The 117135-nt window shown below is 42.3% G+C and overlaps 5 protein-coding genes across 6 annotated transcripts; 3 read left to right on the top strand and 2 right to left on the bottom strand.

The window, feature by feature from the left end:
• Positions 1–11517: 11517 nt before the first annotated feature.
• Positions 11518–40863, top strand: notch1a (notch receptor 1a). Its single transcript, XM_042508753.1, has 34 exons — positions 11518–11758; positions 12864–12945; positions 23454–23716; positions 23802–24140; positions 25079–25201; positions 26290–26523; positions 26629–26784; positions 26889–27074; positions 27206–27319; positions 28593–28706; positions 28814–29047; positions 29139–29249; positions 30435–30627; positions 31433–31578; positions 31691–31804; positions 32363–32482; positions 32664–32816; positions 32911–33139; positions 33248–33449; positions 33550–33703; positions 33818–34002; positions 34122–34254; positions 34400–34657; positions 34761–34873; positions 34967–35538; positions 35642–36082; positions 36187–36332; positions 36433–36646; positions 37318–37402; positions 37500–37662; positions 37765–38063; positions 38167–38314; positions 38418–38515; positions 39211–40863. The coding sequence occupies exons 1-34, from the start codon at positions 11701–11703 to the stop codon at positions 40462–40464; spliced, it is 7434 nt and encodes a 2477-aa protein (XP_042364687.1). The 5' UTR covers positions 11518–11700; the 3' UTR covers positions 40465–40863.
• Positions 40864–44025: 3162 nt separating this feature from the next.
• On the top strand, positions 44026–71521 carry camsap1a (calmodulin regulated spectrin-associated protein 1a). 2 transcript variants are annotated; one of them, XM_042509641.1, is made up of 20 exons: positions 44026–44354; positions 44858–45030; positions 53947–54209; positions 56420–56581; positions 56656–56736; positions 59541–59573; positions 60460–60601; positions 62646–62785; positions 62879–62975; positions 63096–63222; positions 63348–63433; positions 63843–63924; positions 65232–67632; positions 68072–68208; positions 68303–68511; positions 68676–68738; positions 68990–69077; positions 69163–69284; positions 69818–69936; positions 70066–71521. In XM_042509641.1, exons 2-20 carry the CDS (start codon positions 44859–44861, stop codon positions 70354–70356), a joined length of 4815 nt encoding a protein of 1604 aa, XP_042365575.1. In that variant the 5' UTR covers positions 44026–44354; position 44858; the 3' UTR covers positions 70357–71521. The 2 variants fall into 2 exon arrangements, with proteins under 2 accessions (XP_042365575.1, XP_042365576.1); XM_042509642.1 differs by lacking the exon at positions 68676–68738.
• A 3123-nt stretch (positions 71522–74644) lies between these two features.
• Positions 74645–105650, bottom strand: kcnt1a (potassium sodium-activated channel subfamily T member 1a). Its single transcript, XM_042509187.1, has 31 exons — positions 105212–105650; positions 102190–102357; positions 94994–95073; positions 94567–94714; positions 94185–94232; positions 93535–93583; positions 93243–93302; positions 92839–92913; positions 92078–92161; positions 91568–91662; positions 90954–91134; positions 90710–90874; positions 90399–90535; positions 89007–89070; positions 88742–88850; positions 87098–87206; positions 85909–86058; positions 84429–84658; positions 84094–84310; positions 82458–82563; positions 82143–82315; positions 80115–80186; positions 79801–79935; positions 79524–79635; positions 79204–79305; positions 78885–78968; positions 78648–78776; positions 77286–77580; positions 77119–77181; positions 76933–77017; positions 74645–75127 (listed from the first exon to the last, which is right to left on the bottom strand). The coding sequence occupies exons 1-31, from the start codon at positions 105364–105366 to the stop codon at positions 75010–75012; spliced, it is 3798 nt and encodes a 1265-aa protein (XP_042365121.1). The 5' UTR covers positions 105367–105650; the 3' UTR covers positions 74645–75009.
• Positions 105651–109831: 4181 nt separating this feature from the next.
• psmd5 (proteasome 26S subunit, non-ATPase 5) lies at positions 109832–114692 on the bottom strand. The gene is made up of 10 exons (XM_042509301.1): positions 114520–114692; positions 113336–113480; positions 113136–113249; positions 112926–113054; positions 112599–112708; positions 112271–112413; positions 111953–112144; positions 111720–111829; positions 111442–111582; positions 109832–111291 (listed from the first exon to the last, which is right to left on the bottom strand). Exons 1-10 carry the CDS (start codon positions 114690–114692, stop codon positions 111034–111036), a joined length of 1515 nt encoding a protein of 504 aa, XP_042365235.1. The 3' UTR covers positions 109832–111033.
• A 1034-nt stretch (positions 114693–115726) lies between these two features.
• On the top strand, positions 115727–116842 carry LOC121960072 (beta-1,3-galactosyltransferase 9). The gene has a single exon (XM_042509671.1). It carries the CDS (start codon positions 115727–115729, stop codon positions 116840–116842), a length of 1116 nt encoding a protein of 371 aa, XP_042365605.1.
• The last annotated feature ends 293 nt before the right edge of the window (positions 116843–117135 follow it).

The following is a 117135-nucleotide window of genomic DNA, read 5'->3' as shown; positions in this document are numbered from 1 at the left end:
GTTTCCCTCACTGTCTTATCCTTCGTCGGCCCCCCAGTATGGTGACCAGCACACTTTAATAAGCCATTTCACAGGGGTCAATTCTCCTTTCTCCACGGCGTCAGCTGGGTCGCCCCAGTCACCCTCTTCACCCCATCCTCACCCAGGCTCCCCCGTTGGCATGTGTTCAGCCCCGCGTTGTTTACTGGACGGCGCATTTAGAGGGGTTAGCGTTTCACCATGGCAGCTGTTGGCACCATGTGCCTCCCCCGCGGGCGGCTGGCCGACGGCATGCAGGCCACTGCTTCACACACCCTACAGCATCCCCCTGAGGACTCCCCCTCCCTCCTCTCACCCCTCACTTGGCCTTGGTTGAAACCAGTAGCCTCAATCGGATATCATATACCAGTTTAATGTGAAGACACAGTTCTGGCTTTAATTGATGGCTCCCGGATGGTGCTCGCAGGTTGCAGCTAGTGTAGCCAGAGCTTGAAGAAGAAAATTCAGTGTCAACAAGGAGCATCATCTTTCTGTATGTACAGTATACATCTGACATGTACAGACTTAATTCATTCTAGCACGACAGCTCATATCATGTCTGTCATTAGCAGGATTAAGGGTTCCTGTCACTGCATTTTCCATGTCACCTCTCCTTGATTGGCCTGACAACTGTTACGACCACCAGGGCTCATGGGAAAAAAACCCAGGTGAAGTTTCAGTTCAAGGCTGCATATAATGGCCCCTGTTTTGTCTCATGGATTTATTAAAAGAACTGAATACAGTGTCAGAGGCAGGGGCCTGTTTATCCCTATAAAAGCTACATAGTGGCACTTGAAAGCCAAAAAGTTTGGCTTCTTTGAGTAAAAGTACCCAGATCATCTGCTCTGCTTTCCCATTTTGGGCCCATAGAGCAGGCACACTCGAGACTTTGGCTAGCCAAGTGGCTAACCTCAAGTTTAACCCTCCTCTAATTTGAATGGCGATTAATTGACTTAATCATGCAGATCCTTTAGATTTTTGAAATGTTATTGGACTGAATGGATTAAATACTGATAGAGAAACAAATCATTCACAGGTGCTGTGATGCTCAAAAATATGTATCAACTGATAACTGATGTCTCTCTTACAATGCAAGTCTATGGTAAAAAGTCATTTTGGAACACATGGCATCACATGATGCACCCGTGAGTTGTAATTTCATGGTTTGGCCACTATGTCAAATAGCCTTAAAGGCCAGACACTTTTTCTGGGAGCCTGGTTTTCAGCCATGAAAGGAGCATCGCTCTTATTATGGCAATGTCGGTCTGTCAATCGAACCCTCATTTTGGTCCGGACTAAAATATCTAAACAACTACTGGACGAGTGTGACGTGTAGCCCTCCTTGTAATGTGTGCTCCGCATATAGGCTGAGACCTTTGCAGCGACCTTTTGTTGCATAAAGTGCAACTTATGAGCGGAGCAGTAGTCCCTCTAATGACTCTCGAAGCTCATTTATATTTCCTTTCCTCATGAAAATACATACATCTGTTTCAAACATTGTGAACATCACTGTTCTCATATGTCCATGCGACCCCTGGAACTCCCTCAAGGACCCTTGGATGTCCTCAGACCCATGGTTTAGAACCACTGATGTTGGTGGTCCCCTGACTTTCCCACTAGCTCCACCAGCAGAATGACATTTTGGATTTTAGTGACAAATCTCCACAACAGTTTGATACAGACACCCATAATGCCCAAACAGAGTGTCCTCATGACATTGTCGACCCCGAGACTTTTCCTATCATGCCCTGTGTGACCCAGCAAATGTTTGCATTTGAACACGCTAAACTAAGATGTGCCACCATTTAGCTCCAAACACCAAAGTGCCTAAGTAGAGCCAAACAGAGCATGGCTGTAGACTTGTTTAGGAATAAAGCAGAGAGGAGATGAGATCCAGATAACAACAGCGGAATAAAAGAGTTGTAAAAAGTTCAGTACAAAATGTGTACAGTTAAGATGGGAATGAAGGAAGATGAAAAGAGGGAGCTTTTGTAGAGACATATAGTGGAAAGAGGAAACTATGTGACTTATTTCTGTGGCATTTTGTTCTGTGAATCAGACGTGGCTCGCTAATCACCCAATAAACCAGTCAGCAATTTCTGGCCGACTAGTCGTTGCCTTCTGCTGTGATTCAAGGTGACATGCAAGAGAGGCATACACACAGTTCTTTAAATATAAACCCACTTAGAGACATACTCTGAGATCCTAACATGTTATGTCTTCATATGTTTAGAACTACCTCATCATCTCTGTGATTGGCAGATCGCTGTGTTTTTGGAGAGACAGGGGAGATTGTGAATGCTGGTAATCTCATCCCACCCCGCCCCAGAGAGCCGAGTGAGTCTTGGGAGAGTGGTGCAGAGAAGCAAGGTCAGGGTGACAGTTGTCAGACCCCCATCCATACCATTTGGATGGAAAGTGATACCACAGACAGCTGAGGCAGCTTCTGTCACTCTCAGGGTTAATTTGGAGCGTCTTAACATTCACTTTGCTCTGGACGGATTTGTAATGAACGTGGAACTGGGGGGTAAATGGAAATCTCAGCATCTGTGTCTCTTTACCTCTCCCCCCTGCTCTCCCTCACACACGCATACACCAAATTACAGTCAACATCTCGAGGCCACGGAGCAGATTCTTGAGGTTGTTTTGTAACCACAGAGTCATGCGGTGCCCATAACTCTTCCAATCACATTCACTGTGGAAAGGCTCGTCACCCTCCTGCATACATCCCGCCGCACCCATGCACCTCTAGGGGCCCCGGATCATGAGTCCCTTGGTGAATGTTTTCCTCCTTCGCCACAGTCAGGCTGCATATCAGGAGGTCCCTAAAATAAACAGCTAGGGGGAAATGGGTTGAGGCTCCCTGGACACAAGATATTCAATCTCTAAATGGGTCCCAACAAGTTCCACACACGCCCTCAGCACCAACGTGTGAATTCAAAGGGGATGGATCAGGAAAAACTACATAACATGTAGCATACAGTGCTGTGTCCCTAAAGAGGATGTTCTCTTGTAATAAACAATGTCACATGTTCTAGTTTCACTAGTTTGAAGAACTGAAAAAAAAAAAGTTTGTCTGATAGTTAACACGTGATTTTTCTTCTGGGGACACCGGGAGCTTGACCGGTTTGGTTAAAGGGGAACTCCACTGATGTTCAACATCAAAGTCTGTTTACAGGTCTTGGAGGATACTACTGCATATGTGAATCAGTTGTGTAAAGCCTTTTGTGTCTCCAGAGGGAGCTGTGCAAAATCTGCTAAATGTGCTAAAGTGATGTCACTTGACGACAGTGTCAGTTGGGGCTGAAGACCACATTCACATGGCACTGATGATCTTTGATTTGCACATGGATATGGTTTCAGAGTGATGAATGATGACAGTAAGGGAACATTTAGACAGGCGATAAAAGAGGATGTAGTCCCTATGGGGCGATTTCTTTACTTCGTAACTATCATGTTCTTCCCCAAATGATGTAGAGATTTTTTGGGCATTTCTTTGACTGAACGGCAGTTGAATTGTGTTACTAGTAATTTGAACACCAGGTTTTTCACAAGAGAAAATTATAAGAAGATGATATATGTGATTCTGCTGCACTGATTTTGATGCTTTTTCAAAAACAGTCTATTGTGAGTCTGACAGCCATATTGAGTAAAGTAAACTGCCTTGACAATAATTATACTGAATGCCATGGGATGTATATCCATGGTACCTAGAGGATGAATCGCAGGAAGTTGGGTGCAGAAAAAATAACAAAACAAAAAACAAAAAACACCAGTGTAAATGGAGTGGGTACTGGACTGAAGAAACATCTGGTAAAAGTAGAAAACAAATCTACACACCAAACAGCTCCTGTTAGAAGGATTTTAATGCTGTATTACTTTTGCTGTGATTTTAATGATGTGTAACTCATCCTCAGACTACAGCTGCTTGGCGTGCAAATCTATATGTTTTCTATTTTGCCATGAAATCAGGTACAGTAGTTGAAGTTGGGATGAAGGATTACAACTTTGGTGATCCTTAAAAGGATAATTTGCAAAATCTGCTGTTGTCTTGTTTGCAACCTGTACGGCTGTTCCTTGCCCTCAGGAACATTGCTGTTTGCTCTGTCACCGTGTTCCCAGATCTCAGCATTTACCCCAGTGAGTACAATGTTATCTTAACTGATAGAGATGATTGCCAACAACAGCAACTAAAGTTGTAATAACCCAAATTATCCTCCAGTGATGGAATTTGCTATCCACATTTGGCTGACACTGTATAAACCTTTCTTTGTACCCCCAAAACTTGGCCTGCTCTCAAAGAGAATGGGAGAGAGCACACTGGTGTCCATTAGTGTCCATTAGCTCCAACATCGGTGATGTATGCCTAAGAGGGAGATCATTATTCACTGTCATTGTTCTTGAAAGTGTCGGAAGAGCATCTATAGTTATGACAAAGAAGAACCTCTTTCAAGACTAATACACAGTCCAGCTGCTTGGTTACAAACTGCAATTACTGTGCAAAACCGTTCTAGTTGAGGCTAATGTGGAGGTTTTTTTTTAATTTCCTGTTCCCGTGTCTCACTTGTGCACATTTTTATTCATAAATTCACACTTAATGTTAAGCTACGGGTGCTAGTCCCTTTACCACAGTTGTCGTTTCAGCCAAAGAGAGAGAGGAAGAATAATGATGGTGGAGGTGGTGCGGAGGGAGGGAGGGAAGTTGAATCTAAAGTCTTTCTCTCTGCTTGCCTCTTGTTTACATTCCACCCCCCCAAAGCCCCTAACCAGAGCTCCAGCGCCTAATCTCATCAGAAAATTCCCCGGCTGAACAAATATCTCCTCTCATAGTGAATATTCTCACACGCACACACACACACACACACACACACACACTGAGAGCTCCCAGGCACACAGTTAGTTTTCCTAGCTGTGTCTTGTCTTTGATCCCTGTGCTAGATTGAGACTTTTGGTTTACCTTCTCTCTTAGCTTGCAGACAAGCGGCACGTCAGCAGGAAATGAGTGTGGAGGTCACATTCTCACCTCCTTCTCTCATTATCCCTTTTGTTTCACTCATCTGTCTCTCGCTCCTTCTTTCTCCTTATTTCTCTTAGCTGAAGGACACAAGTCAGGCCCAGTTACAGATTGGCTGCAGTAGCAGGGATCAGGGTTTTGTGCGGTGGGTTGCAGGGGCCCTGTGAGTTCAGCAGGATAACGAGTATCTTTGTTCCAGTGTTGCAGCATTTGGCTGGCAGGAGAGACACACACCGACACACTGCCCAGCGAGAGACCTTGAGGCAGGGCGTGGAGGTGGATATGAAAGGCCGGGTGGACAGACAGACAGAGATGGCTATGGGCCTCCAACTGTGCGACCCTGACCCGTTCGTGCAGCTATTACGGATCGGATCAGTGGGCCTGTAAAGGCCAACTGTGTGGCCTGCTGCACTGCTCCAGTCCTCAGCCAAAACCAGCCAGTGTTCCTGTGTAAAGGCTTTGAACGTTTGCTTAGTGGGGCAGCAAATCTAATTTATGGTCTTTTTTGGTGATTTGCTCACATAGTTCATTTCTGTATTTGGGTTGTGTGAGATGCTCAGTGGTTGGAAAGTAACTTTAATCATGCACTGTAGCTTACTTTAGTACAATTTTGAGGTACTTGTACTTTACTTGAGTATTTCCTTTATGCACTGTTATCAGGAGGCAAATATTTTACTTTTTGCTCCACTACAATTGTCCAACAGCTGTAACTGTACAGGTTACAGATATCCCCTCCCGTTCAATGAAAGCCGTGTTTCTCCAAATCTGATTATTATTATTTATTTTTTTATAAACTGAGGGATGAAGGTGTCCTTTATTGGTTGAGTTAGTTCTCTCACATATTAAAGGTCTTGTGTGTAGCATTTAGTGGCAGAAAGCAGTGAAGTTGCTAACTGCAGTCAACTGAAACTTCTCCTATGTGCCAAACATGGATGAGAACTACAATGGCTCACAAAAATATATAAAAAGGTGCAAATGGCCCTGTCTGCAGCCAGTTTTTGGTTTTCTATTCTGGGCTACTGTAGAACAACATGGCAGACTTTGTAGAAGAGGATCCGCTCCATACGTAGATACAAACAACTAAAATAAAACAGATAAAGAAAAAAACAATTCTTAATTTAGGGTGATTATATACTAATGAAAACATATTTATAAACTATGTATTCAATTGCTGCCAATATATACCCCCCTACATCCTGTGCACTGGACCTAAAGCTAAATCCACCATTTTAATATCCTCAAGAATCAGCTGGAAAATGCATCGTCACAAAGCTGAAACAGCTGTTTTTCTGAGCTCAAGAAAACTTCATTTCTCAGACAGATGTGGTTCTCACGGGACAGCAACACATGATACGTCACTGTAGATTAAGCTCCCCAACTTAACATGCAATATACATATTAATGCACCATTCATATTAATCCAACAATATCATATATAGGCCTACTAGTAAAACACTTATTGGTATGGTATTACTACTTTTACCTAAGTAAAGGACAGAGGTAGGACCTTATTGTTTTGCAAGTTAAAATTATGTCTCAAGTTTTGGCACCTGAGTCTTGAGTCAAGTTCTAAGTCAGGACTGACAAGTCTAAAGTCCTAAACTTTGTCTAGTCCCAAACAAGTCCTAATGCTATCTTTGAAAATGTAATGCCATAGTAACAACAGAATAAATCATTAATGCTTTTTTAAAAATTGTTGGAAGTTGTATTTCTGTCTGTAATTTTTTGATCCACACAATCTGCATAATGCAAATTGTTTTTTGGAGGCTCCTGTAGATTTTGTATGAGAATGAATTTATCTTTTGTATCGTTTCTTCCAACTTGATCTCAGTAACTTTAATTTATTTCCTCTCTTCTGCAGATTTATTGGCTACTGTCAACTTGGTACAAATGTAGTGGATGTGGGAAATTTAGTGTCACCTGATGGGTAATGAATAGTGTTAATGTTAGTTTAGATCAGGAAATGAAGGGAAATTAACTGATATGTAGCAAACTTTTTAAATGGCATACTTTTTCATCTTTGGGCTTTGGCAAAGGTATCAAGTATTTTTAAGTGAAAAGGCTCAAACCCAAGTGAAGTTTAAGTGGAGTTGCAGGTCTATTTTAATTTTGTAAAATTGTTTCTGAAGTCATCAAATTTGTGACTTAAATCTGACTTGACTCCAAGTCATGTGACCCGATCTACACTTCTGGTAAGGGATCTTAGTACTTCTCCCACCACTTGTGATTGTGTTTCTGCATTTGTCCCTTCTGTCATAAGGTTGTGAACGAGAGCCCATTTCCTGCTCTGTTCTCACTCTGCTCGAGGCTATATAGGTGGGGGGAGAACCCCCACCTTTGTCTTGTTTGTTTGTGTGTGTGTGTGTGTGTGTGTGTGTGTGTGTGTGTGTAGGTAGCATGCCTTGTCTAGGACAGCACGGAGCCGGCCCCTTCCTGTATTTCATTGTTCCTTCAGCAAACACAGACACATACACATTCAAGCAAGTACATGTAGCCAATATTTAAGATTATATGACAGCATACAATAGCAGAAAAAAAAACAAGCTCCCATTATTACATACCACTTTATTATTACATATGTGTTTTTATTATTACAATTGCAGTTATTAAATTCAAATTTCACCATTATTCACATTTGCAGCAACATACATCGATGATAAATGGTTCCTTCTCTCTTACCGTCACCTTGATGATCAGCTCTGTCCTCGTGTGCCGACCTGCCACCCGGGATTAGCTGTGATGCACATGTGGCAAAGTGTTCAATCTGTAATCATCTTTTCTTATTGTTATCATCGGTGTCTGGGCATGTTTGACATTAGCATGACTTACATGCATGTGTATGAGAGGCTTGTCTCAAAAACCGAATGTGACGACTGTCAAAGCAAGGTGATAATTGAGACACCTGAGGACCTCTGTCCTCTGATCCACGGCCGTTTACTCCAGAGAGAGGACAATCAGAGGCTCCTCCACCACAGGTGGGGGCTGATGTTCCTCTTGATAAAGTGATGTGCTTCTCAAATCACTTATCTTCAAATAACCAACAGAGGGGTTGTTATCCAACAAACAGCAGTCCAAGCCCTTTGGTAAATAGTGGGCCATCAGACTGGCAGAGATAAAGGTGTGAAGTAGCAGCAGATTAGGCACAAAGCCTTTCTTTTATCTTAGCATTGCTGCAGAAAAGGCATTATGTTTTGGTTGCAACAAGATCCGAGGAGGTTTTAAACTATTAATGCATTGTGTAACCTTTAATTTGGAAAATTAGTAGCTGTTAGAAAACCTACAACTTCCGTAAGCAAAGCATCATTTGAGCACTTTCATTCAAAAGAGTGATAAAGACCAGTGTTTTTCAGAAGAGTAAAGTCACATAAATTGTACTCCTGCAGGATATTTTAGCTACCAGTGCATTATGCAAGCATACTGATGACATAAATAATACTGTTCAATGACTGCCTTGTCCAGATATGCTCTCTGTGTCATAGTGCTTTTTCGAGACTTTTTTGTAACTGGTTGGGTGTGAACCAAGAACAATATCTCCAGCTCTGGTCAGACTTTGAGGTCTGATAGTAGGATGACATCATGTAGTTCTTGTCAAGGGGAGCTACATTTTATCACAACCTCTGGCCTCGCTCCATTCCTCACCCAGAGGAGGAAGGAAGGGAGCGTGAGTTAGAGGAACTGCTTGTGCTGCAGGTCTGAGCGTCCAGGGTTCAAATTGCAGAGGGCAGTCCCACTTATATTTAATCTCAAAGAAATGACTCTGTTGTCTTGCACTTTGCGTCGACCTCTCTGGGTTTTGTTTCTATATTCGGCTTTGATAGAGTTTGTTTTCCGAGCTTTGGGTCTTCCCCTCTCCAACCTTGTGAATCCATCACAGAGCATTTTCTCATGGCCTTAAACTTTCCCCCCAAAAACAAATAAGTATCTCAAGTCAGAGAGAGACTTGCAAGCAAAAACACAAGCTCTGATTTCATGACAGATAAAGACATCACGCTCTGACAGCACTTTTGGCAAATCAGCACTTTCTTATTTTAAGACCAAACCACACCTTTGTGTGCGTATTGAGGATGCAGGAGGGCATGTGGTAACAGCAGGCATGGCTGGAGCTGAGTGTGTGCCTGGAAGATTTGATGTTTCTCACGGTGGGTCAGGTGTTTCCCTCTCACCTTACAAGCCCGTACACATCTCTTTTTCATCATAAGTCCAACACTTCACATTTACTTTTCTGTCATGCCATAAATTTGTAACTGATTGCTCACACTCCCTCTCTTTTTCCCCCGTGTTTCCCACACTATATGCACCTCAAGAGACCTAGCCCCTTTTGGCGTCAGTCCATTTGGCAGTTGCACCAACAGAAGGACCAGCATGTGCGTGGGCTTCATAATAAAATAATCTTTGCCCTGGGGTGCTGAAACTCTGCAGCTACTCCCTGACAGTTTCACTTGCCCTGAGAGAGAGGAAAAAAAATCTGGCATAGACTTTTACTCCCTGTCTGTAAAATACTGTATGTCGTAACTGAAATATCAAGTAATACCATGCTAGGCTTGTTGAAAGACTTCACAGGAAAGATTACCAGTTGTTATGTGTCTTGAGGAACCTGCAGAACAATCATGCGGCAATTTATGAAGTGAGAATGAAACTCTAACAGGAACTGAAATATGTCCTTGTTTTATGAGATAAAGATTTTGTGCTTTGGAGTCCAGAATGCCCAAAGTCAAGCAGATTCACAACTGAATGGCTTCTGTACCATTATTTGATTTTACCTTGAATTTAATTTTCTGCTTTTCTGATGTCAGCGATGGAAGAACTATTCATATTTTATAAATAAAAGTAACAATACAACAATCTTAAAATACTCCAAACAAATGGGGACATGACTATATTTAAATATATATATTTATATATATCATGAGCATCCCTGAGTGACTAAATGTATGACCCTCCCTTCTCCATTAATAACCACATTTCACAGTTTGTTGTTATGATAAATGGTGTAATTTTTGAGATTTTTTTTTAACAGAAAACGTGCCTTTCATATCCCCTCGCAGGTTCTGAAATTCTGAGGATATTTAAAATAAATACAAACTACGACCATTTAAAGTTGGATTACTCTCCCCTAAGCAAAATCAAAAACATAATTGTAGTATTAATTTGTTAGTTTAATCGGGAAAAAAGGATCATGATTTATATGTTGACCATATAATTTTGATGTATCTAAGCTTTCATATCAATGTATAGTGATAAAAAGTACTCTGTAACTCTGTACTCTGAAATGTTACATAGAACTATAAAGTTGCATAAAATTGAAAGAAACATCTTAAAGTTGTGCGCGTGTCCCGAACTCCACTCAATGTACTTAATTGCTTTAAAGGAATACCTCACCCAAAAAAATACAACTTATATATCAATTATTCATGCTTTGTTAACTTGTATTTGTGGCCTGCCTGCCTCTAGTGAAAGAAGAATCCAAAAACTGTGAATACTGTGGACTAGTTGAAGTAAATGGGGGCTGCATTTAACAACAGCAAAACTGCATACAAACATCTGTTTCCAAATTTCACACAATCGGTGCAGTAAAATCCAAGTCTCCTTTATCCAGTCCCATGCTCAGTACTTCCAAAATGTATTGCCTTCACTTCAGCCCTTTCTGACTGGGACTAACAGTGAAACTTATCTATGCTTCCACTTTTAGCCCCATTTTTGGATTCTTCATTCACCAGAGGCTTCTAAGGAAAACAAGGTTTTCTTCAGGAATTCAAAGTAACAGATCATGACTAACTGTTATATTGGTGGTGATTTTGTTAGAGGGGTTTTCCTTAAGAGGCGGAAAAGTGTTCAGATCCTTGACTTAATAAGCTAGTAAAAGTAGCAACACCACAATGTTAAAAAATACTTGAAGTCCTGCATTGGCAATTGTACAGATCATTACCAAAATGGACTTAAATAAAACAGTTAAAAGTCCTCAATGCAGGAAAATGGCCTGTGGGTGTTACACTGTAATATTATTACATTATTGTCAAGTGTTTTACTGATGATGAGCTAATGTTTAATTCGCATTTTCTGTTTAATTTGGTCAAGGAGGAGCTACTATTAAGTACTAACTAAAAGGTGCTTTTTTGGTAATAAATCTAAAAGAATGCATCATATTATAGCCATTATGCCACCAAAATCTTACTTTGTAAAGTATTTGTTGCAGTTAGATGTGTTGTAGTGGATGTTCCACTGAAATATTGAAGAACTGATGTTTAAAATATGCCACAGAAAGAGAAAACTGAAAGAATATAGTTCCTCTTAAATGTATTTCTTGGTTGTTTTCCACCGCTTTAATGTTGGACAGTGAGTAGCAGTGAGTGTTTGTAGTCTCTGCATGTGAAGAGAGAGAGAGGCAGCTTTTATTTGGCCTGAGGAGGAGGAGAGGGGGGAGGAGGTGGAGGAGGAGTGGGAGGAACTTGTAGAGTTGCCTGCAGATTTCATTGAGAACTCGGAAAGCACCAGGTTAACATCTATGAACTGAGTCCTCTTGAAGACCTTTTTTCTCTCGCACTATTGGATTATTATTTTTTTTCCTACAAGGATATTTATTTCAAACCAACACCTGGAGTGTACTAAACTGCGGATCTATGCCAACCCTACGTGGGAGTCACCGACATTTGTGAAGTTGAACAGGAGGAATGTATCGTTTCTTTGTGAAACTAACATTTCTGATTCCTGCGATCGTCATCTCACAAGGTAAAAAAAAAAGAAAGATTTGTAGCAGAAAGTCACGGTTCAGGCTGCAGAGCATGACTGAGAGCCAGGAAGGAAGAAAACCTTCAAGAAATTAGACCTTGAAGAAGTTAGTGACTGGTTAATAGCTGTATTCATTTGCACGGTGGGATTTTTACTGCTTTATACGTTTGAGCTGAAGTCTGGAAACTGGTGAAAGCTAATAAATCCATTGGAAACTTTTACTGAGTAACTTTAAGAGCGTTTCTCGGTCGTGGGAATGAATTCACTACAAGTGCACGAGCCAAAAGCTGCGGTGCGCTTGGCTGCTGACCTCACCAGAGTGCGCATGTGAAAGTTGTTAACTGTTTATTTTTTCTTACTAGTGTAATCAGCACCTTAAATTTAACAACAGGTTATTAAAAAACTTACTGTTTAGACCAAAACTAATCATTTTGGGCTTTGTAAAACCATTTAACTTGATATAAATGGTTATACTAAATATTTGTATGTATGTCTGAAATTGTTCTTAGAAGCAGTTTTAAATAACACGGGAGATAATAGAAGCGGGTGCGTGTGTGATGGGGGCGCGTCGGGGGGGTGGGCGAGGGGGGGCACCCTTTGTCCTCATGTGGGGAGAGTGTGGGTGAGTGTGGGGGGGTGGAGGAGGTGCTGTTATTCCCGTCTGCCGGTAAACAATGCCCGAGGAGAGTGTTTTATGGCTCGTGCTGGACTCTGATTTCTTTTGTTCCGCACGCTGAGCCCCGCAGCTGCTGCGCTTTCCCCGCAAAAGCGTGCGCTCCCCCTCCCTCCCTCCCCTCTCCCACCCCCCAAAAGCCACGCACCACGCGCGCTGGCCTCACCGGTGTCCACAACAGGGCATCCCAAATATCCCCCATGGACAACTGTGTAACAAATCAATTCCACGATTAGGATGTGCACGCGCATGTGTACATTAAAAAAAGGATCCTGTGAATAAAGATGTATTAAAAATCTCACTGATGAATAATTTCCTATTTATAATTCAAACTGCCTAATCCCCAATAATCCCAGCAGCCAGTTTAACGGTACAGATTTCACATATGCTGCCTTCTGAGCTCATATTAATATTTTCTTATGCACTCAACAGGTCTAAAATGCACCCTGCCCACGGAATCATGCCTGAATGGAGGAAGATGTGAAGCCACCTCAAATGGAAATGGAGAATGCAAGTGAGTTACGAAAAGAAGCAGGGTGTGATGCACTGCAGACCACCGCAAAGTCTCATTTCCTGTTATCTCTTTCTGCTATGTGTGCACCCTTAGAAGTGCAGTGTGGTGTAATTTTTGCTACTTGAAAGTGCTTTTTGGTTGAAAAGCGAAGAAAGGGGCCACATATTCCCCCCTTTCATTCCAGCCTTTGAGCGGGGCCCCGCACCCAGCAACCGGAGGCCCCTTGAGTTTCTTCTGGCCTGGTGTGCTCCTGTACCGCTCCAGGAGCTGCATAGCTCTGCACACACATTCCCGAAAAAGAAAAGAGTTTTAAGAAGTAAAGGAATAGAAAAAAGAGAGTGCAGTTCCCGTGAGGTGAGAGAAGCTGGACAAAAGCCCACCCCCCACTCAATCAGTAGGCCCGTTAATGAATGCAAGACCCCTTCAGCAGCAAAGTGAGAGGACGCGTCCAGTCCTAAATCTTGTTTTTCTGCCCTTTCATGGGCGACAGCTGGGGCTCGCCCGCCGCCCGTCACCCATTGTCCTGCAGTCAGAATAATGCTGTGTGACTAATCTGAGTGGGGCTTCCCATCATGCCACAGCCACCCCAAACACCACAACACACACCAAAACCCCTGCCACCCCCACCCCTCCTCCAAAAAAGGCTTGTCTCCTGCTTTCTGAATGGGACCCCCCCCATCTCTGCCTCCCACCTTCCCAACCTTACCCGCTTGTGATCTCCATTAGAAAGCCAGATGGCTGTGAAATGTAATTGGATTTGATGTCAAGAGAGTGAGATTAATTGGAATAAAGTGCAGAAATTTGAAGGCAAACAAGTGGGAACAGACAGAGAGACAGATTGTGGGCTATTTGTTTAGGCTATGGATTGGCGTTAATAGTTTGTGGTGAGACATTTGATATGCAAACATTGCCTTTAGCTGACCTGTGTGAGCTTCCTAAATTCACCTGCTCTTTTGCAAGAAAAGAGGATCTCTGTTTTTAGGTTTAACTCCCCAGAGCCCTCTCTGGGGACCTTAAAGCTACAGAAAATGTTTTTTTTTAACTCAGAAAATTTCTTAGTGATTTCCAGTTGTCCAGTTTTCATCTGTAAAGATGCTCAGGGGTGGCCTGGTTTCCCCTCAGGGCATGTGGTTGTGGCAGGCGCATCTCTGCTCTGCAAGGACAAGGGGGAGCTATTGAAGAGCCCACGCTGTTAGCCCAGGGCCACCAATTCTCAATCTGCACACTCCACACACACACACACACACACACACACACACACACACACACACACACACACACACACGCGCACTGCCGCACGTGTGCACACAGAAACTCTCCCTCCACCCTCTTCCTCCACAAAGCTGTTATTGTGGTCTCCATCTCTACTCGGCCCAATTAAAAACAGACAGGATAAGAGCATCACTTCACCCACCCTCGCCCGCTCTTCCTCCTCGCTTTTCCTCTCATTAATCATTCATCCCTGCCAAAGCTGAGCAGCCATCAGTCACAGGGGGCACTGAGGATTCAGTCAGCGATCAGGGGTCAGAGTGTAGCGTCTATGGCGCGTTGAATTTTGTCCCACATTAACTGGCAGTCTCACAGGTGTTGTGTGGTAGCATAAGTGGAAACTCCACCTCGGGGATATTTTTCTCACTGGGTAGAAAGAAAAAGAAGCTGGTTTTGTTATGACCCAGAAAAAAATGCCGCTTTTTTTCAGCTGCTTTTTGTCATCTCTTTTTACCTTTTTACTACCTTTTCAGTGCATTGCAGTGGGCAGACAAACAAGTGTCTGTCCTTATAAGTCGTTTTATACATTGGGGTCAAGATTTTGTGCAGGTTTTTCCGGAAAGTATTGTCAATGTGGATGATGTGGAGATCAAAGTTGTTTCTCAAATATGACCAAATGGCACTTTAGGGTTAAGTTTCCAGCATGCAATGTTAAACGGAAGATCAAAATGCCTTTAAACCCACTTCTGCAGTTCATGAAGTTACCAGTGAGTCATGCTGCAAGCTGAGGTTTTCGGTGCAGCAGTGTATCGAAGCATGTGGTGACACAGATTTTACGTGTTAAGGTAGATTAAAATCCTCTTTCAGCACAGTTCCCAAGAGTGTGAGAACTGAGAGTGAAATCACATGTTGGCATAGAGAACAAGGTTAGGCTCGGTGTAAACTGTGGTAATCACATGTCTTACGGATGGTTTTAGAAGGATTACAATCGTGTCGAGACAAAATCAGTATTTCACTGCCCTGTCCTGCAGAAAGGATGTTTTCTGTCCTTCCTGATTCCAAAAAGAGTCATCCTTAATTTAAATCTTTTCTATGCAGGTCGCCCCCCCCCCCCCCCCCGCGCCACAAACACACACCAGCCTCGGCCGCTATCACACCGCTGCATATTTATCTCCTTGAGGTTGAAGGGACTTACATGTATCTGTCCCACAAAAGGCAGAGAGCAGTAAACAATAGAACATGTGGAGTTTACTAAAAAGTGAGAAACACAGAATTATGGGACTGTTCTTTATTTATGAGAGGGGAGGGGTGGTGCAAAAAGGCACATTTTTTGAAGCACTTGGGAACACTTATTTTTCATTTTGGCTTGGGGAAGGGACATAAAAGTTTAAATGGCTGTATTGTGTATTTAGCTTTGTGTCATTTTCAAGAAAAAGTGCATGTTTTCTTAAGAGATTACCAAAATTACACAGTTTCTCATAGCCAGAAACTGTGAAAACAGAAATTATAATTTGACTTTCAAATTTCTGATAACAAGTAGATTAACAGCACAGCCTGCAGCCTCTCTTTGAAAAAAATTATGTAAGATGAACACTCATGTCCAGGAAAAACAATGCTTAAAATAGTGATATTTCACCAAGATCACTGAGAAAATTTTGCCAAAAACAAACCCTTTGCACTAACTAACCAGCATGCATGGCAAGACTGAAAATCCAGTTCCCCCTTTGACCCCAATCAAAATATTTGTAGCTTTGGGGAGAGTAAAAAAAAAAAAATAATAATATATATATATATATATATTCTAGCTTTTTATCTTCTCTTTTCCCTGAAAATTAAAATGGGGAATTGAAATTTTGTTTCTTTGATGAAGACATCAACAATCATTTCATTTATTCTCACACACATGAGCAACTCTATTAGTCTTTTCACGGATCCTATGCTTCACATTTACAATCACATTAGCGCCACAGACTAATTCGTCTGGGGGGGGGGGGGGGGGGGGGGGGGGGGGGGGGGGGGGGGGGGGGGGGGGGGGGGGGGGGGGGGGGGGGGGGGGGGGGGGGGGGGGGGGGGGGGGGGGGGGGGGGGGGGGGGGGGGGGGGGGGGGGGGGGGGGGGGGGGGGGGGGGGGGGGGGGGGGGGGGGGGGGGGGGGGGGGGGGGGGGGGGGGGGGGGGGGGGGGGGGGGGGGGGGGGGGGGGGGGGGGGGGGGGGGGGGGGGGGGGGGGGGGGGGGGGGGGGGGGGGGGGGGGGGGGGGGGGGGGGGGGGGGGGGGGGGGGGGGGGGGGGGGGGGGGGGGGGGGGGGGGGGGGGGGGGGGGGGGGGGGGGGGGGGGGGGGGGGGGGGGGGGGGGGGGGGGGGGGGGGGGGGGGGGGGGGGGGGGGGGGGGGGGGGGGGGGGGGGGGGGGGGGGGGGGGGGGGGGGGGGGGGGGGGGGGGGGGGGGGGGGGGGGGGGGGGGGGGGGGGGGGGGGGGGGGGGGGGGGGGGGGGGGGGGGGGGGGGGGGGGGGGGGGGGGGGGGGGGGGGGGGGGGGGGGGGGGGGGGGGGGGGGGGGGGGGGGGGGGGGGGGGGGGGGGGGGGGGGGGGGGGGGGGGGGGGGGGGGGGGGGGGGGGGGGGGGGGGGGGGGGGGGGGGGGGGGGGGGGGGGGGGGGGGGGGGGGGGGGGGGGGGGGGGGGGGGGGGGGGGGGGGGGGGGGGGGGGGGGGGGGGGGGGGGGGGGGGGGGGGGGGGGGGGGGGGGGGGGGGGGGGGGGGGGGGGGGGGGGGGGGGGGGGGGGGGGGGGGGGGGGGGGGGGGGGGGGGGGGGGGGGGGGGGGGGGGGGGGGGGGGGGGGGGGGGGGGGGGGGGGGGGGGGGGGGGGGGGGGGGGGGGGGGGGGGGGGGGGGGGGGGGGGGGGGGGGGGGGGGGGGGGGGGGGGGGGGGGGGGGGGGGGGGGGGGGGGGGGGGGGGGGGGGGGGGGGGGGGGGGGGGGGGGGGGGGGGGGGGGGGGGGGGGGGGGGGGGGGGGGGGGGGGGGGGGGGGGGGGGGGGGGGGGGGGGGGGGGGGGGGGGGGGGGGGGGGGGGGGGGGGGGGGGGGGGGGGGGGGGGGGGGGGGGGGGGGGGGGGGGGGGGGGGGGGGGGGGGGGGGGGGGGGGGGGGGGGGGGGGGGGGGGGGGGGGGGGGGGGGGGGGGGGGGGGGGGGGGGGGGGGGGGGGGGGGGGGGGGGGGGGGGGGGGGGGGGGGGGGGGGGGGGGGGGGGGGGGGGGGGGGGGGGGGGGGGGGGGGGGGGGGGGGGGGGGGGGGGGGGGGGGTTTCCCTCTCAACACACCCCCCCCCCCCCCCCCCCCCTAAAAAAAACAGGAACTGGCTTGTGTCCTGTTTATCACACCGCTGCATATTTATCTCCTTGAGGTTGAAGGGACTTACATGTATCTGTCCCACAAAGGCAGAGAGCAGTAACAATAGAACATGTGGAGTTTACTAAAAAGTGAGAAACACAGAATTATGGGACTGTTCTTTATTTATGAGAGGGGAGGGGTGGTGCAAAAAGGCACATTTTTTGAAGCACTTGGGAAACACTTATTTTTCATTTTGGCTTGGGGAAGGGACATAAAAGTTTAAATGGCTGTATTGTGTATTTAGCTTTGTGTCATTTTCAAGAAAAAGTGCATGTTTTCTTAAGAGATTACCAAAATTACACAGTTTCTCATAGCCAGAAACTGTGAAAACAGAAATTATAATTTGACTTTCAAATTTCTGATAACAAGTAGATTAACAGCACAGCCTGCAGCCTCTCTTTGAAAAAAATTATGTAAGATGAACACTCATGTCCAGGAAAAACAATGCTTAAAATAGTGATATTTCACCAAGATCACTGAGAAAATTTTGCCAAAAACAAACCCTTTGCACTAACTAACCAGCATGCATGGCAAGACTGAAAATCCAGTTCCCCCTTTGACCCCAAGTCAAAATATTTGTAGCTTTGGGGAGAGTAAAAAAAAAAAAAAAATTATATATATAGATGTATATTCTAGCTTTTTATCTTCTCTTTTCCCTGAAAATTAAATGGGGAATTGAAATTTTGTTTCTTTGATGAAAGACATCAACAATCATTTCATTTATTCTCACATGAGCAACTCTATTAGTCTTTTCACGGATCCTATGCTTCACATTTACAATCACATTAGCGCCACAGACTAATTCGTCTCAAGAAAAAGACCTCATTTTGGGGAAAATCAGAATCAGGTCTTCAGTTTGTGGTGCCGGCACGTGGAAACAACAACGAGCTGCTGTAATGGGGAAGCACTCGGTCATGATTCTTGTGAGCCAAAAGGTTATCTGAAGGCCTGGGGCTTCCTGTTTCCCATGCAGCTGTAGTTGCAGTGTTATGCAGGCAGCTTAAAACATTTAAGGGCATAGTGTTGTGTGAGTCAAATTTAGTTTCCATTTGTGAGACAGTGACGAGGGCACGGTGAGGTCAAAAGGTTGGCGCTCCCCGGCCGGCCTTTGCATGACCATCGACGCTGCTTTGCTAAAATAGACACTGTTTTTGGTCTGAGGTGAGCGTTAATAATAAACATCTCAACTGTCTCACTGCAGGACTCAAATACTGCAAGACGTCAGACAGAAATAGAGTCAGAAAACTGAAAGTGTGCAGTGGTTGGTGCAGTAGGACCTCTGTGACCTTGCACAGAGCTGTCTGGTATTGCATATTGATGATAAAATGTCTCACCAGTAAAGACTGTCTAAAGCGAGCCCCAGCACCACTAAAAAGACGTTCCACTCTCCCTCAAGAAGGAATGTCGCTCTTCATTTGTCCTCCTATAGGATTACCGAGCAGGTCTCTGTTAAGGCTCAGCTCCATGTGAGCTTAAGCGAATCAGGTGCATGGCTGGGTCAAGTGTGCCTGTTGGTGTGGGGCTTTTATTGGGGTTTAAGCACTAAGGCTGCCACTCCCCTGGCTGGGCCCATTCCCTAGATGCCAGCCCCCCCCCAATATAGCAGGGAATGAAGTTGGTAGGACACAGTTTGGAAAATGTATTTTCCCGTTTTGACTTAAAAAACATAAGTACAACCTCTTAAAGCTACTGTGGAGAAAACTTTTGATACAAAGACAAATATCTTCCCCGCAGTAAGTGTTTGTGGGGCCTCAGAGTAGACTGGGCAGTGATGAGGATCCCATGAGTCTGGAGATCTTCAGCGCGGGGCCATCAAAGCTGCGCTGTCACAGCACTGAGATAAGAGGCTATTTGGCTCTAGTGGGTGCTGAAAGTTCACATGCACCAGCACAGGCTGTCAAATGTAGAAACACCAACTCCTCATGCGTATGTGTATGTCAGCCTGTCACGATAACACTGTAATGGACTTATTGAGGTTGGCAAAAACAATCAAGGTCCATACAGGGTACAATATTTCTCTTGTGTTTGTCTGCATTTGCTAACATGAGAACCTCACTGAGATTTTAGCCAACATCATCCCAGAATAAAAAGGAGAGTTCTCCAGACCATAAAAAGACTTTTTTAAAAGCACATGAACAGAAAAAAACTAAGATGTCTCCAATTTGTGATGTCATTAAGAAAAAGGTCTAGAGCTTCTTTATGGACAGTGATTTAAGAAAGATGTTTTGGATTACACTGAAAGCAGCCAGGGGGAAGTTCTTAGCATGTGGGAACATTTTCTGTTTCCGAACTGAGAACACGACAAAAGAATAAAGCTCATTTGGGTATTGAAAAAGAAAAAGAAAATCAGTCTCCCATTTATTGTCTATGAGGCAGTTTCAGACTTAATACCTGATGACATCACAAGTTTGAGACTTACTTCTCTGGTTTCTGACAAGAGAGAGAAGCTCATGTTCACAAAAAATCATCAAACTCTCTTTGACAATATAAGAAACATATTGGATTTCTTAATTTAGATGGTGTTCCCCTTTAATATTGTTACCTTATTACAAGTTAGGAGTGACAAAAAAGACCTGAGGCAAACTGAGGATGCTGTTGTCACATGTTATGTACCGACCTGATTGATGGTAACCTGAGTAATGGCCTCTGGAGGGGTGCTTAAACAGATATGTTGTCACTGATAACCATCAGAAGAAGTGGAGCGGCAGGCAGGTGCTTCTCCTCGTTAGACTGACTGTTAGTTGGGATGTCTCCGTGAGTCTGCCACCAGTAGGGCAAAGTCTATCGCTCACTCGCACAAACATGCTGCTGAAGTTAGGACCCCAAAGTTTGTTAGCTGGTATTTTGTGCATGAAAGTGATCTTGCAGTAATTAGTGAAGCAGGTGCTCAGTTCTTGTCACCGTGGCTGACCCTCATAAATCTTCCCACTTCACTCCGTTTAGAGAAGTAGACAGGAAATAACTTAATCAGTAGCAAAATGATTGCCTTTTTCTTTGACACTTGGCATTTTATTTTGAAATCCATAAGAAAACCTTTGAAATTAACATTTTTTTTCTTTTTTTCAACTTTACACTATTATACAAGTACAGCTTGAGAAACAGGAGCTCTTATTACGACTTTGTTCACTTGTTTGAATAATTCATGTATATACAGATATTATGCATGCTTTTATTATAGTGTTACTGCATTATCAACCCCACTGATCCCAGTAAGGTGCAGATCAGTGATTGTGGTGGGCATTCAGAGCTTTCTAGGCCCACTAAATTCTCATTTCCTCGAGCAGAGCTCCAGTGCTCTGTTCTTGGTCTTACTAACAGATGTGAACCCCGGGGGTCAGACCTTGGCAAATGATTAAATGCATCCAAGAGAACTTTAGACAAAATGAATGAGGAGGAAAGGGCAGAAACAAATTGCCAATTAAAGAGAAAAAGAAGGCAGTGAGTGTTAAAGAGGGTGAGAGGAGAGATGACGATGTTGTACTTTCATATTAAACAACATGAGAGTGTAAAACTTACTCAGACACATAATTACTGTAAGCCACCCTCGGCCATTTACATAACATTTTCCACAGCGGTGGCATTTCCAGCACACAGTGGGGCCGGTTTTGTGTCAGATGATAAAGTCACCCCCAGGGTGGCAGATGGTAGATCAGGCCCAGCAGGGATGAAGAGAGAGGGGAGAGAAGGCAAAGAGGCCGTCCCACAGACACAAAAGTGTTTGGGGTCAGAGGTCGGGGAAGCATCTGCTCCGGCCTGAGGGGACATTGCAGCGCCGGGAGAGACCTGTTGCCGTGGAGTGTGTGCTGCTTTGGCTTTTCAGCGTGTGGGTGGATCTTTATCTTGGACTGGACTGACTTTAGGACAAAGAGGATCTATTACAGTTAGTTAGCGTGGGATGACACACACGAGTGCACACACACGCACACACACACACACACAACATCAATAATAACATCTGTTTCATTATACTTCACAAAAACTGAGGATTTTATATGAAAAGAATGAATTTAGGTGATTTTTTAAGTTGAGGTGAAATGGGAAGCAGGGAAACTTCAAAGCTGCCACAAATGCTTTTACAATCTTCTGCAAATTGCGACTGTCTGGGCTCCCTGTGGGGCTCATGGCACTGTTAAAAATGTTAAAAACTCTCCTGATTGGTCTCACCTAACTAAGTCAACAAGGGAGTTTTCAACAGTCCCATGTGACATAGGGGGAATGCTGTAAAAAGCAAACTGCTGGGAGCTGTAAAAAATCCACACAGGAGAGAAACGGGAAAACAGAGCAATGAAAATGTGACTTGAAGGAGAGATTCAGTATCAGTGACGAAAAAAGGAAATCAAAAGAGGAACAGGTAAGGAAGAGAGGAATTAAGAATGAGTGGTGGTTTAGGGGGGTGAAGAGACAGAAGTTGCAACAGCTGACTTCACATGGGTTCTTTATGTCCCTGGAGAAGAGGTTGGCTTGTCAGCACCCCCCATCTGACAAGGGGACAGAGGGGAGGGAGGGAGGAGGGATAAGCAGGGGGGGAGGAGGAGTCTTGTCCAACAGCTGCCTTCATTAACATGCGCACCTGCTCCCTGTGGAGATACTTGGAGGCCAACAGATGCCCTCCCTTACACATACACATTCACACGCTCGTAAGCACAACTACACACTTCCCCCACAAGCCCCATTTCAAACATAAACACCTATTTTTTTTTGCTGACTTGAAATGCACCTGCACGTGACAGATCTTTTTGTTAGGTACATGCTATAAATGTCAGATGATGCATGAGCAGCAGGGGTGTAATTTTTGTTTTTCAAGGAAATTTCTGCACAAATTGGTGCCTTTTCTAAATCAGTGTATGTTGTGAATGTCTTCGATTCTGTGAAATAAAAGTCCTCTGCTACTTTTGTGTTTTTATTAGGGAGGACTTTTATAACATGGGTGGTTTGGGGGCCCTCAGCCAGGAAATTTTGAGTGTAAAACACTTTATTTCCTTCCTTCTGGGGATTTTTTTTGTTGCCACAATTCATGCCTTTTCTGCATCAATAATGATGAAAATGTCTTAAATGTCTTCAAAATAAAAGTCCTCCGCTGCTTTCATGTTTTTATTGGGGAACACATAAACAATGGATGGCTTGAGGGTCCTCTCCCAGGAAACATGGAATGTCAAACACTTGAGTACCTGTCTTCTGTCTATTTATCTGTACCAATTTGTGCTATTTTGGCATCAATTTATTGTGAAAATGGCTTGAATTCCATCAAAATAATGTTTATGTTTTATATGGTGGTCCAAATTTAAAATGGGTGTTTTGTTGGGCCTTCCCCTGGAGGGGGACACTCAGTTTCTGGCCTTCTGGGGATTTTTTTGTCAGCAAATTGTGCATCAATTTAAGGTGGAAATGTCTATGCATTACTGCCCAGACCCTGCCAAAAAGAGGAGCCCAGCTCTCATCTTTGTCTTTTGTCCTGAGTTCCCTACATCTTAACCTTAGCCAGTTCAAGCTATGTGACTGTCTCAGCGTCCATCCTCAGTCTGGATGGTTGGGGACAAACCCATGGGGCTTAGGGCCTGTATGCAGTACTTAAAATAGGACATCCAGAGTCGGCATTGTCCCCTTGATCTCTATAGTCATTCAGGATGAGTGTGGACAGCGTGGGGGCCAAAGGTAGATGGGAACTGGGCTGCTATGGCTAGACCATTTAGTGGTGTCTGTTGTCCCGGCAGAATGTGTTTTCAAGGTTCTGAGGGAGTCTAATCCAGAGAGACACACTATGACAACATGCTGTCCCTGTCCCCGCTGCTGTGGGACTGTCCTGGGCGGGAAAATTTTAGTCCCTCTTCACTACTCCCCCCTTTATTCTCTCTTTTGTTTCCATGAATTAACAAAAAAAGTTGTTTTCTAATCATCACCTCTTCCCCCTTCACTGTCTCCTTCCAGGTGTCCCAGTGACTACGTAGGCAACCGTTGCCAGTATCCAAGCCCCTGCAGCCCTTCGCCCTGCCGTAACGGTGGCGAGTGCCGCGCTGTTTCCCATGGCAACACGTTTGATTTCCGCTGCGTGTGCCGCCTGGGTTTCACTGACCGGTTATGCCTGACCCCCACCAACCACGCCTGCATGAGCTCTCCCTGTCGCAATGGAGGGACATGTGATCTAATCACCCTCTCTGCTTTTCGCTGCCGATGCCCACCTGGTTGGTCAGGTATGTAGATAAAATCTTAACACATACTTTTATTTTGCACTATCCTTTCACCAAAAACCATAATTATCAATGTTTTGTATTCAAGGTAAAACCTGCCAGCTCGCCAACCCATGCGCCTCCAATCCATGCGCAAACGGCGGCCAGTGCTCGGCCTTTGATTCCACCTACATCTGCACCTGCCCACCTGCCTTCTACGGTCAAACCTGCAAGCAGGACGTCAACGAGTGTGCTCAGATCCCCTCTCCCTGTCTCAATGGTGGCATTTGTGTGAACGAGGTGGGCTCATACAACTGTCGCTGCCCTCAAGAGTACACCGGCCAACACTGTGAGACCCCCTACTTGCCATGCAGCCCCTCACCCTGCCAGAATGGAGGCACCTGCGTCCAGAAAGGGGACACCACCTACGATTGTAGCTGCCTGCCAGGTAACACACAAACACATATCTGCACCAAAATGAGCAGTTTCTGTTGACATATGGAGTTTCATACAGCTAGTGCAGCAATAAAACACACACTTTAGTTTTCCTATTACATCAGTTGACCTAAAAACCAGCCTGTTGTTGTAGTAAAATCTGACTGAGTGGAATGAGTCCTCTCTGGTTCCCCTCCTCCCACATCTCTCTGCCAGCCTCCACGGGCAGGATGCAGTCACACAGACGTTTCCTTCTGATAATCACCAGCTAGAGCCCACAACAGCGACATAAACGTATAGATATACACAATCTATTCATGAGGTCACACACACACACAAAAAATCTTGTTTTTCTACTGAATACAGCCAGTCTGTTGGGCGTCTTCATTGTGTTGGCACCCAAAGCTGTTGCAGTGTTACGTAAAACTTTGTTTAATTTTGAGCAATTGTGGTTACTGTTGTTAGAGGAGGCACTGCAGCTGTGAAGTTGTTTTTTTTGTCCAAACAGGCAACTTTATTGCCTGAGTACGTGCTTATGATTAGCACGAAGCAAGCTGTTTGGATATGCAGATGAATGAGGATTATTGTGGGGTCGTGGGTTAAAGTTTAAGCCACGCTGTGTGTCTCTCGTGGGTGTCCATGCTGGAATGCAGAGAGATAGCGAAGCTGCACGGGCACCTGCAGAGCTGCGGGTTGATAGCTAATCAGACAATCGTGGCTGTAAAACACCCACTCAAGTCTTTGATGTTTGAGGAGGACACAAGTTGCTCTGTCATCTGCAGGGCGTTAAAACAATCTTCCACGGGGATATAGACAGCTTATCTGTCTCTTAAGTGCACACTGATAACAAGAGGAAGAACGAGTCATGTTATTAAATTAACACAAAATCTTTTCTATATCTTTGTAACTCCCCGCTTGTTTTTACATCCCTCTTGCTCTCTCCCTGTTTAGGATTCACAGGTCAACACTGTGAGCATAACATCGATGACTGTCCAGGCCACAGCTGCCAGAATGGTGGTGTGTGTGTGGATGGGGTGAACACCTACAATTGCCAGTGCCCACCTCATTACACAGGTGAAACTTTGCCTCTGTTTTTTTCCTAACTTAAAGAAATACATCACCCCCCCACATCATCATTTACATATCAATAACTCACCCCATATTACGTTGAAACGTTGAAGAAAATGTTTTTCTCGCATGCCTTTGGTGAATTAAGAATCCAAAACCTGACAAAATCTTGATGAATTGAAGTCATAGGGATCCATGTTTTACAACAGTAAAACCGTATCAAAATATCCTTACAACATTTCCTTACATATCCTTACAAAGTTTCACAAGTCGTGCAGTACAATGCAGGTCTGATTGATTCTTTGTATGGTCAGTAGTTCCTGAAGTGACAACCATTTCCAACAGGGCATTGAACAATAAGTGGAACTTATTCTCTTTTCAAAGCCAGACTCCGTTGACAAAAACTATAATTTTACCTCGCTGAACACTGGATGTTTTGAGGTTAAGTTCGATTTCACCAAAGTCACACAATAACACAAACATACTAAATATTTAGGCGATGGTAGACCAGCAGTTCCTGTGATCAACAAGGTAAAATTTTTGGTTGTGTCAGTTGAGTCTGGCTTTGAAACGAGCACATAGGTGAGTTTCATATTTAGTTCTTTCCCGCATTAGAAAGGGCTGCCTGTTTGGGAAGTACTGAGCTATAAGACTGGATAAATGACACTTTTATACTGCATAAGTTGTGAGAGAATTTGTTAATTGATTAATTGATATAGTTTTGCTTTTCTTAAATGTTGACTCCTATGACTCAGATTCGTCAAGAATTTTTTTTTTTGGATTCTTCACTCACTCTTGGAGTCATAAGAGAAAAACAAAGTTTTTGTTATAAATTCAAGTCAAGTCAATTTTATTTATAAAGCCCACTATCACGAATCACACTTTGCCTTAGAGGGCTTTACACAGCATACGACACCCTCTGTCCTTAGACCCTCACATCGACTAAGACTATATTCTGCATAACACAGGCTGATGCACTGATATGCAAATATTCATTTGGGGGATAAAGTATTCATTTAAATCAGAATAGTACAAAGACAACATTTATAAACACCCTCTTACACTGTCCTTTTCTCCTTTGTAAACTCTTTCAGGTCAATACTGCACTGAAAATGTGGACGAGTGTGAGTTGATGCCCAACGCATGCCAGAATGGAGGCACATGCCATGACACTCACGGCAGCTACCACTGCGTCTGCGTCAATGGGTGGACGGGCGACGACTGCAGCGAGAACATCGACGACTGTGCCAGTGCCGCCTGTTACCATGGCGCTACTTGCCACGACCGTGTGGCTTCCTTCTTCTGCGAGTGTCCTCATGGGCGCACAGGTATGACTATCAGTGGCTGTCCTAGACACACAGATTGTGATCTTGATGAAATATTGAAACATAATGATACAGTCTGATGAAAATGTGTTTGTATGGTGCTCACAGGTTTGTTGTGCCACCTCGATGACGCCTGCATCAGCAATCCATGTCAAAAGGGCTCCAACTGTGACACCAACCCGGTCAACGGCAAAGCAATCTGCACCTGTCCCCCAGGTTACACTGGGTCAGCCTGCAACCTGGACATTGATGAATGCTCCCTTGGTAAGTTATAAAGTCAGCTGTTTCTTTTCTCTGGTTTCTTTAGTTTTGATATTTCAATGCATAACTTACTACATGTATGAAAACTTGTTTCTTAAATGCTGCAGGTGCCAACCCTTGTGAACATGGCGGTCGCTGCCTAAACACCAAAGGCTCTTTCCAGTGTAAGTGTCTTCAAGGATATGAGGGACCCCGTTGCGAGATGGACGTCAATGAATGCATGTCCAATCCTTGCCATAATGATGCCACCTGCTTAGACCAGATTGGAGGGTTCCACTGCATCTGCATGCCAGGTATGAGTATTGGTTTATAAGGAGAAATAATTGAATCTTTGTCATGTTGGACCATTATTAAACTGTGGAACAAAGGGCAAGAAATAAAACATGATTTGACCATTTCTCCTCATGTGTCTGTTGGACTTCAGGATATGAGGGTGTGTTCTGCCACATCAACACTGATGAGTGTGCCAGCCAGCCTTGTCTTAACAATGGCAAGTGCGTCGACAAGATCAATTCCTTCCACTGCGAGTGCCCGAAAGGTGAGAAAAAAAATCAGGGAATGTGAGAGATGAGTTAATGGAGTAAAAGAAGCAGGTTCTTACCCTTTTTTTGGTCAGACAATGCAGCAGAGAAGAGGCAATAAAAGAGTGGATCATTAACTCAGCTATCAATGAGTATAGCACATATACGGGTCACAGATTGAATGTTAATGATTTACTTCCTCTGATGGTATCACTGAAGGGTTTTTGGGTGAACAGGGCAGAGCGGATCAGGTTGCGGGACATTAGCATATTTGGCGGGCGTGAGAGTTTGTATTAGAGCTTAGCGCCAAAGTTGGGGGAGGGCGGGATTGGTTTATGGCCGGTGAGCTGGAGGCCATTGTGTTTGAAAGAAAGATTTCACTGCACAGTAAGAGCCGAGGAGGAGGAGGAGGGGTGGAAGTGTTGTGGAATGGTTCGTTAGGACCTCCAGTGTCCTGCAGACCTACTTCAGATGCTAATGAGTTTTTCTGTTCTCCACTGTAGCGTTATGCACACTGTAGCTATGAAATACAACATAACTTTATAGTACTAATCTCAAACATTTTCGTTTAAACATATGTCCATTAAGTTGCTATCTGTCCACAAATTAGTTAAAACAAAGGTGATGAAGCCTATGGCTCACTGTTGAAAGTATTGCATTATTTTATATTTGCAGTTTTATGAGCTGGGTGTTGGCAACAATGTTTGTATTTTTTTTTAAAAAATTGCACTGAGTTACTGCTAATGCAAACCGTACATTTCCTGCTGCTGCAGCTTCACATTAAAAGCGTTTAATTGGTAAAACAAGAGTTGGCTTTTATTATGAAGTGCTCACAAGAAATGCTTTGTGCTTGTCAGTGAGATAAGTACTAGGACAATCATTTTCAACATGTTTTGACAGTGGAATAGTTTGAAATATTGCAAGGGGTAATGGAACAGTCAGCAGCAGCCACAGTGAGCTGTATGAAGAACTGCAGGTGAAGGGCTACACACCTCCAACTGTCACTGTGCCCCGCTGTCTGCAGAATCACACCGTGTGCAGTATAAAACCAGATCATGGTTGTACACAGAATGAAAAATATCCCATTTATTGCCTGACTTCCAGATTAAAACAACAGTAGGTTACTTTGCTGACCCAGAACTCTGTGACTCATAGCGTTAAACTGCATTTGCTGTTACCACTAGTAACTACAGGTGTTACCAAATTAACCAGGACCGAAATATTTAAAGATTGCCACACATAGCAATAAGCTGAAGTTTTAATTCTGCACTTTATTCAATGCATATGTAGGTTTTTCTGGGAGCCTGTGTCAGGTGGACATCGATGAGTGTGCTAGCACCCCTTGCAAGAATGGAGCCAAGTGTACTGATGGTCCCAACAAGTATACCTGCGAGTGTGCTGAAGGTAAAAGTTGTTTTTTTAGAATTCCCTTGTAAATTTCTACTTTCTACTTTCCCTCCAAAAGAACATTGCCATTATTTCATTAAAATGTACAATCTTTTCTTTTCTAGGTTACACAGGGCAGCACTGTGAGACTGACATCAACGAGTGCTATTCTGACCCCTGCCACTATGGTACCTGTAAGGATGGCCTCGCCTCCTTCACCTGCTACTGCCGCCCTGGCTACACTGGCCGCCTGTGTGAGACCAACATCAATGAGTGTCTGAGCCAGCCCTGTAAGAATGGTGGCACTTGCCAGGACAGGGAGAACACATATATCTGCGCTTGCCCCAAAGGCACTGCAGGTGAGACTTTTGACATCATCATTCAGATTGTTGCTTTTGAAATTGTACAATTTTGCTCATATCCTTTGCTTACACGCGTTCTCATCAACAGGTTTCAACTGTGAGGTGAATCTTGACGACTGCAAGAGCAAACCCTGCGACTACGGGAGGTGCATCGACAAAATCAACGGCTACGAGTGTGCATGTGAGCCCGGCTACACAGGTGAGGGCTGGGTGGAGTTTACAGGTGCAGGGGGTGTTCCCCTGAGCTTTGGGAGGGGCAGGTAGGACAGGTGGTTGGCGGGTTCACTCCTGTGGAACAATGGTGTCAGATTGCCTGTGTGGGATGTAAAGAGGGGGAGGACAGAGAAAGGAACACAGTCCCCAACCTGATACACACACAAAAGACACACAAAGCGCTAACTTTGTTTGCCATTTGAAAAGCTTGTGACGTTGAGCCTGGAAAGAGTCTGTAAGGTGATACTTTAAAAGGAAGAAGAGGCTGGACTTTAACCACATATCTGATGTGTAGCATGACAAATCCCATAAATATATCAAGTGTTTTCACCTCACTCACTGGCACATGTCCACCTGTAATGCACTGCTGAATAAAACTTCAGTGAGTCTTAATCCCAACAAGTGGACCACTCTCCGTCCCTTTCATGGCCCAGCAGAGCCGGTTCTGACTGGTAGCGGCTGCGTGATTATGCTCGAAGGCTTCTGTGCATCCCTCCTCCTCTTCCTCCCCTCCATCTTTTTGTGCTGACGGGGTGAGTGTGGAGGGCATGGCGGGACTGAGACACAGAGGGACAGAGGACTATTGTAACTGAAGATCAGGCAGTTGGGCCCCTCCCCTCCTGATTGATGAGGAGCAGAGGAGGGAGCCGAGTAGGGGATCAGAGGGGGGTTTAATTGTTACTCGGCCGTGTGTGAAATGGGTCTGGCCTTCTGTCCCTGTAAACAGCTCTGGGTGAGGTTAGTTCTCCCTGGATGGGGGGTGGTGTGTGTGTGTGAATAGAGAGAGTAGCTGCAGCCCCCCTCCTCCACCTCCTGGCAGCACCTCCCCCCTCTCAGATCCAGCTGAAACTCTCCTTCTGCCTATTCAACAGGCCAAAGCTGTAGCAGCTCCAATGTGTGCCTAGCCTGGCGGCCCCTGGAGGCCCTTTTGCCTCTCTTCCATTGATTGAATGGGGGCCCTGTTGAATGTTTAGGCAGTCTTTAGTGTTAGTTTTCACTATTGTCCTAAAACCACACAGGGCACATCAAACTAACAGCCTATATAGCATCAAAGAATACCACACCAGAGAGCAAAGTGTCCAGCTGTGGAGCATTCATAATGGCCAGCGGAGATGTTCATCAATTCACATCTTTCAAATGGATCCTAAAATCCTGCCTTATTGTCTTTCAGGATCAATGTGCAACATAAACATCGATGAGTGTGCCATCAACCCCTGTCACAACGGGGGCACGTGCGTCGATGGCATCAACAGCTTCACCTGCCTGTGCCCAGAGGGCTACAACGACGCCACCTGTTTGTCTCAGGTGGACGAGTGTGGCAGCAACCCCTGCATCCATGGCCGATGCCAGGACCTCATCAATGGGTGAGCATGAATCGAAATCTTAGATGAATGAGCTAGGGCTGAACAGTTAGTCAAAATTTTTATCAAAATCACAATATGGCCTACTGCAATTTTAAGATTTTTAAGATTCAAGTGTGAAATCTGTGTCTAAATACACTTTTAAAGGTCCATTGTGTAGAATTAACCGACATCTATTAGCAGAAATTGAATACAATATTCAAAACTATGTTTTCATTAGTTTATAATCACCTGAAAATAAGAATTATTGTGTTATCGTCATTGTAGAACGAGCTATTTATATCTTCATACGGAGCGGGTTCTCTTCCACGCAGTCCACCATGGTGTTCTTACAGTAGCGCAGAGTGATAAAATCAAACACTAACTCTAGATAGGGCATTTTCACATGTCAGTGTCAGCCAATTTAGTTCTCCTACACACCTGGCACACGGGAGAAGTGTTAGTTCTGCAACCTCGCCACTAGACGCCACTAAATCTTGCACACTGGACCTTGGAAATATTGTTGTACTGCTGAGATATCCTGGCCTTTATATCCTACAGACTTAAGAAAGAAAACATTTTTGTTTTGCACAGATCCCTACAAAAATCAATGTTTTCCAATGAAAACAAGTGTCATGTACAGTTTATTTTTTTAATATCGCTTATATCGCATATCATAACAAATTGCAATATCGGTTAACAAAATTCCAATTTGGTATTTTTTCAAAATTGTTTTAGCCCTAGGATGTAGAACAAGTGCCATGGATATAACTCATATAATAAAAGAAGAAAAGTATCACTTGACCTGACATTTTCTTTTGCATTAAAGCTACAAATGTACCTGTGACTCTGGCTGGAGCGGCCCCAACTGTGACATCAATAATAACGAGTGCGAGTCCAACCCGTGCATGAACGGGGGAACCTGCAAGGACATGACCAGCGGATACCACTGCACATGCAGAGCTGGCTTCACTGGTCAGTTATAACCCTCATGACTCCATTTCTTTATCTTTTCTCATAGAGAGTGAGTGTGTGCTCCGTCAGTCTATACCTAACCCAAGTGTGTTCTCTAATCCTGCCACTGTAGGACCTAACTGCCAAACTAACATCAACGAGTGTGCCTCCAACCCCTGCCTCAACCAGGGCACGTGCATCGATGATGTGGCAGGATACAAGTGCAACTGTTTGCTGCCCTACACTGGTACGACACGTAGCTGCTTATTTTTCACACTGTTACCTGGGTTGTTTGATTTAGTTAGCTGTTTGCACAGGTTGGAGATTGTAAAGACAATCTTCCGCTTTCCACACAGAAGGCCCTATCTTGTGTTGTTTAAGAAAACATCACCCAATGGTCACAAACAGGAATATCTGTTTTTGGCATCTCTGTGTGGAAAGATCTGCCTGTCTGCTTTTCGGGGATAACGGTATATGTGTGTGTTTTGGAATAACATGCCAAAGCGACTAATATAAGCTGGAGAGCTGGAGCCTGCTCCAAGCCCTATTCCCACTTCCGCCACGTCCTGTTTCCTGTCTGTGATCGCACAATAGCAGGAAATGGGAAGGCCCTTCCTGTTTGGCTAAGTCGTCATGGAAATGGACAAGGAAGTGGGATAGAAACTGGGAATTAGAAATTGATGTCAATCTTTAAAATGAAACTTTGTTCATAGTGTGACTTGGAATTGAATATTAAAGTTTAAGAAAGTGGCTCCATATTGCCAGAGCAATGCAAACATTGATGTTTTCTTTTCTGTGCCACCAGGTGATAACTGTGAGACCCTGCTGGCACCCTGCAGCCCACGACCCTGCAAAAACGGTGGAGTATGTAAGGAGTCCGAAGACTACCAGAGCTTCTCTTGCATCTGCCCTGAAGGATGGCAAGGTATCTACTTAATCATCCATTTCTGTTTCAGCTGTGTTTCAGCCATTAAGAACACTGTCGGGACATACTGACAGTTTCAGCAAATATGGCAAAATGTCACAGTTATCAAATGTTGCTTTAATCTATCCACCTACTGGATGATATGATTAACTTCTCTTAAACTATTTATCTTTTCCTCAAGGTCAAACTTGTGAGATCGATATCAACGAATGTGTTAAGAGCCCCTGCCGCAATGGTGCTATTTGCCATAACACTATGGGTGGCTACCAGTGCAAGTGTCAGCCAGGTTACACCGGCCTTAAGTGTGAGATCGACACTGATGACTGCAAACCAAGTAAGGAACAGATCTACACCCTTGCCAGTTCTCGTGTTGTCTGTAGTTCAAAACTCGAAAATGGTCATTTAATTTCCTCTTTCCTGCGTTTCAGATCCTTGCAGTAATGGCGGTCTGTGCCGCGATGGTGTCAACACTTTCACTTGCACCTGTCTACCCGGGTTTCGTGGTGGCCGATGTGAGCAGGACATAAATGAATGTGAGAGTAACCCCTGCAGGAATGGCGCAAACTGCACCGATTGCGTTAACAGCTACACTTGCACCTGCCCGCCTGGCTTCAGCGGCATCAACTGTGAGATCAACACCAACGATTGCACTGACAGGTAGCTCACCTTGTTGAAATGCTGTCTGTACTTATTTAACCTGCCCAAAGCAAGCCTAATAATCTCTAGTAATCTCTTATCTCTAACATTTTTACCGTGTCGCTTCAGCTCTTGCTTCAATGGCGGCACCTGTGTGGATGGAATTAATGCCTTCACCTGCCTGTGTCTACCTGGATTCACTGGGAGCTACTGCCAGTATGATATCAATGAGTGTGACTCCAAACCGTGCCTCAACGGAGGATCTTGTGTTGACAGTTATGGGACGTACAAGTGCACATGTCCTCATGGCTACACGGGAGTCAATTGTCAGGTAGGGTGAACTCTTTCAGTCAAGGCTGTTTTTGTTGGCTCATGCATTTTCTCCATTCATACAGTCTGTTAAGTATTTTCTCTCTTTGCGCCCCTCTTAGAATCTTGTGCGCTGGTGTGATTCATCCCCCTGTAAAAACGGAGGTTCTTGCTGGCAGCAGGGAGCCTCCTACACTTGCCAGTGTCAGACTGGATGGACTGGTCTCTATTGTGACATCCCCAGTGTGTCTTGTGAGGTCGCAGCCAAGCAGCAAGGTATGACAACATGCCAAAACTTATTTTCTGGCAGCTTTTTATATCAAACTTCTTGAATCTGAAAGCCCTGTCTGTGATTTGACCTTTCTGTAATTTCTTCCGCGTTGATTTTAGGGGTGGAGGTGGCTCACCTGTGCAGGAACTCAGGCCAGTGTTTGGATGCCGGGAACACTCATTACTGCCGCTGCCAGGCCGGCTACACTGGGAGCTACTGCCAGGAACAAGTGGACGAGTGCTCGCCCAATCCTTGCCAGAATGGAGCTGTCTGTACTGATTATCTGGGAGGCTACAGCTGTGAGGTAGGTTGATCGAATTGAAAATAAATTCACAACAGTTGTCAGTTATCATTCAAAACGTCATCATAAAAAAGTAATAAATTACATGTAACTCCTCTAATGATTTTCTTTCTCTCTCTTAGTGTGTCCCGGGCTACCACGGTGTAAACTGCTCCAAAGAGATCAATGAATGCCAGTCACAGCCCTGTCAGAATGGAGGCACGTGCATCGACCTCATCAATACATACAAGTGCTCCTGTCCAAGAGGGACTCAAGGTATATACCCCCATGCAACATAAACACACACACACACACACACACACACACACACACACACACACACAATTTCATGAGCAAATATATTCACAAAAATATATTTGGATTTGGATATATTGTAACTCAACGTTTCTGTTTCCCATAGGTGTCCACTGTGAGATTAATTTGGATGACTGCACCCCCTCCAGCGACCCACTGACCAATGAGCCCAAGTGCTTCAACAACGGCAAGTGTGTGGATCGCATTGGAGGTTACCAGTGTATGTGCCCGCCAGGCTATGTAGGCGAGCGCTGCGAAGGTGACGTCAACGAGTGTTTGTCAGACCCCTGTGACCCCAGAGGGTCCTACAACTGCATTCAGCTCACCAACAGCTACCGCTGCGAGTGCCGCACTGGATATACAGGTACTTATGTGCATCCAGCTGCATGTACAAACTGCAGTAAACCTTTGTTCTGTGTCTGGGTGATGTACAAAGGGTAATAAGTCAATTTGCTTCTGTCCTGTAGGTCAGCGTTGTGACAAAGTGTTTGATGGCTGCAAAGGAAGACCCTGCAAAAATGGAGGATCATGCGCTGTTGCCAGTAACACACCTCATGGTTTCATCTGCAAATGTCCACCTGTGAGTACAGCCATGAGATCCACTTTGCTTTTTAACATGCACTACCCCTTTCTCTCAAGTACAGTACAATAATCATAACTTCTGTCCCTTCAGGGCTTCACCGGCTCTTCTTGCGAGTATGATTCTCGCTCCTGTGGGAGTTTGAATTGCAGAAATGGAGGAACGTGCGTATCAGGCCACCTTGGCCCACGCTGCCTGTGTCCACCAACCTTCACCGGGCCTGAGTGCCAGACCCCCACCGACAGCCTCTGCATCTCCAACCCCTGCTACAACGGCGGCACGTGCCAGATCACACCGGACTCGCCTTTCTTCCAGTGCAGCTGCCCCAGCAACTTCAACGGCCTGCTGTGCCACATCCTGGACTACTCCTTTGTGGGAGGTTTTGGCAGGGACATCACCCCGCCTCCAGAAGTGGAGGTGAGCTGCGAGATTCCTCAGTGTGACGAGTGGGCCGGGAACCATATCTGTGACTCACTCTGCAACAACCACGCCTGCGGCTGGGATGGAGGGGACTGCTCGCTGAATTTTGATGACCCTTGGCAGAACTGCTCCGCGGCCTTGCAGTGCTGGCGCTACTTTAACGATGGGAAGTGTGACGGACAGTGCAACAGCCCTGGGTGTCTCTATGATGGCTTTGATTGTCAGGGACAGGAAGGACAATGCAAGTAAGTCTAGAAAACACAGAAAATGCTTATCATGGACATATTTTGGGATTTGTTATATGTTTGTATATCAAAATGCTAACCTAATCTCATCCTTTTCCCCCAGCCCGCTCTATGACCAGTACTGTAAAGACCATTATGCTGACGGTCACTGTGACCAGGGTTGCAACAATGCCGAATGTGAATGGGACGGCCTGGACTGCGCCAACAACATGCCAGAGAAGCTGGCAGACGGGCACTTAGTCCTGGTGGTCCATATTCCCCCAGAACAGCTTAAGAATCGGTCCTCAGCTTTCCTCCGAGAGCTCAGCAGCGTTCTCCACACCAACGTGGTGTTCCGCCGTGACGCCAAAGGAGAACCAATGATCTTCCCTTACTATGGCAACGAGCAAGACCTCGTCAAACATAATGTGCTGAAGCGCTCTGCAGACGGCTGGCCTGAGTGGGCTTCCATGCCGGCCAACGTTTTGGGTCAAGTGAAGGAAAGTGTGTCTGCCATGGTCAGCCCAAGGAAACGCAGAGAGCTGGATCCTGTGCAAGTTAAAGGGTACGCACCACAAGCAATATTCCATGTAAATTATAGCATAACATATTTATTTGTATTTGGATTACGGAAAAATGTTAAATGTGTCTATCCATATCTGCCTATAGGTCTGTGGTGTACCTGGAGATTGACAACCGTCAGTGTTACCAGCAGTCTAGTGAATGCTTCCAGAGCGCCACAGATGTAGCTGCGTTCCTTGGAGCACTGGCCACCAGCGGGAACCTCAATGTTCCCTATATTGAAGCTGTCACCAGTAAGCAACTCATCTCCAGCCCTTTCGTAAAAATAAATAAATAAAGATGGTCACCAAGTTGAAATCCTAAGAAACACACTAACTTTGACTCTTTTTTCAGGTGTGAGACCTACTCCCTCCACTTCAGAGCTCTACCCCATGTACGTGGTCTTCCTGGGCTTGGCTGCTTTGGGTTTCATCTGTCTTGGAGTTCTGGTGTCCCGTAAGAGGCGGCGAGAGCACGGCCAGCTTTGGTTCCCTGAAGGATTTAAAACATCTGAGCCGAGCAAAAAGAAGCGCAGAGAGCCACTGGGAGAGGATTCTGTTGGATTAAGGTAAGGAGACTTAAAAAGTAGAATATAAAGACAGCTGTACTTAAAAGGCAGTACACAGATGAAAAAATTGTTTTTTATGTCAAGGTTATTTTTAAGATTTTGGGCTATTTGCTTGCATAATATGTCTTCCTTCAGATTAGAAAGAAGACACATTTAGGTGTAAATTTTTGTTCAGCTTTTTTTTCTGAAATTGTATGTGAAAAGCATATAATTTTTTTTATAGAAAATGCATCATTCGCATATTTGAACATAAAATTTCAGAAAACATTTAACAAAAAAATAGCTGTCTTCATTTATCAACTGGGGATGTTTCCTGGTGATATCTATTATTTAAATTTCTTCACCCTATTCCCTTGTAGCATCTTATGTTTTGTCTAAAAATGATTTGAATTTTATAATACACATCTTTAAAGGGCAATTTTCTCATACTCTGAGCCAGAAATCTTAATTTATTCGCATACACCAGTTTTTCCAGTTTCATTCTTACCTATATTCTCAAAGTTTTCCCACAGGGGTTTGTTGATTTATCATTCATTTATATACCAGTTTATTCCAAAAAACGTGGGAAAATTTTTTTTTTTTTTTCTCATTGCAATTGACAGTATTCTATCATTTGTGGAGTTCTTTTGTATTTGATGTCATGTAACCAACGTACCTCCTCTTCTCAACAGGCCGATGAAAAACTCTGACATTAATCTTATGGATGACAATCAAAATGAATGGGATGATGAGGATCCAGACTGCAGGCGCTTCAGGGTAAGAAAAACACAATATGAGTCTCGACATGTCTGAAACTTTGAATTATTCAAACATTTTAATGTGTGATCCTGACGTTGTGATGATTGTCTTTCAGTTTGAGGAGCAGGCCATGTTGGATTTAAGTGACCATACTGACCACAGGAAATGGACACAGCAGCACCTTGATGCAGCTGACCTACGAATTGCGTCCATTGCTCCAACCCCTCCTCAGGGAGAGGCAGAGAACGACTGCATGGATGTGAATGTCAGAGGACCAGGTGAGTACTTTGGTTATCATACGGTGATCGTAATATTCTGTAAACAGACACATGACCGGGAACTCATTATAACTCATTACATCCTCTCCTTTCCATTTTCAGATGGTTTCACTCCCCTGATGATCGCCTCCTGCAGCGGAGGAGGACTGGAGACAGGTAACAGTGAAGAAGAAGAAGATCCCTCGGCAGAAATCATCTCCGACTTTATTTACCAGGGCGCCAACCTCCACAACCAGACGGACCGCACTGGAGAGACAGCTCTCCACCTGGCCGCCCGCTATGCTCGCTCCGATGCTGCCAAACGCCTCCTGGAGTCCAGCGCTGACGCCAACGTTCAGGACAACATGGGCCGCACTCCGCTTCACGCTGCTGTGGCTGCAGACGCACAGGGAGTGTTTCAGGTAACCTCTTCTTCCACAGGGATCCTATATTTCTCCTGGCTTTGATTTCTGATAAATCCAGCACATTAGAAGGACTTCACTAAACACGTCTGTGTCCTTGCAGATTTTAATCCGAAATCGTGCCACTGATCTTGACGCCCGCATGCACGATGGAACAACGCCACTGATTCTGGCAGCCCGACTTGCGGTTGAGGGTATGGTGGAGGAGCTTATCAACTGCCACGCTGATGCTAATGCCACCGATGATTCTGGTAGCTAACATTTTATCAACCCCCCATCTTCACAGTCCATGAATACCCCTCCCAGTGTGCTGTTATGATAATCAACCCTCACATTTATTTACTCTCTCTGCAGGTAAATCTGCTCTTCACTGGGCTGCGGCTGTAAACAATGTGGAGGCGGCTTTAGTGCTGTTGAAAAATGGAGCCAACAAAGACATGCAAGACAACAAGGTGTGTGAAATGATGTGTAATGACAATATAGTAATCACAGTATTTTACTTTGTGAATTGATTTTTATGCCTCTATGCTGGCAATAGCCATGGGCAGAGGCATTATTTTTAGGGCTATCAGTCCTTCCCATAGCTCCAGAATGGCTAAAAAGAATTTGTTTAAAATTTGGCTCAAACGTCCATGGACTTAACAATGAATGATTAGATTTTGGTGGTCAAAGGTAAATGTGACTTTCTTGAACCTGACATTCTCGTGAACACAATATTTCAAGAACACCCTGAAAGAATTCCTTTAAATTTGGCACGAACATCCACTCAGACTCAGCGATGAACATATTAGATTTATGTGGTCAAAGGTCAAGTTCAAGGTGACCCTGCATCAGTCCTGTTCTCGTGTACACAATGTCTCATGTGCACCTCGAGAGAATTTAGAAAAAAAGCTCCACTTGGACTCAAGAATGAATTGATTAGAATTTGGTGGTCGAAGTTCAAAGGTCATTGTGACCTTGTATAACATGTTTTTGGCTATAACTCAAGAACTCATACGGTAATTATGATAAGATTTTCACTAATGTCTAATGAGATCTAATTATGGAGCAATGACTTTTTTATCCAAAAGGTCAACATAGCTGTGACATCAAATTTTAAACTGTAAGTGCAACGTTTTTGAAATTCTATTTTCTTGTTTGCTTTCAGGAAGAGACGCCGCTCTTCCTTGCAGCCCGTGAAGGCAGCTTTGAGACTGCCAAGGTTCTCCTGGAGCACTTTGCCAATCGTGAGATCACTGACCATCTCGACCAACTACCCAGAGATATCGCCCAGGAGCGCATGCACCATGACATCGTCCGCCTTCTGGATGAGTACAATGTGGTTCGAAGTCCCGGGCTCCACAGCGCCCCCCTAAGCACCTCCAGCCTCTCGCCACCTCTCTGCTCTCCAAATGACTATCTTAGCAACCTCAAGCCCACTCTGTCCGTCAAGAAGGTTCGAAAACTTAGCGCTGGTGGTAAAGGAGGGAAGGATGGAGGCAAGGATAATAGAGTAAAGAAGAAAAAGTCACTAGATGGAAAGGGGAACTTGCTAGACACATCAGCTGTCCTCTCTCCAGTTGACTCCCTCGAGTCGCCGCATGGCTACTTGTCTGATGTGGCATCTCCTCCCATGACGTCACCCTTCCAGCAGTCCCCGCCTATGTCTCTAAATCACCTACAAGGCAATGGGGACCATATGGGCCAGATGAACATGGGTAAAGACATGGGCTGTATGTCTTTTGACCCAAACCCGCCTCGTCTCACCCACATGCCCGTGTCCAGCCCCAGCAGTCAGGGCTCGACATCTATAGGTGGCAGCAGAGGAGGTCAGTGCGACTGGATGTCCAGGATGCACCCAGGTGTCGGCCAGCAAGGAGGCTTCACCCAGGCGCCACCCATATCCCACAACATGATGGGGACCCTGCATGGCGTCAGCACTGCCACTCTGTCTCAGATCATGGGCTACCAGAATCTGCAGAACACCCACTTGGGCTCGTCCGCACACATGATGCAGCAGGCTCACACGCGGCAGCTCCAGCACCAGAACTCCAACTCTGCCACAGCCGGCCAGCCTCTCAACCAGAGCTTCCCGAATGTAGAGCTGAACGGCTCTGACATGCCGCAAAATAATACTCGCTCCATGCCCATCCACACCGTGATGCCCCAGGAGACGCAGATCCTCGGCACACAATTTCTCACCCCTCCCTCACAGCACAGCTACTCTGGCCCCATGGACAACACACCTAACCACCAGCTACAGGTGCCCGACCACCCGTTTCTAACTCCCTCCCCCGGCTCCCCTGACCAATGGTCCAGCTCGTCCCCACATTCCAACATGTCCGATTGGTCAGAAGGCATCTCCAGCCCGCCCACAAGTATCCATTCTCAAATGAATCTGATCCCAGACCAGTTTAAGTAGAGACTTGTAAAATGGAACTCTTTTAGCAGAAAAAATATATATGAAAAATTCATACTGGAAGAGAGTAACGAACCTGTCTCAAGACTGAAGATGCTCCTTTTTTATTATCAGTTTTTATACTAACGATAAGAACAGTTTTAGTAATTTTGTATTTATTTATGTCCTTTTTTTGAAATATAAAGAAGATGCTTTTATATTTATGCTTTTGTATTTTTTTTTTTGTTCTGTTATGTATTGGAAGATTAGAAAGGAGGAGTGTATATCAGAAAAAAAGACTCCTAGATGTGTACACTGGCTATTTATTTGTGTCTTGTGTTGCTATATTCACTGGATTTTATTTTAATCTTTCAGTCTTCAAAAATTTTTATTTTTGGGATTTACATTGCTTTATGTTTGTACAGATTTTTTTTAGATTATTTTAAATTTTTCAGTATTAATTAATTATATTTTAACCTCCTTTGTCTTTAAAAATGACATAGGTTTTGTTACTGAACTACATTTCACTAAGTCTTATCACTGAGTCTGTGTTAGATGATGATCAAATCTATGTATAAAGTGTCACCTTTCATGATGTTGCTTTGCTATACTGTCCATTTGTGGCACATTGATAAAGAGAGTAACTGAGCGAAGGTAACGGAGACCTTAAAGCACAGAATAAATATCCCTTATCAGTTGAGAGGTGCTTTTCAAAAGGAGTCAAAAAAGCATCTAAATCAACCTGAGCCTATTTTGTATTGAATGATGGTCTTGGCTGGTGCTGAGTAATTGATTTGTGATAGATTATGATGCAAGGGTTGCTTCTTTATCTCATACTGTATCTCAAATCAGTGATTATGGTTACCATGTTTAACCTGCTAAGTGTTCAATTGCAGACCTGTTGTAGAAAATGTTACATTTGCCACAGTTTAAAAAATAGTGCCAGTGTGATTTTTGTTTTTCCTAAGAAAAGCAATGTATTTGTGAGATTTCTTGTTTAAAATGAAAATGTCTTCGAGGTGGAGGCATTGTTTGTGACAGAAATGGGGACCTTTGTTTGTGTGTTTCACGACATCACCTGCACTTTGTAAGGGAGTGTGGTTTAAGGTGTCTAAATGTCATGTTTTATAAACTAATTCAGAGATAAGAGATGTTTTTAAGAAAAGATGTAATTCAAAATCAATGTTCATGCAAAGTTGTAGTTTGCAAAGAAGTATTTCCTGATTCAAAATTGTTTTGTAAAAATTGTCCTGATTCAATAAAAAAGCTGTGGTTAAGCTTTAAAGATATGACTTGCTTTCTTGTTTTAATTCTTTTCTGGAACAATATGTGGCTGACCGTGCAGCCTTCCCATCTGTTCCTCAGACTGAATAAGACATCTATTGCATTAACATGAAAAGAGACGGCTCTGTTAAGACAGCTGCTGGTGTCTGATGCCCTCTGGTGGTGACATTGCTATTATTGCTGAAATCATTCCAGTTTATTTCCGCTGAGATTTTAGACTTGAATAAATGTGTGGATGCCACCATTAACATGTTACGCTTTAATCATATGATCTACCTGATATAGTAGATACTGAGTAGATATAAAGATGTGTGCTGGATTCAGGTGTTTTATCATTGGTGAAAAATGGAACTGATTATCCAGGGCCCCAAACGGCAGATGGCCCCCAAAAAGCCTGGAATGATGTTTGGTTTTGTTTGCATTTTTTATTTCTAAGTAATAAGTTCCAAAACTAAATTAAAACTGCCTGAATAAATTGGTCGAAAGACCAAATTTTGCATTTTAAAAAATAGTGGCGGCTCTCTAAGTTGAGTCCACCCCTGCACTAGAATTCATGCACACAGTTACTGTAGAGTCAAGTGAGTATACCAGCAGGGAAAACAGCATATGTTTTTCTCCAAAATGGCATTAAGGATTCCAAAAATGAAAATACAGAAATAAAGTAAAGGGACAGAAAGTAGACTGCAAAAAAAAGAAGAAGAAAGAAAGAAAAATAATTTTTTCTTTTTCTTTTTTTGCATAACAGAGACATGGATCAGGAGAGGAGGGGCATGGGGCCCACAGAAAGTGCCTATGCATAGGGCCCAGAATTTAACAAGTTCTGTCTGGATCCTTGTAAGAAGACAGAAATAGCTCACTCAGACTGATCTGGAAAAGAGAGAGACATACTTCATACAGATGCATGCCTTTCTCTCCACACTGAATGGCATAGTTAGGTTAGGTTACCTGGAATAGCTGCATTCTCATTGTAGATGCATTTCATATCCGGTTGGTGCTGTATTGTTATCTGTGGATAAGGCTACAGACTTTCTGTAATCTTGAATATAAAAAAATATATTTGTGCACAGGTGATGTTGAATGTGTCCGATCTTCAGTCTATTTAGAGCAACTCTCTCGTCACAGTGAGAAAACCAGGGTTAGTGAGTTGCCTGTTCTGACTAATGACATTTGAGCCACCAGACCTCTCTCTGTACAAACCTCTTGCTGTGAGCACATCACAAGAATCTTTGCTATGTGTGATGTTCATCTGGAAGAAAAAACAATAGTTCCAGCGATCAGTGACATCTCATTCAGTACTTAACACCACATGGATTAAAGCTTTTAACAGTGTTTTCAGTTAAAAGGTGGCATATAAAATATCCCATCAACCTTCAGGGATTTTCCAGAGGAATTTCATGTTATTTTAACATGAATAACATAGGTTAAATTAGTTAGTATTCTATAACACTCATCATTTGTAATACCTGGATTAGTTACTGATATGTCAGCAATAAAGCTGCAGGCTGTGCATCAGTGGACCACTATCAGTGGTGCTGACCAGAGGACTCTTTGAGGACATTTTATATCAAGTGTCCTATTTTGTGGTAGGTATTGTACATTTGAGGGTGCATGTGAATTGTTAAAGGGGAACTCCATATGAAATGGTTAATTTACCAGTCACCAGGTGTACTACTCAGCATTTGAAAACAATTTAAAACCCGGATGACATCAGCTTTCATGTGCTGCATTCAGACACCTTTTACTACTTGAATCTTTGAAATACAAGCAACTTGGTTTTGAAAACATGGAGGAAAATAGCAATGAAAATCTTGGCAAGAAATGCCCCGACAAATTGTAAGAAATTAATAAAAAAGTGATGACAAAATCACCTAAAAATTAGCTTTAAAAAAAAAAAGGTTGGCCAACTGGGAAAATATTTTTTTAAAAACTGAGAAAATAATGTGCAGAAAAGTCAGAGGAAAAAAAATGTTTTCATTTTTTTTAGGTCATTTTCTTGTTTGTTTTAGGCTTCCTTTTTACCCTCGCTTATTTCGGTTTAAATATATATATGTATATATATATAACTATTTTTTTGCTAATTTTTTGCTGTGTCTTATTACATTGCACAATATAATACTCTGGAGTACTCCTCATAGGCAGTATTGCAGTTTTTATATACAACCTCTGACATCAACACCTGACCAGTGCTCTGTCTGTCTGCTGTGCGGACCTACAGCGCCCTCAGCAGGTGAGCAGGTGCGCTGCAGCCGAGCTGACAGCAGAGAGCAGTCGTCCCCATAGAGACAGGCTCCTACAACAGGGCTGCCCGGACACCGTTACACCCGTTACACCAGCTCGTCCTCCCTCAGAAGCAATGACAGCCTCAATATGAAACAACCGGCTTTCGGACATTAATAATTTCCTCGAAAACAGACTTCCGGATGGTTGCCAATCAGATTTTTTATTATTGGATTAACGAGCATCAGCGGCCAGCCGCAGCTTTATCCTGAGAGGCCGGAGATTTGTGTCTGAGGGCAGGGAGGAGTCCTCCTTGTTATTTCACCGCTAGCTGAAGCCAGGCCAGCATGTCGGCGTTTTAACAACATATCTCAAACATAAAGCTGTGGAGAGGAACCAATGCACTCTTAGAGGTGAGTCTTTGTCAGCTTAAATGTTGTGTGCGTCCGCGCAGTTTAGTTAGCTAACCTAGCTAACGTTAATAGTGTGAACTCTCTCGTGCTAGGTTGGTGTCGGGTCATTTATTTGTCACCTTTGTCCAGCCTGAAGCTAGCTTCAAAATGACTGACAGCAGCCGTCAAATATGTTAAAATATGTGTTTCATTTGTGGTTGCTAATAAATACAGCAGCTGTTATTTATGTCAAAAGGTGCTGCTTTTCTTTGACTAACACACCCTCAGCTGAAACAATTTGTAAATAAACGGTGTTAAATATGTATGGTCATGGCGTACAATTCATACTGACATACTGACATTAGTGACACGTTGATTACCAGCAGGTGTGTAGTAGCATCATCATCATCATCATGAGAGCAGGTGCTGTCAGTGAGTCCAGGCCCTGCTTGTTGTTCCTCATATCGATGATGTAATGCAATAAGCTGCACTGGAAATCATGTTTGTGCTTCTTCTCCGAGCAGGATGGATGTGGAGGTGAGTGCTGGCAGGGACAGCACCTGGAGGAGAGCGGCAGCAGATGATGCAGGTGGAGGGGGCATGGAGGCGCAGGTCGTACCGCTGGAGCTCTACGATTCTGCAAGAGCCAAAATAGACGCAAATCTCCGCTGGTTGTTTGCCAAAGCTTATGGTATAGGTAAGATCTCTCTTATCTTAAATCTCTTACTTTTGAGAGTTTGAATCATTTTAGTAATTATGCTGTGGATTTATTTATTTATTGGAGCAAAAATCTTTTGTTTGTTTTTCTTTTGACCTTTGTTTAGCCCCAAGAGTGGTTCATTTGCTGTATGTATATCTCCATAAAGATATCAGCAGCTGCACATGCTATAGCCTGTATGATAATTATGTAATATAGACCACATGCTGTAGTTGTATGAACAGTTTGCTGGATGCAAATCCTGTTAAGTGAGCCTGAACAATTACAACAGCTCCTTCTCTGGCATGCTGTCTTTACACACCTTTATAAGCCAAGGACAACATTACAACAGCATTTTCAACAGCATATATTTATACATATGTGTATATCTTTGACAAAGAGCCTGGCTGTTATATTGCAGTATTTGTGGTATTAGCTGCTATACTGAAAGTCAATAAAAAAAATACAGCACATAATTCAGTCATGCACTGACAACAATGGTGCAAAAGAAGATTTAAAAAATTGTCAATCATATGTATAGCATTTTGCTGTTAGTAAAAATTTTACAGTTGACATGCAAACTGTTAACATGGAGAGAGGATGGGTGTTGTGACACGCAACAAAAGTCCCTGGCTGGAATCAGACAAGGTTGTTGCGGTTATACGATCTCCTGAGCTAAAATATTTTGTCATTTAATGATTAGGCAATTGACAGAAAACTGATCAACAACTATTTTGTTAAACAATTTCTCCTTTTGAGTCACTTCTCAACTATGGCAGACATTACCCTGAATAAGTTTGTCAAATGTGAGGATTTTCTGCTTTACGATGTCTTATGTGATAGAACACTGAATGCATTTGGGTTTTGGACTGTTTGTTGGACAAAGCAAGACATTTGCTGAGGTCATATTGGGTTTTAGGAAATTGTGATTGGATTTTTTTCATTTTATAGACCAAAATCATATCAATCAATAGAGAAATTAATAAGCAGATTAAGTGATGTGGAAAATAATCATAATAGCAATGTTAAAGCAGAGCACTAAATAGCTAATATACTAACAGCCTATCCTGAGTTTACCTCAGGAAATTGCTCAGCTGAGGCAGTAAGCTACCATAACTTTACACATCTCATGTAGAGATTAATTTAGTAAGATGACTTCTCTCACAATATTTGCACTCATTAAAATTATGCCATTTGCTGTGTGAAATTGTGCATCTGCTACTCTTTCATAAAAATGTGTCTATTTTCCAAAAATGTATGAAGTGCTCATTGTTTTATGGCCCACCTCCATACTAAAACTCTACAGTAATCTATTAAATAAATTGCCATAGATAATGCAGTCACATGCATTAACTGCAACTGTGCATAAAGGGATTCAGAAATACTTTATTATATGGTTTATGTCAGTATTTGGTCCAAAAAATATGAATACATTTATCTACATCTCCAACTCCCACTTAGTAAATCTTGTTTCAATTGTGTTGGCAATGTTCCCATTTACAGTGATAGATTTATAAGTTGTCACAAAGTTATTGAGTGTCATTCAGATTGTCATTGTTTTGTTGGTTCTTTCACCATCAAAAATGTAAACAGAAGTCCTGAGAAAGAAACAGCGGCATAGAAACAGTCCAGACCATAGTGATGGAAGACTAAAGCCGACATCTCACGATCAGCCAAAGTCTTTTATACACGGGTCAGTGGCCTTGCCAGCTCTGACGAGGTGTACTAAAACATTAAAAATGATTGCTCTACATGGCCGGGCTGTAAGTAAAGGTCTAGAAATTACTCGTTGAATGTGGGTTTTTGTGTCGCTCACCGATTGCTCTCCAGGGAGAGTGAGATAGAGGTCAGTTGTGCTGTTCCTGCAAGCTCAGTAGTCTCTGTGATTTTGTTATCGGTATGACAATAAGGCATTTGGAAGGAGACACAGAGACAGTCATTGAGTAAAGGAAAACTCACCGTCATCATATGCCTTTCATAAGCCAGACATACAGTAGTTTAAGTGTTTCCTGCCTGGCAGTGCTGTCTCCTGTTCTGCGGAAGATGACTCAGTAAATCGACTCTGAGTGGGGAACAAATCCCCAAAATGTAAAGCTTGTAATGTGTGGTGATGTGAATAGTTTATCGGGGAGGATGACATCAAAGGAACACTTTACTCCCCCCCAGATGACCTTTTGAACTTTTGAAGAAAACTTTCTGAAATGAAAATTCTTGGTAAACTGAAGTCATAGGTATTGCGTTTAACAACAGCTTAACTACACAGATCAACCACAAAGTTAGAACCACGGGTGAGTGAAGTGAATGACATTAATCATCTTGCTACAATGCAATGTTCTGCTGGGAAACCTTGGGATATAGGCTGATGCCACTTGACTCACTCCACCCACTCAAACACAGTTGCAGGCCAAGTATCCCCCCTCATGGCTATGACACTTCTTAGCCACGTTTACACAGAGATCGCGCTATAGAGCAGCATTGAAGTCCCTTCTCTATATCGCCCTTGCATTTTTACACAGAACCAAACACCGACAGCATCATTCCACTCCAGTGTGTGATTATACACCGCATTGCAGCATCCCGCAATCAAAACAGGTTTGACACGTAACGCAGCCGCATCTGCCTTTACTGTGACATATAATATGCACATCTTCAGTACTTAACACTAACAAAGGCATAACATGTCAGTCACAACTATTTACTGTCTTTGTTTTATGGCAGCTGATCTCATCCTCTGCTCGTTATGTGTAAGGAGCTCCCGAATGTCATTTTTTTCCCATTTTGCAGACATTTACGACTGCTGTTCTTTTTTGAATTAGATGCTAGTTGCTAAAAGCTGCTTTTTAAATCTCCTGCGGTGTAGGTACCTACATAATATGTAATCAAAACATCACTCCACCCCACCCATGGTCACGTCTTTTCAGTTTTACATTTTATACACTGTTACTTTGTTTGTTGCCGGCTCAGAGGTGAGACCACTCCATCCCCCCTTTCTGCATTTGGACGTTATATACAGAACAGCAAGGCGGCATAACAGTGTGATATTCCCGGATTGAACAGGCAGTGTAAATGAGGCTCTTGATGGCAGTGGCTCCCCACAGCAGGACAATTCACCATGCTACACCACAAAACTGCTCAGCAATGACCCAACAAATCTGACAAACAATTCAAGGTGTCAACTTAGCCTTAGATTGGGATCTAGTCCCTAGATCCCAATCTGATCAAGCGTTTGTGGGACGTACCGATACCTCAGAGGTACCCTGAGCCCACGGTGGGGCCTCTTTAAATTAGGCTGTCAAGGCATGGGCACAGGACCTCTGGGAGCGCTCTGTAGTGTCTGGCACGGGTTTTGTCAGCTGATCATTTGAGTCCTGTGGGTTGTGAGATGGGGTACCAGTATGTCCCAAGAATGCTCATTTACATTGGAATCTGGTAAATTAGGAGGCCTTCTCAACCCCTGGAGCTCTTTATCACCTTCCTTGGGCCATTCCTGAGCAATTTGTACAGTGCGGCATGGTGCGTTGTCCTGTTGGGAGGGCCACTGCCGTCACAGAGTGCCATGAGGGGGGTGTCTAGGTCTGCAACAGTGTTTGGGTGGTTGGTGATGTCAAGTGGTATTTTTATGCTTGTTGGCAGCAGTGTTGGAAAGCTCTGTCTTACTGGTTAAAGCTTTACCTCTCTGTTACCCAACTGGGCAGAGATCAGATGCCCATAATAAACACCAAACCATTACCATCCACCCCGTAAAGCTTCCTACTTCCCTTAATCTGATTGGCTGTTCCTTACGTCACAGTGTACCATGGACACTTAAAAGCCCTTTTCAGCAAGAGACTGGTTTCTTGCACTATCTACACTATCTTAACTGTCTTCCACACAGAATGGACAGTACTAACATTATTATGGTTTGACAGTCGTCTTAAGTTTTACAGTCTTATTAAAGAGAGGTGGTACTGTACATGTAGTTTTGCACACTGATGACTGAATGGATGTAACCGATTGAAAAAACACTGGATTTGTAATATAAATAACAAAGAAGCTGCATTTTTTGATACCTGATACTGATCATCTGCAGCAGACTGGTGCATCCTGGCACCTCTGAGATGCCCCTCAACTTTCTGTTTCGATTTTGCTGTCTCATGTCATACTGACTAATCATGCATTCAGTGTTACCATTCATCACTATGATGCCATGCCAAAGCTGATATGTGATTTAGGCTTAAGTGAGATTTGTTTTGATTTACAGGCTATGATGCTCCAAGACAGCAAACTTAATAAAGCTCATGAATATATTATACATCATCTGTTGTTGGCAACATATTGTACTAGTGATTATGGTAGCATTTAGGCAAAAGCCCACTGACACCTCACCTCCACAACTGCATGTTATAATTACTTAAAAAGCTTTAGAATGCATTACTCCTATAATTTTAAAATGATCTACAATAAGCAGCCCAAAACCAGTTGTATGTAGTCACTACATATTAGTAGTGTGCTCCTATTCTGAAACACTGTATCCTATTGATGCACAGTGTTGTTGATCTGTGTTTGTTTTCTGTGATACATTCCCAGCTCATTGATAGTCACTGTGGAGGTCAGAGGAGCCAAAGCACTGTTATTAGATTAGAGTGCAAACCAACCAACACAGCAGTGCTGGGAGCAGTGTGTTGGTGTGCTGTGTTGTGTGTGCTCGTGTGAAAGTCAGCACAGCTAGTCACAGTCACATGTTTAAGTGTTTAATGGGATTGGACCTGAAGGCTTGTGTCTTTGTCCAACACAGCCTGTTTGTTTAGACTCGCAACAGTTTTATTAATGGCCTTTGGAGAAACTGAAATCTTTCTAAATGTTATAACCAGAAAACAAGGAAATTTATTTTATTGAAAAACACAAAACACTGATAATTTGTGTGTAAAGTTTAGATGAAATCTGACATATTTTCTTAAATATTTCTGTTTGCAAACACAACTTTTTATATAATCACATCTACGATGACTAGTTCAATATTTATCTTTATTTATTTCTTATATTTATCAGACTGTGATTAGCCAGTTCTTCAGAAAGCTGCAGCACACTCCAAAATAAATGCAATATTTATTTGTTTTTTTACTGCATATTGATAGCCAACACTTAAATATTTGAGAGTATTAAAAATATCAGAGAATTTCATACAGTAATGGCCTGCATCAGTGTAATTAAATCCCAGCCATTGGTTTGTGGGGCCCATGAGGGTAGTAGATGGGCTGAAAATGGGCCCTATATGGGATTGTCCACAGGTTTTATAATTGGCCAGTGGCAGTTGCCCACATGGGTGGTTTAACCCAAGTGGGCCCCATATAAGATGACACATGGGTTATGCTAGGGTTACCTGGGTACAAAGTGGGTATGGACCCAAAATGGGCATGTTATCTGGGGTCCACTTGTGTAAACCATAAATATAGGGCCCATTATTCAGCCACTTACTACCTACATGGGCCCCACATACAAATGTTGGCTGCGATCAAACACTGATGAGTGTAACAATATGTAGAAAATGTATGAAAAGGTGTTCTTCACAGTAAGAGTCAGTGGTTATAAAGCATTCGTGAAATAACAAAGTGCAGCACATCAAAAGTACGAGCTCTGTTTTTCTTAATGACTTGGCAGATTGGCTGCATATACAGCTTTTCAAACTTTTTTCTGCAACGTCAGACTTAGTGTGCCCACAGGGTGCATCGGCTTAAAGGCTGTGTTTACCCAACACACTGTCTTCAGGAGGATTCTCCATTAAGCCGCCTTATTGTAGAGAATAGTTGTGGCTTTCCTCTGCAGAGCCCAGAGTCTGACAGCTCTTCCTTGACTGTCAGCAACATCTCTGCTCATCAATCTGACCTGAAAGAATAGGAACAAAGGACTTCCCTGCCTCCACTCCTCTTGATTTCCCCCGCACACGCACAAGCACATCAGGGTGGGCTTGGATCAGGTGGATGATAAATATCTAAGGAGTATTAGCAGCTAGGATTAAGAGACGAGCTCTCTCCTCCCCCTATAATTCTCCACGCCACTCAGTCACACATCCACATGTCAGGGACCATAAAACGAGTCAATGAGCAGGCCTCAGTGAAGGGATGAAACAGCAACCCAGCCCCCACCTTCAGCCATGTTGGCATTCCCCATCTCCATCTCCATGGCAACCATGGAGGACAAGGGGGCATTCTGGGACAGCTGAGGCTGAGGAAGTGGCATTGTAAAGAGAAACGTGTTTGGAAATCTGCTGGAGGAAGATGTGCGCATTTAGCTTTTGTTGAGAGAAAAACAAATGAGACCATCGAAGACAGACATGGAGCGATGTATAATGAGCATTTTCTGACATGATCTGGGATTGTCATGCACATATGGCTGCGCGACAGTAACACAGAGTGAGACGGATACTGTAGGTACGCTGTGCCAAGCAAGCAGTCTGTTGTGAAAGACAGCTCAGGTTTTCTCAGTGTCCTGTGGCTCTGATCTGTGTGTGTGTGTGTGTCTGTGTGTGTGTTTTTTTCCACTGATGAATGTCTTATTTTGTCTGTTCATCTCAGTCAGCTGGCCTCTAAGCTAAATGGGAAAAGATGTTGTTCTTAAGTGGTTGAATGTTAAGAATCACAAGTGTAATTTATCCTTTTTTTAAAAAAATAAGCCTATATCTTATTTTTGGTCTTGATTCTTATTATTTAAGATACAGTTTTATCTATGAGTGTCATTACTGAGATCTTGAGACTAGTAATGGACACAGCGTTATAACAGTGACACCAGCAGTTATACGGTCAGTAAGCATGTCATTACCATTGGGCCTAGTTTTTCTTCAGTACTTTTTTGTTTGTGAAATCAGTGATGAATGTATACAGAGTGACAATCATGCATTACAAGACTGTGCTAGGGCCGTCCCAACGTATGTTCAATTGAGTTCCATTTAATGTCAGTGTTTGGGAGGAAAAGTGAGTTGGGGGACTGGTAAAGACGAAAGACGAGTACCTAAGTCGATGCATTTAAAACAATGTGACAGTTAGCCACTTTGTTAGAACGCAAGTTGTAGTGACATTAGCCAAAACAGGTAGAAAAAGGAATACTTTGCAAGATAGCTGAGCTGTTACTGACAACTTTCAGTCATTCTAATACTGATTTTGATGTAGAGTAACATGCCAATGATCAAAGCTTCTAAGCATTTTGAGTCAGCTCCAGTATGTGTACAATTACAGTTAGGTCAAAGTTGAGCCAGAAAGTAGCTCAGCACAATCTAATGGATGTTTACAAGCCTCACTGCTAATGTGGCTGGCCAAGTGCTGGGACTGATACCACTTTCGTGTCTGTGCTTTAACAAGGAAGCAACATTCAACAGACAGTTAGCCTAGCATAGCATAAAGACTGGAAGCTAGGGAAAACACCCAGCCTGACTCTGAGCAGAGGTTAAAAAATCCACCTACTAGCACCTTTAAAGCTGATCAGTTAAAGTTGCTGTATGTAGCTCTGGAGAAAGATAGTTGATTGCTGAGTCTCATTCCTAGGTTGTCAACAGTGTTGGAAATTAGCACATGCCACTAGCCAAATGCTGGTAAAATATGCAAGTGACTGCTAGATTCGCTAAACTCATCAGCCAGTAAAGCAATGGTCATCTACTGAGTGGCTGATAGATTTTTGAATCCAGCAGCAACAGTGGCAGGTGGACAAAAAACTTAATTTCCAATCCTGGTTGTCAAATATCTAAGCTTTGGCATTGTAGTTCGATCCAACTACCAGCCTAAAGTGTCGGTATTTGAAGACCAGAGAATGAGACTGAACAATTACCCATCTTTCTTCAAAACTACATACAGCACTTTCAACCATGTTACATATCTTTTTGTTTACTTGGAAAAAAGTGTAAATATGACAATTTGTGGCTGTTTCTTGCACGTTTATTGGCTGCTGGCTGTAGCTTCGTTCTTAGTGTAAAGACATGGGGCTGGTATGGACCTTTTTCTTTTTTCAACTCTTTGTAAGAAAGAGAATATTTCCCAAAAAATTAGACCACTCCTTTGAGGTATGTTGACTGGAGCGGACATGTCCTTATACTGTATCTCTACAATTTATCTGGATGGTAAAATGCCATCAATACTGACTGTTATAATGGACAAAACTACTAAAGCAAGACCTAGTTTGTAAAGTAAGAAAAATCTTCTTTTAAAGGAGGTATCTTTCTTCAAAATAGTCCAGTAATATTACTTATTAATTTGGTAAAATATTCCCAAATCCAATGTTAATTCCAATTTCTCACCTGTTTTTTTTCTTTTGTCCCCATTTTATATATTACCATAGCAGCTGCTGACTCTATCAGACAACACTCTCCCTGTTTATTCCTGCCTAAATCTACCCAGAAAGTGCCAGAAGCTAAATTTCGTGAGTGCTTGGGGCCTTAACTCTGGATTAACATGTCCAAGGCATATAAAAATAGCTGCCCCACGTCTGTGTCCACGAGCAGGAAAACACTCTGATGGCTGGGACAACACTGTCAGCTTAAGTATCACCACTAAGTCCTGTTAGCTCATTGGCTTAAAGCCTCTGGTCCACCTATGGGTCTTTGGGTTCGCTACCTGGCATCTTGTTTAACCATTGACTTTGTCCCAATGCGCTGCTCTTGCACTGGCTTCTTCTTAGACAGTCTAATACCTTGAAAGGCTGTGTCCTGGGAGATTCTCTGTTACGTAACATGGTGAGGCATTGGTGGACACGTGTGTGTGTGTGCGTGTGTGTGTGTGCGTGTGTGTGTGTGTGTGTGTGTGTGTGTGTGTGTGTGTGTGTACAAAAATTGTTTAGGTGTGGATACATGGTGGAATTTGTGACTTAATACAACTTTGATAGGTATAAAAAAACACTGGCTAACCCCACATTATCCTAATTTGTTAATACATGCATGCTTGTGATTCTCTCCAGATCACATCCCTGCAGACCTGCGGGACCCCTTCTATACTGACCAGTATGAGCAGGAACATATCAAGCCCCCCATCATCCGCCTGCTGCTGTCTGGAGAGCTTTACTGCCGGGTGTGTGGGCTCATTCTGCACGCTGAGCAGGCCGCTTCACTCCAAAGCCACCAGTCTGTCATCCAGGCCCTGTCCAGGAAAGGCATCTACGTCCTGGAGACGGACAACACACCTGTCTCGGATCTGGACCTTAACTCCACTCCCATCAAGATGGTGGGTAGTTTAGCCTTACGCCTTGTTAAAAACTAAAAATAACTCTTGCTGATACAGGAAAATCAGAAGTTAGCAGCTAAAGAGCCACATATTTCCCCCAAGAGTTAGGAGAGTAAAACAGAGCTAAAAAGATAGTGAATATTGGAATTACATCCATCAGATGATCTGACACTCAAAAAATGAATGCTAATATTGCTCCATCTCTTGTGGATGTGTAATAACACATCTTAATAGCTTGTTTCACTGCCCCTAAGTGGCCAAAACAAACAGTTAATACTGCTTCAAGACTTGTAAGTCAGAACATATTTACTTTTATGTAAATTAGGGTACATTCTCTGCTGTCGTATAACCTTGTGATCTGGCAACCCACACTTGCCATCTGGCACAAAGCTTATGCGACTTTGCTTTCCAGAGCCGAATATGAGCCAAGAGTATTGGAATAAATAATGCACCAGTGGATGTGAGTGTTTTTTCAGGTCTTAGGGTGTGTAACTAAAATATTCATGAAGTAAAGTGAACCAAATGCTCAGCTTTTTACATTTTTTTAAAAAATTTTAATATGAGCCCACCCATCGGAGGTTTTAGTATTTTTCCACAGGTGTAAAAACAAAAGGCAACAAGCTGGCTGAGAAGCAGTAGTTAATATGTCTGTATATGGAAGTAATCTTTGCTCTTGGCTTCATAGAAGTAGAGACATTGATAAGACTTTGAAACCTTCAGTGCTGGTCATAGATATTTTGACAATGAGTTGAAATATGGCTGGACAGTTTAGCAATATTATATGGATACACTGTGAAATGAGACTAAATATTGTATTAGATTTTGGAAATGTTGATATCATAAGCATTGTCTTTTTCAGTTTTTTAAGGCTGCTTTATAGGGAAGTGATGTAATTATATGAACTTACCAACTGTTCTATCTTTTCTGTTATTTGCCTTTATATCCGGTCCACAAAGGGTGTAGCGGTAAATCATGGTTTCGTTCAGGTTTAAGAGTCATGGTTTGGTGTAAGTTTGATACAGCGCAAAAACCCCAAATGCATAAGGATATGTCTTTTCATTTACTTTAAACAGACAGTAGTGCACATGTGAAAGACAGACACAGTCCTCTTGCTGGGGACTGAAGTTGCATTTTGCCCACTGGCAACACTGGTAAACTATTGTCATTATGAAAATAAGGAACATTATAAACATTTCTGTATTACACTGTGTGCATAGTGAACACTTTGCCAAAAGGCAACAGATCACAGCAAGCTATACAACTGAGAAGCATCTCTTATTCTGTTCAAATCAAAATAGGAAAATACAAAGAATAATGAAAAATGAAATTTGTGCATTAGGAGAATGCTCCGATTACTTCTACCTTGGCCTATTTGATCATACAGAGCACCCAAACATTTATCATTGTGTTGATTGGCACATCTGGATATTGCCATCAAATATGCGTTAGCATGTTAGATGTGTTTCTATTTACATACCCTACTATGGTGAAGCAACGCTGACACACCGCCCTCTCCTTAAACACAATCTTCTCTCCATGGCTGTTGTAGCTGAGAGGGGACTTACTGCTAATGGTATCTGGGTGAAACTCAAACTTGAGAACTTTGTATTGGCATCAATCTGCATACTGTTTATTCTCTGTGTGGCTGCATGCACTTTACCATGACTCCTGTACTGCAGCAATTCAGCATGCATGTACAAATTGTTACAGCTCTAATATTCACATTACTGATGATTAAAAAAATGTTATTGTTAACGTATTTTGTGAAAGAGCCAATAGTCAATGCTATAATTCTGTTGAAATATTGATTTCAATGTAATTGGTTAAAAATGATCTTGATATTTGACTTTTTTTTCCATGTCACCCAGCCCTAAGTTGAAATGTGGAATGAATTGACCTTTTTCAGTAAAAAAGAAATCCATGTACTGGCTTCCAGCAACACACACACGCACACAAATATACACACAAAGTGAGCCATGTAATACTGGCATACAGTAGTGATTGTCTCACGTGTGGGCTGATAAGGATTTTGCTGTTCAAACTCTGCACGTTTCAGTCAAGAAGTTCTTCCTTGTTTCCATGGCAACTCAGTGATGGAGCATCTCTTACCTTTTGGGATTTTGGAATCAACAGAAAAGCACACTCATGCACTACTATTAATAATGCAGTACAATAATGTAATATAACCAGCAAAATCAATTTTCCTCCAGAATTCCCACGTCCACCTGATTGATGCCCTGATGATGGCCTATATACTGGAGATGATCAGTGTAGAGAAGGTGGTGTCCAGTGTCAAGCGCTTTTCAAACATCAGTGCCTCCAAGGAGCTGCCTTTTGACCTGGAAGACGCCATGGTCTTTTGGATCAACAAGGTAAGAAGCAGACATACGTGTGCTTTTGTGCGTTTTTCTATCTCCGTTGACCTTCAACATCTTTGTCGCTGCAGGTGAACATAAAGATGAGGGAAATCATGGAAAAAGAGCTAAAAATGAAGCAACACTTTCTGGAGTCGCCCAGTCACCAGAAGGTAACAGCTTGTTTCTCTCTTTGTTTTACTCCCTTGTCTCACACTCTCTTTGTCACTTTGTCACTTTCTGTCACTGCTTCAGAAAAAAAGCTCCCTCTCTGTTGAATAGTGTTGTTCTTTAGTGATTCTGTTGCCTTTGTTTATTTTCTGTCTGGCTGGGATGTGCATCCTTTCCTCACTGGATGCATTGACTGGATGCTTCAGGTGTGAAGGTTTAGTCATTGGATGTTGCTTGCAGTGTGATCTGATGACCGCCTCACATCACCTTCTGATCACAGATTTAAACATAAACACCTTTTTCCCAGACAAAATGTAGACAACCCTCAACAACCCCACCTTTTTACCTTTATGTCAACAGGTTTTCATCTGAGGGAAAGTATATAACTGGATAGCGGAGAGTGTAAGAAATAAACATGAGGATAATATTAATTTTACCTGTATTGAGCTGTTGAGCTAGTTTCGGTGGTTTAAGGGATATAAACAGGAAGTAAAATTTTGCCATAGACTCAATTAGTAAATTATGGACTGCAACTTGAGCAATTTGTATAGCTTTTGCCTGTTTTTCTAACTATTAAAAGTATGTTGAATTAGCAATTAGCAACTCCTGTTCAAAATGTACCCAAAGATGTACAGCTTACTATCACTTGATTACTTTTATACTGAAGGGAACTTAAAAACATGTTGAAGTTCTGGGGCCAGATGCATAAAACTCAGATTTTTTGCTAAAACTGGGTGTACGCAAAAGGCTGGACAGACATATAAAGCTGAGGTTCTCCAACGGTGTCAATTATTCATTGCATTTCTGCTAACCATCATCACAGAGGAATGTCAGTCATCATTGTCATCAGACTTCAGACGGATGATTTTGATGATGATCGATGATTTATTCATAGTGTTCATGTTCAAACTGACTTTACAAAATGCTTTACAAGATAACATTAAACAGTTACTAACAAGGAGATGAATGTAAATAAAAATGGTCAGTTTAGCTTAGGACTGGATGAAACAATCCCTTGTTGCACAAATTTGAGACTGTGTAGGAGTGATAGTGTTATCTCAGGGTTTCAGTGTCAGAGCCATTGGGTAGAAAAGAGCATAGATAGACAGTAAAGTAATAAATAGCATAAGAAAAGTCGAGCCAAGGAGGCATTTCTGTTCAGACTGAACTCTCTCCTCCTGGACTGGGCTATATACTCAACCCTTCCCTACTCCCTCATTTATGAGGGAATAAAGGGGAGAAGAGAGGAGAAACTAGAGGAGAAAACTTGATTTGAGGGGGGGTAAAAGCTTTATTGGGGACATCAGTTTGGAAACAATCCTTCACTGGTGTCATGGATAGGCCCACAACACTTACTAATCAGCATCTGGCATCCCAGGTGCACCCCTTCTGTTTTTACTCCCTCTATCCCTGCAGTTGTTGGTGTTATTCTTGGGCCCATGTGATGTCTCTCGTCTTAATCCAGGGCCACCAGCTTGCCTGTTGGGCAATGCTGAAGAGGGCTTTGATGGCCATGTACTGAAGCAGCCGGGTAGTTGACTTGCGCTCAAAGCCCTTTGCAGCCAACTTCATCAAACTTCCACTTTCCAGCTGCATTGCTCAACTATGGCTGCCAGGTCAGGGTACTTAAAGATCCTCCCAGGGCACAGTGAGCTCAATGATGCAGACAAGGCGCAGTGAAGAGGACCAGGCACAAGGTTTGGTCTGAGGTTAATAGAGGCAGTCTCAGATGGGAAGCAGAGCCACTGATCCAGATCTGCCAGTAATTTCTAGTCTCATGCCCCTCCCAGCTGGCTGGTGTGTGGTTTTACTGTACAGGCATTGATTTGCTTTGCACCTTAGTGGACAAACTCTCTTCTAAGTGCAGGATCGAATAGTGGAGGAGGTAGGACATTGATGGATCTACGTCTGGTCTCCAGGGTAGCTGCTAGACACTTCAGCATCTTATTGTGAAGCCTTGATAAATGATGACATGCATCACTCATAAATAATTTAGAATTAATTTAATGAATGTGCCTTTGATTGACATTTTAGAGAATGCTATGAAGCCTGCAAAAATAATAATAACACAGTCAAGGGAATAGCAAACAATGTTATCCAATTCTCAGTTTATATTTAATATCCTCTTTATTATACCACTTGCAGGTATCTCAGCTAAAACTGTGTGTACGAATGTGTGAGGTGCACAAATTCTTTCCTTATAAATACCACTTTATGTGTGGGAAAAGGGGTACCCATTTTTTGTGTGTACACATTGTTTATGCATCTGGCCTGCGTTATTAGAAGCATCTTTTGGCTATGATTTCTGGACATTTATTTATGATGGAGATTGGAGATAATGATATCCTTGGGAAGTGTAAGTCACGCTAATTATAATGTCTGTTTGTTCATATTTGACCGATTTATGACTGTTCCGCTCCCCGTCAACTCTCAAACGCCTCTCTGGGGAGACACGCTTCACAGTTTGACAGCCTCTGCTCTTTGTTGACTCATCTTGGTTCCGGTCAATCATTCAGAACAGGCGTGTTGTTAAAAGACAAGTGTCAGCACAGTGTCTTGTTGGGCTGCTTCTGTAGCACTGCATTAGTGTACTCATTGAACTTCTAATTGCAATACGCACAAACGCCTCTGGTCCTTTTCCTCATTTCTGCCTAACCCTTTCCAGTTGTCTTTAAGATCAGATCTGTCTCCATGGTAACGGGATAATCTGATTCCTTGTCACTGCATTTGACCCTTGACTTGTCTGCTGCTCTTCCTGTTTGTGTCTCCCCAAACTTTCCTCCCCTTCCTGCCTCTTGGATACTAGTCTCCCTCCAAATGGTACTGGAAGCTTGTACCTGTAAGTGCAACCACTAGCATCTCCTGTGTGAATGTGTCTTTGTCTGTATGAGGCGTGTGTGTGTGTGTCGGTGTCGGTGTCAGATCAGACAGCAAAAAATGAAGCCAAACCAAGAAAATAATAGCTAATGAAAACACAGTAAAAAAAGATGCCAGAGTGCCCCCTGGTGGCAAAGGAAGAAACAACAAGCTCTACACTCCTTATCATTGCTCATTTGCTTTTACTTTGCATGAAACCTTCTAGAAATTCTTTCAGCCGAGCCTTCACATTGTTCACCTTTCCTCCACCAAAACCTCTACACACCACTGCACCTTTCACAGTGAACTATCAGACAGTTCTAACTCACTGTTGCCATAAAGCAACCTGTCTGAAGTCCACTTATCCCGTCATGGTTTGCTCATTTCATTAACTCCCTCCCAAACATATCTTTCTTGCCTCACCAGCCTGATATATTGCATGCTCTGACCAGCTGCTTATTGGAGCCTGTGGAGTTCTCTCGTGTGGTAACGTACCCACCATTGACTCTTTTCTTTAGTTCATCCTCAGCTTTTCTTTTTCCCTGTTTCACTCCCTTTTTTCAACAGTTTATCACATGCACCAACAACAAATTCCATTTTAGTCTTAGTTAAGTCATTAGGGGTACACAGCACATAATACACAGTAAGCATTCAGATGCACAAGGTGCTGTTCTAAAAGATTGTTCCACCTAGTTTAATCTGATAAATAAAGACTACTGGATGCTAGTTTAGATATCAACTTCATAGCTTAGGTTTTGAAGGGAGCTACAGAATAATTTACAGAGTGGGAAATGCTGTGTTTGACAAGTGACTATGTTCAGGTGCCATGTATTTATGCACTTAAGCCTGTGCCCTCTCTTGCCATGTAGGTGCGTTACCGAAGAGATCACCTGTCAGGTCGGACAGCTCAACACTTTCCTCTGCTGGACGACCTGTTGAAGGATGTGTGTGACGGCACGGCTCTGCTGGCTGTGGTGCACTTCTACTGCCCAGAACTCATCAGACTGGAAGGTACAGTAACACTGCGCTGCTAGATCTGCTGAACAAAGTTGTAATACACTGTAGTTGCTGGTTACTTGCTTTCTTGCAGAGGGTTAGATGTGTAGATTAATACCACTCTCATATCGTGTATCTCCCAAAAAATGTCAGACATATTCCTTTAAGGTCTCTTGTCATAAGAAATAAGTTCAAAAATGTCTTTATCTACCTCCTAGTAATTACTGTGTACTGCATTAGCCTGAGACTACTGACTGAATGAGTGTGGACACCTGGAGGACACCAGACAGGTTAGAAAGTGACTGGCGAAAAGGCAAAACCACAGATAGTGTGGTAGATGGTATTTTAATAGTATATTTGTGTGCTAAACAGAGGATACATCCCAGCATAATAATAAATTAGAAAATGAAATCAAACTTTATGAAACACAGGTTTAATCAGTGGTTTAGTCAATGAGGTCATGTGATTCACAGTCCATATTCTCTCACACTGGAGTGAACAAATGGTCAATATAATTCACGATTGCAAGCGTGATCACAGAGGGAGCCAGTATATCTATGCAGAGAAGTCTTTGTTTGTTTGTTTGCAAGTGAAAGTATAAGCTCAGGGGGGTATTGCACATAAGTAGAACTTAGAAATCCAGGATAACTTAAAAAGCGAGGCTTGAACTAGTCTCATCAGTGACTCCTGGCTTAATCCGTTGCTCGTTTGCTAAACCTGGATGAGAAGGTGCAACTTTGTCAAGCCAGTTGTGAGTACTGTGGATAAATGCGAGTTCGCAACTGTCCACCACACACCACATGTGTCGACCACAGATCGTCATGATGCAGACATGGAGAAAAATGCATGCAGCAGAGTTTTTCTGCAGGTGAGCAGCAGCTTCTCATGGAAATGTATTAGGTAAAGCATATGATGTGCAAAAAAGGAAATACGGATGCTATAATCAAACAGAGAAAAAGCTTTACATATAGAAGCAGACTGACTAAATGCGTAAGTAAGGAGAGAAATACACAAGTGATTTGAGAAAGTTTGTTGGAAGTGTAGTATAATGGCTAACCTCAGTGTCTTTTGACCACGGATCTCGGGTTCGGGTGTCCTTTCATGCGATCTTTGTCCTTTTAGATCAAAACTTCTACTCATTTCTCATTTCCTTTAACTTCATCTGCACTGACATGTCAACATTACCACACAAGGAGATACTTGTTATCTCTACAAATCAGTTTGACACTTCGCCTTAAAAGTTAGCAGTGGAAATCAATAATTAATTAAATATACCATGAAGGCTAATTACTAACTCTCATAAAGGTAACAAGTATTTAGCAGATGCTTTCATCCTCCTCCACTGCACTCATCCACAACGCCACACAGACCATCTGTGGGAGGGCGAGAGCCTCATCACTGACTTCACTGAAATTACCTTTGCAGCTTCATTAGCCATTTCTAATCATCTCAACAATTGCAGTAATAACCCACAGATATATGTTACATATTCATTGAACGTCTGAGAGTAACAAGATCAGGAGGACAGGGGGTGCTGTGGACAGGAGTGCCGACTTTTAATTGTTTGGCCCTAGTTTTAAATCTCCCTCAGTGTGCACATTACCTTTAACTTCACAACGGAAATGATAACAACAGGCCTACTTTAATGAATTACAGAGTGGAAGTCTATGTTAATGCCGGCTAATAAAAATGAACAAAACAAATAAGGCTCCAGGATTAAACAAGACCGGCTGTTGGCTGGTCAGGAGCAGGCTACCTGCACAGAATAAAACTCCATGGTAACTGAAGTGACTCTGCTCTAATGCAACCGAGTCACAGCTAAATTCAGCATGGATAACTGGAAAATCCTGGCTTAGTCCACTGTCTAGGTTTTGTGCAATAGCCCTCTGCTTGTATGTTTGGAAGCTTATATTGGGCGACTAACCTCCCTGGGAGTAAGCACCTATTTTGCATGTCAGCTGAAAGCCATAGCAGTGATTGCACAGGGCAAGGGAAAAGAATGGAGAGTAGGCTCTGAGTCTTTTGTTCACTGCCCATTTTTGTTCTGTTCTGTCTGCAGATATCTGTCTGAAGGAGGTCCCCTCCATAGCAGACAGTGTTTACAACATCCAGCTACTACAAGAGTTTTCTAATGAATACCTAAACAAATGCTTCTATCTAAAGCCAGAGGACATACTGTATTCTCCACCAGTACTAAAGGTAAGCCAAACACTTCAAAACAGAGAATAATTCTCTTCAACAACATCATCATGTCTTTCCATTGACCTTGAACTTGGACACTGTGTCTTCCAGAATAACGTGATGGTCTTCATCGCTGAACTCTTCTGGTGGTTTGAAACTGTGAAACCAGACTTTGTACAGCCCAGGGACCTTCATGAAATCAGAGATGGTATAACACTTTCTGCATCTATGTATTTGTTTGTCATTTAATGATCTGCGAGTTGCTTTTTTAAACTATCTTTTCGATCTTTTCTAATGGTTCTGATTTCACCTTTGAACATTTCTGTAGTGAGATTGCTGCTTCAGCCTAAGAGTTCACGCTCCCATATATCCATCTCCAACGTCACCAAGCGTAGTTTCCTGACATCATCAAACTCTGCTGACATATTGACCACGCCTCCGAGCCCGGACGTCAGGTATTATCCTCGAACTGTTTTTTTTTTTAAGTAACATAGTACAGAATTTCACAGGTTTACTGACTTATGTACTGTAGCTTTTTTTAAATCAGTACTGAGTAAGGCCTCTCTGTTTTTCCGTACAGCGCTAAACCAAGCTCATTAAGCCCATCTCACTCGTTATTGCCCCTGAGACAGAGACAACAAAAAGTGGCGGAGGAGAGCACTTCAGGTAATATTAAACAATATTTACTCATGTTGCGGTGCAGTTTGCTGTCTCAGGTCACAAACAGAGTTCTGCAAATACAGACAAGCAAGGGTAAAGATAGAGGAGGAAGCGCAGTCCGACTGTTTTTTTAAGGTGAAATGTAGGAAGTTAGGTCTGTCCTATTTGGATCGTCCACTTCTATTAAAAAAAAAAAAAACAAGATATCTGATAAGTTGTTAATTGACGCATCGCTGTAGTATTTAGTGTTGTAACATTTCAAAATCATACACTTTTATATCAGAACTTTTGGAGTCAGTTTTATATTTTTTGCTAAATAATTAATTCCCCGACTAGATTACTAAAGTCATCCACAGTTAATATTGCGTGTCTGCGGAGCTCTTATTGTGACATGGATCATCTTTTCTTTGTACAGAGCTGAGAAACAGGTCCAACTCTCTTACACGTGATGTCCAGCATCAGGGCTCAATTCTGGCGTGGCCAGAGAGGAGGGCAAGGTGAGCAGTGTGATTGTAACCTTCACAGTTACTGCATGGATTGTTCATTGTATCAGCAGGTATACATAAAGTATATAGCATGCCATTGTTGCTCCATGATCCACTTTACACTGAACAGAATACTTGTTTTTTTCCTAGTCTTCACACGTTTAAGTTAAAGATCTAAGACTTTTTCTTTGCACACTTAAGACATCTCTCTCAAATTTCTGTTGCAAATTTGTTAAAATCTGCATTAGTAGACTCGTGATATATGCCAAATACAGTTTACATCTAGATTCATCCATGAAGAGAACACTTTTCCAAAGTGCAGGAGGCCATCAAAGGTGAGCAGCTGCCCACTGCAGACGGTGACGATGAACTGCTATCATGTCAGGACCTTGTTGACAAGCGCACAAATAGTTTCTGACATTTTGTGTGGACATTTTTTGATTGTACAAAACAATTATTGCATCAGTTGTCTGGGTGGCTGGTCTCTGATGATCCTGAAGGTGAAGATACTAGATGTAGAGGATCTGAGCTGGTATGCTTACAGGTGGTCTGCGGTTGTGAGGCCAGCTGGATGTACTGCCAAATGTACTGCTTATGGTCTGCCATCTGCCAGTACAGAAAAAAAACAGCATTCATGTGTTAAGAGAACACTTCTCCAAAGTGCCTGATGATATCAACATTGCCCATGCAGACAAACTGCTATCAGGTCAAGACTCTGGTAAAGATGAGGAGTATGCAGATGAGCTTCCCTACAACGGTTTCTGACTGATTGTGCAGATATTATTTCGCTGTGGAAAACAATTATTTCATCAGCTGCGGGGTAGCTGGTCCGAGATGATCTTGTGGGTGAAGACGCTGGACGTGGAGTTCTTGAGCTGATGTAGTTATATGTGGTCCACAGTTGTGAGGGTGGTTGGATGTACTGCCAAGTTCAGAGAAACAACATATGGGAGGGCAACTTAAGACATTTGTGGCATTGTGTTGTGCTGTGAAATCTGAACTTTTTCGAATGGTTCTCTATTGTGACCATCTCAAAGCACCATCTGTGTAGAAATAATGTTGCTTCATTGGCATCTTGATGTGCCACACCTGTCAGGTAGATGGATTATCTTAAGAAGAAGAAATGCTCATTAACACAGATTTTAACAAATCCGCTACCAAAATTTGAAAGAAAAATATCTCTTGAGTGCATAAAAAGTCTTAGATCTTTAAATTAAACCTGTGAAAAACTGGAAGCAAAAGCAAAAGTGTTTCCTTCCTATTTATATTCAAAGTACTCAACTCACACTAATCCTATTTCTACCTCTGTCCCTGTCCAGGCCTTTGTCCCAGCCGGTGCCCCCTTACGCCCTGCATTGTCCCCTGGAGGACGACGCAGACAGTATCAGCCTTGCTCGCTCCATCAGCAAAGACAGCCTGGCCTCTAATATAATGAGCATTACCCCCAAACACATGCTAGGATCAGGTCCTCAGCTGCCTCAGCTGGCTCAGCACAGACTCAGTGGTCAAAGCCTGTTAAGTCATATGCGCATCGAGGACGAGGAGGAGGAAATAGAAGAGGAGGAACTAGTTGCTGTAATCCACCCTTCTGCATTCTCTCGACGTCGACTTGGGAGTGACATGGAGCAGGATGAGCTGGAAATCCCGAGTGCAACCTCCACCTCAAGGGGGTCTCATACTCGTCGCTCTCCCCGCCCTGACATTGGTCCCTTTACACACGACCGCCCTGCAGACAGCTACTATCTGGAGCCTTTGATGCCCGCCGTCCCTAAGCCAGCCAAAGAGAAGAGCATCAGCATGAACAAGGAGGAGGAGAGTGGCGAGAGTCGTTGTAGAGCAGCTGCAAGGAAAGCCACTAATGTTCCAAACACCTCCCAGAGGAAAGCCCCTGAGTCAAACAGAAGCTCCTTTATGCCCATACCTGTGGCAGACTCAGTCGCAAGCTCTCTCAGGCCACCCACAGAGGGGTCGGCAGGCATCGCTCACCCTGAGAAGAAGCAGACTTCAGGCTTTTTCCTTCATATGTCAGGAGAACCAGACCACCACGGTCCTTTCTCCACTACACTTGAGGCAGGGCAAGACTCTGACTCTGACATCGCAGACCTTGAAGAAGACGATGAGGAGGATGATCAGATGGAGTTGTCTCGAGAGCTGGTGAGGAGAGGAAAGGGGAGATACTTAGAGGAGGGAGAGCTGTGTGAATTTGGTGAGGGTGAGTCAGCTAAACTGAGGGAAGACTTAAGGGATAGTGAGCGGGACGATAAGGAAGGCGGCAGCGGACGCTCGAGCCCTTGCCTCAGCACCATATCTTGGGCGAGCAGCTGCAGCGCTTCGGGAAGCACTAGTGTCAAAATGACCAGCTTTGCAGAGAGAAAGCTCCTTAAACTTGGCCTCCGGGAGGGATTTTCAAGTACGAGCAGCTCTCAGAAGACCACGCCAGATGGCTCTGAGGTGGCTCCATGCCCACCTTGGCAGCTGAGGAGTGACTCCACCTCTGGCTGGCTAGGGAAGGAGCCCAGTTCTGTACTGGGGAAGAGTATCGTGGTGAGTCCCTCGGTAGTGCCTGCAGAGCTGCTGCAACTTCACATGCAGCTTGAAGAGCAAAGACGAGCTATTGAGTATCAGAAGAAGAAGATGGAGACCTTGTCAGCACGGCAGCGACTAAAGCTAGGCAAAGCTGCATTTTTGAACATCGTGAAGAAGGGCGGAGGACGGTGTGACACGCTTCCACTGCCCCTGAAGTACCCCCAGGAGTCCTCAGACCCAGCAGACAGGAGTAAAGTGAAGAGCCAGTCATGCAAGGATGACTCCTGTCTTGATGCTCTGAAGGTGCAAGCAAGTCAAACAGAGGGAGGACAAATGAGCAGGAACAAGTTAAACTCCTTGTCCCAGGATAACGGTGCCGAGCCGGACTTGAACGAGTGTTCCCACTCCATAGATCTACTCAACGACGCTATTAGTTCCATTCAGCAGCAGATGATGCAGCTTTCTTTACAGCAAGACCTGCTGATGAAGAGCGTGGTCTCACCTTCAGAACGGGTCGAATCGAGCCCGAGCACAACCCCAAACACAACCCCAAACACCACCCCAAACACAACCCCAAACACAATCCCAAACACAACCCCAAACACAACCCCAAACACAATCCCAAACACAATCCCAAACACAACCCCAAACGCTGCAACAGAATCCTCTACCTCAGACTCCAGATCATTTGCAGTTCACTTCGTAGACATTGGCGGCAGCAACACCGCCCCCACTCGCCGTCCTCCCAAGCTCAGCTCCAGCCAACGCAGCAAAACCTCAGAGCGAAAACAGAGTAAAGAGAACAGCAAGACGGCTTCTGTCAAGTCTCAGTCCCTGGAGTGCAGGAAAAATTCTGATGGATCGCAGGACAGGAGTACTGTGGAGAGCTCCAGGCCAGACAGAAGCATTCAGAGAAACGCCACCTTCAGAGTCCGCAGTGACCCCGAGCAACACAGCGATGAAGAGGGAAGTGCGTGCTTTGTGGACATCACATCTCCCTCACAGGCTGCAGAACAAGAGGGGAACAAAGCTGCTGACTCTGGAAAAGAGGCTGCAGGTGGAGAGGAAAGTGCCAGGGTCAAGGGTCAACTGATTGAGGTGGACCTATCAGACCTTAAAGGTCCACAGGAGGACGGTGGCGCCGATGTTACAGAGGAGGGCGAGCAGAAGAATGTGCTAGGTTTCTTCTTTAAGGTAAAAGTCGTGGTTGTCTAACGGACAGATTCTTATTCTGAAAGAATTATAATATATATATCAATACAATTTCTTTAGATCACACAATATCAGTAATACAGTATAAACAAAATTAAAAAAAATATGGAATGCTAGATATTAAAATATACTCTGTATGTTAAATATTATTTACATAAAAAACAAGTTTGCAAATTGGTAGAAGTTAGTTTAAGTGTGCAGTGAGGTTGAGTGGGAGAAGTATATATGTAAATTCATATGTGCAAAGTTAGGTTGTAAGAAAACTCTACAGCTGTCCGGTCTCTGTTAGACAGAGGTGAGGTGTACGAGGTTATTGCTTTGGGAAGGACAGATTTCCTTCACTGTCTGTCCAGGAGTTATTCTTTGGAATATTAACATATGGGAAGGAGAACTGCTAATCAAGGAACTTTTTATCTTCCAGGATGATGAGAAAGCAGAGGATGAAATGGCAAAACGTCGTGCCGCCTTCCTCCTCAAACAGCAACGTAAAGCTCAAGAGGCGAGACTACGCAAACAGCAGCAAGAAGTGGAGAGCGAGCTCAAACGTGATGAGACCAGGTACGTTTTCATTTCCTACACTCACAAATAAATGCTGAGGATGATGAATTGTCTCTTTGTTATTCAGTTAAATTCTGCCTTACTTAACTTTAAGGCGCAAGGCAGAGGAGGACCGCATTCGCAAGGAGGAGGAGAAGGCGAGACGAGAGCTCATTAAGCAGGAGTACCTGCGGAGGAAGCAGCAGGCGTTGATGGAAGAGCAAGGTCTGGTCAAGCCTCGCCCACGCACTAAATCCCGCAGGAGCAGGCCGAAATCGCTGCACCGTGACGAGTCCAACAGCTTCTCCAAAGGATCCACCACACGTAAGAAGCGCTTTTTAACAGCGTATATTTTTGTCCAGTGCTCCATGTTGTCTTCATATTTATCAACTTAGAGTGGTGTCTTTGTCTCCATGCTGATGGACCGCGTGTGCACTTACATTTTCAGTCTGTGTACATCCGTTGTCGTCCTCGTGTGTGTTACACAGGTAATTCTCTGAAGAGGTCCATGTTGATCAAAGCCCAGGGCTCAGCAGCAGGCTGCGGGGGAGGTGAACCTTCTAACCTGCTCTGCATGATGTCATATCTATAAACATACACAGCCCTTAGAGACAGCTTTATGTGACAAACCTCTGAGTAGTCAGCTATGGATTTTATACCAGGGAGCTCCAGCTGTTGTCTTGCCTATTATGCAGCTTCTGTGTCTTGTTTGAATCACAGGGTTGCAAACTGTTATACACATTTTAACAGGAGTGTTTTGTTTTGTTGAGCAACTGGCACTAAATCCCTCCGTCATTTTCAGCTGATCTGAGCTGCAGTCATCGAGGATCGACGCTCTCTTTGGCGACTGAGGCAGACAGCGTCATCTCTGGAGGGGCAGAGTCCCAGAGGTGTGTAAGAGCGGAGGAAAAAAATCTGTTTTTCATTTCGTGTACCCTTGTAGTCATTTGAATGACCTATACGTGTGTGTTCCAGGGCTGGATCTGTGTGCTCTATGGAGTCGTTCCCCATGCTGAGCAGGACGTCCAGCAGGAACATGGAGAGGGACTGGGAGAACGGCTCCATAGCCTCTTCCATCACTTCAACAGAGTACAATGGTGAGCAGAAATGCATAATAAGACTGCATATTCATTTAGTTTATTGACAGTTTTTAAGCCAAGGCTAACGTTGAACTTTTGAACTTTTGAACTTTCTTGGGAGTTAAGATGAGAAATTCCTGGGCTGCAGTTGAAAATATCTACTACCTCCTTTTGAGCAGCTAAAAGAGTGTCGAGTCAGAGAGAATGGCATGGACATCCCTCCACCACTGTAACAGGCCCATCCTGTTTGATCTTACAACAGAAAAAGTGGCCTTTCATTGTGACAATCCCAAGGCACACCTGTGTACTAATGATACTGTTTCATTAGCATCTTGATATGCCACGCCTGTCAGGTGGATGGATTATTTTGGCAAAGTGCTCACTAACGTCAATTTACCACTGAAATTTGAGAGAAGCAAGTCTTGTGCGCATTAAAAAGTCTAAGACCGTTTATTTAAAATTGTTTTTGTCCAGGCTGTGTCTTTGTTGAGGCAATGACTTCCTGAACTCCGGTCTTTATTATTCTTTTTGTGACGTTTTGTTTGTCAAAGGTCCTAAACTCTTCAAGGAGCCGAGCTCCAAGTCCAACAAGCCAATCATCATCAACGCCATCGCTCACTGCTGTCTGGCTGGAAAAGTTAATGAGACCCAGAAGAACGTGATTCTGGAGGTCGGTGTGATCAGTTGAAATTAATTTATTGATGGTCATTATTTACTGTGAACATGTAAAGTACGTTTCTTTCTTACCGTTTTTGCCATATTCACAAATTACAATTCATATCTGTGTCACTGACCACAGGAGCTGGAAAAGTGCGAGTCCAATCACCTGATCATCCTCTTCCGCGACGGCGGGTGCCAGTTCCGCGCCGTTTACTCGTACTCTCCGGACACCGAGGAGATCGTCAAATTCACAGGCACGGGACCGCGCTTCATCAGCCGGAAGATGATCGACAAGCTCTACAAATACAACTCAGACCGCAAGCAGTTCACCGTCATCCCTGCCAAGTCGGTGTCGGTCAGCGTTGATGCACTGACCATCCACAATCACCTCTGGCAGGTCAAGAGACCGGGGAGTGCACGGAGGAAGTGAGAACGATGACACTCATTATACTTTCTGTTCTATTTTGTACTGTTGGGCAGGACCCAATAATCTCTGAGATGATGGTATCATGAGATGATTCGACAGCGGGGTTAGACGTCAGTCTGTGGCAGAATATCAAACACCTGCCGACTGAATGTTTCTTTTTGTCTTGTTAGCTTTTTATTCTGCATGTAACACTTGTAATTTGTGGGTACGTCCTACATTAATTAGGCACTACTGATTATGGATTCCGATGTAGCAGTGAAGAGGAGAGTCAAACACCACCGAATCTACTTACAAGTGTAACTACAAGCAGGAAGTGGTGGACATTGACTTGATCATGCTATTTCAGCTTGGCAAAAAAAATACCCAACTGCTGTGATTAATCCAGGCTCCATGTCCAGAGCCCCAGTTATTAACCAGGAACTCCTACTGGTCAGTGCTTTTATGAAGAGGGAGCTTTGAACTTACGTTTTTTTTTAAAATTGTAAGTATGGAATGGATGTTAGTGAGCGGTAATGTCCAGTCTCGTTTTCTATTTAGTGTGTTTGGGGCTGTGTGTGAGTCTTTGTGTTAGGGAAGGAGAGAGCTGAATGCACTGCTTGTGCATCCCGCTCTGAATGTGTTCTCTTTTGATTATGCTTTAAAACTGCAACTACGGAACTACAGAGCAAAGCAACAAAACGTTTTTTTTTTTTAGTTTGGGAGCTGCTGTTACAGAAGAGAAAGACTTTCTACAGAAGGGGAAATTGTACTAGTTTTCCAAACAGGAAGCACTTTTCAGATTCAGTGCATTATACATTTTCAGTAGTGCATTATATAACTTCACACCTATATTCCAGCATCCGTATAAGCCACCCGAGATCCCTAACTGGCTCATACTGCTGAACCAAAATGATCCGAGCTACGCCACTGAGCTGTTTGCTGCTCATTAAGCTCTCACTGGATCCTGGTGAGATGTGTGATTTTAATGTAGCTTCTGGCGCTCCACACTAGTAGTTTCTCTGTAATGATTGACTGTCAGCAGCTGGCGTTATGTGAGGGGGTGGGGGGGGGAACTGCACAATACTTGATATTTGTTTGCTGCATTTTGTACATTTTTGAGTAGTATTTTTTGTACATTACGTACAAGTTATGTTTACTAAAAAAGCAGGCACTATTTTGAGGTTTATTCCGTTACTGGCTTTCAGAGATGTTATGAGTCTTATTTCATTGTGTTATATTGTATGTTTATTTATTTTGAAGAGATATAATAAAATGCAACTAGGTATGTTTTCTGATCAAGTGTTTGTGCTTGCTTAAGGTGTCATGATCAGTGTGCATTTTTGTGTGTGCATTTGCTCTATGTCCCCTCTCTCTTCTGATGTGGTGAAGGAAAAAAGTTTTTAAAGTGTTTATGAAAGGTCTGTAAGTCTGTTCAGGTCACACTTATTACACTCAAACACATACGTAAATTACTATACACTGTTACACACAATCATCTCAGGGACAAAAAAAAGCACAGGTGTAACTATTATACCTATCACCTCTAAAGTTTACTAATTTACATGTTACATTTATCTTAACCTTGAACGTTTTTATAGCTATATTGCAGAATTATTCTGCATAAATAAACATCCATTACATTCAAGCCCTTGCCAAATGAGTTCACCCCAATGCTGCAACAGGGCTATTGCTGCAAGGTAAAGCTCTCTGTATTTCTCAGTATACCAAAGTTTTTAGTGGCAGGTGTCTGTGGCGACCTTCCAGTCGGATGTCATGTGTTTTAAGTCAACCAGCCAGAGCAGATGCGGGGAGTGATTAATGGAAGATTTGTTTTGTTTTTATTGTCTTTTTTCAGTTTGGCACTGTTTTTTGTTTTGTTTGCTTAATGCTTCATCTGTGTCTTATTGTGAGACTCTGATATTTTCTACTGATATTATGTATGTTGACAGTTTATAATATTTATTTTTGAAGTAAGGGAAAGACTGTAGCCACATGGAAACAGCTAGCAGTATGGTGGGAGCTGTGGTGAAAAAGCCTAAGATGCGTCGCAGTGGATGCTCCAGATAAAAAAAGAAACTGTAATTAATTATTTTTTGGCCATTTGGGGGCAGCAGAAACAAGCTGTGAAAATAATACTGACATTTCACCCTGACAGTTGTTATGGGGAGCTTACTAGCATACATTTGCTGATGGATCACCGTCATTCATTAGGAGTTCAGTATTGCAGAAAGTAGAATGTAGTGCACTGTTTTTGTAGCAGAGCACTATACAGAGCATACATTTCACATTTAAAGTAAAAGTTGTGCTATGATTTCAGACATGTCATATTGCTTCCCCTATTCTCTCTCTTGCTGTTGTTTTTTTCTTCCAAATACAATTTAAGAAGCTCCCACACCCACAGTGTAACCACACAGGTGTTTTCACTTGAGCAGCCCGATTAAACCTCAGCTCCAGTCTTAATTGCCAGTAACGTGACTCACCTGTTAGTCACACAGCTCCCTGCTTTTTTCTTCAACTCACCCTCACCCTCCTGTCTTTGCCTCCTCCTGATTTCCATTAACATCTCCTCTTCTTTCGCCAATTATTTCTCCTTTTATTTTGTTATTTTTGTAAGAGAGTATGTCCATTAGCTGTTAACTGTCTTTATCCAACGCTGTACTAACGTTGTCCTGGCTGTAGCTTCACATTTACTGCACAGACACAAGAACAGTCTCATCTACATCTTAGTAAATTCACAAAACTAGACCGTTTAACTTTCTAGGTTAAAGACATGTAGCAATACCAAGACTAAAACATTAGACGCCAGCAGTTTCAATATGCGTTTTTCATAACATAGCACTTTATTGTGCAAATTCAAATAAAATGAAACTTAAGTACAAATATTTCTAACATTTAAATATGAATAAAGTCAAAGTCAAAATTTCTTGTGTACACAGGATGTAGCATTTTAGAAATGCGTACCTTGTCCAAACAGCCACAAAGTTGAATTCATAAGCAAACTCTTTCACTGAGCAGTACTGAAAGTAAAATGAGGTTTTCTGATTACTAATATAGTACAAATCAAATAAATCCTTTATGGCACAATACTGAATATATGGCACAGCCCATTTAAAGGGTTTAACTAAGAACTTCTAGTGCAAAAACCTCATCCGGCCTAAGAAATGTACTGCAGCGAAACATATAAATAACCATCACTGTTGGTACATAACTTACTAATTAAGACCTCTACACCACTAAACTAACTATGTCTATGGTTCAGCTACAAAAAACAAGCTTTAAAGGAAAGCTTTAATGCACATATTTTATTTAAGTCACATTGTGTTATATTTGATCTTATGTGTTTGGTGGTGAATAGGTACGCTTATGGCCAGAGGACATTTACACTGAACAAAAACAGTTTTTGCTCCCATTTTTCACAGGCTTTAGTTTAAGATATAATAGTTTTTATGCACTAAATAGAAATATTTCTGTCAAATTTGGCCAGAATTTGTTAAAATCTGTTTGTTAGCACTTCTTTTCCAAGATAATCCATCCACCTAACAGGTGTGTCATATCAAGACGCTGATTAAACTGCATCATTACCACACAGGTGTGTCTTCAGATGGTCACATTAAAAGGCCACTCTAAAATGTGCAGCCAACCAGCCTGACAACCACAGATCACATGTAGCCACACCAGCCCAGGACCTCCACATCCAGCAGCTCCACCTGCAAGATCAGCTGAGAACAGTGCTGCTCGTACAAGTACCCTTTGTGTTCACTTGGACGATGCGTTCAGCTGGTAGGTCCATGTCGAGGGTTTGTGTTCACGCTTAAAGCAGAGACTGTACCTATTATGCAGACTCAGGGTGCTTGGTGTAGACCAGAGGATTATGTTTTTATGTTATCATGTGGTACTAGAGAGCATGATACAGTAACCTCACTGTACATCTAAGAATTGTGTGAAATGTTTGTCTGCAAGCTCAGAAGATAATGACTGACCCATCACATACTCTCCATGCACAATACCAGCAGGAACTGAGTAAATGAAAAAAAGTCTTAGGTCTTTACCTTCAACTTGACTTGTGAAAAATTGAAGATAAAACAAGTGTTGGGTTTAAATTATTGTTCAGTGCAGAATATGTGCATCTGATTTCTGTTCATCTCAAAAAGTCAAGAAAATATTGATAAATCCTGAGCTGCCAACCTCTGCATCCCAAAATCTCTAATCTTTATGTTCAATTTGCCAGAACCTACAACTGCAGAAACAAAATATACAGTCCAAGCTGAAACTCAGGATTTGTCAGTGACAATACAAATCATTAATGGTGTGATCTTAGTCCTTTTGTTTGGTGAATCTCTCTAACTCACTCTAATCAAGGGCAACACTGCAGGTGTGTTGGACCTGACCCAAATCCCTTCAGTCCGCCAAATTCGTTTGTTAACAATCTTGTCCCTGACTGCTATCGGAAAGCTTTCACAGCAAAATGAAAGCGCTCTTCTTACGAATAAAATGTCTGTGGCAGGAGGATGGAAATGTCACAGATGACGACAATTGTCACCTGCCGAACAGTAGGCACTCATATAATACAGTAGTAGACTGCAGTGCTGGAACATCGCAGCACAGACTGGACCTGCGTGGACACATCAGACCCCCGTAAAGCTGAAGGGGCGGTTATAAAGGAGTGTAAGGTCTGCATCAGAGCTGGGTGTCCTCTCTGATGTCTATGCTGGACTCGTGTCTCTCTTTCAGGCTGCTTCTGTGGACAGGAGGCTCCTCAGGGACATGAGCCAGAGGATCTGAACGAATCAAGTACCTGGGAAACACAGAGCAAGAGGGCAGATAGAAAAATGAGATAAGAATGTGCGTAAGTTGAAAGAGTTACCTCATGGGAACTCAGCATTTGGGCGCTTTCCTAAACCGATCCATACTCACTAACCCTTCAGTTCAAGAGTCACACTCTCAGCCACGAAGAAAGAACAGGAGCTCAATAAACTCTGAGTAAACTCTGAGATTCTCTTTCGCTTCTCTGTCATGAAGAGGAAACAGCCGTCGCCATGGATACTGCTAGGGGCCTTGCTGGCTCAGCTGTTGTGATAAAAAATTCATGTCTCCCAGTAATTGTATATTATTTCAAAATACAAGATAACAAAACTGGTGGCATCTGTTCTTTTGTAAAGAACTACAGTAAGTGATTTAGCGGCTCAAGCTGTAAACATTGACATATGATTAAGTATAAAGTTCTCCTGCTGAATCTGTTTTCAAATAATTGCCTATTTCCACATCCAGTAGACACAGGACAACATTATGATCAATTTAGTGTTGAGTGTCTGGTCATCCAACTCTTGTGAGCCCAATATTCGCTCTGCTTTTTGCTCTGTTTTGGTCTCCATCGACTCCTGAAGGAAATACCTGTTTTTTTAGTCACTAAATACTCCACTAAGATCACCAGCTAGTTGCAAACTGTATCTGTCTGCTATCTGGTGCTGAGAAGTTAGTGTACAAGTGAAAAAAAGGTTTATGAGTAACCCAAAACAGTAAAATTGCAGCCAAAACAATAACTGAAACATGTAAAAAAAAAAAAACAAAAACAAAAAAAAAAAAAAACAAAGCTGTGTAGAGCTGAGGGAAACATGAAGAAGAAGGAAGCCAACGCACAACTGTGAAAAACTGCAGTTCCTTGAATGGCCACTTGAGGCTGACTCCAAACTTTACAGAAATAAACACGTTTACAGCCTGGTACAACAACAGTTTTGGTCTGTACAGCTAATTTACCCCTTTATGCAATGAGATGTTTGTTCATTGGGCTCAACATACAATAGGCACTGTTCTACTCTGCCCACAGGGTGTTAACATCAGCTTTTTCTCCCTGTTGAAGTCAGCAAGACAGTACTGGTACACCAGGTCAGCACAGAGGCACAAGAGGGATCCTAATTAAAGACAATGCCTAAGATGTTAGCTAATCAGTATATTTCACAATTTCTCAACATTTTGTGGACCAAAAACAACTAAATGATCACTGAGAAAATCAGTGACAAATTGATTGAAAGTGAAAAAAATAGTTGCAGCCCTAGTCAGATTTACTCATCACACCTCTCATCCAAATATTGTAACTTCTAGCTCCAAAAAAACAACATAGTGATTGCCAAAAACTCGAAGCTTCAAAATAGGAATCCATAAACCAGTGGGTGACATCACAGAGGCTATGTCCATTTCTTTTATTCAGTCTGTGCTTTGTCATGACAAGCAATCCCATTTACATAGTCATTTTCTGAATTGATAATATAGAAATATCTATTAATGCAATTTTGAGTAAAGTAAAATATAATATATAGGATAATATGTAAAAGAGAGTTAAAGTGACAAAACAATGTTTATTGTTTCTGTCTGTGAAGAAAAACAAAACTGTGAAAGCAAACTGTTTTGCTTTGATTATCACCTGGATTCATTACTGACAAAATGCACACAGAAAAACAAAACACCCACAAATGAGACAGCTTTGACGAAGCCGAGAAATAAACAATAGCAGTGGTGACTCAAATTACACCAGATTACCAGTTGTACTAACCAACAGACAAGCCCACACACACAAGGTGTGCAACATAAAGGAGTAATTCTTACACGACGTCATTGAGCTCCAGCCTGGTGTCGGGAGACGGGTTAATCAGGACGTAGGACAGCGTGTTCTGGTGATCATTCTGCTCATCTTAAAAAGAAACATCATCCCAGTCAGCAAACTGGAAAAGTCTGCAGGACAATGTTACGTTCTTAATTTCTACCTGCAATAGTACCATTTATAAACTTTACCTTGTAAATATCCCAGGTTGACTCTGTTCATGACGTCACTGGCGGTCAGATTAGTTAGGTCTTCTGCACATAGAAGTTAAGTAAGAAACAGACAAATTTATAGGCAGAAGAAGACATTAAAGTTTGGAAAAGACAAGCTCTGAGCTGCTGGCAATGTCCATCCTCACCATATCCGGAGGTGGGAAGGCCCAGATGCCTCATGCGGTTTCGGACCAGCTCAGACAGCTCTTCCCTCTCAGAGCGCCGGTAGAGGTTGAGGCGCTGCTGAGCGATGCGCTGGGCGTGGTCCTTGCTCGACTCCCGGTTCACTCCTTGCCACCTCACACTTTTCTTACTCAATCGCCGTGCCCACTGCATGCTCTTCTTCCTCAGCAGGGGGTGGTCTGACTGATCATTGCTGCGAGACTCGTCTCCCTTGTCCTTGGTGTCCTCGCAGTCGTCAACGCTGACGGACACCTGCGACTGGGTTGGGGGGACAGGGGGTTATCTTTACGGTTCAGAACAAGGGTCCCACTGAATAATGTTTGAAGCTACACTATCAGCACAATTCTATTAATGACAATGACAGTCAGTCCACTTTAGTCCTGGATAGATCATCGGGAAATGTTGTATGGAAGTTTATGGTTGACTTTTGTTCCACATTGACTATCTCCACTGGAATAATCCCCACTTACTGTATGTCCTTTCCTGATATACTGAAGGTGACAAAACTGATGTTAATAATTATCTCCTTATCTCCAAATTGTAATTGGCTAAAATCTTGGAATCCCTCGTAAATAATCAGCTCAAATCTAATGTTTGTTTTCTGTGGTCAGTCTGTATCAGTCTGGATTTAGATCTTTGCACAGTTCTGTTTCTGTAACATCCCTGGTTGTAAATGACATTGCAGTAGTCGTGGTCAACAAAATTTGCAGTTTAAAGCATTCAATACTGTTGAACATTCATAACTTTAAGGAAACTTTCTTTTTGTAATTCCATTTTAACTGATTTACTTATTGTCTGTTTATCTCAACTTATTTTAGGTTTGTATATTGATTGTTTATACGTCTTTGTTCATATCCGCATCATTGAAAATGAGGATCTCCCTCAATTAATTCCCAGAAATTAAATAAATGTTTGAATGCATGGTCCCTGGCTGTTAAACCCTACTGACTTTGGACATCCCCTGAAGTTTTATCAGGTGCCACCAGCACGTCAAAGTTCCTATTTATACTTTAAATACTTTTGTCAGCTACTGAATAATTTGGCACAAACATTAACACAGAGATTCATGGTTCCCAGAGGATTATTCCTAATGACTTTGGTGATTGCTGACCTTTTTCCTTGCGCCTCAGTGAAGTTGACAGTTTTTTGGATTTGAGTAAAATGTTTCAACAACTATTGGCTAGATCACTGTGAAATTTGGTACACACATTCATGTTCCCCACATCATTCAGCAGTTACAAGCTTATTTGCAATAAACATGTTTTTGCATTTGAGATGGATATTTATACATGATGCAATATACAGTATTGTCTTAGAGATCTCACCTCAGAAGTCGAGAAAATGTGGGATTCTGTCCGATAGATCCCAATGGGAATTTCTGCACTGGAAGAGCAAAGTTTCTGGAACAGTCTCCCATAAGTGCTAATCCACAGATCTTCCTCTTTTACTTTCATCTGGAAAAAGAGACAAATAGATATACTATTAGTTATATAAACTGGAGTATGGCACTGCGTCAGAACATGTCTTTCTTTTTTTTTTTTTCTTAGAGGTATCGAACTTACAGCACAGAGGTATCCTGATCCTGGAGTGGTGTCCAGCCCCAGCAGCAGCCTTGCAATAAGTATCATGTAATCCTTCACAAAAGACTGAATGACACAAAAACAGGCTTATAACTTTATAATAAAAAACAGTGGGCAGAAGGAAACTTAGGTCAGTTTTCAATCAAAGACTGAACACAAGAGGGCACTTTAGCTTTATGCTGGTAACACTGCTGTTTCTTCAGGTGACACTGTTTTCTCTGCTGCTGTGAGACACATTCATTTCTTTCACCTGGCATTGAAAAGAGTAATTTGAGGTGCTTTGCTGTAGGTGTGTACCAACCTGATACAGCAGGGTATCCAGCATGCTGATACTGAACACTCTCCCCGCAGCGAAGGGTAGGCGAAACATGAAGGCCAAGTTGGAGCCTTTATCACGCTCTTTCTGTGGGGGAGAGCCGAGGAACACAACAAAACACTGCAATGATCAACAGCATTTAAAGGTCTGTCACTTTTCTGACAGCAAAGAAAGCCAGAAGGAAATGGCAAACATAATAATCGTGCAAAGACTGGCTACTGAAAAAAAAGACAGTCTTCTATATCAATACATGTTGATAATTCACACTACACAGTTCACTGTTAGCCCTCTTGTTACAGGGTTACCTTCTCCAGCTTGGAGAGGGCCAGTGAATAGCAGTCCTTTGCTCTGAACTGCATGAATCTCATGTTGGATGGATGAGTAAGCTCTGTGATAATGCTGAGACTGGGAAACAACCTGGAACGAGAGAGAAGGGTGTTACAAAAAAAAAAAATTAAATAATGCTGCCCGTCCAAATATGGTTTTCAATGAGTGCTCAGATAAATAAAATTATGTTATAAAATGAATGACCCTGACATGAATAATAGAGAACAAACAATACGATAAAAGCTCATATATTACCTGAACATCGTCTGTACATTGACAATCGTTTTGGCATCAGCCATGTAGTCCTCCTCGGCACTCATTGTACTCTCTTTATCCACAACAACCAAATTATCAGCGTAGATAATGCCACACTGCAGCAGGCTGTCCAGACTGAAACACACAAACAGCAACAAGGACAACAGCAGACAGTAATTTGTCTGGAACACACTGCTCATCCACTTAAATCTAAGAGAAAAAATTAACTCCTCTTCAATGAATTTTAATGAAAAGATAAATTAAATATGTAATACGATTAGAATGAAAAGCAGGAGGTTATATGACAGTCTTACTTGTCTATGGTCCCAGCCATGTAGTAGACCATAGGAAAACAGCAGATGGCCTCCAGAAAGTGATTATCTGGCCTGAAGGAAACAGAAGATATATGAGAGGGGAAATGAGTTCCATTTGGTTTTGTAATATCCTTTTTACTTTAAATCATACAATACAATTCTTAGTATGATTTGCCTTGAACATGAGCAAAAAACACAATGTTGCTTAAAGTTATGTAGTAAATTTTGTTAAGATTAATGCTTTTCTTTCGGTTTTGTATATTTGTTGATCGATGATGCGTTGTTTTATTTTTGGTGTTCGATCAAAAACTGGCAAATATTTGGCAAGACAATAGAAATCAGTTACTCACCCTGTGTTATATTGAATTCGTAAGGGGGAAATTTGTTTTTCTCACGTGCCTCCACAGAGAGTGGAGAATCCAAAAACAGAAAAAGTTTTTAATGAATTGAAGTCAAAGAGATCCACATTTCATTGATCTAATTTATTGTTTTTATGTCGTTTTGTTGATTGTTGAGAGTATGAGGATGCAAGACAAATTGCTGTGAAAACAGAGAGTAAGGTCTTGTCTTGTCTTGTCTTGTCTTGTCTTGTCTTGTCTTCTACTCAGTATGTCCCAAAAAGACAGCCTTTTCTGATGGGGAACTGAGCAAGCTCAGAAGTTAAACTTAACTGTGCTCTTTCCAAAGCCAGACTCCATTGACAGAAAAAGTAATTTTACTTCGCTAAACATGGGAGTTGCTGGTCAACCACTGCCTCAATCAGTACATTGCTTGTTTTGTGTGTGACTACGCTCAATCCAAAAAGCCCTTTAAGCACCAAAGTCACAAAACAACACTAACACACTAACTGATCGAGGCAGTGGTCGGCCAGCAGCTCCTTTGTTCAGTGAGGTAAAATAACTGTTTCAGAGCATCAACAAGCTTCACTTTTACTTCAGTTACCAGTCGGACAGGGCTGTCTGGGAAATACTGGGCATATATTATACAGCACAAGTCATGTGAGAGTTTGTAAACTGATGTTTTGGTATGATTAGCTGTTGTTATACGCTGACACCTATGACTTCAATTCATCAAGAATTTTCTCCAATTTTGGATTCTTCGTTCACTGGAGGCATGCAAGAAAGTTATTATCACGGAATCCAACATAACACGAGGTGAGTATTTGATATACAAATGGTCATTTGGGGGATGAAGTATTTCTTAAATATAAACACATAATGAAAGCAACTTCATATCTTCTTTAGGGATGTGAGTGTTTACTATGTGATAATGTACAGCAGTGAGTACTGGTGCTTTAGGAGCCTTGGTGTGCCTTTAGAGTCCCTCTGGTACTGTGCACACACACACACACACACACAGATTTAGTCTCTTCTTTACTGCCAGTCCATCACCACCACCACCCCTGACAGAACATTACTTTCTGCATCTGCCCAGTCCTGCTGACAAGAGACCCAAGGCTGTCGTAAGTGCTCGAAATGCGTATCCAAGTGTGTGGGTGTTTGTATTTGAGCATGTGCGACAGCGATAGGGAGGGAGGGAGCGAGAGCAGCACGGAGGGGGAGAGTTTATTGTTATGTGTGTTTCTATGAGAGTCCTCAGAGCTCGCATGTGGGGGTTGAAAAGGGAAACATCAGGGCTGTCGATGAAAGCCTGCTTGGTGTTCTCCAAAGAAATCATTTTCTTCATCTTTTTCTCCCCCTTGTAGCAATATATATCATTCAGGTTCAAGGCAGAGCAAGTTGCTATGGTTACTGTCTAGAGCTACCGAGCACAGCGTTTTTATTTTCTTTGTCGCTCAAAACACACCGTCACAGTGAGCAGCACCAGTAACCTAACATCAGGGCTGACAATGGAGTTCCACCTCCACAGCCTTGTCCTAAGTGCCGCGCTGACGTGAGCTTTTAGCATACATAATGTTTCCCAGCATGACACGGTGAAAGACAGAGTGACGGCTGAAAGGAAAGAAACGATTCGTGTGTTTCATACATCTATGTGTGTGTGTGTGTGAGTGTGTGAATGAGAACTCACGGGTTATCCAGCAGCAAGACAATAGGGTTGAGTTCTTTCCTGGGTCTGTAATAAGCTCTGAGAGGCACTATGAAGTTATAAAGACCGTTCCCTGCAGTCTCAGCAGACACAATGATCAGCTTGTTTTTAAAACCATAAGCCTTTGCATCCTCAAAGCTGTTGTGCCTGCAACCCTACATAAGGAACAACAAAAAAAAAAAACCAACAACAGGTATTTTAGGTTTGCTTTTGTGATGTGAAGGACAGAGAGAGGAGGGAAGGAATGATGGAGGCAGTAAGTAATTGAGTGACTAAGTTGGAAGTGCGACTGCCCACCTGGTCCAGTCGTAGGCAGCAAAACGGGGCTTTCTCAGCCAACAGATGGCACAAGGTGGGCGAGCTCCCGATGTACGGAGAGTTAAGGGGATAACCTTTCACGTACCTGCAAACAAATCCAAAAAGCATGAATGACACATTTCACGAAAACAAACTGTCAGGCTTTCTTGTCAATTGTTATGCTAACAAAACAAACAAACAAACAAACAAAAAACACAGAACAGATTACAAAATACCCTGGTTGGTATAGAAACTCAGTTGGATCATGTTTGATTGTTTTTGTTTTATGTGCTTAATTTGCATCTTGAAGGTTTATCATATATTAAATGACTGTGATTTTCAATTATTTTAGGCTTAGCCAGAAATGCAACAGCATTAATTAAATTAAATGACTGTCTGTAGAACTAACAGCAAGTTTGACAATTAAAGACCAAAAGTAAAGTAAATGTTGTGCACAAAAGGGCCCTCCTGTAAACGCTTTCCAATCAATTCAATTTTATTTATAAAGCCTAACTCGCTTATCACAATTATATATATTGTACTATATTATAGGATTTTACTACACATTAATTAGTAGTGTGTTAGTTAATGTTGCAGTTTGCTGAAATGGAGCTCATTTGAATCACTCTACATTTTAATGTACAACGATGCATCATTTATACACTGATCTTGTGTTGTGTGTAAAATCTTAAAATTAATAGAAACAAAAGCTGTTAAGTACATGTAGTGGACTAAAAACACAATATTTTCCTTTGGGCTCGATCAAAGTGTGAGTAAAAAGTAAAATACTGTATGATAAAAATAACCAAGTAAAGAACAAGAACATCAAATTTGTACTTTCCAGCACTGGAAGACACAGAGAACCTAAATGTAAAGGTCATTGACTTTTAAACGTAGTGTTTAGCACAGGAAATCTAGCTAGACTTGAGCGGTATCAAGACATTACAATATACCAGGATTTTTAGAAATCAAGAAGGTATGATTTTCCGTACCATGAAACATATGCTCCTCTGTCTGTTAAACTGATACAGTGATGCTGTATTGAGGCGATGCAGCGTAGTGCACAGCACCACCAGAGGTCAGTCTCTCCTCACAGGGCTGAGAAACAAGGCGACTGTAAGTGGTACAGGACTCGAATTGCTACATGTGGCGTTGTCTTGAGATGACTTCTTCCAACTACAAAATAGCCGCATGATTTTACTCAACACCGTTCAGCTAACTGATGTGTCAGGGTCCACTGCTACAACAAGAGTCATTAGTTCCTCCATCAAGAAAAGCACTTATTTTTCATCTATTAGTTGTACATATTTAAACCCAGCAAGACTTGACTAAGTAGGCTAACTGCATATTAGAGATACAGGACTGTACATGTGACAGTGATTTTTATCACCAGTAGCTCAGCTTTTTAGTTTTGTCTGTTTGTTTTTACAAAAAAAACATTATGTACTGTATACCTTGGTGAAATATCAGGAAGGTATAAAATATAAAGTAGATACCGCCCAAGGCAACTTCTACATGAGTAATATTTAAGTCAGGTAACTTCCGTTTAGAAGTTCTGCAGCAGAAGTGAATATTTCTTCCTTTGCTGTTCCTGCTTCTGTTTAGCTTTTTAAACACAGAGAAACAGAAACCTTACTCAGTAGGTGAATGGCCTTTCTCATCTGTGAACACAGAGTCATCTTCTGATTGGTCACTGAGGAGGTCACATGGCAGAATCGAGGAAGAGTCGGCGATCTCCTGAACTGGAGCGATGCTCGGCCGGCGGCCCCCCGTTCCGTTTACGGTAGGTGGGACCAGTTTAGCACCTGAGGCATCAGGCGGACTGGTATTCTGAAGGTCTATGGCAACAGTGCCTGTAAATAATAATCACCTGAGCTTTAAATCACACATAAGGAAGCAGCTTCTCCACAGTCAATCCAAATTCATCCAGTGTTTTTTCATCAACAAGAGCAGTTTATGATACTGTCTCACCCATGCTAGCGATGATGCTGTGCACTGGGAGCTGTGAGGGTCCTTCAAATAGTCCCCCGCCAGTGCGGCCCTTCCTCTCCTCCTGGTTGAAGATGAAGGCGGAGTTCTCCTCCTTGGTGATGTTGATGTAGTAGCAGGTGTCTGTGGCAGCCATGATGTGGCGCGGGCCAGGGTTCAGGAGGATGCTCTTGTTGTCTTCCCTCTTTATACCGATCAGACACACGCCGTACCTGCATGTCACACACCTGCTGTTAGCATATATTGAAGAAAATATCTGACGACAGGATCTAATCATTGCATGTAAAGCTATAAAGATATGAGACTTCACAGCTTAGAATTGATATTTGAGGCTTAAAAAGAATTATTTGACATTTTGGGAAATACACTATTAATCACTTTCCAAAGAGTTGGCTTTGTTTAGCTCAGAATAAAGACGGGAGACAGGAGGAGACAGCTCGTCTGTCAACCACCGAGCAGCACCTCTAAAGCTCACTAACGTTCATGTTATTAATTATTATGCCTGGAGGCCACCTTTATGACATGAGGACAGGGGGATCATACCTAGTCAAGTTACCAAGTTTATGTTTTCTTAGTTTTCATTATTAGTTGCATTTCCTGCTTTATTTTGTTAAATACCTCTTGTTTCAGACCCCCACTTCCTGCCCCTTGTGTGTTTTCCCTCTTCTGTGATTGTCTTCCCCGCCCATATGTGTGTTTCACCTGTGCCTAATTATCTCCACCTCCCTGGTGTATTTAATCAGTGAGCTCCCTGCTCCCTGTGTCACTTTGTCTCCGTCCTTTGTGTTCAGAGCTCCAGCATTCTTGCTTGTGTTAGTTTTCCTGGTAAATTCAGATCCTTGCTTGTGTTTCTTGATCTCGCCTTTTGTCTAACCCTTTCTGGCTTGTTTGACTGTCTACCTGCCTTTACTTGCAAAGTATTTTTGTAAGTGAAGATTTTTTATTTTTCCACTGAATCTGCCCACCGAGTCCTTCTCCCTGTGAACCAGTCTTGTCAAGAGGACAGTTAATAAACACGCATAAATACTATTTATCCAGTTAAACAGTATAATCAATGAATTGCCTGTTTCTAACCTTTCAAAGTGTGCTGTCCTTTGTCTGTTGACAGAGGTCAGAGGGGCCCTCCGCTGGCACTATTTTTTGATAAACAAGCTCTATTTTGGTGCATTTTTCCATGTACTAAAGCACCTTATTTAATTAATTATTTTTAAATGTCAGTTTAATTATCAAAAAATGCTTGTTGGGCAACCTGGACAAAAACCCTTCCAGTATAATCAAAAAGTTAGATGTTCCTTTTGCATATATTTATCTGTTGAAAAAAAAGTAAAAAATTATAGTGCACTGCTGGTGATACAGGGGCAAACAGACAGTGATTACCAACCCATGTAAATGTCTTGGTATAATTTCATTTCTGAACTTGTCAGCATTTGAAGGAGATGCTTTAGCTCACATGTGAACTCACTTCTTGTGGGCATGAAAAGAGGCGTAGGTAAAGCTTTTGCCGTTATATTCTCCAAAGAACTTGCTGTCACACACTCGGATGTGGTAGACCTCGTTGCCAGAGCAACATCCGTACATCCTCTGCCACTGCTCCGGAGACTGTTGTCCTTCCCTGCATTCATTCAGGGAAAACACAAACATACTTGTTAGAAATTCACCATACATGCTTATGTACAATCAGTCAAGATTAGTCATTATCGTTATTTGCAGAATTCTCTACCCACATCCTTTCAGACCTCTCGGGGTCTCCTTCCCTCGCCCTGAGTCTCCTGGACTCTCTGGTGACAGCTCGATGCAGGCGTCACTCACTGTCTCTAATTTGCCCTTCGTAATGACTTCCGGTAATTATGGTAATTGCTCAGGTAATGAGCTGCGAGAGGTGCTCACAACAACCCTGAGGTAGCATTTTACATACTTGCTTCTTAGTACGTGTATTTCCCACCTCCTGGCTTCCATACTATAACTTAATGTAAGAGACAAAACAGTTCTCTGATTATTATCAATATCTCCTGGTCCCTTTTAAAAAATTTTCCACTGAACTTCCTTTTAGAGACATGAGCTGTGTCTCTAAAATCACCTTGTGTACTCAAAGACACCCACAATGCAAAGATACTCATAAAACAGACGTTTGCATAAACATACTCAGTCAGACAACTATAATACACATTCATGCACATTTTTTTGTATTAATGTTTGCAATGTCAGACCCTGTTCACTTTTGTATAATAAAAAAAAACCCCACAAAGCTTCACTTTCTAAAGAGTTGTCAGGAACACAGTAAGTGCTGTAGCCCACTGATTCCCCTTTAATGCAGTTTCGCTCAGCTGTATTGGCATCAGCTTTTAGAAGTGAACCGTTTCCATGCTGTGAAAAATCATTTTCCACCGGAGAGCTTTTCACACTGTTTTACAGAGAACACATCCTAAAAAATCCATTTAGGTGCCGCCTGTTCTCTTTCTTTTTGTGCTTTGATGCACTCTCTTTACTTCCTGCTGTTTCCCACAGTGAACTTTTGTCTTTCACCTCTCTGTGCCAGCTCCATTGAAACTATGTATGCAGACATGAACATGTGAAGAAATATGAACTTTGCAGTCACACTAAGCAGAAATCAAAAGGCCTGTGGAGGCCCCTGGTTATGCAAGTAGACTGACCGTCCGCGGGAGGTGTGGACAAGAAGCGTGACCAAGGTGGAGGTGGCTGGACACACACAGTTGAGAGCCAGCATGGCATATTTAAACTCCTCCTCACACACAACATGATCTGGAAAGGAAAAAGTGAGCGGATCAGAAGGGCTAAGCAAAGAGAAGTTATATCTCATCTGTTGCCAGGAAAGGTGCTTTTAAAAATGGGAAACAATTTTGGAAAAGGAATAGTTTGACATTTTGGAAGATATGCTTATTTGCTCTCTGTTCAATTTGTCAAGGTTATGAATACCTCTCTCTTATCCATCCATTAAAGAAGAACTTCATTGCTATAAAGATGGTCTTTTCAGAAAGATCGTCTTTCAATAGAAAGACTCAAATACTTTTGATTTGGGTGGTATGTGACAAGAGAAAAAAGGGCTGCAGCATTCACTCAGGAGGTAGAAAACAACTATCAGAATGAGCTGCGCTGCACTGGACCAAAAAACACTAGGTGGCGTAATGTGTGCTTGGCCATTTTGACAGAGGAAACAATATGGGGGCCAGCTGGTAACAAACAATATTGGATTCCAGTTGAACAGAAAGTTAAAATCTTTCATAAAACATTTTAAGACAAGAAACTTGAAATGCCGTAACAGCACTGTTTAGTTTTATTGTTTGATCTCAGTTTTTCCAGTTTTACAATACAGGAAACCGTATGGCACCCACTTTCTAGTATTACGGTTTGATCGGAGTTTGGTCTGTGTTTGAGATGCAGATGCAGCTTTCTCTCTTGTTATGCTTCTATACTCTTTGTGTCCGTGGTGGCGGGCATACGAAAATGCCTCAGTGCAATCTGTAGTTCGGGCAAAAAGAGCCAGCAAAATTCTGAGCTCAGAGCGCTCACTGACACATACTACCCATGAAGTTATGCTACAAAGCTGGTTGAAAATTGGCGAAATATCCCTGTAAGTATGAAGCTAGCCAGAATAGTCAATTTCCCTTTTCAAGGATCAATAAAGTTTTATGTTATCTTAAGCCTGACTCGCTATCTCTGATATTTTTGACAGAGTCAAGCTAGCTGTTTTTCTCTGTTTCCAATATTCATGCTATGCTAAGCTAATTAGCTCCTGGCTCTAGCAGCATATTTAATCCTGATTATTTTTAACCATATAGGGGCAGTGGAACAAGCTAAAAACAACGCTGTGACATTATTGCCTTTTAATTCATACAGCGTCGGGCACATAGCATTGAGGCTGAGTCCCTGGTTCGAATCCACTCCCTCTGCTGCATGTAATTGCTTCTTTCTGCCTATCAAATAAAGAGCATCATTAACAGTCATTTGCAGTCGTGGTTTTGGAAACCTGACGTATCTGATAAAGTTCAACATTCTCTTCTTTTGACTGTTTTCATCTCCTGAGGGAATTATCTGACTCTTCACCTGATAAGAGCTCCACTACTTTCACCAGTTAGTCATTAACTGTGTCATTCAGACAAAAAAAGCCTCCATAAGAGCAATGAGAGTGAACAGAAAATGGCATTGAAAAGAATAAAAACTGAAAAGACGCCATGAGGCTGCTGTAACGGACAGACATAAGAGTGGAATAGATTTTCTCATCTAACTCTCGGCCCAAAAGCTAATAAGCGTTTCACCGACAGTTTGGAAACTCTCACCTGCAAACTTCACATGGAACTTATTTTCAGGTTTTAGTATCTGGACATAAAGGGGGCAATTTGGAGCAAAGTCTTTTACCGCCCAGGCTCTCAGGATGGTCTGATGGTCCTGAGGGAAAACAAAGTTGATGCATTTTCAAAGTAATCTCCTTTAATGAAATGGTGATTCTCTTCATGACTGACAGCATTAATGACTTGAGTTTTTGTAAACAGTTGAACTCATGATAGGAAAAAAGGTATGGCATTTATTAATTGTTTTTCTTACCGCAGCCATGCGATCCACCTCGTTACGACTGCTTAGGATGAAACAAGCCTCTGCGTCGTCCATTCTGCAGCAGTGAGACAATTTGACAAAAAAAAACACAACAAAATCAAAATGCATGAAAAACAAAATACTCAAATACAAAAAAAAAATCATAAATTCTGCCACATAAAAAGCGTGAATCAATGAAATGGCCTTTGACCAGTCAGGGGCGGTAACAATGTCCTCTGATTTAATATCTAATTTAACTTTGTCTGCAGACAAACACACAAAGAGCAACCTGAGATGCTCTGCACTGTATATCTGCCGTGAATGTGGAGCTGTTTTTGCATATGATTAACACAGCCAGGAGAGTGCAGAATGCAAAACAAGTGTGGGAGGATTTGAAACAGTGCCAGATGCAGGATGTAAGCGCGACACACACACACACACCCAGTCCTCTACTTCTAATTGCTCTATCACAACCCTGGCAAATGTTTACAGTGGAGTTATATAACCGATTTATAGAAGTAATACTTTGGTGTTTGATGTAAAGTGCTCCATACATTTTGATGCGTAGGACTGTTGTGTGTTTTTGACAGGGGGTTTTCTAACAGCAGAGATATCCTTCAGATATTAACTGTGATGAGTAAACTGGTGTGTGTGTGTGTGTGTGTGTGTGTGTGTGTAAAATCAGTTAGATTTTTCCCTTTAAGCTTGGCTCTGTAAAGTAGTCTTTGAGACGTGATTAACGTTACGAAAATAAACTTGACGCACAGATTGACAGCAGGTCTTTCAGTCCTTTCATCCATGTTAAAATTTTCACTTTCATGACTCAAAATGATCAGAAGAATGTGAGACGGATCATGATTGCTTTCCGCAGAGAAAGTGGTACTTTTAAGAGCCGAGTCTCAAAAGAAAATGGGTATAGCTTGAATGAATAATTACAATGTTGTCTAAGTTGGAGGCAACACAATAGCTCTGTCAAGTCTATTTACTGAGAGAGACATGAGAGAATATTTGGGCAGCATTTAGGAATGGAGGGACAATAGAGGTTCACATCCCACTGATGGTTTGCAGCAATTATTTATACCTGCCTAAAATGCAAAAATATAAAAGCATCCAGCAGAAAATTTGATCTGCGACAAAGCTTTGCAGCAAGTGCAGGTGCATGCTGCAAGGTGGGAGATTGACGATCAAAGGAATCCATGAAGTTATTTGCCTGAGGCACCAGGAATATCAATCAATATTGCACTTAAGAAAACATCTCACACTTGATCCTCCTCTCCAATAAACGCTGCAGACACTGTCCAGGCCAAACACTAAAATCTATTATCCTTCCAGCCTATTGGTAACAGAATGAGATGATATGATCACTGGATGAGTTCACCTTTGACATGCAGGTGCGTGACTTACTTGGCTCTAAGCAGGTCCTGGTCTTTGAGAACAGATCCCTGCAGATAGATGACCCTTTGAGACCACAGAGGGATCTGCAACACTCTGCGCACCTGGAGGTCCATTTCACTCGGGCACAGTATCACCACATAATAATCCTTAAAGATTACACAAGAGCGTCTTTAGTATCTACTGTGGAATGCAAGGAAAACCATATAGAAGACATCTTTTTTAAATCAGGGGGCGTTTTCCCTTTCAACATCCTGAGAAAAGCACCATGCAGATCATTATCACAACCTATATGAGTACTGCTGTGAATAAAAAAACTGTACCTGCAGTCTGGGATGGGCGTAAAATTCATTGAGAAAATCCATGAGCAGGTCTATCTTCAGTGAGCTGACGCACAGCACCACATGTTTCTCTGTCTGCGCTCTGTGTCGACTGTAATTCCCTCCAGACTTTTGTCTCTCCATCCACAGGTACATCAATTCCTCAAACTGACACACACACACAAAAGCTAATTTTTGAACTTGCAACATTCAAAAGTTGTCAAAGATTATTTCAGCGTCTTCATACCTGCAGAGGAAGCACCACCAGAGCCACACAGATCATGATGACCACCAGTAGCTGGGAGGGCCATATGCGGGGAGTGACGTCTCCAAAGCCCACGGTGGAGAAGGTGACGATGCAGAAGTAGAAGGAGTTAAAGAGGGAGAGATTTTTGCCCGCTCGCTCCAGGTGCTGGATTCCACATGTGCTGTGTAGAACAATTCAGATAAACCACGTATACAAACAAACACACTACCAGCATTTATGACTTCCACTTATTATTCACACAATGCAGAATTAGGCTAAGTATGATAGAAAAAATGAAAATACCTTATTATAATGCTTCACAAAAAGAAAAGAAAATCTTTATTCTGAACTTCTAATCACTTTGTTAAAAAAGAAAAAGAAAAAAATCACTTCCATGTATGAGAAGCTGGAAACAGCATTTTTTGCCATGTTTGCATGAAAAATTACTACCAAAAAAATTGCCAATTATTGCTCTGTTAATCGAATCAATTGGATGACTAATTGTTGGGGCAATAATTAAAAGAAAATACACATACAGATGTTTTAATTACACTACAGAATGACAGAAGGATCTTACAAAGAGCTAATAAAAACCCTTGAAGAAGCAGCCTCACCCAGTGAAGACCAGGCAGAGCAGGGTGCAGATGAGAATGAGGACCTGATTGAACATGGCAGAGTTGGTCCTCTGGATCGCTCTGTGGACATCATTCTACACAATAGCCAAAACACACTTTAACATTTGAAGCTAAAAACCTTGCTTATATAAAACACAAATATCACATAAGACATAATCAGTCTTGAAATTTATTGCAAATAGAGATGACATTACGATTCTCCTCCTGCTGCATGCAGCTGATCAGCATGAAATACAGGACAACATGATAAAAAGCAGAGATGATTGCAAAAGAAACCCCCCAGTGGAGAACCTGCGGGGTGCGCACAATCAGAGCAGAACCAAAGCAGGAGAAATCTGCTGTTGTCAAAAGCAGCTGCAGTACGACTCTGAGCATAAAGACATAAAGTCGACTCACAATCCAATGACTTAACGACTTAACAAAGTCATTAAGATGTTGATTACAAACAAGTCATTAACAGAAACAATTGCGTTAATGCTTTTCACTCACGATCATGTTCTCCAGCGCACACTTGGCCAGCCAGCAGTTGAGAAACACAGGAATGAAGATGTTTCTTATTGAGGGCCAGAAGATCTGAAGTGAGACATTTCAGCTTTCAGTGACAGATAACAATTCTTTCAGTTTCATTTAAACATTTCTCCAAGCGGGTCAGCCACACATCATAATCAAGTGTAGGGGAGACCAGGGTTGGTTGGCACACTTTTTACTCTGCTGTATTTCTCTGGCTTAATCTATGTTAGAATATTCCAACCAGCTAGAAATGAAAGGTTAAGGTCTCAGCTATAAATATGATTTCATGTACACAAATATTTTCTAAACTTAGAGGATCCAGAATGAAAGTCGTGCTGTGCATTTGTGCCAACAAGCAGCCCCATCCGAAGGTTATAGCTGGCTACAAAAAAGTGAAGCAACCAACAGAAACAATTTGAAAATTTTCTTAGAACGAGAATCAGAAAACATGAAAATGTAATAGTATATCTGCTCATTTAAGAAGAAAAAACAACAACAAACAAACAACATGTTTAGGGCAATGCACCAGTAGCAGTGTCTAACTACTTTTGGCACTGACCATTCAAAATTATAGCCTAGTAATTCCCTAAGAATATAAATACTGTTTTTCATCTTTCAACAATCTTACAATTGGTTGACGTATGTGCCAACCAATTGTTCTGACTTGTGCCAACTTTGATACTATAAAACTAAAATGTTAGCCTCACCTTAAAAGTTAGTGACTTTTTTATTGACTTTACCGTGATGATGAAGGGAACTGTGTTGATCATCTCCAGAAGAAAGGACACCTGGAATATCTGCTCCCAAATGTTCCCCTAATATAAAAAAATAACAAACTATGCACAGACTTCTTTTTTTATTACAGTTTTTACCTGTAAGCACACAATAGACAGTGAGTCACTGCATCTTAATTGTAGTCTGTCACTTTCCATGACCACTTAATCCTTCACCTCATCCAGATCCTGTAATTGCCGTCTATCCTTAATGTAGCTGTGACAAATGACTTGGGCTAATTACACCACTTATGGATTGTCAATCTCACAGACTGTAAGTGACTAATTGCACAGACTGTATTACTGACGTGCTTCAAGTCTGTCTGTGTTGATGTTGTGTGAGTGTGTGTGTGTGTGTGTGTGTGTTTTACCTTGTAGCTCAGGTACATCAGTAACATAGTCTCCAGGAAACTAATGATGGCTACAATCACCTGCACAAACCAAAAGAGGAAATAATAAACACAAGCTCATAAATCATTTACAACATAACGAACATTTCAGAAATAATCCTGAATGAAACCCACAGTGTTTTCATATTCACTTAGATGATAAGCATCTGTGGTTTAGATTAGGTGATTAAATATTTGATCATTTCATATACAAAAGGTTTGCTGGTTTAAATTAAATATCATTTTTCTCTGTAAATGTTTTGTTATGACTCACTTGAATGGCCCAGACAGCAACTTTTCTATCCACCCAGAAGATCAGCTCCCTGTCAGACAGAGCGCACAACAGCAACTCTCTATTAACAGCCCTTTAAGCATTGTTTGCTGTTTTTATACCAGCAGTGAGAATTAAATAAAATGAAATTAACAATCTAGATTGTTTTGGTGTGAATTGCCAAGTGTTGGAGATATATGCCGTAGAAATGTCTGCATTTTCTCAATTATAATGAAGCTAGATGGGACTCGATTTGTGGTGCTCAGAGCGCCAAAAACTACATTTGAAAAACTCAACAGTGCAGATGCTAAGCCAATATCTCCAACACTCGGCCCCTATTGCTATCTAGTTCCATTATATATACATATTTATATATACTCTGTATATATAATAAACACTGTATCTCTACAGCCGATATCTCCAACACTTGGCAATATTTGATATGGGGAGAACTGTCCCTTTAATCGAGTCAGCAATAATAGATGTGACAGTGTCCAATCAACATATCTAACATAGATCTCATGCCAGGTTAAGTGATTAGAGAAATAACATGAAGGAAATAACACGCAGAAATGTGGCTCTTACATGAAACTACATAGTACATTTCCCCTAATTTGACCCTGTTAACAGAAATCACACCTTCTGCTGCTCACCAGTTAATCTCTCTGTCCTGAACTGATCCGTTCCACAAGCAGTCGACACTGCGGAATAATGATGAACAAAGAAAGAATGAAAAATTAATGAATGTAGGAAGTAAAGTTATTTTTACTGACACACTTTGAGCAGTTTCTTTCATTAGATTTCATAACGATCAGTCTGTTACATCTTCATCCACGCCTCTGTGAAACTTATAAACTGAATGTCTTCTAATTTTTTGTGTTAAACACAAAACTGAAATGCTAAATAAAGACAAAAGTTTCAAGATGTTTGGCTGCTTGACGGTTATGCGTCTCAGAGCACAAACTATTTGTTTATCGTTTTTATAATCTATCATTTGTTGTGTACATTAGTGCTTCTGTTGACAAAAGGACAGACCATTTATTGTTGCCACTGGGAGCGTTTTGCTGTCCGGTACTGTGGCTGGCGCTGGCGCTCTGACCCGGGTTATCTGTCACCACTCGGATGATGTACAGCAGGCAGGTGAGCAGCTTCAGGGAGAAGTTGAACACACGGATTCGAAGGCCTAAAGGCGAGAGAGTGACTTGCAACAAACAGTGCAGCAAAAATGTGTTTTTTGGGGATTCATAAGCAACAATAGTGTGTAAAGTGTGTGTGTAGTATTACAGTAAACTCGGCACAGTGCTAATTATCTAAGCAAGACAGGCTCCTCTATATGCATCTGGGGCTCACCAGGCACACATTTGTCAGTATTGCTTTTGCTATGTTGAGCTATAATGGATCCTTTCAATTACGCAACAGCCAATTTAGGGCCGTGAGAAGATGACCTGCGCCATCCACTTACTTGATCTTTGGTTTTTGATGAAGAACAACTTCAGACGCTCCTTGAAGGTGTTTTCATTTACATAAAACTCCACCTGCACCCTGACAGGGACAAGAAGGAGAGGAACCGTCACCAGAGAATCAGCTGCAAAAAGAGCCATGTAGATGTTTTTCTGAGCAGAGTTTTAAAGTATGACATTTTGCACAGCATGAATATTCATCACGTTGTTTTTCTAATCATCTGCCCGAGGCAAGTTTGATAATTATCTGTGTCTGATTTTGTTTCCCACTTAGGGTTACTGTAGGACACACAGCTCACATTTAATGAGACAAAGAGCAGCTGTTACAGTATGGAGGTTAATTTCACCCTGAATTAAAATTAAAAAGGGAAAAATGGAAAATCAAAGGAGAAAATGGTGCACACACATTGTTACCCAGGATAATCAGACCATGATTGGGTTAAAACAGAAAAAGCAATATTAATATTGAAATGTCAAATTGATATTGTGAAATAACAACTTTTTAACTTCAGACCACACCTCCATATTCACATAAAACTTGAAAAGACAAATTAAGTGTTTAGGTGTTAAATGGAAAATGAAAAAGGTTAGATGTGGAAAAAAGAAAAGAAAATTAAAGAAAAACAACACATAATCTTTGTATCTCAATAATACATTTTCTATTTCAAATGCTCTAATATGTTTTAATTTTCCTTTTTTTATATTACCATTGGCATGAGTTTTTTTTTTTTTCATTTCAGGATTTTAAATTCTACTTTTATTTTCTTTTTATTTATTTATTTTTCATCCAATTTATTTTTATTTTCCTTCCCTTTCTTTTCGACATCTAGATACTGTCTGATTTAAATTTTAAGTCTGGGCAACATTGTCCTCGGCATTAAAAAAAGATTATACCCTCACAACCTGTCAGTACTTTATCACTATTTATGCAAGTGTGGGTATTTTCAGACAAAAACAATATACTGAAAATTACAATCATTTTTACGCTTTTTGCTTTCATGCAATTACAGAATAAACTGTGAAGCAACTGAACACAAACATCCCTGTTGGAATAAAGAATAACACTGAAATGGAGATTTGATTAAAGTTTTTTTGGGGAGGGGGTGGGGGGGTGTCAGGTGTAGGCAATTGGGAGTAAATCTCTTCTGTGTAATGTACCATTGCAAAACAATGGCACATGTTGGATTTTTAATCTGTAAAACAGAGCAAAGCACAGAAGGAGAGCCAACCAGAGAGAATAAGCTTAACTCAGCAGGTATCTTGGCAACACACTGAAAATCTTTACACCATTATAATCTTCACAGCACTACCTGCAGAGGAGAGTGCAGACAAATGAACATGGGAAGACGAGTGCGAGCATAAGAGATTAGAAGAATTTGAGGAAGGTTGAAAGCTTGTGATCTTGCTGTTGCAGCAATCCCAAAGTTCAGTCTACTGCTGAAAGCTTCACGGTGGGAAGGAAAAGGCAGCGTGGGTTGTACCATGCAAGGACATCCTCCGGTGTGCACCACTACAATTATTTCAGGTCAGCACGACAATAAAGCTACACCACAGAGTGGAGAAACCCTTCTAGAGATGAAACCGATAAAACTGAAAGAGAAATCCTCTGCGCTGAGACCTGAGAACAGCTGTCACATCTGGCCAGCAGCAGGGCAGAGATGGGCTCTGGAGGCAAAGGCACTTCAACCGAGAGCTGACTGTCATGTATGAGGGTCCTAGAGATTGCTCTCTGTCTGTGTCTCACCCTGCAATCCACCCACCCACCCACACCCCCCCCCACACACACACACAATGGTGAAGTAATGATCCTTAATCAGCTCCTGTTGAGCGCACAATTACTAGCAGAAGAGGTCTGACATTAGTCATACTGCGATGTCACATTGGAGTTGCAGGCAATAAGGTGCTCAGATAGTGATTAGATCTTTTCAAATGACTAATTCTGCAAAAGTTCTGCAAGTGCAATCATCTGGCAGCTCTGGAACAGGCTGAGTTGATGAAATTAGCTCACCTTGAGGTGTTCATCAATACCAGAGAGAGACCTGTTGCTCAGAGTATAAAAAGTTCAAATAAAACCAGGGAGTGTGATGTGATTTTTTTTTTAACCCTCATATCAAAGGCTTATATTAGAGCTGGGATGATTAGTCAATTACTAGATTAGTCAACTGATACAAAAGTGCTATAGTAACTGTTTTAATGTCATTTCTTAAGCAAAAATGCTGAAATGCTTTGGTTTAGGCAAGGCCTTACATTTCATTTGGGGAAAATACATATGAAACGGGGGGTTTGGAGGGCCTTTATCAGAAAAATAAGAGCGTCAAACACTTCATTTCCAGCATTAAGTGCACCACTTTATGGTTAAAGTGTCTTTATTATTGTCAAAATAAAAGTCCTCTGCTCTTTCATGTTTCATGTTTTTATTTGGGGGAAAAAATGCAAATGTCCTAAATATTGAGGGGGACATGTCCCCTGTGCCCCCTTAAAATATATTATACACTAGTGGGTTATGGACTGCTGGTTGGTCAAAATAAGCAATTGGATACTTATGGAGATATTGCCTTGGGATTTAAGACACTTTTATTTTTCACCATCCTCTGACATTTTATTGGCTAAGGTTTTCACTGAAAAACATCGGCCAATGAAATGTTAACTGCAGCCCAAATCTCAAACCTTTCTTGTTAGAGCTGATTAGTGATTAGTCGAACATAAAAGTTATTATAGTTGTTTAAAAATTATGCAGAAATCAAAATAAAATATACATTTATATATAAAGATAAAAATGACTGATGTGATTGCCAACATTTGTTGGTTTTCTTAGTGTTATATGAAAATCAGTTGCAGATCATTGGGATTGGAAATGTTTGTTGCACAAAACAAAAATCAATAAGCCAATTTGGACATTATGAGGGGCATTTTTCTGACACTTTAAGAAACAAAAGATAAAAAAATTATTGATTATTATTGATTATTAAAATTATTATATATCGACAGTCGTTGCAGTCAATAACTAAATACGTGCTCAGGTTACTATAAATGAATAAACACGCTGACATTTCTGTTGATCTCAGCAGATTTTGGGCGCGCATATCAAATTGGCACATCAAGCGCTCGTTTTTGCTTCATCCACGGTTTACCTCAAAATATATTGCATAAGTGCAATATATCTCAGTTGAAAAATAGGAAATGCAAACAGTAAAAACTTCCCCCACCCTCGCTTGATCGCATCCAGCACGCACGACTTCACTAACATTAGGACATCACGCGCACTTGTGTGGCTCCATGTGGCCCTACCTCTGCCCGGCGTCACTACCAAAAGGGTCCGATCTCCAAGTGCTCACGGACGGATTGACCCAGGTGGGGATGACGATCCTAGGATCCATTGTGCAGGCCACCTGTGGCTGCGTCGTGCAGTTAATTCCCACTGTGTAAAGCTTCTTGACCAACGCGCCTCCCCGCAGCTCTAAAACAACACAGCACTAACTGTGTTTGTCGGAGGGTGAATTATCTTTCAAAAAACTCAGCAAGAAAATATAAAAATGAGAATTCAAAGACGGGGCAGTGTTTGATTATTGATTTATTTTGAAGACTGAAGTGCTTATTGTAATATTTTTAGAAATGTATACAATCTCTCTCTCTCTCTTTCTCTCTCGTGCGCGGGCCTGTTGCCACAGCAACGTCTCTATGACAGGAATAACCCTAAAATGATGCTGCAGCAGCAGCGTGGTGCTCTCAGCAGCACTGCAGCTCCTGATGAAGCTGTAAACATTCACTGTGACAGACTGGAAGAATGTTCTCATGAACACTGATTTGTCCTCTTTTTTTTTTTTTTTTTTTTTTTGACTTACAAGTGTTTTTTGTTTTTTTTTCAAATGTGTCATCTAAAGCCTTCATGACTTATAAAGCCCAAAGTCATGCACTGTCTGTTTTGCTGTTTTGCTCTGCTGTCAAGAGAACAGGAGGTGGGGAGGTCGCCGCTCTGCTGATGAGGAGGTTTTGGCATCATAAGTGACAGCAAGAGAAAGACTGACGCTTTTTTAAATTTGACTAGAAAATGCAAACAAAAAGAAAATGAAGAACAATGTCTCTTTCTGTCTCCCTCTCTCCTCTGCATCTCATCCCTCCCAACTTTTTTGTCATCTCTTAATTTGATGAGTCTGAAGTAGTAATTTATAGATGACCTCCTCCAAAAAATGCTTAAATTTCACCAGCTGTGACTTCTAAAACAAGGATATTTTCTGTTTTTCATTGTCTTATGTGATGGTAAACTGAGTATATTTTGGTTTTGGCAAGTTTGGAAAATTACCTGAAAATAAACTAAAAATTTAAAAAACAAGAAAATTACCCATAAACGTGCTAAAACTACTTTAAAAATATATATGAGCATATTATTTTTTCCCATTTAAAAAAAAAACAATTAAAAAAAAGTAAGCAATTGGAAGAGACAGCACCTTTCTGTCTCCCTCTCTCCTCTGCTTTCCATCCCTCCCACCTTTTTGTCTTCTCTTAATTTGAAGAGTCTGAAGTGGTCATTTATAGATGACCTCCTCCATGAGTCAGTGCTTTTTGAAAATACCGGAAGAGGCCACTCCACTTGAACCCACCCTTTCGCCCACGCTGGTGGCGCCACTCAGTGCGGCTTTCCATGCTACATGAGAAGACCCTCATGCCATGAGTCCTGCCTGTAAAATATGTGACATTTTCATTTATGCATTTATATATCGCTAAGTTTAGCTCAGAGGGACTTCACTTAGTGTGAATAATGAAGGCATTTAAAATGAAAAAAATGTGATAAACAAAGTAAATTGGACAGAAGGCAACAGAAGGCAGAAGCACAGATGAAAGGAGGATGTACAAATGAAGGAGTGGGCCTGAGAGAAAGACTACAGCACTTCAAATAAGGCTGTTAGTTTGACAATATTGTGCACACACTTTCGTGTCTTTTCATGCATGCCCGCCTTTGACAAAGGAACCTCTCAGAGTGATGGATGATCCCCGGGAAGATGTGACCAGTGACATTTGGGAGTTCATAGACACAAAAGCCCACAGGCTGACCACAGAAAATCAGTCAACTCCAAACACACTATCTGCCGGGGACAGAGGACAGGTTCATTTGCAGGGGAAGAGCAGAAAAATTATATTAACTGTCTAAATAGGAGCTGAAAATTTATCGAGGAGGAAACAGTGGTTGTTGCAAGGACAGCTGGGGAAAGATCACCTTTGACTTAAAGCTTTGGCAGAGCTCGTTGTTTTTCCTCGTCAAAGAGATGTGTCAAATATTACAAACAGCACTGCAGTCTCAAAGGTTTGCTGCTGCTGTAATCACATCTAAAATTACATCTGATCATCACTCTCTTGAGGTCCATCTGGCAGATCCCGAGCTACTGAATATATATCCTAAGAAAACGCAAATTGAGTGTAGAACTAACTGTGTGAGACTGTTAATATTCAGCCTGTGCAAAACCAGAAAAAAATGAAATGTTATTTTCCTTTTTAAGTTATTTTTTGACTCTTTGTTTTAGACTTTAGAAGCTGGAGTGACATTAATCCTTGCCGTGGTGCAGTTTTGAATTTCAGGATGAAAAACAAATGAAGCAGATCTCAAGAAAACTGCAACAGATCTTGTCTGTCGAGCTCAGACACTGCAGCAGAGTACACTTTGAAAGGTAGATAGCAGAGCCAGTGGTGGTGAGATCTCATTTTAAATTCTTATTGTGAATTAGGTCACAATAACATGCTTCCAGTCCAAACTTGTTCAAGTTTCAAATAAATTGGGGAATGTCTCAAACACACACACACACACACACACACACACACACACACACACAGACACACACACACACACACCTAGCCAACTTCACCACTCAAAAACCAGCAGTGATTCAGAAACATCCTCTTTTCAGCACCATGGACAGCACCCCATGTTTCTGGCTTCACTTCCTCTTTCAGAGCCGACACGACCCAAAGCACAAACACCACTTTCACCATATTACAGGGTTGGAGAGCACTTCACACTGCACTTGTGTATGTTGTTGTGTATGCTAAGACGGACAAGGTAAACACTCCATGCACAATGACTCTGATGTAACAAGTCCAAAAACCGCTACAAAGGTGGGTTAAGTGTAGTTGAATTCAAGTAAATGTCAGCTGTTAAAACAAAAATGAAAAGCGGTCTGGCAGTCAGAACTCCTGATCGGTAAAAGAAACATTAGATGACTAAGTGAGCTGTAGTGATGTCAGATTTTTCTTTTTTTTCAGAGGAAATGTGGACTAATGGAATCACAGAAGAGGAACAGCAGCTGCTACTTCAAGCGAAGAGCGATGATTATTAGGACAAATCGACTATAAAGAGATTCGGTTGACAATACTTCAAGACTAATGAGATTACAGCCTAACATGTTGCTTCTTTGTAACGCTATTTGCAATTTAGTCATTTTGAAGTTGCAAATCCCTTGTCGTTAAGTGTTTTAGAAGTGCAACCAATGATAATTATTATACTATTGATTTTTTTTTTTGCGTTAGTTGATCATTTTGGTCAACAACTGTCAGAATTTTCAGTCCAAATCTCCCAAATTTTTCACACAATAAAAGACTAAGACTAATGTTTACACTTTCCAGTCTAGAAGAAAAATAATTTCTGGCATTGTTTTAAGAATTACTTAAACAATTAATGTTAAAGAAAGGGGGTACTTCTGCAGTTGCTTTGGGGTTCATTGAAAGATTATAGGTAGTTCAATTAATTTGAAATTTAATTAGAATTTGTATAAAAGTAATATCCACTGAATTAGTCTGTAACAGCTGAACACCACATGTTGTGAGTGTATGTAAAGCATAGACTGTATAAAACATAATGGACGTAGTGACCATGACGCCACCCATTGGTTTATGGCCTACTGTTTTGAAGCCTTCAGTTCAACATTTTGGTGTCATCATTTTGGTTTTTGGAGCCATGAGTGACCATATTAAAGTAGGTGAGTTAAATAAAAATCCACCCCTTGTATTGCTGTCATGAATGGGGGAACAGAGAGACCAAAGCCCTTTAGGGTTTTTTGTACCAGGCTGTAAACCGGTTTATTTCTTAAAAAAAAAAGAAAAAAAAAAAAGGAAGTAGCCTGGTCTTCCTGTCTCTGAACATGTCAAACAACACTGCTCAACCTGCTTTCTACAAGGTACCATTTTTCTTCACCTCCCCTCTGCAGCCTACCTGTCATCGTTCTGGAAGCCCTGGTCCCCGAGCAGCAGGTCTCTGAAGCGGAAGCGGGGCGGCAGCGGAGGCACCTCCTCACTCTCCAGCTGCTCCATCTTAAGAGTGGAGATGTCTAAGATAACACCGCTGCTGTTGATATTAGTCTTGAGTGGTGCTGGAGAGGTGCTGGAGGAGGGAGAGGAGAAAAGTAAAGAAGCAGAAGGGAAATGTAGGAAGGAAAGGAGAAGTGTAAAAGTGAAGGGAGCTAAGAGGACAGGCAATGTTGGAAAAGAAAAATGAGCACAGGGAGAGGGACAGAAATCATGGGAAGGAGACATGGAATGGAAAAGATCAGGTGGTGGACTGACACGGGAATGCAGAAGAGTATGGGTTAGAGAAAACAGGAAGGAAAAACGATACTGTCACAAACTGATAGAAAGTGTTTCAGCCCAGCTGAGAACATTTCCACACTGAGCGTTGGTGACTATCTATGTAATTAGCCTGAAGCTTTTAGGCTTTAGCCCTCTGTTGTCTTGTAATACAAGCTGTTCAAACAACATCATGAAGTCAAAGCCGAACCAGCCATTATACTGTATGTTCCCCTAAAGCACCATGTATCCTAATTGCTTTGTTACCCTGCATAAAATGAAGCTGTACTGCTATAAACATTCATTTGAGCCCATTTAAGCATAATGAGCACAGGCAGAAGTTTACATACGGTCAGATAAATGTAGTCAACAGAGTCTTATTGCTTCTTACAGTCCACAACTTTCATAGCAGTAACTGTATTCAATTTTTTTTTTTGTACTTAGTGAATACGTACATTATCAGACTATTTCTCTGATATGGAAAAAACACTTTTCTGTTTTTCAAAAAGGTTTAGTGTAGACTTTTGTCGTAGTGTGACTGTATGCATCGACTACTACTGCAACGTACTACTGCATTTAAAGGGACATATTACCCCAAGTCAAATACACAGATATTTCCCCTTACCATTAGTCCGATATATCAGTGTAGATTGTTTTTTGTGTGAGTTGCAGAGTGTTGGAAATACCACCTTTGAGATGTCTGACTTCTCTCCAATGTAATGGAACTAGATTTCATTCTGCCTGTGGTAAAATGTATTTGAAAAATTCAACAGCAATGTCTCTCTACAGAAATTCTGACCTGGTTACTCAAGATAATCCACACACCTTGTTGTGAGCAGTTTTATGTAGGAACTATATTCCTTCTACCGAACTACACCTGCCAACTGTATCACTGCACAGAAACAGCGTGCATTTACTGCTAGCTGACCTAGCATCTGTGAGCTAGCTAACACTGCAGCTCACCTGCAGAAAATGCCATTATTGTTTTTACATCTCGCACTGTCGCGAGCACAAGCCTCTCATTCATGAGTGGATACACACCTTTTTCTGCACAGTGATACAGTTGGCAGGTGTAGTTCGGTAGGATGAAAATAGTTCCCACATGAAACTGCTCGCAACAAGGTCTTTGGATTAATTTTAGTCACAGGGTCATGATTTCTGGAAAGAGACATTGCTGTTGAGTTTTTCAAATGTATATTTTCAGCGCTTTGAGCACCACAAGCTGAGTGCCATCTAGTTCCATTATACAGGAGAGAAGTCAGACATCTCTATTGCCGAATCTCCAACACTCTGCAACCAACACCAAAACAACCCAGACTGATGAATAGCACTAAAAGTATGACGGAAACTCTAAATTTTTGTATTTGAAGTTAACTCAATCTTTAAAGGGGATTTTTAGAATAATTCCGACATGAAATCGTAAAAAAAATAAATGAAAGGACGGAAAAATTCGGTTAGCCGGATGAAGAATACAGTTTTCTTCCATTACGTTAATGACTGCAGATGTTGAGTCACCTCATCCAGTTTTTATTTAATCAGCCCGAGAGCCTGAGTAACAGGCACAGGAGGAGGACAGGATAGCGGGATGTTACCTTTGTGCGTGAAGGTGAACTGATGTCGTTTGCTTGAAGGAATGAATGAATTAGAAACCCCAGAACTGAGTCAATGGATTGATGTATATTGATTTATATCAGAGTACGCTGCATAAATGGGTATTTTTGAGATATTGCCAGCCTTCAGTTGCTGGAAGTTTTTGCAAATTATCTCCTCTCCTCCTTGATTACTCATCTCAGTCAAAGAGATGTAACAGATGTATGTTATGATTCAAATGAAGTGGAAGTGGTTTGGTGTGAAATCTTGCTGTTTTTTTTTCACTCTCTCCCAAACAGATTACTGATAAAGCAGCCAAACTTATACAACCTATAGAGAGAGAGAGAGTGTAGAAAACCTCTGTCTCCTCCATCTCTCCACCTCCTCTGTCCATCACTGTTTGCCTGTTTGCTATAGTCCTCCATTAAGCTTGACAAACTTGTTGCATAAAAGATGATGGGTATATTTCCCATGCGGCTTGATGAAATCCATTCATCTAACTAAACCAAACAAAGCCTAAAGGCAAAGAGCGGCAGACTAATAAAACACACTGGAGCATACAGGTCATCAGAGGCATCCCAGTGAACAGAGACATGTTGAGAAAGAGCTTTCAAAAACACACATTTGTCTTCGCTGGGACTTTCAGTATACATTTTATTTTAACAAAATATGTAGTTTTTTTAATTTTATTTTTAACTCAAATGTTCTAAAGAAGACACATGCTGATTCCACTCCACCATTTCAGTATTATCTAATGTGTTACTGCCACCATATTTACAGTAGATAATATCCAGGCTGTTATAATGAAAGACAGAAAGAGAGCAAAGCACTGAGCAGCTGAACACACAACAGGAGGACATGAGCACACAGTGTAAGGATGGAGCTTTTTGGAAAAACACAAACTAAAACCAGCACGTTTTACGCATCACAGCTAACTGAATAAAAACATTATTCAAATGTCAAATACAAAGACATGCTCACTGTTTTTAATCAACAAACCTGAGGTGTAATTATCAAGTTATTCATCACTATATGATACATAAAGTTTGCCTGCTTACTTGTTCCTGTTTGTTGTCTCTTACCGTGGTTTGTGGTCGTTCACGGTCCCATCATCGTGCACAAATGTCTGATTCACGTAACATTCACTGCACATTTTGGCCGGAGATCCGGCGCTGCCGTCGGACTGGAGAGCTGCGGTGGTCGGCGTTGGGTCTCCCTCTTCCTGGGTCAATTGCATCGGAGGGTGATATCTGCCGAAAAGGAGTGGACACCCGGAGAGAAAGACGCGCTCTTTTCACCGCCCGGGTGATGTCTCCCCCTGTGATGTCCCCCTCACCTATCCAGGTGCATCTTGGAGGTATGGGAGTGTTTTTATCAGCCTACACGGATGAGAGGCTGCGAGCAAAGTGACAACTGGCCAGTGAACTCTTTAAATACTCAAACTGAAAGATGCGCGTGAAAGCATTTGTCAATAAATAAATGAAAATCAGGCTGGCGGCGCGTGAGGGGCAAATGTTGTGGGAGCTGCAGAGGACAGGTCTGCAGCAAGCAACATAACGGAGATGACAGCTTTCCTTCCTGAGGTACACCTAATGACATAACTGTTGAATTATTTCCCAACTCCTGATGAGAAGAGAGAGATCAGCACCATCTGTTGGTCTGTTCATCTATCTGCAATCAAAACAGAAAGTTTAAAGAAACATCTTTACCTCCCTAATGACTTGGGATCGACAGATTATCGGGCTGGCCGATTATTTGGGCCGATATTTGGCATTTTGCCGATTAACTGCATCTGAGTTTTATTTCAACGATCACTGATAAAACTAACTGAATAAAATGTGCAAAACGGTGTCAGCATGGGAGGAACTTTTACTCTGTAAATGCTCAGGGAGTTTTCATTTTTATTTAAATTTTCGCATGACTTTATAAAGAATTTTTAAAAGTTGCTTGGAACCTGCTGTATGTTGATGTTTTGTTAAGGCATTTAAACAAAGTTTTGTGTTGGAGTTTGTTATAATCAGAATTAAGTATTGACGAAAGTTTTTTTTAAATTTTAAACGCATGTCAGTTCCAAATATCTGTTATTGGTCTCATTAACTATTCATCAGTCTCACTAACTACTAATAATCGGTATTGGGATCGGTCAGTTCTTCAGAAAATAACCAGTGCGTCATCATAAATGACATTATTAGGTTGGTAATACTGATGTAGAAGCGTTACACCTCATACATGTCATAAAGTTTTGCTACACAAATCTGCCAGATTTTTAAGACATTGTTTCTATTAAAAAAAAGAAATTGGAAAAATGTCAAATAATTAAATACAGAAGTGTCACAAGAAAAAAAAGGCAAAAACTTTTACATTTTCAGTTAGGAACTGTATTCTATCAGCTTATAGTGTTTGAATGTAGAGCTTGAATCTGAAAACAAACCAGAGAGCTCTTGAATGAATGTTGTTAATGTTAAATAAATCTCTCCAAAATAAACTCTCTTTTGTCAAGAAGTCAGTGTAGTACCTCCAGACAATCAAAACACATCAGGACACTAATCCCAGATGTCATGTTATATGTTATTTGTGCAGAGGACAGCAGGATGATAAGAAATACAACTGCTTGATGATGATTCATAGTTTATGTAAAATCAAAAAATCCCACATGTCCGTCCACTGTGAGCCTGCTGTGGTGTTGCTCAGGTCAGCGGGTCATCCCACCTTCACACAGAGAGGAAACCCAGGAGGAGTGTGCTGCTCTCTGACACACAGCAGAGCAGCATCACCGAGGACAACGGGTCACTCTTGGGATGCATAAGATGCGTATTTTAGTGAAATACCAAAAAGGATGATTGCAGCACATGCTGATTTTGGTAAATATTAGAAATGCACAAATAAACAGTCTCATAACAGTTGAAATTTTTAGACAAACTCACTTTTAAAAAAATGGTTTGCAACATGAGATGGCTTTTAGTGTCCGTGTTGTAATTTTATCCTTCAGCAGAGGGCCTCTAACACTGAACGTCAAAGATGTAAAGGACGAGAAGCCAGATGACCTCCAATACGCTACCAGAAGAGGCCATGAAAAATAAGACGTAAAGAGACAAGATTGACTGACTGACTGGATGTTTTATTATTTATTTCTTTGTTTATTTGATGACGCAAACTGGAGCAAGTACGGAAGAGACGTGGGAGAGGTGATATGATTCACTGGAGTGATGGTGACATGAGGTTGGTTAAGAGTTTTAAGATTATGTTTGGGATTGAGTCAGTCACTGTGACTTGAGTGGGAAGTCTTTTTTTATTTTACTGCTGGAGAGAAAGAAGTCACATCTGTGGGATTATCCCACCAGGGTGGCTGTGCTGTGAAGGAGTTGGCTTTTGTTGGCAGATTAAAGGAATAAATATGAATATGTTCACATAGATTCATGTCACATTTGTGTAATTTAAGATCATCATAACATGTAAAACTAAGTAAAAGTACAAAAGTATTAGTAATAAAATGTACTTAAAATATGTTAACTGTAATATTAATATCACTATTAGTATAAATAAAAAGTCTCAAATGGTTGACAGGTAGTATATAAAGAAAGCATTCAGACCTGATCACCTTTTGCATATTTTTTTAAAGTTGCAGCTTTGTTCTAAAATAATTTTTCCTTTAATGATTAAGACACTTTTTAAGACACTTTGCTATGACACAAATAAAGCCCAGGTGCCGCCCTTCTCTCTTGATTACATCATCAGATGTTTCTACTCCTTGTTTGGAGTCCACCTGTGGTAAATTCACCTGAGTGGAGGATCTGGAAAGGCATATAAGGTCTCAGAGCTGGCGGCGCGTATCAGAGCAAAAACCAAGCCATGAGGTTAGAGCCGGCCTGCAGAGCTCAGAGACAGAACTGTTTTGAGAAATCGATCTAGGGAAAGCTACAAAAAATAATTATGATGCATGAAGGTTCCCTAGAGGATCATTTTTAAAAGGGACAGGTTTAGAGCAATTAGGCCAGGACTCTTTAGAGACGTCTGTCTGGCCAAACTGAGCAATTTGGGGAGAACGGTGGCCGAGCTCCAGAGATCCTTAAGTGGAGATGGAAGAAACTTCCAGAAGGTCAGCCATCACTACAATGCTCCACACCTATCTGAGTGACATAAACCTGTCCTCAGTGAAAGACACACGAAAGCACCTGAAGACACTTATATTATTATATTTGATGGAATGAGATAGTAAGTAAAGACTGGTGGAGGTAAGGGTGAAATCCAATTTTTTTTTTTTAAGGGGAAAAGAAAGCACTGCCAGACTTTGAGAAAAAAAAGGTTCTCTGGTCTAATGAAAGTGTGACTGATTTGTTTGGCCTCAGATCTAAGTGACACATCTTAAGAAAGCCAGGTGTTGCTCATCACCTGCTCAATAATCACCCCAACAGTGAAGCATGGTGGTGGCATTTTTAAAGTAAAATGTCTCCTGCTTGTTTCATATAAAAACAAAACAGCTCAAACATGCCATGGCCGGATTAAAAAATGGCAGTAAAAAGATAAAGTAGAATAAAATAAAAACATAACATAATGGGCATTATGTCCATCCTTGACCCCCTGCAGCCCCCAGAATGTAAACATTTAGCAAAGTAAGTTTAAAAGTTATGTTTTGCCATAGTAAAAGTACAGAAACAGGCTATCCAGGCTGGAGGAACCCCAGTAATTTTTTTTTTCTATTTTAATAAATTTGCAACAGCAACAAAAGAAATCTCATCCTGTTTTTGCATTGTTATTATGTGGTATATAGTGTCTATTGGTCAGCTGGACATCTATTTTCTGATTGCAGTGTATGCTACACCATCATTTAAAACAAAGTGATTACACCACATTAAAGTTTTTAATTGAGCCCTGTGTGGCACTTTGTATTACCACTACGTCTGTAGCTTGTTAAACAGGATTTTTAGTGTAATTTTACTTCAAGTGTTTTCGGAGTGTTATTGCTGCATTTACTTAAATGATCTGAGTACTTCCACTAAGTATTAATCACCTGAAACTGGATTTTGCCCGAAATCTGATTTCAGCTTGTCTGAAAGCTGCAGAGCTGAACTGTTGCCCTCTAGTGGAAATGATAAAGAACAACACTTGAGTCTAAAAATCATCCAAACACAAGGATGGCAAACAACATAGCTGCAGATTCTTCATATTGCTTTGCGAAACTTTGCATTTTATATACCATGAATACATAAAATAAAAATCACTTCACTTTAGATTAGATTAACATCTAAAAAACATGCCAAAAGATCAAAGCCAAATAGAATACATTCATTATACATCTTAATTCATTCTCCATAGCTTGGAAGAATAAAAAACGTCCTTGCATTGATAACTCCCCCTGATGTATTAACAAATCCACTTATGCTGTTGAATTTATTATTTTTTGTTTTTGTTTTTTTTCCTCGCAGGACACTGTAGCGTTAAAAAGCAAATCTCAGGTTCAATTAAATCTTATCAGGCAGACGTGAGACTATAATTTAAGTGGTACTCAAAAAGACCTCTGCATTTAATCTTCTAAATTACATCATAAGATGTTTTGATTTTGTGCCACAGAATACATAATTGCCATTTTAAGCAACCAGCAAATTGTGTTTGTTTTTTTCTTTTGAATTATTGAGAGAATCCCATTTCGTGGTGTAATATTTTCTGGCGCTCGGGCAAAACAAGAGAAGTAAACAGACACATATGCTGTCAGACTGAAGCCTCTTTATTACATAAAAAAATCATTCAATTTAGTAAACAAATATTTTTGACACGAAAGAAAATGTAATCAGTGTCTGAAGGATTTGGGTGTGTGATGATGAGATCCAGAGGTCCTGTAAATGATGATGTGGATTTCTACAAGTGCTGGGATGGTAAACATTTGACAGTATGTTCTTCAATTGTTTCAGCCTGTAGTTATTGCTTAAGTAGCTGGTAAAGACTCTGTAGCTCTATGTGTTAACACATCACATGGATATCTTTTTCATATGATCCATTATCTTCTAATGATGACTTTGCAATGTCGGCACCATGTTTGATGACCAGTTCATCTCGTTACATGAGCGTTGCAATAATGTTAAAGGGGCTCAGACTGTTAAGCAGATACTCCCGTGACTTAGTGTTGCAATTCTGTTAAGTTGGGCGACTTACAGGAGGCAGATAAGAAAAATAAAGTAAAAAATAAAAGCAGTAGATTGTGAGATATCTTAGTCTCTAATATGGCTCAAGCTTCAACACACTAAATCCTACATTTCCCACAATGCATCTCATTAGCATCTTAAACCCCACAGTTCAAGTTTGTAACACAGGTTGCCAGTTATAAATGTGCCATTTCTAAGTCTACACTAAGATAGTGTAGTAGTAGTCCTTATTACTAATAAACAAATAAACTCAATTTGATGAATTAAACAGTGGAGTGCCCCTTTAATTTAATTTTCCCATTTACTTCCTTATATTTTATTTCACTTGCTACTCCATTATATATATTTTATAGTTGTAATGAATCAATAACCATATACAAATTGGGCCCAAAAGAACACGCCGTGTTTTTAAAGCCGCTAAAAGTGAGTTAATGAGACTGAACAGGCTCGGGCAGAGCTTGTTAATTAAGATGAATTACTCACGTCTTTCTAACCACCTCCAAAGCATTTACACCATCCTTTAGTGGATAATGTTTCTTGACATAGAGCTGAGTTTTAAACTGTTGAACATCCAAAAGCATTTCTGACAATTTAAGTTGAAAAATCTGACTGAACACCGATTTGTTAGAACTGTTTATGCATTTATCAGAGAACCAATTTATTATAGCAGAGTAGAATATGTTAACCCACAGTTAGATTATTCAGACACTTACCCGTTACTTAAGCATTAACCAGAAACTTATAAAGTGTATCTGAGTTTGTTTAAATCAGTCAGCTCCTTCTGTGCTGACTGAGGCCACGGCTGACACATAGTAAGGTCCCTCTCTGAGATACGTCTTCAGGCGGATGTAGTTCTGGCTGCCCAGTATCTCTGCCGCTGTAGACGAACACACAAGTGATCCAACCAGTTCAAACTTAGCATCTTTGGCCTCTTTTGTTTGACCCGTCGAACGATCCAGAATGAACTCCATGAAACTGGGAGTGCTGATCATTAACTTCTGGCCCCACGGCTGAGAGGCAATTGCCTGGAAAACACACACAGATACAGACGGAAATGTTAGTGAAGCAATGCTGATGGCGTTATTATAATCACACAAACTGTTATTTTACATGTTATCAAAAGGTCAGTAAAGCAGGGAGGAAATGACGGCATTTACAAACAGCTGAGCACTCACTGTGAATATCCGCAGAGCCCCACAATGCAGCTCTGGGAACGGCTGAGTGCTGATGTTGCTGATCATGTCCATGGGCTGGTTAGACAAAAGGTGGAACCAGGACTCGGTCAGAGCCAAGAGGTCGTCTGTCTGCTGCTCTGGCTGCAATAAAACGTATTAGATTTATACAAGTATCAACATTTTTCACCCCTAAAGATGACATTTGAAGACATAAAAAAGATGTATGGTCATGAATATGCTTTATGTGTACACACACACACACACACACACACACACACCTGTAGAGTGAGAAGTTGAGATATGGCGTCCAAGCTGCGCACCCTGAGCTCTGTAGCTCCAGAGCTGGCAAGCTGGCTCATTCTCAACAGCACAGCCTTGAACTTTTCTCCTGAAGACACACAGAGAATCAGTGACAAAGACGCCAGCAACAATAACCAAGAGACAATCACATTCTGAGAAGGGCCATGGTTCTTTTGGCTTTTACCAAATAAAACTTGACAAACAGGCTAACCTGTTTTCTGAAAGACTTGCTTCCCCTCCACAGTAGAACCGAGTAACCCCAAAGTGTCCAGAGCCACGCCGATCATTGCAGGGTCCGGGTCCAAAGCCATCTCAAACACCTTGTTCTGGAAGGCCGGGTAGTTTTCACAAACCTGCTGAGGGCTGTCCATAATGGCCAGGTTTCCAAAGAACTTCACCAAACCTACAGGAGTGATATTCGCACAAAAAAATGACTGAATAATGCACCATTGAGCTGTTGTATAAAATAATTACGCCACCTAAACCTCATGTTTCTGTCATCTTGGAGCAGTTCTCAAAACAGACTCACCAGGAAGGTAGAGGGAGGAGAAAGGGTCGGTCTCTGCTCCTCTGATCATGTTTGAGATCTTGTCCATTATTCCCTGCTGGGCCAAATACTGCCGGCCATGTTGACTGTGCGCTAAAGTGGTCACCATCTCAATGGCTGTGGCTCTGGGGAAAAAAAGGCGACAACAGATGCAAATTTAGAGCATGATAGAAAAGTAAAGACACTTATCAAAAAGGAGAGATGGTGACAGCACTCAGGCAAACTTGTATTACAATTTAGCAACTCTTAATTTTCAGTAACTGCAATTCTTCCTTTACTGTGTCTGTATTTATGTGATTAAACGTATTACCTGATCAAAACATCATCTCCTGTCAGTTCTCCGAGCAGCTGAGAAATGAAGCTGCTGTTGGCACAGTAACCGAGGGAAATGGGAGACACAGATGAGATTTCCACCACCAGCTGCAGGCAGAAAGAAATGTCTTCATTAGGAAACCAGTATGAGAGCTGCTCTGTTTGTGTATATGATGAATTACAGATTGATATAACCTAAATCTAAGTGCCCACGTTCTGGCATTTATTTTTGGGATCTTGTCTACTGGTCCATCAAAACAAATGTACATTGTAAATAAAAACCCTATGTGACGGGTTAACCAGAGTGACACACAGTTGAACGTACCTCATACATTCTGTATCTGATAATGTCACTTATGGCCATCACGTCCTTCATAACCGTCAGCAGGTCGCTCTGGAACAGTTTGTCTAACCCCGGCTTGGAGTGACTCAGTTTCGACAGGGACTGGATGGCCTAAAAAAACAAAACATTTACTGCACAAACTGTAGATTCATTAAAATCTCATGCAGGGAATTTCAGTATTTCACTCAATACCTGCTTTGCCACAGCCATCTTCTCCTCTCCAATGCAGCGGATCACCCCTTCAAGAATGTCGTGGTTGTTGAGGACTTCAGTGGCTGCGTCAGGGTGCTCCACCATTCTCCCAATCTGACAGAGAAAAACACTAAACAAGGTCAAATGTTTGAAGGGGATCGTACTTATGCGTGTGTCAGTTTACTGTTTGAGCAGCCTACCTGTGTCAAAGCCAGGATCTTAACTGCTTCATTGGGATGAATCAGACCCCCCTTAAGCTCCGCTCTGTAGTTCTGGGCCAGCGACACAGGGCTGAGGGCCACTAAGATGCGTTCAAGGATGTCCACACACAGTTTAACCTGCTCCCTGCAAACACAGCTCACATTAGTACCGCTGTGGTTGCAACTCATTTGGCCTAAAACGTGTTTGAAAACAAAGAAAACCCTATCACAACTACTCAGAGCCCACACATATTAAAAATATGAACACAAGAGGACATGTCTTTGTCCCTTCTGTCTGCATTTCTGAAAGGGTTAGATTCATTCAAAATGCTGCATGATATCTACCTCTTTAATATAACGGTGTCAAGATTGGCTGACTTGAATGAAAAATGTATATTTAACAATAATTAATGAAAAACTGTCACATTTTTTCACATTCTATTTAATATTGGACAGATTTAGAAACATGTATTTTAAGAAATACTGGTACTCTATGGATATCTGTCTCAAAGATGTAAATGTTTATTTTGAAAACAACATTTCTGCAAACTGTATCCTTTTTTCAATAATGTTTAAATACAAATATGCACATAATTAGCAAATTAATTCCCATAAACTGGTTGTATAAAGTGAAATCTGTGAGTATTTGGACAGTGATGTTTTGTTGGTTCAGCACACGGAACTCAGACAGGCAATGACTGTGTTGTGTTATTGACTGTGTAGTTCAAGTTCTGCAGTAATTTTCAGCTCTTTCACTTTGGACAAAAACGTGTAGCTCACTGTCTTTTTGCATCTGCACTCTGCAAAAATGTATTTGGGGGACTATGTGTTAAAAGAGCTACAAATTCTGCTCTATTATACATAACTACATAACTACTAACTACTACAAAACAAATATGAAAATCAGTTATGTAATTTTCACTTAAAATCCAATAATACGAGTTTATACAACATGTGTCAACATCTGCATCTTCATGTTAGCATTGTAGCCAGTTAGCTCGCTAACACAGCTAGCACAGGTAAAATACAGTCTTTTTAGCTCTGTATCTAACTTCCCCTGCCGCTGTATCAACTTACTGTTGCATTGACTGCTAATTACAAAAGTAGTACACACTGACTGACTCAGCAGTTAACAGCCAGCAGTTTGCTAACAGAGACAACAGGATGCTTTGTGTCAAACCAACCTGTCATTAGAGTTCAGCAAAGAGAAGATCACATTGAAACGCTGCCCGCTCACTGAGTCTCTCAACGCGCTGACAGGAATCGACAGTAAAGCTGTTTTTAAACTCTGCAGCTCCTCTGTTGGATCATCAACACCGGAGATTTCCTCCAGTAAGCTCTCTATGGAAGCCGCCATGTCTGTTTGGAAACTGGAGCAACTTCTTCTTCATGATTTATGTCCAACGTTGCGGCGCATTACTGCCACCTGCTGGACTGAATGGGAGACTACAATTTATTTCACATAGTGACTTTTTTCCCCGGTTATTCTTCCAACCTTTCCGCTTTAGTCTACTCCAAATTATAGGAAAAAACATAGTTTACAATTTATGGGCATCCTCTACTCCCTCACTTTGTAATAACTATCAAATTTCCTTTTTTGGCATTTCCCTCTTCTCTAAAGTAGGAAGGCAACTTTTATTTTACACCTAGTAGGATATTTGGCTATATATAGTGATCAAGCATTTATCAAAGCAGGCTATTCTCCACAACTTTGGACCTCAAATTTCAACTTAAGGCCAATTTTACCAAATAACACATTATCTAAAGCTCAGAAATCCTATGTTAGTAACAAGAATGAGTCCTTTTTTGGGCTGTATTTTGAGAAGTGCTTTATAATTTGACTTATTATATATTAAAGGGAGATATAATTTGAACCTGAACTTGAGCTTGCACTTGAACCTAAACATGACTGTGCATTACTACTGCTGAACATAATGCATTCAGTCAATAAACTGTCCAAATTTGGAAAAGTTTACAATCTGTTAGAGGTAGCCTTTGTATGTGCAGTGTTTGAAGGGTGTTTTCACATTAATCTGCTGGAAGGGAAAAAGTTTCTCCACATACAGACTTAAAACACGTCTGGAGGTGACCCTCAGTGTCCTCTGTATTATTAATGCTGCAATGCATGAGGCAGGATACACTCATGTTGATGAAGCATGTGACTTGGGGTGCAGGGTTACATGCTGTTAGAGTTTCGTGAAAGTGGAAACCCTGTCTGTCAGCATTTATTGTTGTTGGACTGACTGCACCAGGAGGTCCTCTGTCCAACTAACACACACAGAAACAACAAGGCAGCTGTCATGCAGGTACAGTGATAATAATTTGCAGCTTATATATAATAATTTGATTGGCTCCCTTTGTGATGATTCACTTTCTGTCTTTTTCTGTCTCATGCTCCAGTGCTGTCTGTGTAAACTGCGTACCCACCAGTGGTGTTTTCTCCTATTCAACGTCCTCCTCTTCCATGCCCTGCTGTTTGGGGCAGACTTTGTCGAGGAGTACCTCCTGCAGCCCACACCTGGGGTCTACACTGACGCCATGGTTGTCGACGTAAGAGAGAGAGCACGGAAACTAGACCTGAGCAACGCGAGGGAGAACGTGTCCCAGGCCTACCCCATCACTAACCCAGACGCCTGCAGAAACTCTGACCTCTTCCTCCTCACTATCGTCTTCAGCTCCACAGCTAATATCAGCCAAAGAGATGCAGTCAGGAGGACGTGGGGCAACCAATCACTCATCCAAGGCTTACCAGTGCGGATTCTGTTCTTTTTAGGATCAACTGAGACTTTTGCTGCACAAAATGCCCTCATGATAGAGTCTGACCGTCATGGGGACATGGTCCAGGGTCATGCTGTGGCAGACTCATCCCTCCGTGGTCCAACAGAGAGGACAGTGCTGGCTCTCCGCTGGGTGATCACCTTCTGTCCCATGGCACGCTTTGTCCTGCTGACAAAGGACTCTGTGTATGTCAACCTCCCCGCCATCGGAGGCTACCTACTCGGGCTGCACAGGCACCCTGAGGACCTTTATTTAGGAAGGGTGATCCAGAGAGAATCCCCTGACAGGGATACCAAAAGTCCTGGCTACCTGCCTCCAGCTCTCTACCCTGACAAGTACCTGCCTGAATTCTGTGACGGAACAGCTTACGTCTTATCCCAGGATGTGGTCCGAAAAGTGTATGTAGCATCCGCAGCAGTCCGTGCACCTGTGCCGGCTGATGTGTTTGTGGGTCTTTGTGCTCAGAGAGCTGGTGTGGCACCAACCCACAGTGCCAGGTTCACAGGGGAGAAGCACATCCGCTACAACACTTGCTGTTACCTCTATTTGTTTTGCTCAGCAGGAATGGAAAGCCATGAACTGGATAAAGTGTGGACAGACCTGGGACAGAAGGGTGGGAAATGCTCACTGTTACAGACCTACTATGGCCTGGTGACCTGCAAGGCCCTGACGTACCTGGATAAACTGTCCCCCTTCAGCTCCAAGGGCCAAGCTGAATCGCACGGTTAATGTGTGATTAGTTCATGTGTGTGTCAGGATTATCAATAGATAACTCTGTGTTGAAATTTTCGTACAACAGCTAAGATCACTATACATTAATGATTAAAATGATGAATATGCAGTGATGTAATTGGTAAAGGAGACAACCTGGTGCACTGTCAGCCCAAACCTTACATGTCCCCAGGTATGGGGGTGGGGTTTTTTCACTTGAATTAGCTATATGCATGGATGGATACCTGGACAGGCTTTTCAGGCACAGGACCAGGGGCCTTCACCTGCAAAATGCTGCACAAAGAGACATG

Source organism: Plectropomus leopardus, chromosome 20 (genome assembly GCF_008729295.1).
Source record: "Plectropomus leopardus isolate mb chromosome 20, YSFRI_Pleo_2.0, whole genome shotgun sequence".
Classification (NCBI taxonomy): domain Eukaryota; kingdom Metazoa; phylum Chordata; class Actinopteri; order Perciformes; family Serranidae; genus Plectropomus; species Plectropomus leopardus.
The sequence above is the reverse complement of the archived record's forward strand: the minus strand, read 5'-3'. Positions and strand labels throughout refer to the sequence as shown.

Excerpts from the sequence above, each read along its gene's own strand:
- notch1a (XM_042508753.1), top strand. The coding sequence starts at position 11,701 with ATGTATCGTTTCTTTGTGAAACTAACATTTCTGATTCCTGCGATCGTC. Across the intron at positions 27,320-28,592 it reads CCACTGCGAGTGCCCGAAAG|GTTTTTCTGGGAGCCTGTGT; the intron begins GTGAGAAAAAAA and ends ATGCATATGTAG. Across the intron at positions 32,817-32,910 it reads CACTGATGACTGCAAACCAA|ATCCTTGCAGTAATGGCGGT; the intron begins GTAAGGAACAGA and ends CCTGCGTTTCAG.
- camsap1a (XM_042509641.1), top strand. The coding sequence starts at position 44,859 with ATGGATGTGGAGGTGAGTGCTGGCAGGGACAGCACCTGGAGGAGAGCG. Across the intron at positions 68,209-68,302 it reads CTCAAACGTGATGAGACCAG|GCGCAAGGCAGAGGAGGACC; the intron begins GTACGTTTTCAT and ends CTTAACTTTAAG. Across the intron at positions 69,937-70,065 it reads AGAAGAACGTGATTCTGGAG|GAGCTGGAAAAGTGCGAGTC; the intron begins GTCGGTGTGATC and ends CACTGACCACAG.
- kcnt1a (XM_042509187.1), bottom strand. The coding sequence starts at position 105,366 with ATGCAATTGACCCAGGAAGAGGGAGACCCAACGCCGACCACCGCAGCT. Across the intron at positions 90,875-90,953 it reads TGGTGGTGCTTCCTCTGCAG|TTTGAGGAATTGATGTACCT; the intron begins GTATGAAGACGC and ends TGTGTGTGTCAG. Across the intron at positions 79,636-79,800 it reads AATGTACAGACGATGTTCAG|GTTGTTTCCCAGTCTCAGCA; the intron begins GTAATATATGAG and ends CTCTCGTTCCAG.
- psmd5 (XM_042509301.1), bottom strand. The coding sequence starts at position 114,692 with ATGGCGGCTTCCATAGAGAGCTTACTGGAGGAAATCTCCGGTGTTGAT. Across the intron at positions 112,709-112,925 it reads TCAGATACAGAATGTATGAG|CTGGTGGTGGAAATCTCATC; the intron begins GTACGTTCAACT and ends TTCTGCCTGCAG. Across the intron at positions 111,830-111,952 it reads GCAAGTCTTTCAGAAAACAG|GAGAAAAGTTCAAGGCTGTG; the intron begins GTTAGCCTGTTT and ends GTGTGTCTTCAG.
- LOC121960072 (XM_042509671.1), top strand. The coding sequence starts at position 115,727 with ATGCTCCAGTGCTGTCTGTGTAAACTGCGTACCCACCAGTGGTGTTTT.